Here is a 144,179-nt window from a genome sequence, read left to right as displayed (position 1 = left end):
TGAGAATTAAGGCCAAAAAGTTCTTTTTTGGTCTCATCAGACCAGAGAATCTTATTTCTCATCATCTTGGAGTCCTTCAGGTGTTTTTTTAGCAAACTCCATGCGGGCTTTCATGTGTCTTACACTGAGGAGAGGCTTCCGTCGGGCCACTCTGCCATAAAGCCCCGACTGGTGGAGGGCTGCAGTGATGGTTGACTTTCTACAACTTTCTCCCATCTCCTGACTGCATCTCTGGAGCTCAGCCACAGTGATCTTTGGGTTCTTCTTTACCTCTCTCACCAAGGCTCTTCTCCCCCGATAGCTCAGTTTGGCCGGAGGGCCAGCTCTAGGAAGGGTTCTGGTCGTCCCAAACGTCTTCCATTTGAGGATTATGGAGGCCACTGTGCTCTTAGGAACCTTACGTGCAGCAGAAATATTTTTGTAACCTTGGCCAGATCTGTGCCTTGCCACAATTCTGTCTCTGAGCTCTTCAGGCAGTTCCTTTGACCTCATGATTCTCATTTGCTCTGACATGCATTGTGATCTGGAAGGTCTTATATAGACAGGTGTGTGGCTTTCCTAATCAAGTCCAATCAGTGTAATCAAACACAGCTGGACTCAAATGAAGGTGTAGAATCATCTCAAGGATGATCAGAAGAAATGGAAAACACCTGAGTTAAATATATGAGTGTCACAGCAAAGGGTCTGAATACTTAGGACCATGTGATATTTCAGTTTTTCTTTTTTAATAAATCTGCAACAATGTCAACAATTCTGTGTTTTTCTGTCAGTATGGGGTGCTATGTGTACATTCATGAGGAAGAAGAATGAACTTAAATGATTTTAGCAAATGGCTGCAATATAACAAAGAGTGAAAAATTTAAGGGGGTCTGAATACTTTCCGTACCCACTGTATATATATATATACTTACTCACCAAGTTAATTCTCTTCTGATAAACTGTGTATGCAATATGTTATAAGTGCTGGTAAAAGTCACAGTGCATCATGTAAGCCTTCAAAGTTTAAAGGGACAGTATCCCTTCCCTAAGTTTAAAGCTGAAGTTTAGGTTTTTATTTTTGCTATGCAGCACCAGGAACTTAACTTACCTCTAATAAAGTATGTCCCTTGTATGGCTGACTGCTGCATAATGCCATCCATCTGCCTGTTTTCCATTCACGATTGCTCTATGTATGCAGGAGGCAGGAATGAGGGTGAGCTGAGCAACCATTTCACACTCTCAGCAGCTAATGCTAATCCCACTAGTTCTTGAAGATTAGGAGTGGGAAGAACCTGGTAGCAGTGCGGAGAAGATTTCTACACTATGCAGCAGCCAGTCAGGCATGGGACACAACTCCTTACAGGTAAGTCATGTCCCTTGCATTTGAGAAATTTAAAATTTCTCCAAGGGAGAAATTTGAGGGAGAGAATTCTGTTACTAGGATTTCACCACTGGGGTAAACTAAACATGTGTCTAAACAAGTGAGTCATGGACTGGTGTAAACATCATTTGGCAGTGGTGACCCCCAGCTACAGAGAAAACCAGGCCAGTTCTCAAAGTAGAACTGTTGGCAAAACCTTTTTTTTAAATATTGGATAAGCAAGGGAGGGTTATAAATCGTCAAATTTTTTTTCTCCATCTGCGTCTCATTGTGGATATTTTCCTTCACCTCCTGTCCCATAGCCTGCAAATTAGGGAAATTCCATGGGGACCCCCAGGTCACTAGAACTAGTGCCCCAATTGGAAGGTTTACCCTCTGTTACTTATCTGGGGACAGATACCCCATGTGTGAGACTTTTTGGCAGTCTAGTTGCGTAAAGGACCCCGAAAACCAATCACTGCCTTTAAGCTTTCTAAGGGCAGAAATTGTTGATTTCACTCGTCACTACCTATCCCAGTTTTGGAAACCATAAATCGCCAAGATTGCAGAACCCCCCCCCCCCCAAATGACCCCTTTTCAGAAAGTAGACACCCCAAGGTATTTGCTAAGATCTCCTGAACTGTAATAGGTAGTGTGGAATGAAATCAACAATGTATGCCCTTAGAAAGGCTGAAGGCAGTGATTGGTTTTCGGGGTCCTGTACACGGCTAGACCGCCAAAAAGTCTCACACATGGGGTATCTCCTTACTCAGGAGAAGCAGAAAAATTAATTTTGGGGTGTAATTTCACATATACCCAGGGCATGTGTGAGCAATATATCATTTAAGTTACAACTTTGTGTAAAAAAAAAAACATAAATTTTTTGTAATTTTCACGAAACTTGTGGCAAAATATAAAAAATTCTATGGAATCAACATGCCTCTCAGCAAATAGCTTGGAGTGTCTACTTTCCAAAATAGCGTCATTTGGAGGGTTTTGTGCTATCTTGACATTTCATGGCCTTCGAAACTGTGATAGGTAGTGAGGAAGTGAAATGAGCAATTTACGCCCTTTGAAATTCTGAAGGGGTTGATTGGATTTTGAGGTCCTGTATATGGCTAAGCTCCCAAAAAGTTTCGCACATGGGTTATCTACATACTCAGGAGAAGCAGCAGAATGAATTTTGTGGTGTAATTCCACATATACCCATGGCATGTGTGAGCAATATATCATTTCAGTGATAACTTTGTGTAAAATTATTTATTTATTTTTTTGTCATTTTTCAGTCACTTGTGACAAAAAAATGAAATATTCAATAGGCTCAACATGCCTCTCAAGAAATTCTTTGGGGTGTCTACTTTCTAAAAAGAGGTAATTTAGGAGGGATTTGTACTGCCCTGCCATTTTAGCACTTCAAGAAATGAGATAGGCAGTCAGAAACTAAAACCTGCGTAAATTCAAGTAAATGTACCATAGTTTGTAGACGTTATAACTTTTGAGCAAACCAATAAATATTTGCTTTTTTAATTTTATTTACCCGAGACATGTGGCTGAATACATTTTGGTCTAAATGTATGACATATCATTTTTTTTTTTAAAAATGTGGTCTTTTTTAGTTTATATTTCAGCACCACAAAAACTCTAATTTTTACTTTCTTGCATTTAGACTTTACCTTAGGCTGGCCATACATGTTCAATGTTTTTGTACAATTTTCCTTTAATTTACCAAAAACCATATAATATGAGGTCAAACAAACTAACAACTTTCAGTTGTATCTAATTAGGTAGGTCCTTGCACTACACCACTTCGGACCGCCCGTGTGAAAGAGCCCTATCAGATCCGCCTGTCAGTTTTTTAGGCGGATCTGATCGCATCCTCCATGCAGCTCTATGGGGCAGCGGGTGTCAGCGGAGAAATCTCCGCTGACACCCGCTGCCATCCGCATCCGATCCTGTGCTGAAATCTGGACGGATGGAAACCCTATTTTTCCATCCGTTCAGTAATCGGAGCGGAGCGGATCTGATGAGAGCGGACAAGCGGTCCGCTCTCCTCCGATCCCCCATAGAGGGCAGCGGGTGCTGAGACACCTCCCTCTCCGCTCTGCAAGCGGAGACGGAGCTGTCATCCGCCCGGCTCAGCGGGGATCGCGGATCGATCCCCGCTGAGCAACACGGATCCGCCTGCGGAGGCGGACCGTGTGAAAGAAGCCTTAAGGACAAAGCCTATTTCTGACACTTGTTTGCAAGTTAAAATCTGTATTTTTTGTTAAAAAATTACTTAGAACCCCCAAATATTTATGTTTTTTTTTAGCAAAGACTCTGGAGAATAAAATGGCGGTTGTTGCAATATTTTTGTTGCGCGGTCTTTCAAACGCAATTTTTTGGGAAAAAATAAATTTCACTGAATTTAAAAAAAAATAAACAGTAAGTCTTACAGTACACTTACAGTAAGTAAGCCCAATGTTTTTGTATAGTGGAAAGATGATGTCACGCCGAGTAAATAGATACCCAACATGTTACGGTTTAACCACTTAAGCCCCGGAAGATTTTACCCCCTTCCTGACCAGGGCCTATTTTGCGATTCGGCACTGTGTGACTTTAACGGACAATTGCACGGTCGTGCGATGCTGTACCCAAATTAAATTGACGTCCTTTTTTTCCCACAAACAGAACTTTCTTTTGGTGGTATTTGATCACCTGTGCAATTTTTTGATCATGCACTATAAACAAAAAAAGAGCGACAATTTTGCAAAAATAAAAATTTATTTTTCAGATTTTTTTATATGAAATGCCCCCCAAAAAAATGTAAAAATCCAAATTTTTTAACATTTTAGGCCAATTTGTTTTCTGCTACATATGTTTGGTAAAAAAAAATTGCAAAAAGCGTATTTTGATTGGTTTGCGCAAAAGTTATTGCGTTTACTAACTAAGGGAAAGATTTTTGTCATTTTTATTGTTTTTTTTTAACGAGTAATGGCTGCGATCTGCGATTTTTTTTTTTGCGGGACTGCGACATTGCGGCGGACAGATCGGACCCTTGACTGACATTTTTGACACTTTTGGGGGTACCAGTGACATTACTACAGTAATCAGTGCTATACATATGCACTGTTACTGTAAAAATTACACTGGCAGAGAAGGGGTTAATTTTATTAGAGAAGGAGGGGTTAAGTGTGTCCCTAGGGGCGTGCTTCTAACTGTGATTGAATGTGGCTAGTGATGTAACAGCAGAGATCTACGGTCCTACATAGCAGGACCGTATGATCTCTGCTGTTACACAGGGGAGAATGACAGGCGGCTGTGTTTACATTAGCCGCCTGCCTTTCTCCCGGTTTAACCAACGATCGCGAGTGAGTGGCGGACATCAGGTCCCCCGCTCACACGCGCGGGGGGTCCGTGAGCGAGCGGGAGCGGGAGCGTGCCTCCGGCGGCGCACGCTGGCACCCTAGAGCCTCACAGGCTTGCAACGTAGACCTACGTCACTTTGCCTGTGAGGGGCTGACTGCCGACGTAAATAGTCGTTAGGCAGTCGGCAAGTGGTTAAAATTGTGCAACAAACTACGTTACTTAACAATCTCCATAGGCGCCGTTTAAAAAAATGTTAATAGTTACCAGTTTAGAGTAACAGAGAAGGTCTTTTTCTCGAAATATTGTTCTCGCTCTGATGATTGTGTCAATACCTCACATGTGTGATTTGAACACTGTTTTAATTTGCAGGCGCAGCTTTATTTCGCGCGCTAGCTCAAGGGAACCACTTGCCGACCGCTTCCTATATATATACAGCAGCAGAGTGGCTCCTACAGGCAAAACCACGTATCAGTACATTGGTCGCCTGGTGGTAGCTAGGGGGAGAGCGCGCGCCCCCGATCGTCAGCGGGGAAGCCGATGCGTGTGTCAGGCGGCTCCGATTGCCGCTTGAGACCCGCGATTGCTCCCCGCTGAGAGAGGACGGTCGGCTGTTGTAAACACAGCAGACCGTTCTTCTCCCTAAAATGATCACAGAGCTCATGTGATCCTTCTATATAGGATCACATGTCTCTATGGTTATCTCAGAATCCACGCCCCCCCCACAGTTAGAATCACTCCCCTAGGGTCACATTTAACCCCTTGATCACCTATACTGTTAACCCCTTCCCTGCCAGTGTCATTATTACAGTAACAGTGCATATTTTTAGCACTGATTACTGTAGTAATGTCACTGGTACCCCCAAAAGTGTAAAAAATGTCAGTTAGGGTTTCGATCTGTCCGCCGCAATGTCGCAGTCCCGCAAAAAATCGCAGATCGCCGCCATTACTAGTAAAAAAACACAATAAAAATTACATAAATCTTTCCCGTAGTTATTAGACGCAATAAGTTTTGCGCAAACCAACCAAAATACGCTTATTGGGATTTTTTACTAAAAATATGTAGCAGAAAACAAAATGGCCTAAAATGTTAAAAAAATTTAGATTTTTACTTTTTTTTTTTTGAGAATATCATATAGTAGAATGTGAAAAATATATATATTTTTTTTTTCAAAATTGTCGCTCTTTTTTTGTTTATAGCTCAAAAAATAAAAATCGCACAGGGGATCAAATACCACCAAAAGAAAGCTCTATTTGTGAGAAAAAAAGGACATCAATTTTATTTGGGTACAGTGTTGCACGACCACGCAATTGTCCGTTAAAGTAACGCAGTGCTGAATCGCAAAATAGGGCCTGGTCATTAAGGGGGCAAATCCTTCCGGTCTTAAAGTGGTTAAAAAAAAAATCAAATCGCTTTTAATGCTGTCACAAGCAATGTAAACATCCCTTGTGACAGTAATAGGCAGTGACAGGTACTCCTTATGGAGGGATCTGGGGTCTAAAAAAAGACCACAGACCCCTCCACTGCACTTCAAAGTATTCAAAATGCTGAAATCTGCATTTTTGAATACTGACAGTTTTTTTAAATCGGCGCCATTGGCAGCCGAGTAAACCGGAATTGATGTTGTGACGTCGCTTCCGGGTTACATGATCAGAGACCCAATCAAAGCCGAATCCGGCTTAGTTCCGGACTACAACTAGCCAGGGGCTGTGGAAGGCGGCGGGAGAGGAGGGGGGGATATCCCATTCTGCCAACTGGGATAACAGCCGAGTGGTTGCTGAGCCCCATCGGCTTTTATCTTTTGAAAGCCGACCGTCGGCTCTAAAAAACGGTACCAGGTTGATGCCTGCAGGTGCAGGCGTCATTCCGGTACAACCACTTCTGCAAACCGACGTAAAGGTACCTTGGTTTGCGGGAAGTGGTTAGGGTAAATCTAAAGGAAAATTGTTCAAGAAGATTGAACATGTATGGCCAGCCTTAGGGTAGTAGGCAATGAGTGGAGGCAGCCGGGATATATCTTCATTCATCCTCCTTTCCGGAGAACTATCTTCCTCATATTTCTAATTTCTTCGCATTTTTACATTTGGAAGATGCATCCAGAAGCATATGGCTAGGGTCCTGGATATAATAAGAATGTTATCGTTTCCACAGATTGTGGGTGTGCCTAAATTATTCAGATTTTTTTTGCTGAGAGCTACAACACTGAACTGTCTTAACATTCAGATTTTGGATGCATTTTGTCAATAGGAATAGATTCTAACTGTTTCACAATTTTTGGCATTTAATAGTAAGCACAGGGTGGGGTAGCTCATGGAATAATGTAATGTTAGGCCAAGTGGATGTCTCTTTTAAAGTTCTGGGAATCCTAGTATTTGTGCCTAGTTAAATGTTAGCAATAGTATTCACAAATTTATTAAAGCGGAGTTCCAACCTCGAAAACGACTTTGGCCCATCCGCTTGCTTTCTTTAACCTGAAAAAAAATTGGATAATCACGATTTTTTTTTTTTTAGTTTACTTACCTTGATTTTGAAGAAAATATACTTACGTTACTTCCTCTTCCTCCCTCTGCGGACACAGCTGCCGCCGTCACTTCCTGCTTGCATTGACTCCTGGGAGCTGAACGTCATCGCTCCCAGAAATCAATGCGCCTACATCGGCCCCGCTCGTCAGTTCCGGCGCAGACGCGTCATTCCCTGCTAAACAGCTTCTGGGCATGCCCAGAAGCTGTGCAGGGATGCCGCGCCTGCGCCGGAACTGAAGAGCGGGGCCGATGCAGGGCATTCTGGGACCGAAGAGGACGCGAAGAGGATGTCCTGGCTTCAGCTGCCCACACCTGAGATGGCAGCGCTGGACAAGACACTTTCAAGGTAAGTATTTCTCCTAAAAGGTAAGTGCAACCTGGGACAGTTCAGAGGCTAGCCATTCTGAAATGCACTAGCCCTGACTGTCCCGGGGGTATTTTTATTGAAAAAAAAGTTTCTGAGGGTGGAACTCCACTTTAAAGGCTTAGTAAGTGGGTCCAAAAGATCTCTGCTTTTCATACATATATATACACAATATATATACTGATTGATATCATTTCTGTTGAACTAGGATCAGGGTCTTCCCTGACCCAAACAAATTACACTGTCATAAAGAACCCTAGTCAAGTTCCAAGTTGTAAATGCCGGTTCACATTAATGCGATGTAGGAACCCTGCGAATCCACTGCGGGTTCCCGCATCGCACTCGACTCACAGGCAGTTCACACTGCCATATGCGAATCGCTGGGGGTGTCAATACAAAGTTAACCCCCATGTCAGTTTGCACATTGCAGTACGAACTGTTGATTCGGACATAAATCGGATTGCATAGTTGTGAACACCCAAGTGATCTGATTCTGGTGCGGACCAAAAAAAGGGTCCTGTGCGACTTTGGTCTGAATACAATGCAAATTCAGCCATACAATCTGTATGGCTGAATTCGCAACGCACAGACATCACATGTGATTTGCAGAGCAGTGCGCTGCGAATCGTCTGACATTGCATATGTGTGAACCGGCACTTAATGGGATTTGCACAGTTTTTTTCCTTTATAAATTCTCAATTCACATAACTTCAATACAAAAAAAAGGGATACTTATTTTCAGTCATGTGACTGTAATTTTTAAATCTCATTGGGCTCATTGAAAATATCCATCACTTTTTTAACCACTTGCCGACCAGTAGCCGTACTTATACTGTGGCAGGTGGTTTTCCAGGGCAGCTAGTTGGGGCGCACACGTGGATTGGCCACAGAGGGAGCCAATCAGCGGGTCCGGTGGCCGCGATGTACGCCGGGCACCCGCGCTCACTTCCTGTGGAGAAAGAACAGCGATCTGCCGATGTGAACATGGCAGACCACTGTTCTGTCAGTAATGAACACAGGTATCCTGTGTTCCTGCTATTTAGGAACACAGGTCTCTGTGTTCATCCAGCAAGGCCATTCCCCACACAGTTAGAAAGCACACCCTAGGGACACATTTAACCTTTTGATCGGCCCTGGTGTTAACCCCTTCAATGTCAGTGTCATTAGTACAGTAACAGTGCATATTTTTTAGCATTGATAACTGTAGTAATGTCACTGGTCCCCCCAAAAGTGTCAAAAATGTTAATTAGGTGTCCGATCTGTCTGCTGCAATGTCGCAGTCCCGCGAAAAATCGCTGATCACCCCCATTACTAGTAAAAAATAAATAAATCGTTGCTCGCCCCCGCTCGTTCACGGGCATTCCCGCGCGAGTGACCGGCGGCTCCAATGTCCACTGGTCACTCGTGAGCTCCCGCAGGAGAGGGGGAAAGGCAGGCGGCTAATGTAAACAAAGCCGCCTGTCATTCTCCCTGGTGTAACTGCAGAGATCATACGATCCTGCTATGTAGGATCGTATGTCTCTGTGGTTATATCAAAAGCTATGCCCCTTGACAGTTAGAAGCACGCCCCTAGGGAGACACTTAACCCTTGATCACCAATAGTGTTAACCCCTTCCCCATATGTATAGCACTGATTACTGTAGTAATGTCACTGGTACCCCCAAAAGTGTCAAAAATGTTAGTCAGGTGTCCGATCTGTCCGCCGCAATGTCGCAGTCCCACAAAAAAATCGCAGATCGCCGCCATTACTAGTTAAAAAAAAACAATAAAAATGACATAAATCTTTACCTTAGTTAGTAAACGCAATAACTTTTGCACAAACCAATCAAAATACGCTTATTGCGATTTCTTTTACCTAAAATATGTAGCAGAAAACAAATTGGCCTAAAATGTTAAAAAATTTAGATTTTTACATTTCTTTTTTGGGGAATTTTTTTGTATAAAAAAATGTGAAAAATATTGTTATTTTTTCAAAATTGACGCTCTTTTTTTGTTTACAGAGCAAAAAATAAAAATCGCACAGGTGATCAAATACCACCAAAAGAAAGCCCTGTTTGTGGGAAAAAAAGGACGTCAATTTCATTTGGGTACAGCGTCGCACGACCGCGTAATTGTCTGTTAAAGTCACGCAGTGCCGAATCGCAAAATAGGCCCTGGTCGTTGAGCAGGAAAATCCTCCGGGGCTTAAGTGGTTAAATTTCTCGTGACTGTGATCGAAAATGACTATTGATTTTCTAAACTAATGATTAGAAAAACTAACAACCTTTCTTAGAACATTCTTTTCCAAAGAATTTTCCCTCGAATTTCTACTCATTTATGGCCAACTTAAGTGTACTACTATGTTACTATGTTCCAAACATTCCTATATTTGGGTTTTTCAACCAATTATACTCTAATTATAAGCAGTCTCTGATTAGGTCTCTTATTTAATTTGTCTTTGCTAGCTCGGGTGTTTATGGTTCCAATAGGTCCTGGGCGTCCTGGATGTCCATAGCTGGGTGGGCTATGTTTGACCTCCAAGAAGTCCGTCGGGTCTAGTAGTCTCAAACAACAGACAAAAGGTGCCCCATAGTGTAGTATGTTGTGGTAAGAATAAACTATTGCAGAATAACTCACAGTTTGGATGATCACTGTCAGCAGGGAACGTCGGAACACTTCCGTGTTCCATGGACTGAGCTCCCCTAACCGGAAATGACGTTGACGCTGGGAAAACTCCGCCCTACGCGTTTCATCACATAGATGTCATACTGTACATATCCTTGCAAGCATTGTTGTTGTTACTTTATGCCCGGACTAGTACAAATGGGGATTGTTTTCTCTGTGGATGCCATTGAGGGAGAATGGGCATATTCCTACAAAGAGGTAATCCCGTGAAACTAGTAGGCATGTGTAGAACTAGTCACGGCCCTTTGCTTCTGTCTCTGATCACAAAATGCAAACTGCTATTCAGAAGTTTGAATCCTGGGTATGTAGTTTAGAGCACCTAGTAAGAAATGCTTGTCTCGCTTGAAGTTCAATTAAAATGTTTCTTGGACTAAAACGTCAGATACAGCCAATAAACTAATAAATGGTTAGAATCTCTGTCAGGCGTGTACTGTACCCTAAATTGTGAGGTTTCCCATTTCTTGATGACATCTTTTATCAGATTGTGACAATGAATCACCAAAACAGGGGGTAAATGAAACTTTCATCTTAGAGACATGCAAAAAATTCTGACCGAGGTTCTTACCAAATTAATCCAGGCAAATTATTTTCAGCCATAATGCACTGGCCTTGGTCATCAGGCTTAGGAGAGACAAGAATGGCTAAAATGGCATAGGGGTGGAGCTGCTATAAAAAAAAAAAAAAAATATATATATATATATATATATATATATATATATATATATATATATATATATATATACATTTATTAATATATATATATATATATATATATATATATATATATATATATATATATATATATACTAGACATTAAGCCCGTTAAATTAACGGGCGCTAGAACATATGTGGTCAAACATTTGTAAAAACAGACTTAGCAGTAAGTCCACGCGAGTGCGCACCCGCCGTGCGCCTGCGCACACCAACCGCAGCAACAGTTTTGCCCGACTGCCCGAAGTCTCTGCGCTCCAAGTCCCAACGGCTGTCCGTGGGGCACATGCGCAGTAGCGCAATCCCACCGCACACAGGGACTGGACACAGAGACACTTGTACTTTATATGTATAGATTATTTAGTATACTTAGAACAGAAGGAGCTATATATATATTTTTTTTTTTTTTTAGTATACTTAGAACAGAAGGAGCTATATATATGGGGGGGGGAGGGGATTGTAGTGTGTTGGGGGGAGGGGATTGTAGTGTGTTGGGGAAGAGAGGGGATTGTAGTGTATGGGGAGGGGAGGGGATTGTAGTGTATGGGGGAGGGAGGGGATTGTAGTGTGGGGGGAGGGAGGGGATTGTAGTGTATGGGGGGAGGGGATTGTAGTGTATGGGGGAGGGAGGGGATTGTAGTGTATGGGGGGGCAGAGGGGATTGTAGTGTATGGGGGGGGGGAGATTATAGTGTATGGGGGAGGGGTTCTACAGTGCATGGGGGGATGGGTTCTACAGTGTATGGGGGAGGGAGGGGATTGAAGCGTGGGTGGGGAGAGGGAGGGGATTGTAGTGGGGGGAGGGAGGGGATTGTAGTGTGTTGGGGGAGGGGATTGTAGTGTGTTTGGGAAGGGAGGGGATTGTAGTGTATGGGGAGGGGATTGTAGTGTATGGGGAAGGGAGGGGATTGTAGTGTGGGGAGAGGGAGGGGATTGTAGTGTTGGGGGGAGGGAGGGGATTGTAGTGTGGGGAGAGGGAGGGGATTGTAGTGTATGAGGGGGGGAGAGAGGGAATTGTAGTGTATGGGGGGGAGGGGATTGTAGTGTATGGGGGGGAGGGGATTATAGTGTATGGGGGGAGGGGATTATAGTGTATGGGGAGGGAGGGGATTGTAGTGTATGGGGGAGGGAGGGGATTGTAGTGTGTGGGGGAGGGAGGGGATTGTAGTGTGTGGGGGGAGAGAGGGGACTGTAGTGTGTGGGGGGGATTGTAGTGTATGGGGGAGGGAGGGGATTGTAGTGTATGGGGGGGGGAGATTATAGTGTATGGGGGAGGGGTTCTACAGCGCATGGGGGGATGGGTTCTACAGTGTATGGGGGAGGGAGGGGATTGAAGCATGGGTGGGGGGAGGGAGGGGATTGTAGTGTGTTGGGAGGAGGGGATTGTAGTGTGTTGGGGAAGGGAGGGGATTGTAGTGTATGGGGAGGGGATTGTAGTGTATGGGGAGGGAGGGGATTGTAGTGTATGGGGAAGGGAGGGGATTGTAGTGGGGGGAGGGAGGGGATTGAAGTGTGGGGGGAGGGAGGGGATTGTAGTGTATGGGGCCAAGGGAGGGGATTGTAGTGTATGGGGCCGAGGGAGGGGATTGTAGTGTATGGGGGGGAGGGGACTGTAGTGTATGGGGGAGGGAGGGGATTGTAGTATATGGGGGGGATGGAGGGGATTGTAGTGAATGGGGGGTTATTATAGTGTATGGGGGAGGGGCTCTACAGTGTATGGGGGAGGGGCTCTACAGTGTATGGGGAGGGAGAGGATTGTAGCATGGGGGGAGGGGATTGTAGTGGGGGGAGGGAGGGGATTGTAGTGTGTTGGGGGGGAGGGGATTGTAGTGTGTTTGGGAAGGGAGGGGATTGTAGTGTATGGGGAGGGGATTGTAGTGTTTTGGGGAAGGGAGGGGATTGTAGTGTATCGGTGAGGGAGGGGATTGTAGTGTGGGGGGGATGTAGAGGATTGTAGTGTATGGGGGGAGGGGATTGTAGTGTATGGAGGAGGGAGGGGATTGTAGTGTATGGGGGGACAGAGGGGATTGTAGTGTATGGGGGGGGGGGAGATTATAGTGTATAGGGGAGGGGTTCTGCAGTGTATGGGGTAGGGGTTCTACAGTGTATGGGGGAGAGAGGGGATTGAAGCGTGAGGGGGAGGGAGGGTATTGTAGTGGGGGGAGGGAGGGGATTGTAGTGTGTTGGGGAAGTGAGGGGATTGTAGTGTATGGGGAAGGGAGGGGATTGTAGTGTGGGGGGAGGGAGGGAGAGGATTGTAGTGTGTGGGGAGGGAGGGGATTGTAGTGTGGGGGGAGGGAGGGGATTGTAGTGTATGGGGGAGGGAGGGGATTGTAGTGTATGGGGGAGGGAGGGGATTGTAGTGGGGGGGTAGAGGGGATTGTAGTGTATGGGGGAGGGGATTGTAGTGTATGAAGGAGGGAGGGGATTGTAGTGTATGAGGGAGGGAGGGGATTGTAGTGTATGGGGGAGGGAGGGGATTGTAGTGTATGGGGGAGGGAGGGGATTGTATTGTATGGAGGGGAGGGGATTGTAGTGTATGGGGGAGGGAGGGGGTTGTAGTGTATGGGGGAGGGAGGGGATTGTAGTGTGGGGGGGTAGAGGGGATTGTAGTGTATGGGGGGAGGGGATTGTAGTGTATGGGGGAGGGAGGGGATTGTAGTGTATAGGGGAAGGAGGGGATTGTAGTGTATGGGGGAGGGAGGGGATTGTATTGTATGGATGGGATTGTAGTCTATGGGGGAGGGAGGGGATTGTAGTGTATGGGGGAGGGAGGGGATTGTAGTGTATGGGGGAGGGAGGGGATTGTATTGTATGGAGGGGAGGGGAGGGGATTGTAGTGTATGGGGGGGGGGGATTGAACGATAAATGTCGGGTTGGAGATTGGTGTGGGGGAGGGGAGATGTGAGGGCAGGAAATCAGAGAGGAGGGGAGCTCCTGACACACACAGAACAGTGGATAATTTAATAGGAAAAGACACCCAAATACACCACCACCTCCCTCCCGGGAAAATTGCTATCACGGGCGAACCAAAGGTGCTGGAGACCCCAAAATTATACCGCAGGTGGCCAAGACAGAGTGTGTTGGGGAAGTGAGGGGATTGTAGTGTATCGGGGAGGGAGGGGATTGTAGTGTGGGGGGGAGGGAGAGGATTGTAGTGTATGGGGGGGATGGGATTGTAGTGTATGGGGGGACAGAGGGGATTATAGTGTATGGGGGGGGGGGTTATAGTGTATGGGGGAGGGGTTCTACAGTGTATGGCGGAGAGAGGGGATTGAAGCGTGAGGGGGAGGGAGGGTATTGTAGTGGGGGGGAGGGAGGGGATTGTAGTGTGTTGGGGAAGGGAGGGGATTGTAGTGTGGGGGGAGGGAGGGAGAGGATTGTAGTGTGGGGGGGGGGAGGGATTGTAGTGTGGGGGGAGAGAGGGGATTGTAGTGTATGGGGGAGGGAGGGGATTGTAGTGTGGGGGGGGGTAGAGGGGATTGTAGTGTATGGGGGGAGGGGATTGTAGTGTATGAGGGAGGGGATTGTAGTGTATGGGGGAGGGGATTGTAGTGTATGAGGGAGGGAGGGGATTGTAGTGTATGGGGGAGGGGATTGTAGTGTATGAGGGAGGAGATTGTAGTGTATGGGGGAGGGGATTGTAGTGTATGAGGGAGGGAGGGGATTGTAGTGTATGGGGGAGGGAGGGGATTGTAGTGTATGGGGGAGGGAGGGGATCGTAGGGGTCGTAGTGTATGGGGGAGGGAGGGGATTGTAGTGTATGGGGGAGGGAGGGGATTGTAGTGTATGGGGGAGGGAGGGGATTGTATTGTATGGAGGGGAGGGGATTGTAGTGTATGGGGGGGGGGATTGAACGATAAATGTCGGGTTGGAGATTGGTGTGGGGGAGGGGAGATGTGAGGGCAGGAAATAAGAGAGGAGGGGAGCTCCTGACACACACAGAACAGTGGATAATTTAATAGGAAAAGACACCCAAATACACCACCACCTCCCTCCCGGGAAAATTGCTATCACGGGCGAACCAAAGGTGCTGGAGACCCCAAAATTATACCGCAGGTGGCCAAGACAGAGTGTGTTGGGGAAGTGAGGGGATTGTAGTGTATCGGGGAGGGAGGGGATTGTAGTGTGGGGGGGAGGGAGAGGATTGTAGTGTATGGGGGGGATGGGATTGTAGTGTATGGGGGGACAGAGGGGATTATAGTGTATGGGGGGGGGGGGTTATAGTGTATGGGGGAGGGGTTCTACAGTGTATGGCGGAGAGAGGGGATTGAAGCGTGAGGGGGAGGGAGGGTATTGTAGTGGGGGGGAGGGAGGGGATTGTAGTGTGTTGGGGAAGGGAGGGGATTGTAGTGTGGGGGGAGGGAGGGAGAGGATTGTAGTGTTGGGGGGGAGGGATTGTAGTGTGGGGGGAGGGAGGGGATTGTAGTGTATGGGGGAGGGAGGGGATTGTAGTGTGGGGGGGGGGGGTAGAGGGGATTGTAGTGTATGGGGGGAGGGGATTGTAGTGTATGAGGGAGGGGATTGTAGTGTATGGGGGAGGGGATTGTAGTGTATGAGGGAGGGAGGGGATTGTAGTGTATGGGGGAGGGGATTGTAGTGTATGAGGGAGGAGATTGTAGTGTATGGGGGAGGGGATTGTAGTGTATGAGGGAGGGAGGGGATTGTAGTGTATGGGGGAGGGAGGGGATTGTAGTGTATGGGGGAGGGAGGGGATCGTAGGGGTCGTAGTGTATGGGGGAGGGAGGGGATTGTATTGTATGGAGGGGAGGGAATTGTAGTGTATGGGGGAGGGAGGGGATTGTAGTGTGTGGGGGAGGGAGGGGATTGTAGTGTATGGGGGAGGGAGGGGATTGTATTGTATGGAGGGGAGGGGATTGTAGTGTATGGGGGAGGGAGGGGATTGTAGTGTATGAGGGAGGGGATTGTAGTGTATGGGGGAGGGGATTGTAATGTATGGAGGGGAGGGGATTGTACGATAAATGTCGGGTTGGAGATTGGTGTGGGGGAGGGGAGATGTGAGGGCAGGAAATCAGAGAGGAGGGGAGCTCCTGACACACACAGAACAGTGGATCAGTTAATAGGAAAAGACACCCAAATACACCACCACCTCCCTCCCGGGAAAATTGCTGTCACGGGCGAACCAAAGGTGCTGGAGACCCCAAAATTGTACCGCAGGTGGCCAAGACAGAGTGTGTTAGGGAAGGGAGGGTATTGTAGTGTATCGGGAAGGGAGGGGATTGTAGTGTGGGGGGGAGGGAGAGGATTGTAGTGTATGGGGGGAGGGAGGGGATTGTAGTGTATGGGGGGACAGAGGGGATTGTAGTGTATGGGGGGGGGGGGTTATAGTGTATGGGGGAGGGGTTCTGCAGTGTATGGGGGAAAGAGGGGATTGAAGCGTGAGGGGGAGGGAGGGTATTGTAGTGGGGGGGAGGGAGGGGATTGTAGTGTGTTGGGGAAGGGAGGGAATTGTAGTGTATGGGGAAGAGAGGGGATTGTAGTGTGGGGGGAGGGAGGGAGAGGATTGTAGTGTGGGGGGAGGGAGGGGATTGTAGTGTGGGGGGAGGGAGGGGATTGTAGTGTATGGGGGGAGGGGATTGTATTGTATGAGGGAGGGGATTGTAGTGTATGGGGGAGGGGATTGTAGTGTATGGGGGAGGCAGGGGAATGTATTGTATGGAGGGGAGGGGATTGTAGTGTATGGGGGGATTGAACGATAAATGTCGGGTTGGAGATTGGTGTGGGGGAGGGGAGATGTGAGGGCAGGAAATCAGAGAGGAGGGGAGCTCCTGACACACACAGAACAGTGGATAATTTAGGAAAAGACACCCAAATACACCACCACCTCCCTCCCGGGAAAATTGCTGTCAAAGGTGCTGGAGACCCCAAAATTGTACCGCAGGTGGCCAAGACACTCCCCTACAGCTGAGAAAAATTTCGGGGTTCGGGGATGTAAGGGCGCGGAGCAGTGACCCCGAGAACCAGGCCATGACCTAACCCCGAGGTGACCAGGTTTAACATTGGAGTCTATGGCGGGGGGAGGCCCGGTTCTCGGGGTCACTGTTCCGCGCCCTTTCATCCCCGAACCCCGAAATTTTTCTCAGCTGTAGGGGAGTGTCCAGCACCTTTGGTTCGTCCGTGACAGCAATTTTCCCGCGGCTGTATTCTCTGCGTCCCAACGGCTGTTCGTTCAGCACATGCGCAGTAGTGCAATATCATGGACACACGGAAAGCGGACGCAGGGACACATGGGTTTTATTAATATAGATATATGTATACATATATTATATCTATATATATCTTTGGTCATGCAGAGTCTATTTAAGACATTTAGTGTAGGGGACAGGTCTGTTAGGGAAAGTGTTTAGCGGGAGGAAGAGATTCCAAACAAGTAGGGAAAAGATAGGGACCATCCTTCTTGGAGAACTTCTAATTTGGTTTGGACTGACCAGGCTGCATTCCACCCCTCAAGACAGACACTGTTGTCACATCCAAGACCTGCTACATTACACATCGCTGTCACATCCTGTGAATATTCCCCGTTGGGTGCTTTTCCGACAGGCTTGTTGAGAATTGCCGACCAAAATCTTTGAATACAGGTTCTGTTTTCTGCAAACGGACTCTGAGGGGTAGATTTACTAAAACTGATGTAACACAGAATTTGGTGCAGCTGTGCATAGTAACCAATCCGCTTCTAACTTCAGCTTGTTAAATCAAGATTTGCCACTCAGTCCCTGTTCACATCGGGCAGATTTGACATGAGATTTGACATTTCCAATCGTATGTCAAATCAAAGCCTATTGCCGGCAATGGTACTGTTCGAATGGGTGCAATGCTCAATTCCCAAAAAAATTTGCAGGGGAGTTTGGAGGCAGGAAAATAAAAATCCCTGACTCTCCTAGAAGCAGCTACAAAAATGTCCAGTGTGCATGAGGTCTAAATATCATTATAATAGAAGTATAGGCAAAACAAAGGGTTTTATAAAGGAATTCCTTGGGGACCCCCAGGTCACCGGAACTATTGTCCCTTTTAAAAGTTTTCCCCTCATTGTGGGATCCGCTCATAAGATTTCTTTATTCACGGACGATATCTTGATGTCCCTAAGACCCTAACATCCTCTAGAGTCTCTTTGCCTAACCTGTTTTCTCTTCTAGATACCTTTGCGTTCCTTTCAGGTGTATATGTTAATCCTACCAAGTCCAAAGCAATGTCGGTAAACATCCCACCTTCTAAACTGGCTGCCTTGAAAGAGGCCTTCCTGTTTCAATGGCTTCCTTCTTTGCCCTATTTGGGTATCTGGCTCACCCCCAGGCATGATGGATTATACCAGGCCAACTTCCCACCTCTTTTTAAAAAATTAACCGATATGCTCTCTTCTTGGTCTCACTTCCTGATGTCCTGGTTTGGTAGGATCGCAGCGGTTCGCATATCCTACCTCCCGAAACTGAAATGCTTTTTTCGGGTACTGCCGGTCACGATCCCCCCACAAATTATACATATTCACCAATGCAAACTCTTGAAATTAATTTGGGGTTCCACCCATCTCCGAACCAATAAACAGGTCCTATATGCCCGCAGGATCAATGGTGGTTTCTCAGTCACTAATTTGCAAGTTTACTATATGGCTGCCAATATTGCCCCATTATCTCATCTCCACGAAACGTATCAATTGCCACTGGGGGCTACCAATGATCTTGTGGATTCTCACCTTATTCCAATTTCCTCCTTACCTTGGCTCCCTCCTAGACACCACCCAAAAACACTAGGGCCCTGTAAAATGCACTCTCTTCGTCTTTGGGATTCAGTCAAATTTTTAGCGGGTCTGATCTCCCCCCATCTGCCCTTACTCCGCCTTACTCATTGCCCTCTATTCCCCCCTAGTTGTGGAAACCCTAAACAATTTTCCTGGTGGATTGATGTGATTGATTGTGATTGAATGGATTTGTTGATATTAATTCTCTGTTCACCCCCATGAGAATTATGACATTTAAGGCCCTTAGGTCCTCCTATGATATTCCTCTCTGTGAATATTACAGTTATCTACAACTCAGGCATTTTCTGCAGCAACTTATTAAATCCTGACCGACTCCATACAAGTTAACCCCTTTCAAAAGCCTCTGTAGGGCCCCACCCCATTCTCCGGGTTTGATATCACTGGTTTATCCATCATTCATCATCTCTTGAAGACTCCCAGTGCGACCCTATCACTTGCAATGGGAAACAGACTTACGGAAAAAGTTGGATCCAGAGGACTGGCAGATCATGACAATTACACTCTTAAAAAGCTCTAAGAATGTTCTCATATTGGAGAATGCTTATAAAGTGCTGTATAGATGGTACTATGCGTGGGCTAGGCTGGCACAATTTATTCCATCCTATTCCCCTTTTTGTTTCCGGGGATGTTCCCAGGAAGGCACCATGGCATACATTTGGTGGTCTTGTCCCAAGGTATGCAGACTATGGGTCAGAGTATATACCCTTCTCCATAACATATTCCACACCAACATTAAAAGGGACTCTTACAAGGCCCTTCTCTATAAGCCGATTGTAGAACTGCTCCATCTGAAACACCAATTGGCTTTGCATCTTTTTACTGCAACTAAAATGACTATTGCGAGGGCCTGGAAAACTTCTGTAATTAGCTTTGAAACAGTAAATAATCCTATGAGTAATATCATGGCCAAAAAGTTGACAGCATTAGCTTCAGATACACATGATACATTTCTCAAGGTCTGGCAACCATGGATTGCATATACCAAACCCTCCAGATTTGATAATCAGCTTTTAATTTGATGACTTTCTTGTGCTTACCCCTTAGGACTCCCCTTTCCCCCTTTTTTCCTTCTGGTTTTCTTCTTCTCTCCCTTTTTTTTCTCTCTCTCCCCCTTTCTCCTCTCATTTCTATCCTATTTTCCAGTTCCTTTTCCTTTATTATCTATCTAAAGCCCTCCACGCTGCAGGGCATGGTTTAGATGTGGATGGTTACAGTGACTGCATCCCCCTGATAATGTAGGATGTACTCACCTATACAGATGTCCAATCTTTATGTTTTAATGCTTTGGGGATCCTCAACATGAGGCACGGTTTGTGCTGTTTTGACCCACCATATGGCACGACCCGGAAACTCAAGCCTTCTAAACCAGAGACTCAAGGACCTTAGTTGTGATGCTAAGGTAACCTCAAAGACTCTGGAATTCTCTTGTTTTCTCCCTTTGTTGGGATTTTTCCCCAGATCCGTCATATATGATGTGTAGCCATCTCATTGTTTACCTACTTTGTCTGTTCAAATTACTTTGCAAAAAAAACCTTTTGTAAAAGAAAAGATTTCCCCTCTATTACTTTTCTGGGAACAACCCAAAATGTGGGATTTTCTTTTAATTTATTTTTCAATGACAATGGTAAACAGGACAAATAGAGAGGATAAATCTCCCTAACAGGGTCACAGACAGTAATAAAGACTGAAAAGCATTCTAATCCCTCTCCACTCCATCCAAATCAAACAAAAAAAAAGTTTTGCCTTTAGTTATACTTAAAGCGGAGCTCAACCCAAAAAGGGTACCTCCGCTTGTTTGCTTCCTCCCCTCTCCCCTGCCACATTTGGCACCTTTTGAGGGGGAGGAGGGGGGAGCGGGTACCTGTTTTTGACAGGCACCCATCCCCACTTCCTGGAGACCTTGTTATGGCGAGGTCCCTGTGAATTTCAGCACCCCTTCTCCTTTCACAGCCACCGGGCTTTCCCATAGTCAGGATGGCGGCGGCAGCACCACCTTAGAGCCAATTGAAAAATTGGCTGGGGTGCCGACATTGTGGGATTGATGGACAGATAAGTGTCCTAAAATTAAAAGTCAGCCACTACAGTATTTAAACACCTAAAAAGTGCAGCGCTATGAAAATCTAAATATAAATTTAGAGACACATGATATTAGTAATACCTAGGTGAGAAAAACTGTAAAACAAATGTGACAATCACAGATAGTCCATAGTGAATGAAGAAATGTGAGTCTTTCAAATGCAAATCCAAGTGATAATTGCTAGTAGTATGGGGAAACCGTGAATAATTTGCCCAGAAGGATTATATGTTAAGTGTAGCATTAATGTGTTGGTGGACACTGTCACCTTGCAATGATTTACAGCTGAGTTTCAGGTATTGATTTTTTGCATAGTTGCATTGGCATATCTTGGACCAGTGTAATTTTCCATATTCTCTATCTGTGGGGTCTCTTTGGAAGCTGGAAATCACTGTAGTTGACTCCACTACACTGTTTGCCATTATCTTCCGGGTTCCACGCCAAGCAACTTCTGCATCGTAACACAGAGATTTGCCTGCTTGGTCCAACTTGGACCAATGTAAGTACACATATTCTACATTTGTGGGGCCCCTGTGAAAGCTGAAAAACATTGTAGAAGTCTCCACTACTACAGTTATTGACACTGTCTTCCAGGTCCTGTGCCAATCCAATTTTTTCCAATAAATGCAAGGCATTCTCTGATTGGGCTGCTGTCCAAGGGAAGACAGTGAGAATCACTGTAGTAGTGGAGACTACTACACTGATTTCCAACTTCCACAGGGATCCCATAGGTATGGCATATCTGCCTGCTGGTCCAATAAAACTATTAATAAAATCTATAGAAATTCAGCTTTAAGGTTTCCTCTTTTATTGCAATGTTCATTTCACTAGAATTGCAAAGAATTGAAAAGAATACAAATTACATTTGCCGTGATGCTGGTGACCTTGTTATATTATAAATTATTTTGTTTAGAAATGTGTTTTAAATAAATATGTATGTTCTACTTTTTATATAGCACTTCTTTGAAGCTAATATCAAGTGCAGATATGAGTCCTCAGTTTTCCTTGGTACATCTAATGAACAGGGACCTTGAAGCAAAGTATAAATTCCATGCAACACACAAAACGGACCTTGCCAACATAGACCGGATTGGGATGGTAGGGCTGTCAGGGACGGCATAAATCCCCCACACTTCACGTTGTTGAATGTCATTAATACAATCTTGCGTATAATGAAAGGGTTTACACTGCCGCCCTGTCTAATGGTGCAATCCATCTTGGTCCTGTTTCTGTGGCTGTGCAGCTTTGTGCACTTTATCTGGTGGAATAGCAGACAATTAATTTACTGTTCTTTAAGTTCGGGTCTTGTGCATGTGCATTGCAATTCATAAAGAGTGTCAAATGCCTTCTGAAAGCCATCCAAATGCGGATTGCTCTTCAAGTGGGAAAGAGCCCTAAGAAATGCAGATAAAGACATCTCTGGAATATTCATCTTAATAACATTTTTTTCCTGGGAACATGTGATAAAATTAGCACTTTTTCTAAGAAATTACATTAGGCCCCAAATATGGATACATTTTAAGAAAACAAAGGCCCTAGAGAATAAAATGGTGATAGTTGCAATTTTTTATGTTGCAACTTATTTGCACAACTGTTCGTCAAATGCATGTTTTCAGAAAAAAATACAGTAGTATATCACCTCCTGCATAGACTGTTAGGATGTTTGTTAACTTTTTTTTGTGTGTGTGTGTCTGTAACTTCGATCTAATCATTTGAGCAGTGTTTAATTTATTTAGGCTTCTTAGTGTTTTATAGGGATGATCGAACGGTTCGGGTCAACCATCGGTTCGACCAGAACATTGGGTTTTTGAAATTCGGCCGAATTCCGAACTTTTTGCGGTAAAAGTTCGGAATTTGGCCACCAGAACCGCCCAAAACGCAATGCGACAGGAACTGGGCTTTAAAAGCCCGTGATTGGCCCAGAAACATCAGTAAAAGTCGATTGGAGTGACTAGGGGGTCCAGAGGCCAATCAGGAGTGAATACGCCCCCCATATGCTCCCCAGTATATAACATAGCCCCGCCAAACCTTTAGCACTGTAATAGAGAGGCTGTGGAATAGAGTGGAAGCATTTCTGTTACTCCTGCTGCTCCAGTGTCATTTTGCAATTATTAGTGTGAGGAAAGGGATATGCAGTGTAGTTAGGGTACTATATACCACTATAGTTAGATTCAACAATCTAGTTTTGGTAGGGAAAGTTTTAAGTGTCAGGGTGACCGTAGTGTAGTTCAGGGTGAACTGACTCTGCTATGCCAGGGTGACCGAACTCTTCCATGTCAGGATGACCGTAGTGTAGTATGTAGTGAACTGACTCTGCTAAGCCAGGTTGACCCCACTATGCAGATTCTGGGTTAGGGGTAGAGCTGCACGATTAATCGTATGAAAATCGCTATCTCGATTCACCCCCTCTGACGATCTAAACCTGACATATGCTCGATTCTTTGCATAGCTGCAGAGAGAACAGCTGTGGGAAAAAAAAAAAAGCCTCCCGCAAACAAACGTCTATCAGCCCCGGTTCACACTTATGCGAGTGCGGGAAGGCTGCGAATCCGCAGCCTGTTCCCGCATTGCACACGCACCCCCGGCAGTTGACACTGCCATATGCGATACGCTGGGGGTGTCAATGTAATCTTAACGACACCCCCAGTTTGATCGCATATCGCAGTGCGATCGTGCAGTTCGCACAGGATCGGATCGCACAAGTGTGAACCGCTGTGCGATCCGATCCTGATGTGGCTGCCAAAATGGGTCCCTGTGCGTGTTTGGCTAAACTCGTATGGCTAAACTCGCACCGCACAGCCGATCGCATGTAATGTCGGAGCAGTGCGCTCTGACATTACATGCGAACCCCGCACACGCACAAGTGTGAACCGGGGCTCAGCATTAAGTCTCCCAGTAACTATAAACAAAATGATTACATTGTATCTTTTCCTTCCCTCTGCCAGGGAGAAAGGAAGTTTAACCTCTTAAAGACTAGACCTTTTTCTGACACTTGTTGCTTGCAAGTTAAAATCCGTTTTTTTTTGCTAGAAAAGTACTTAGAACCCCCAAACATTTTATATATTTTTTTAGCAGAGACCCTACAGAATAAAATGGCAATTGTTGTAATATTTTATGTCACACTGTATTTATGCAGCAGTCTTTCAAACGCAATTAATAGACTTTAATGAATAAAAAAAAAAAAAACGTAACAGTAAAGTTATCCCAATTTTTTTTTGTTACACAGAGAATCGTGAGAGAATCGTGATCTTTATTCCAAGCTAAAAAATCGTGATTCTCATTTTGGCCAGAATCGTGCAGCTCTAGTTAGGGGTATACATAAATAATATATATATATATATATATATATATATATATATATATACCCCTATACAGAAGTTCAGATGTCATGCCTGCCAACAGAGACGCCTAAAAAACGCCCAATAAACGCCCAATAAATGCCTGAAACAAAAACGCCCAGGTGTGAAAGGAGGGTAACACCATCCCTGCGCTACTGAAATTCTAAGAAAAATAATCTGTTTTTTTTTCTGGTTCTGGACATGCTACAGAGCTGAAACTTCACAGGTACACTTTTTTGACCCCCCCCCCCGACACTAAATCCAAAGAAATCTCATTTTTTTTTTCAATAATTTTTTCAATAATTGGCTCTCTATCAAAAACGACAATTTTTAAGAATTTAGTTTTACTTGATTCATAGTCCCCGGGGCATGACCCAGAACCCTAGGTGCTTATTAGCGGCATTTATTGGGTTTTAGGGCTTCAAAATGGTGTTTATTGATTCCAGAAGTTCGGGTCCCATTGATTTCAATAGGGTTTCTTGAATCTGAACCGAACTTTCGGGAAATTCGGGTGTTCTGGCGGAACCAAACTTTTCAAAAGTTCGATCATCCCTAGTGTTTTACAGGCTACAGGTTTGACTATTCCCCCTTGCCTTCTGGAGGCTTCTGAAACATAGGGAGGAAAGAGTCAAATATGTAGCTCAATGTTTACTGAGTCCCAGCCAATCCCTGTGAGAGGTGCCCCAGTAGGTGGCTGGAGAGGCTGATTGTAATGTGTAATGTGTAATGTCCAGAGTAGTGGGGTCTTGTTGTAGAGGACATTCCACGGGTTTGGGTAGGTGGGTGGAGAAATGTCCTGCCAAGTCTAGTTGCTGTTCACCCAGGTCCCAGCTGTGGCAGAACTGGGGGATCTACATCTAAGTTATCTTGACACCTTGAGTTTCACCTGAAGGATCCAGTCTGCAGAACCTCACTAGAAGGAACCTGGAGGAAGCTGAATGAGAACAACTGTTCCCTTGCCTCGTGAGTACTGACTGCTCCACAAGATCCTGGTTACTGGGTGCTATTGGGATGTCTGAGGCAAGAAGTTATTCTTCCATAGGGTCCCTACCTCTGGCCTTTCCCTTGGTCACTCCAAAGAGGAATGTCTTCTGAAGTGTAGCAGTGTAGCAGTGCAGTATATCCTTCTGAGGACTTCATAACATTGAAGTCTATGCAGGTCGCTCCGGGTCGCCCCAAAGAAGCTCCGGACCCTTTTTCTAAGTCGGAGCGACTTGTGTCGCTCCTATTAGAACGGGTCCATAGCTTCTGTATGGCAGGCGACCTACGGCAACCAGGTCGCCTGACAGGTCGCCCCAGTGTGAACGGGGGCGTGACCAGCTGCCCATTTGGGGGTACCGCTACACTAAAAATAATTTTAGTGTAAACTAAAACACAATATACGGTATATGATTTTTGGTAAAATATAAAAGATGGGGTAGTGTCAAGTAAATAGATACCAAACATGGCAAGCCTTAAAATTGCATGTGTAAAATTGTGATCACCTCCTACTGTCAATATTACAGTTGTTTACCATGGTCCTCGGCTCCCTGGAAGAGCGAGAGAGCCTGGGCTCCATCAAAGTAAACATGGAGTTAAAAAAAACAAGCCAGCAATTGCATTCACTGTATATCCTTGCTTTAGCTTTTTGACAGCCAAGGACTTGTCATGGTTGTACCTGTCATAGACAGTCATTAACGTGTACAACACATCTTGCCATTCAAATTGTTAAAACAAGTTGCCCTTGTTTGGATTTTCATAGCGATCCTCTCTGCTAATAAACCAGGTGGTGTGAGCAACTAGTAAACCGCACAATCACTAATTTACATCTGTACATAGAAGGACCATCCTTGCTGTTGCTGGTTCATGTCTGCATCCTGGTAAGTCTGGATGTGACGGACGTGGGTATCAGATCCCTGTCCTTTTATACTAACTCGTGAGAAAGACCAGCCAATCTCACACCCTGCTGTCACTTACGTAACAATGCCACTCTCAGCTGCACCCTGCACAAAGATTTTCCAGCTTGCAGGACCACAATTTAGGTACCAGCAGGCTTAGAGCAATTGTCACTGGGCTAATTGAGCAACTAAGCCTTTCAATGCCACCACCTCCGTTTTGTCCAAGCGGGAGGAAGTTTGTAATTCTAGCAATACCAATTAAGCTTTTAGAATAATCTTCTGTAACACGCGCCACAGACAGGTATTGTATGTTCAGAGGATTTATTCTATACAGTAGAACTCTTCAAGAGACAGGTTCTTTGTTAGCTTCCATTAGCAGCTTAGGGTCAAGGTTAACACTTTTCAAAACAAGGTTTTAATAATGAAAAGGTCAAAGTTGGTGAAAATAAACTATTTACAGAAAAAAAGTGTTTCAAAGAAATAGAGACATAATTCAGCAATAGAAAAATAAGGTAGAATTGTAGAGGAATAATACTTGCAGTCAATTTCCTGGGTGTTATCAGAGTTCAGTCGATGAGCCAGATGTGATCGGTTCTCAAACTTAATGTTCCTGCTTTGATGTTACCATGAGAACTCTCTAACTGGTTAGGGATCTCTTTTTCTCTGGGATCAAAGGGGTGTTGACAGATGCCCCTGACCAATAAAATGAAGTGGCCCTGGGCTGTCCTTGGTTTATGACAATATCAGGTCCCTCCTCTATAGACAGTAATATACCACTATTCATATCTTTCAGCATGTACCGTTTACATTCCTGAAACTGATAGATCATGGCCCAGCATTAAATCTTGTATCCAAGGACACCAAACATGGAATATCTCAGATAAACTTGTCACCCAGGGAATATCTGACAGCTGTCTTCCCTTCTATATATGCTAATGTGGTCATGTATGACCTTATGTTAGGATTGAGTTCCCCTGCTGGTGACACGGTGTTGCCCTGGGCTGAATGCTGCACTTCCATTGTCCACCAGCAGGTGTCTCCCAGAAGCCAACAGGCTTCTATGATCACCCAAACTGTGTTCAGCTGCCAGGTGGCTATTTAAGGCTGCTCCTACCTTTCCCAGGCGCGTCACTATTTTGAATGCCTCTTTGCTGCCTGAACCAAGTGTCTGTGATCCTGATCTATCCTGCACCCCTTGCTCCTGCTCTCTGCCTTGTATCCATTCATCCAGTCTAGTTTGCCCTCTTCCTTGCTCCCCTTGTCCTGTATAGTGTATATATTTGTAGATAGTTGGTTCTTTAGTTATTGTGTCTTTGGGGTTGGTTTTTGTTTACTGGTATTTGCTTTGTTCACTGTTGCTGTGTATGTTTGTTTTGTGGTTCACTATAATAAATTTTACTTTAAGGCTATCTATATTGTTTTGGTGTGTAGCTACATGGTTCTGGTCTCCCCTGCTGCTGCTGAACCCTGACATAATAGTGACGCCCAATACGACCAGATCAGCTACACTTTGGAGCTGGAAGCCAGTTGCTTTTGACTTCATTTTCCTGTTGTCAAGATGCTTAGAGTGCAGGTTATTAGTCGTGTGCATGCAGCAGAAGATAAAGATTTTTGTTGTTCATTGTTGCAGGCGCTGAGTCTCACTGAGGAGGAACTGTTGGAAAACATTCAGACAGCACATGCCTTAGCTGTTGAGGGCAGATTCTCCCTTAGACAAGTCCAGCCATTAATTCAGGTCTGTTCTGAACTAGTATTTAAGTCGATCTCTCAGGGCCAGGATGTTTTCACTCCTCCATTTACTATGTTCCAGGCTGGATTTTTGGGATGGTTGCTGAAATATTGTGCAGGTTCTTTCTTCCATCAGTATTCAGCCTATTCACAGCAGGTGTTGTTGGATTGCATTGCTGCTGTGCAGTCTTTAAAGGAGCAAAGGCAACTAGGGAAAGACAAACTGACTTTAGTTTACCCTCTGCTACAAGCTTGGTCAGAGATCCTATCCCCTGTTCTAGATGAGCCACATAAAGTTATATCTACTGAAATAAATCAAGAATCTATTCCTCTGTTACCCTTAGCAACCACAGCTGCTACTGAGTGGTCTTTACCACCTGTAGATCAGTACCCTACCACCAGTAACCAGTCTTCCTCTGTATGTAATCCATTGGAGGCTCCCCCTGCAATACTGTTACCCATAGCAACATCTCAGGCCTCTTCCTGTACTTCTGCTGCTCTTCACTCTATTCTTCCCAGTACTGTTACTACATTTCCATCAGCAGTACACTCTGGTCAGCACAATGCAAATGCTCATAGGACTCCAGTATGTAAGCCTAAAAATTAACAGAACTTTTTTCCTGCTCTTACAACTCTGCGACCCTCCATGCTGCCGCCTGCTGATGAGATCCAGTCCTCCTCCATTCTGCCGCCTGCTGATGAGATCCAGCCATCCTCCATGCTGTTGACTGCTGATGGTGTCCACACCTCCATGCTGCCGCCTGCTGGTGAGATCCATTGCTCCTCCATGCTACCACCTGCTGATAAGATCCAGTGCTCCTCCATGCTGCAGCCTGCCGATGGGATCCAGACCTCCTCCATGCTGCCGCCTGCTGATGGGATCCAGACCTCCATGCTGCCGCCTGCTGATGAGATCCAGTCCTCCTCCATGCTGCCGCCTGCTGATGAGATCCAGTCCTCCTCCATGCTGCCGCCTGCTGATGAGATCCAGTCCTCCTCCATGCTGCCGCCTGCTGATGAGATCCAGTCCTCCTCCATGCTGCCGCCTGCTGATGAGATCCAGTCCTCCTCCATGCTGCCGCCTGCTGATGAGATCCAGCCATCCTCCATGCTGTTGACTGCTGATGGTGTCCACACCTCCATGCTGCCGCCTGCTGGTGAGATCCATTGCTCCTCCATGCTACCACCTGCTGATAAGATCCAGTGCTCCTCCATGCTGCAGCCTGCCGATGGGATCCAGACCTCCTCCATGCTGCCGCCTGCTGATGGGATCCAGTCCTCCTCCATGCTGCCGCCTGCTGATGGGATCCAGTCCTCCTCCATGCTGCCGCCTGCTGATGAGATCCAGTCCTCCTCCATGCTGCCGCCTGCTGATGAGATCCAGTCCTCCTCCATGCTGCCGCCTGCTGATGAGATCCAGTCCTCCTCCATGCTGCCGCCTGCTGATGAGATCCAGTCCTCCTCCATGCTGCCGCCTGCTGATGAGATCCAGCCATCCTTCATGCTGCTGACTGCTGATGGTGTCCACACCTCCATGCTGCCGCCTGCTGGTGAGATCCATTGCTCCTCCATGCTACCACCTGCTGATAAGATCCAGTGCTCCTCCATGCTGCAGCCTGCAGATAGGGACCTGCCGTTTGTTGCCAAACCTGCCACGGGTGACTTGCCGGCCGCTGCCCAGCCGGACTCTGCTGATACCGGGGCCGCTGCCCAGCCGGACTCTGCTGATACCGGGGCCGCTGCCCAGCCGGACTCTGCTGATACCGGGGCCGCTGCCCAGCCGGACTCTGCTGATACCGGGGCCGCTGCCCAGCCGGACTCTGCTGATACCGGGGCCGCTGCCCAGCCGGACTCTGTCAATTCACCCCTTGCTTTTAAACTGGACTCTGTTGACCGGGTTAAGCTCCCACTTGCTAATATGTCTGAGGCTCCTGAACTTCCAGCGTTATGTGGCCCAAATGGGTTGTCTGTGTGGGTTAAGATCCCTACTGTTGCTCGTTCTGTGTTCTTTTCGCAGCCAGCTGATCCTGTTATGCTAAGGCTAGGATGTCCAGATATCCACTCTGAACATGAGAACTGCATCTGCTGTTATGGCCCCAGTAGTAGAGGTCCTATGGGAAAAGGCAGTGTTCCATATGAACTTTGTCCTGACCCAGGGGTCATCTCTGCAATCCCTGGTGCATCTGGGGACCCGAGTGGGGTAACCTATGCCCTGGGTAGACCTGAGTGGCAGGTAAAATACAGAGCAGTCTCTAACAGTGTGAGAAGAGGTCCAGTTGTGATGGGACACCCTTTTGTCAGGGTACCTGCATGGACCAGGGACTTGGGCATTAAGCATTCGGGTGTAACGCTCCTGCGTTTTTATATGGTGTGGATTTTCAGCTGCAGAAATAGTTCCACGTCAGCAGTCATGTAAGAGATATGCTGAGACACCATTCCCAACCTCAATGACTCATCATGTGTGGAAGGTCTTATTTCAGCCAGTAAATACACACAATTAGCAAGCTGGTTCTTAGAGTGACTTTATGCATGTGGTAACACAATGATGAAGGTTGAGTGGAGGTGGTAGGTGATAGACACTTGAAGGTGAGACAGTAGCAGATGGATGCAGGAAGGTTTAGCAATGTTGTATGATAGCAGATGATAGAATAGCAGGTGGACATACAAAAGAGATCAACCCAGTGCAGAAAAGTAGCAGTAGTCTCAAGAGCTAGCAATCTAGTTTATGCAGATGTGATAAACAGTCTCTACTATGCAGAGCTAGATAGTGTAAGCTTAGTATAAGTTTATAGAGAATTCCCCTGCGGGGTACTTAGCACTATTAGCGATACAGCCGAAGGGTGGTTCAGGAGAGGCGGATGATCCAGTAGCGGGATACAGGGATCAGCGCAGCGAGGTTCCGTCAGCGAAGTAAGCTTGCAAGCATGGAAGCTTCAAGCAAGGTTAGCATCCAGATAAGGGTGTTTGAACGAACACATGTGAGTGAGAGCCGACGCCTTAAATAGCCATCTAGTCCGGCGCTGAGTGATGACAGCTCCAGTCTTAAAGGTGTATGCGCACCTTTCCAAAAGTAAATGGTAGGGCGCATACACTTGTGGAAAGTGTAATTTAGGGTACCAAAGGTACCGGAACCTTACATCGGATAGCTTTCAGTGTCTCAACATTGGGACACAGGCTGCTTATAAGAATGGTAAGCCTTCGGTGTTGCGACTTCTTAGGGATCTGACCAGCAGGAAACCCAGCCAGTTTTGGGACCCCGGCGGTGTGGTTCTCAGCCAGCCTTCAGACCTTGGCAGTGGGGTACCCAGTCAGCTTGCAGACCCCAGTGGTGGAGCCTTATGGAGCGTCCGGAGGCCGCTCCTTAAGGGGGGGAATATGTTAGGATTGAGTTCCCCTGCTGGTGACACGGTGTTGCCCTGGGCTGAATGCTGCACTTCCATTGTCCACCAGCAGGTGTCTCCCAGAAGCCAGCAGGCTTCTATGATCACCCAAACTGTGTTCAGCTGCCAGGTGGCTATTTAAGGCTGCTCCTCCCTTTCCCAGGCGCGTCACTATTTTGAATGCCTCTTTGCTGCCTGAACCAAGTGTCTGTGATCCAAGTGTCTGTGATCCTGATCTATCCTGCACCCCTTGCTCCTGCTCTCTGCCTTGTATCCATTCATCCAGTCTAGTTTGCCCTCTTCCTTGCTCCCCTGCTCCCCTTGTCCTGTATAGTGTATATATTTGTAGATAGTTGGTTCTTTAGTTATTGTGTCTTTGGGGTTGGTTTTTGTTTACTGGCATTTGCTTTGTTCACTGTTGCTGTGTATGTTTGTTTTGTGGTTCACTATAATAAATTTTACTTTAAGGCTATCTATATTGTTTTGGTGTGTAGCTACATGTGTCTGGTCTCCCCTGCTGCTGCTGAACCCTGACACCTTAATTCGTTCATTATGACATGTCTCATTCAAATATATACTTATTAATGTGTCATGTTCCTGTCTGAGTTTATGAATCGTGTGTGTATTTTTTACGTTTTGAATTGGGCAGAGCTCTATGATTGCCTTTTACGATCCTCATTAGTTCTGGTTATCCTTAATGGATTTAAAATCAAGGGGGGAACCCTGCGCTAAATATTAACAAGACAGAAATATTGGTCCTAAAATATTAGCAGCTAAACACTGGACCTATAGAAATCCAAGTAAAATGTGTATCAAAATAGTGTAGCGCTAATAACAACTAAAATGATAAATTTAGCACAGTGGTCGTAACAACAAGTGCAGTGATGCAAACAAAACCAAAAACGAAAGTGCATAGGGGTCATAAATCCCAAAAATGGATAGTAGATGGAAGGTTGTAATCCAAAGGTTGAGTCCCAAAAGATGGTGAGCAGGAGGAAAACACCCGTGGTAGGTAAATGAGAAATGGCTGCTTACCAGAGGAAGTGGGCCCCCAACTTAATGGACAGGCCACAAAGGCTATGGTGAAACAACTCAGCATATACTCTTGCCTCCACACACATAGGGATATGGACATGGATCAAATGCGCTTGTAACCAATCTCGACATCCAAAGGTATAAAACAATGCAGCAGTAAAGCTCATATACAGCTCCGGTATTAAGTGTCAACCATATAGGAAGGAAGATAAAAGGAAGACCATAGCGTAATCCAGCATTAACAATCGAAGAGTTTATTTAAAGGTTCCACTTACATTAATGTAGACAAATACAAGCAGACTGCTTTAAAACCGCGGCGTCCCGCGGAAGTGTAGTGAGCTGGCGTTGAGAGGGGCGTGACGAATGTGGTGTCCGGTACTGCCCGACTGGTTTCGTCAGATGTGACGTTGTCTTGGGCGTGGTTACCGGGCACCACCATCACGCCTCCCCCCAGTAGTCTGACACTTCCGCTCTCTCGGCCAATCCTTAATGGATTTGGTCAAAAGTTTTATGATAGGCCTGGATGGAAGAAACAGACATCCTGCCAGGACTCAATTAGTGGTTTACAGCTCTGCATAGGCCTAAATGCTGGGTTTTGATGTCTCTGAGTTGAGATAACGGTTATTTTGAAGTGTAAAACCTATGCATTTCATGAATTAATGGAGGTGAGGAGGGGGATAATATCGCTGCGTGTATAACTGTTATGCAAGACTGTCATGGCTGACCTTTAATGACTGAACAACATGGCTGCTTGCTACAGCTTTTCATGTGTCCAGTACAGGATATCATTACACTGGACTCTTGATGTTGGGACACATGTAGTAAAAAGAGGAGGAGGGTAGTTACATCATTGGGGTCATCCGGTAAACACCGTCCTTCTTTGATGTTTTGTTGATGAGTCCACTATGTCTATAGAATGCACAACAGTGCTATATAGCATCCAAGGTACAGTACACCCCTCTCAGCTCCATACCCCCTCCTGTCTCATCTTGCAGCCAGGTTCTTGTCTAGGATCTTCTGGTATTCTCCTAACAAAAGGCAATTACCATTCTATCTGGTTAACCAACGTACACAATAGATTAATCAAAGATTAATTTCAGCTATAGAGGGACCTTGCAAACCATATAGCAGATAATATCAACAACCTTATTCAGAACAGGTCTTGGTAAAAAATGAAAGTGGTCTTACCCGACTGACATTTACAGGTAAAAAATGCATCATGGGTTTCTCCTACTGGTTTGATGCCAGTGCGGGCCATACATGAATCTAAATCCGACTGGTTCAGCAGGGACTGTCCAAATTTTGATCCATTTATGGGTAGAGAGGTTGTGCAGAAATTGATCGTCTTCTGTACAACCACCCTGTTGGATTTTTGCTGTGCCATTTGCACTGCTGGCTATAGCAGCTAATCAGAGTATTCTAATGGTGGGGACATCTCTAAATTGTCAGAATACAGTACAACAGCTCAGCAGGCAGGATTCCCCTATCAGCATTAAATGTGTGGCTGGGGGAATCAAGCCAGCCTTTTCTGGTTCAGTTAGATAGTCTGTGGATGACTGAAAGTGGAGCCATCCTGCCCAGGTGGAAATTAATTTGGAAGGGGTGTCTTTGGCCATCGCTATCAGTTATTCCATTTCCGCAATTTTGTTCACGCGTCTGTACCAGGTTGATAACGAGCGTGGTTTGGTCTTTCCCCATAGAACCGGTATGCACATTTTCGCTGCATTAATTAAGATCATTGAAAGAGATTTTGCGTATGCGGGAGTAAGGGAGGGTGTGTAATGAAGAAGGTATTGTGCTGGTGTAAAGTCCAGGTTGTATGTGGTTATGTGCGAAATTTTCTCATGTACTTTAGCCCAAAATGATTGAATGTATGGGCATTCCCACAATATGTGGATGAGTGAACCAGTCGATTGTTGGCAATGCCAGCACTGATTGGAGTGTTGAATTTATGCAGAATTTCAGGTGTTCTATGGTTAGAATTTTGTAGCTATTCTCTTGGATAGAAACATTCATTGAACCTTTAAGCCAGCCTTTTCTGTTTAACCCGCTTTTGTACAAGTACATGGTACAGCCAGGGCCGTATCTACCGCGAGCAAACAAGGCGTTTGCCTTAGGCGGCATTCCCCTGGCAGAAGGGTAGCTCTTTAACCACTTCCCATCACGCGACAGAGCATTTTTGGGGTGTTTTTTTTTTTAAACTGACCATACATGCTCCAAAAATGCAAAAAAAAACAAAAAAACAAAAAAAAATGCAGCAAGAAGGATTTTTTCACACCACAATGGAAGCACACTGCCCCAGTGTGAATTTAAAGGGAAGCCTTTTTTCTTGAGCTTGGCAGGCACTTCTTTTTGAATGCAAAAGCCCTTAAAAAACTACTCAGCGTGAAAGCAGGGTAATATAGGCAAAGACCTTCATAAAGCGTGTGCATGCTGAACTCCACATATGTTGTATGTAAGTACTCTGCACTATCTGCCCTTCGATATTCAACTTCAATTTTCTAGGTACAGAAACTCTACTAAGCTGAGATATTATAGATGAACTCCAGCTGTACTATCTGGCTCCTGGCATACATTGCATTATAATTAAACCCTTTTTCTGCCACCAAAAGAGAAAAAGTTAAAGTGCCGCAGTCTCACGCTACTTAGGGAGGATGATCAGGATTTTAACAGTGTGATTGCTTTCACAGCAATGATGGCTGTAAAAGCAATCATTTCTCACTCTCTCTCTCTGCATTCCTGCAGCCATTGAGAAATGCTCATAAGGCTACTGCGAATGGCCCTGTACCATGTGATGTCTCTGTGATCAGTCACAGTAGTAAACAATGATGCCAGGAAATGACATCTTGTTTACTACTGAGCATGTGTCTGCTAATTGGCCAATCAGTGATCACATTGTATCAGGGCACAGCAGGCACAGATTGCACAGGGAGCGCGCACAGGTGGCAGATGCGGAGGGACGTTTGGGTACGTCCACTGGCGCTGCTCCTGCATAGCTCCCAACTGTCCCTGATTTTGGGGGCTGTCTCTGATTTACAACAAAGCCCCTCTGTCCCTCTTTCCTCCTCACCTGTCCCTCACTTACTGTAGGTCTGATCTTTATTATTTTATATAAATTGCGCCCCCCCCCCCCTCCTATGTAAATTTGCCCCACTCCTTCCTTTTTAACGGATGTGACTCCCTCCAAAACATAAGGACTACAAGTCCCAGCATGAACCCCTGAGATCTCACGGGGGGGGGGAGAGAGGGGGTAGGTGAGGGAGGTGTGAGAGAGAAAAAGGGGGGATGAGAGAGAGAGGGGGGAGAGAGAGAGAGATGGGGGGGTGAGAGAGAGAGAGAGGGGGGGGTGAGAGAGAGAGAGAGGGGGGATGAGAGAGAGAGGGAAGATGAGAGATAGAGGGGGGATGGGAAAGAGAGGGGGATGAGAGAGAGGGGGGCATGAGAGAGCGAGGGGGGATGAGAGCGAGAGAGAGAGGAGGTGGGAGAGAGATAGAGTGGGGATGAGAGAGAGAGGGGGGTGAGAGAGAGAGAGGGGTGAGAGAGAGAGGGGGGTGAGAGACAGAGGGGGGGATGAGAGAGAGAGAGAGAGAGAGGGGGATGAGAGAGAGAGAGGGGGGGTGAGACAGAGAGGGGGGATAAGAGAGAGAGAGAAGAGGGGGGTGAGAAAGAGAGGAGGGGGTGTGAGAGGCAGCTCTAGCAACCACTGGCCAAAAAGATTCTCAGGTGGAGGGTGGGGGGGACTTTTTTGCTGCCCCCCTGCAAAGTGCTGCCCTAGGCCTGGGCCTTGTTGGCCTAGGCCAAAATACAGCACTGGCGATGGGCACTGCAGACACAGGAGTGACAGGAGAACTGAGGACAGACAGTGGGTGTTTGGTGGACCGGTCCGGTAGTGAGTTATGGAAGAAGATAACAGTATACATAATATTTTCTAAAGGTTATATTTATACAAAATAATGGATGTGGGGGCCTTTTGTTGGGAATGGCTTTTTTTTTTTTTTTTGAGGGGGGGGGGGCAGTATTTTATTGTTGGACCCAGGCAGCACAATGTCTTGGGCCAGCCTTGGCCAGACAGGAAGCAGTTAAAGAGAACCTGTCACTGTATATATTCTATCACATAAGGGATATTGGTGTAGCACCCTACCAGATATGTGCTAGGTAGGTGAAATATAGTTTACTCCATCTGCTTATCAGAGGAGTCTGATTATTAGTTATGCCCTTTGCATGTGTCCAAGTGTGTTTCATCTGGTCTGAGGGAGTGTCCCCACTCCCCACTGTGTCCAATAGGGAGGCCTGTTGAACAGTGGAGGAAACCCAGCCAGTGACACACAGACTTTTGTAGCTATCCCAGTGGGTTCGAACAGAGAGTGGTGCATCCTGGGATATACTATAAAAGTCAAGGGCACATGTGGCAGGGGATCTTTGGGTGGGAAGCCAAGTCCCAGGAGCAGGGTACGGCTGTATCTCCTTCTGCTGCTATGGATGGTGGTCGCAGGCAGTCAGCCTGGTGAGCCAGGAGTGTGGAGCTGAGCCAGGAGGGCCATGAAAGCTGACTGATGGAGTTGAAGGCAGAAGCAACCTTGGGAAAAACAGTGTCCATGAGTATTGGAAAGCTCGCTGGGGGTCTGCCCAGGAAGGGGGCCACTCCAGTGGAGAGTCAGTGGATGGGTTTCAGCACACACAGCAAGTTAGAAAGGGGGTGCCAAGTTAGAACCCTGATGAGCAATTCAAGCAGGAACACTTTATCTAACTTCACTTCAGTGGCAGGGTGAAGCAGGGGCCTTGCCACATTCTAAAGTCAGTTGTCCTCACCATTGTGAATAGTTGTCAGTTGGAGTATTCCACTTATCCCAGTTCTTAATAAAAACCACAAAACCAGCATCCCTTGGGCTGAGCCAAGAACTTTTAATGCTGTTATCTGCTGTCCGTTGCTAAGGGTAACCCAGGGGAATTTAGAAGGTGTAATTCTCAGCAGTCCTCTAGGGGGCAGTGCTACATTGGTCTCCTAAGTGAAAGCAATAATGGATATATGGTAGAGAGCTGTAGGAGTGCCATCATCCCAATCTAAGCAGAAACAGGAATACCCTCCAATGAAAAGGGACTATTATAGGCAAAGCAGACAACATAAACTCTCAAACACAAATTATATAAAATTGTGCTTTATTACATATTAAAAAAAATAAAATAAAAGTAGAATCATTAAAAGACTGGCGGCTTGTAAGTATTACAAAAGAGACACATAAATAGTAGTTGCCAAAACCTTGACCAGAAAGAACAAATTAATGGATGCCTCATTAATTTGTTCTTTTTGGTCAAGGTTTTGGCAACTACGATTTTTGTGTTGCTTTTGTAATACTTACAAGCCGCCAGTCTTTTAATGATTCTACTTTTATTCTTTTTTGATATGTAATAAAGCACAATTTTATATAATTTGCTTTTGAGAGTTTATATTGTCTGCTGTGCCTTTTCATTGGAGGGTATTCCTTTTTCTTCTTTTTTCTTTTTTCATGTGAAAGCAATAAAGTTAAGTGAAAAAAAGTGTAAAACAATTATAGGTACACCCAGTCACTTAAATTACCCCTCCCCCGCCCAAAAAAAAAAAACATGTTGGGTATCATTTATTCAGCACCTGTTTTTATATTTTACAAAATATGGGGTAATATTTTGCATTTGTGTGCAGTAAGGCTGCATTCACATGTCAGCATATTGATCGTGGGCAGAATCGCCGCGATTCCGCCCGCGATCCGGAAATCATTTGCAATAGCACCCCAAACGCTGTGCGATGTTGCCGCGATTTCCGCCTGCCAAATCGCGGTAACATCGCGCAAAAAAAATCGCGGGACGCATTACGCTCCAAAGAAGCTCTTGTACTTTTTTGGGCGTAATGCGTCCCGCGTTTTTTTTTTGCGCGATGTTACCGCGAGTCGGCAGGCGGAAATCGCGGCAACATCACACAGCGTTTGGGGTGCTATTGCAAATCACGGGCAACGCACAGGCGTCCCACGATTTGCAATGATTTCCGGATCGCGGGCGGAACCGCGGCGATTCTGCCCGCGATTAAAATACGCTGACATGTGAATGCAGCCTTAATTAGCACTAGTGTATTTTGTACTGAAAATTTGCAGTTGATATATCATTGTCCCAATATCATCAAAAAGAGAAAAAAATTACACATAAAAAAATGGAAACAACCACTATTTAATTCTCCCGGGTCTCTGCTGTTAGAAAATAGATAAGAAAAGAAAAAACATAATTTGAGGGGGGGGGGGGGTTGCTAAAAAGCCTTTTCTTGCACTTTTTGTTTACAAGTTTAAATCAGTATTTTTTGCTAGAAAATTACTTATGTATAAATATTTTTTAGCAGAGACCCTGCGGAATAAAATTGCGATCGTTCCAATTATTTTATGTCATGCGGTATTTGTGCAGCGGTTTTTCAAACACAATCTTTTAGGAAAAGCTCGCTCGTGGAATGGCAACAAACGACAGTATTTAAAAATCTCCATAGGCAACATTGTAAACGCCTTTACAGGTTACCTGTTTAGAGTTACAGAGGAGGTCTTGCACTACAATTATTGCTCTCGCTCTAACGTTCATGTCGATACCTCACATATGTGGTGCAAATACCGTTTACATATGTGTGCGCCATATACGTATGCGTTCGCTCCTGTGCACAAGCACGGAGCGATAAGGGCGCTTTTTTTTTTTCCATTGTTTAATTATTTTTTATCACTTTTATACCTATTACAAGGAATGTAAACATCCCTTTAATAGAATTAGGGATGACAGGTTCTCTTTATGAAGAGATCTGGGGTCAAAAAAACACTTATCTGTTCTTTACCTTTAACCACTTGCCTACTGGGCACTTATACCCCATTCCTGCCCAGGCCAATTTTCAGCTTTCAGCGCTGTCACACTTTGAATGACAATTGCGCAGTCATGCAACACTGTACCCATATGAAATTTTGTATTATTTTTTTTCAAATTGTTTTTTTTTTTTTTTCAAAATAGTTTTCTTATGGTGGTATTTATTTACCACTGGCTTTTTAATTTTTTGCCAAATGAAGGACAAAAAGTTTGGTATAAAATTTTGCAAACAAGTAATTTTTCTCCTTCACTAATGTGCGGTGATGAGGCTGCAGTGATAGGCACTGAGGAGGTGGCACTGATGAGCACTGATAGGGGGCACTGATGGGAGCTGATGAGGCGGCACTTGTGAGCACTGATAGGAGGCACTGATGAGGCTGCACTGATGGGCACTGAGGAGGAAGCATTGATGAGGCTGCACTGATAGGCTGCATTGATGGGCACTGAGGAGGCAGCACTGATGAGCACTGATAGGTGGCACTGATGGGAGCCGATGAGGCGGCACTTGTGAGCACTGATGAGACTGCACTGATAGGTGGCACTGATGGGCAGCACTGAAGGACACTGATTGGCAGTGCTGATTGTCAGCACTGGTGGGCATTGATTGGCAACACTGATGAGCACTGATTGACAGAACTAGTGGGCACTGATTGGCAGCACTGGTGGGCACTGAATGGCAGCACTGGTGGGCACTGATTGGCAGTACTGTTGGGACTGCACTGATATGCAGTGCCCTGATTATCAGGGTAGATATCCCTTTAACACACGCCGATATTGGCTCTCTTCTCCTCTCCTCATGCTGACTGAAAGCCAATAACAGGCTTGTGTTTACATTGTGATCAGCTGTCATTGGACACAGCTGATCACTTGGTAAAGGGCCTCTGCGATTGGCCCTTTACCCCGATCTGTGATCATCTGAGTCTGAAGGACTCATCGATCACTGAGCGAGCCACACACTCGCCTCTTGATCACTGAAGGACGTCAATGTGTGTCCTCCCGGCAAAGTAAGCCCACGCTGTAGCTGTTATTTGGCTATGGTGCGGGCAGGAAATGGTTAAAAGCGAAAGATTTAAATATAACTTTTTTTTTATCTTTTGCTTTAATAAAAAAAAAAACTTGTTTACTTCCACCCTATACTGAAAGCGACGTCATGACGTCGCTCCGGTCTTCCAAGGCCGTAGAGGTGATCAAAGCAGATCTACTCTTTGATCGCCTGCGTGACCAGCCAGCGGCACCGTTGGATCGTTTCTCGGGTAAGCTGGCGGCAACGGTAAGCCCAAGAAACACGTGGTCCCGCTGCTTCTGAAAGAGTTCCAGTGGCTCCTGAGCTACTCGGAATGCTTTTAAGGGAAAGTCAACCGCCGGCTGCAAAAAACTATAATGGGGTTACGGCTAATAGCTTGCAAACCGCAATGTTTATCTACATAAGTGGTTAACTTGTTTGCAAAAAAAATGCTCTGGTGGCAAAAGAGTTAAAGCTGAAGTATTTCTATTTTCCCATTAGCACCCTAGAAACAATTAACCTGTAATGGAGGGTTCCCCATCTCTGGCTGCTGCTCGTTTGTTAGATCTTTTGTTCAGCTCATAGTCTCCTGATGGCGCCGAATGCCCAGCGCTGAGACTTCTAGTTCTGGTACGGTACGCTGATCACCCACACGCGTTTCGAGGTCCTGCCTCTTCTTCAGAGCTCTGAAGAAGAGGCAGGACCTCGAAACGCGTCAGCCAGTTTCTGTGGACTTTTTTATCCATGATGTGATACTGTGGGCACTACAGCCACTCCAATGTGATATGTCTGTATCAAGCGCTTGTTTGTGAGTACCTTTTTTTATGCAATACAAAACCTTTGTTACTAAGGATAATGCACTAAGCCGGTGCACCCTCTGTTTATCTCTCAATTTCAGTTACCCAGACATCCCTAGTCTTCTGAGGGCAGCAAGGCGGCATTCATCCGATTTAGCCTGGACGGAGATCCTAGAGCAGAACCTCTTTGGGGCCGACCTTCAAGCGCAGAACTGTGTGGCGTCTTTTTTGAAGTTCTTTTTACAGAATTTGTGTTTGGAGGAGGGGGGATTGGGACGTTCATCTGCGCCTCCTTCAATCACAGATCACACTGCATTCAATAAAAAGAATGCAAGGCTTTTTCTGAATGGAGGTATTACTGATTGAGCAACCTCCTGTGTAATCCAAAAGCCTCAGTGACAGGCCTCCCTCTAACATGTTTCACCCAAAAAGGCCTTGACAGGGATTTCTATGAGTTTTGGAGGGTTTATAACCCCTGTCGGTTTTCTTTTTTGCCATCTGTGTCCCACTAGGGTGATTTCCCTTCACTTCCTGTCCACATAGCCAAAATAGGAAGTGGAAAGAAATCCATCCAAAGCCAGGTGTCACCAGAGCTAGTGTCCCCAATTGAAGATTTTCCCTCTTTTCCTGTTCTGGTGATGTAGCACCCTCCTAGATAGGTGATAGGAAAAAGCATCATTATGCTCCATCTGCTTATCAGGGGAGCCTGATCTGTTAGTCATGCCTGTTGCATGTGTCCAGGGGTGAATCACTTGTTCTGATCCCCACTGTATCCAATAGGGGAGCCTGTTGGACAGTGGAGGAAACCTAGCCAGTGGCAAACCGGCTTTTATAGCAGTCCCAGTGGGAGGGCACTACCGCAGTGCATCCTGGGATTGACCATAAAAGCCAAGGACACATGTGACAGGGCATCTTTGGCAGGAAGCAGAGTCCCAGGAGGAGGGTGATGGCTGTCTCTCCTCCTGCTGCCTGAGGAATGTGGTCGGCCTGGTGAGCCAGGTGTGGAGCTGAGCCTGAAGGATCCTGGAAAGCTGACAGTGGAGCTGCTGGCAGAGTCATCTGGGAAAAACAGTGTCCGTGAGTACCAGTGGGCTTGCCAAGGGGTCCGCCCAGGAAGGGGGACCACTCCAGAGAAGTCAGAGGGTAGAAGGTCAGCTCACACAGTATGCAAGAGTAAAGGGGGTGCCAAGTAGAAACCTGAAGAGTAGGGGTAAAGGGGGTGCCAAGTAGAACCCTGAAGAGTAGGGGTAAAGGGGGTGCCAAGCGGGGCCCTGAAGAGTAGGGGTAAAGGGAGTGCCAAGCGGGGCCCTGAAGAGTAATTCACTATAAAGTTCACTTATCAAATACTTCACTACAGTGGCAAGGTGAAGCAGTGGCCTTGCCACACTCAACCTAGCTAGAAGTCCTAAAATAGTGCATAGTTCATCCAGTTGGAGTATCCCACTTATCCCTTCTCCTATCCAAGTTCTAAAATAAAACCAACAAAAACCACATCCCCTGGACTGTTTTCTGACCGAGCCAAACACTTAAAGTACTTTGAATCGCTAAGTTGTTGCTATGGGTAACCCAGGGGAACCCGCTTCAAGCAGCTCCCCAGTGAGTATTGCTACAGTGAAAATCCAAAATTTGGGATTTTCTCTATGTCGGATCTCGTGTATATACGTGATTTGACTTTTCCGGGCAGCGGGAGCCGATCGCTGGTACTGCAGACTGGATGTCCGCCGGCACCCACCAATCATCCTGCAGAGTGACAGAACTGTGATCTGACTATATAAACCAGGCAGATTGTCCTTCTGACAGGAGGGAAGGGGTGGAGTTTGTCTCCCTGCAAACAGAGACTAAGATCCATATTTTTCCCTAATAATAGCACCCCATACGGTACGCATTAACACTGGCTAGGTGCACAGTTAACCCTTTAATTGCCCCTTATGTTAACCCTTTCCTTGACAGTGTCATTGCATATTTTTAGCACTGATCACTGTATTAGTGTCACTGGTCCCCAAAAAGTGTAAGAATGTCCGCCACAATATCGCAGTCCTGCTATAAGTCGCTGATCGCTAACCATTACCAGTAAAAAGAAATAAAAATGTCCACAAATCTATCCCATAGTTTGTAGATGCTATACCTTTTGCGCAAACCAGTGAATATACGCTTATTGGGATTTTATTTAACAAAATATGTAGTAGAATACATATTGACCTAAATTGAAAGTAAAATTTTTTTTTTTTTTTTTTTAAATTGTCACCTTTTTTTGTTTATAGAGCAAAAAATAAAAACCGCAGAGGTGATCAAATACCACCAAAAGAAAGCTCTATTTGTGGGAAAAGTGACATCAATTTTATTTGGGTACAGCATCGCACGACCGCACAATTGTCAGTTAACCACTTGCCATCTGCGTACGGTAATAGTACTGCGGCAAAGTGGCTCGTTATCATCTGACGACGTAGATCTACGTCATCAGACACTCCCCTTTCTCGGCGGCGCACGCGCGCCGCCGGAGGCTCGCTCCCGCTGTATTCAGTCACAGCGGGAGTCGGGCCAAGGGAGGAGCAGCGGCGATCGCCGCTGCTCTTCCCCGATCGTCGGGGATCTAGTGTGGAGAAAGCTCTGTTTGTGGGGAAAAAAAGGACGTAAATTTCGTTTGGGTATGGCGTCGCACGACCGCGCAATTGTCAGTTAAAGTTGCACAGTGCCGAATCGCAAAAAGTGGCCTGGACGTAAGACAGCAAAATCCTCTAGTGGTAAAGTGGTTAAAGTATCACAGTGCCGTATCGCAAAAAATGGCCTGGTCATTAACCACTTGCTGACCGCCCGTCGCAGATATATTGAGGCAGGCTGGTTCAGCTGTGCGAACTGGCATGCCTGTATGGCAGTGTTAATTTTGGCAGCAAATTTCAATTTAGTTTTAGTCTTAGTCTTAGGACAAAAATGGCATTTTAGTTTTAGTCCCATTTTAGTCTTCTGCAAGTGTTTTAGTTTTAGTCGTATTTAGTCGACTAAAACTCCAGTATATTTTAGTCGACTAAAACGCCCTACATTTTAGTCGACTAAAACTGATTTTAGTCATCTATAATCGAATGGGTGTAGTTCAATTGTAATTTGTAATGCATTATTTAAGCATTTCTCTACAATTTCCAAACTCATTATATACTACTGCTGGTCCTGGAGTGAAAAATCGAATATGTTATTATTTATGCTTTGAGCGTGCACCAGTGTTAATTTTTGGCAGCAAATTTCGATTTAGTTTTAGTTATAGTCTTTTGACTAAAATGCCATTTTAGTTTTAGTCGTATTTTAGTCTTAAGACTAAAATGCCATTTTAGTTTTAGTCGTATTTTAGTCATCTGAATTGTGTTAGTCGACGAAAACGTTTTAGTCGGTTTTAGTCGACGAAATTAACACTGCTGTATGGCAGTTCGCGGGAGCGCTTCTGGGGGTGCGCGCCCACCTGCACCATTAGGCAGCAGAGAATGCCAATCCACGAGGCTGGCGGCCGCAATTGCTGTCCAGGCACCCGCGATCGCTCCCCGTGGAGAGAGAACGACGGTATGCTATTGTAAACACAGCAGACCGTTGTTCTCTCTGGAATGAAAACGGAGCTCCTGTGATCCTCCTACTTAGGATCACAGGTCTCTATGTTGATTCCACAAGTCCCTCCCCCATACAGATAGGAAACACCCCCTAGGCTCAAACTTAACCCTTTGATCACCCCTGGGTTAACCCCTTCCCTGCCAGTGTCATTATTACAGTAACAGTGCACATTTTTAGCACTGATTACTGTAGTAATGTCACTGGTACCCCCAAAAGTGTCAGTTAGGGGTCCGATCTGTCCGCTGCAATGTCACAGTCCTACTAAAAATCGCTGATCGCCGCCATTACTAGTAAAAAACAAAAACATAAAAATTACATAAATCTTTCCCCTAGTTTGTAGATGCGATAACTTTTGCGCAAAACAATCAAAATACGCTTATTTACCAAAAATATGTAGCAGAATACAATGAAAATAATGTGATATTTATTTTTTTTTATTGGGAATGTTATAAAGCGAAAGGGAAAAATATTGTTTTTTTTTTGCAGAATTGTTGCTATTTTTTTGTTTAGGTCCCTTTCACACTTATGCGACGCGATTTTACTGCGACTTTGAAAGCAATGGCTATGGCTGTATACCTCAAAACGCATTAAAATCGTGCCAAAGTAGTGCAGGAATTACTTTGAAGTCGGTGCGACTTCACAACACACTGATATGAATGGGGCTCATTGAAAATAATGGAAAAGGATTTGTCATGTGATTTTGCGGGACAAGTCGCACTAGTGTGAAAGGGGCCTTATAGCGCAATAAATAAAAATCGCACAGGCGATCAAATACCACCAAAATAAAGCTCTATTCATGTAGAAAAAAGGACATCAATTTTATTTGGGGACCGCACAATTGTCAGTTAAAGTATAGCAGTGCCGAATCGCAAAAAAAATGGCCTGGTCATTGAGGGGTAAAACCTTCCGGGGCTGAAGTGGTTAATGTAACGCAGTGCCGTATCGCAACAAAAAACAGTCTGGTCATGAAGGGGGGGGGGGTAAATCCTCCGGAGGGCAAGTGGTTAATAAGGACGAGGAGGTAAGGGTGTAAAGAGCCGTGACGTCACAGTGTAGAGGTGGTGTCAGTCTGCGGACCATGTGCCAATAAGCCGTGTGTGACCCTCTATCACGGTGACGGTCCCTTTAAGGGCAGGCGCACGCTCGCGCACACACATCTAATCAGCTCTCTCCTCTAATCAGCGGCCCGGAGAGCACAGCCAGGTGACACATGTCCGTCCATGTGTATCCAACCCTCGCCGACACGCCCCTCCACACAGCCGATTGGCCATAACTGGGTCAGGCCCCTCCCAGCCGTCACCGGATTGGACAAATCTAGGTCAGGGTCCACCTGCCCTCTCCCTCTGTCAGTGCCACATGACTGTAGCAGTGGAAGTTGGAAAAACACAAACAGAGCGGGGCAGGCACAGGCGGTGACAGGAGAGCGGAGAGAATCACGGAGAAATAAATAAATAAATGGTAGCTGCAGAGCCTGGAGCTGATTGGCTGCCCGAGGAGCCTCGGTTCATGGATGGAGCTGCCGCAGACTCCTCCTCCATTGTCTGTGCCAAAGAGGGAAAGAAGAGCCCAGGAACACTGCTGCCCATTGATCAGGAATGGGGGGAACTCCTGACTGCTGCCCCCATGCAACATACAGCCCTGTGGGCAGTTCATAGCTGGTGCTGAGTGATCAGCCTGCCCTTCCCTGCACTGCTTCCTCCCAGTCATCTCATCCCCCCATCACAGGAATACAGGGGGTCACCCGTCTGCACCTTGGCGTTCTATTACTTGCTATTTCATTGGCATACGGACTGTCCCAGGACATGGCACGGCCAACCACCCAGCTGGCTGGCAACGAGAAGCTCCAGGGGCAGCAGCTGCATCCTGCTCCTCCCATTGGTGTTCCAGGAGGGGGGATGGTGAGCCTGAAGAGCCTGCTACAAGGGCCCATCAAGGGGCAAGAACGCAGGACCAAGGAGCTGGCCAACTGTAAGTATTCCTCTGCAACCACTCTGCTTTTCCCCTACAGTTTTACTGGTGAGTTAGATTGTCAGCTCTTTGGCCAGCACACCCTTCTGCCCCTGCTTGGGCTTGGAACCAGCATGCAAAATGTGATAGCACATTGGTGGTCAGCGGGAAGAATGCCCCCCTTATATTGGTGGTCAGCCGGAAGAATGCTATTGTACATTGGTGGTCAGCGGGAAGGAATGCCCCCCTTAGATTGGTGGTCAGCGGGAAGGAATGCCCCCCTTATATTGGTGGTCAGCGGGAAGAATGCCCCCCTTATGTTGGTGGTCAGCGGGAAGAATGCCCCCCTTATATTGGTGATCAGCAGGAAGAATGCCCCCCTTAGATTGGTGGTCAGCGGGAAGAATGCCCCCCCCCTTTAGATTGGTGGTCAGCGGGAAGAATGCCCCCCCCCCTTTAGATTGGTGGTCAGCGGGAAGAATGCCCCCCCCCCTTTAGATTGGTGGTCAGCGGGAAGAATGCCCCCCCCCCCCTTTGATTGGTGGTCAGTGGGAAGAATGCTATTGTACATTGTTTGTCAGCAGGAAGAATGACCCCCCTCAAATTGGTTGTCAGCGGGAAGAATGACCCTCTTAGATTGGTGGTCAGCGGGAAGAATGTCCCCCTTAGATTGGTGGTCAGCGGGAAGAATGCCCCCCTTAGATTGGTGGTCAGCGGGAAGGAATGCCCCCCTTAGATTGGTGGTCAGCGGGAAGGAATGCCCCCCTTAGATTGGTGGTCAGCGGGAAGAAGGCCCCCCCTTAGATTGGTGGTCAGCGGGAAGAAGGCCCCCCTTAGATTGGTGGTCAGCGGGAAGAATGCCCCCCTTAGATTGGTGGTCGGCAGGAAGAATGCTTCTTGTACATTGGTGGTCAGCGGGAAGAATGCCTCCCCCCCCCCCCTTAGATTGGTGGTCAGCGGGAAGAATGCCCCCCCCCCCTTAGATTGGTGGTCAGCGGGAAGAATGCCCCCCTTAGATTTGTGGTCAGCAGGAACAATACTCCTTGTACATTGATGGTCAGCGGGAAGAATGGCCCCCTTAGATTGGTGTTAAGCAGGAAGAATGCCCCCCTTAGATTGGTGGTCAGTGGGAAGACTGCTATTATACATTGGTGGTCAGCAGGAAGAATGCCCTCCTTAGTTCGGTGGTCAGCAGGAAGAATGTCCCCTTAGATTGGTGGCCAGCAGGAAGAATGCTCCTTGTACATTGGTGGTCAGCGGGAAAAATGCCCCCCCCCCTTAGATTGGTGTTCAGCAGGAAGAATGCCCCCCTTAGATTGGTGGTCAGCGGGAAGAATGCTCCTTGTACATTGGTGGTCAGCGAGAAGAATGCCCCCCCCATTTTTGATTGGTGGTCAGCAGGAAGAATGCCCCCCCTTTTAGATTTGTGGTCAGCGGGAAGAATGCCCCCCCATTTTAGATTGGTGGTCAGCGGGAAGAATGCCCCCCCATTTTAGATTGGTGGTCAGCGGGAAGAATGCCCCCCCCATTTTAGATTGGTGGTCAGCGGGAAGAATGCCCCCCCATTTTAGATTGGTGGTCAGCGGGAAGAATGCCCCCCATTCTAGATTGGTGGTCAGCGGGAAGAATGGCCCCCCCCTTTTAGATTGGTGGTCAGCAGGAAGAATGCCCCCCTTTTAGATTGGTGGTCAGTGGGAAGAATGCCCCCCCCCCCCTTTAGTTTGGTGGTCAGTGGGAAGAATGCCCCCCCTTCTAGATTGGTGGTCAGCGGGAAGTGTGCCCCCCCTTAGATTGGTGGTCAGCTGGAAGAATGCCCCCCCCCTTAGAATGGTGGTCAGCGGGAAGCATGCCCCCCTTAAATTGGTGGTCAGTGGGAAGAATGCCCCCCTCCCCCTTAGATTGGTGGGAAGAATGCCCCCCCCCCTGGATTGGTGGTCAGCGGGAAGAATGCCCCCCCCCCCCCCTCTTAGATTGGTGGTCAGCGAAAGCATGCCCCCCTTAGATTGGTGGTCAGTGGGAAGCGTGCCCCCTTTTAGGTAGCTAGAAAGCTCATTGTGTCATTGGCTTTGCCAGGTGGCATTAGCCCCAGAACTGCCCAGGCACATATGGGAGGTGGATCAGCCACAGCTTCAGGAACCCCTAGCAAGCTCTGGAGGTAAATGTTGTAGTAAATCTCTATGTGTCCATATATGATGCACGTCTGTGCAGATTTTCTGCCTTCCATCTGTCAGTTGCAGAGCAGCTGTGAATTTTTCAGGAGGTAGATCGCCAGATCTTTGGCCAACCCTCCCTGATTGCTCAGGCTTGGGACCGGCATGCAGAACGTGAGAACACACGTGCATAGCTAATATAGACCCAAGCCAATTAATCTACCAACGTGTCTATGGAATGTGGGAGGAGCTCAACCACAGGGAGAACATACAAACTCCATGCAGATGTGTGTGTATATGTATACATACACAGACACAGTATAATGTATTTCAGTATCCAGCTCTATGGAGAGTGTTATATGTGTATAATGTGGTGGTAACTTCCTATGTGCATAATACGGTGGTAACTTCCTATGTGTATAATGTGGTGGTAACTTCCTATGTGTGTAATGCGGTGGTAACTTCCTATGTGTATAATACGGTGGTAACTTCCTATGTGTGTAATGCGGTGGTAACTTCCTATGTGTGTAATGCGGTGGTAACTTCCTATGTGTGTAATGCGGTGGTAACTTCCTATGTGTGTAATGCGGTGGTAACTTCCTATGTGTGTAATGCGGTGGTAACTTCCTATGTGTATAATACGGTGGTAATTTTCTATGTGTATAATGCGGTGGTAACTTCCTATGTGTGTAATGCGGTGGTAACTTCCTATGTGTGTAATGCGGTGGTAACTTCCTATGTGTGTAATGCGGTGGTAACTTCCTATGTGTGTAATGCGGTGGTAACTTCCTATGTGTATAATGCGGTGGTAACTTCCTATGTGTGTAATGCGGTGGTAACTTCCTATGTGTATAATGCGGTGGTAACTTCCTATGTGTGTAATGCGGTGGTAACTTCCTATGTGTATAATACGGTGGTAATTTTCTATGTGTATAATGCGGTGGTAACTTCCTATGTGTATAATGCGGTGGTAACTTCCTATGTGTATAATGCGGTGGTAACTTCCTATGTGTGTAATGCGGTGGTAACTTCCTATGTGTGTAATGCGGTGGTAACTTCCTATGTGTGTAATACGGTGGTAACTTCCTATGTGTGTAATGCGGTGGTAACTTCCTATGTGTATAATGCGGTGGTAACTTCCTATGTGTGTAATGCGGTGGTAACTTCCTATGTGTGTAATGCGGTGGTAACTTCCTATGTGTATAATACGGTGGTAATTTTCTATGTGTATAATGCGGTGGTAACTTCCTATGTGTATAATACGGTGGTAACTTCCTATGTGTATAATACGGTGGTAACTTCCTATGTGTATAATGCGGTGGTAACTTCCTATGTGTGTAATGCGGTGGTAACTTCCTATGTGTGTAATACGGTGGTAACTTCCTATGTGTATAATACGGTGGTAACTTCCTATGTGTGTAATGCGGTGGTAACTTCCTATGTGTGTAATGCGGTGGTAACTTCCTATGTGTGTAATGCGGTGGTAACTTCCTATGTGTGTAATGCGGTGGTAACTTCCTATGTGTGTAATGCGGTGGTAACTTCCTATGTGTGTAATGCGGTGGTAACTTCCTATGTGTATAATACGGTGGTAATTTTCTATGTGTATAATGCGGTGGTAACTTCCTATGTGTGTAATGCGGTGGTAACTTCCTATGTGTGTAATGCGGTGGTAACTTCCTATGTGTGTAATACGGTGGTAACTTCCTATGTGTGTAATGCGGTGGTAACTTCCTATGTGTATAATGCGGTGGTAACTTCCTATGTGTGTAATGCGGTGGTAACTTCCTATGTGTATAATGCGGTGGTAACTTCCTATGTGTGTAATGCGGTGGTAACTTCCTATGTGTATAATACGGTGGTAATTTTCTATGTGTATAATGCGGTGGTAACTTCCTATGTGTATAATGCGGTGGTAACTTCCTATGTGTATAATGCGGTGGTAACTTCCTATGTGTGTAATGCGGTGGTAACTTCCTATGTGTGTAATGCGGTGGTAACTTCCTATGTGTGTAATACGGTGGTAACTTCCTATGTGTGTAATGCGGTGGTAACTTCCTATGTGTATAATGCGGTGGTAACTTCCTATGTGTGTAATGCGGTGGTAACTTCCTATGTGTGTAATGCGGTGGTAACTTCCTATGTGTATAATGCGGTGGTAACTTCCTATGTGTATAATACGGTGGTAACTTCCTATGTGTATAATGCGGTGGTAACTTCCTATGTGTGTAATGCGGTGGTAACTTCCTATGTGTGTAATACGGTGGTAACTTCCTATGTGTATAATACGGTGGTAACTTCCTATGTGTGTAATACGGTGGTAACTTCCTATGTGTGTAATGCGGTGGTAACTTCCTATGTGTGTAATACGGTGGTAACTTCCTATGTGTGTAATACGGTGGTAACTTCCTATGTGTGTAATGCGGTGGTAACTTCCTATGTGTATAATACGGTGGTAACTTCCTATGTGTGTAAGCAATTTATTGGCAGCGCTCCTTACAGTGGCTGGAAAAGGAAATGCTTTGCTATATTAACTCGTGAGATACTTCTTTCCTGCTGCTTGTCAGGAGTTTTCCCAAAATAGATGTCATGTTTCTATCAGTTTTCGGCCAGAACCTACGTTTTCAGGAACCGAAGAGTAAAAGGGGGTACAGGACTGGTGACTGGGAGATTTAGGGTTTTAACTCTGATACCCCAAGACTGCCTTTCACAATCCTTTTACAACACAGGGGCCCTTGAAACAATTTTCAGGTCTAGGGGAACCCCTGCTAGAAACAATTCATTCGTTTTTTTTTTTGGGGGGGAAGAATGCCTCCCCTCCCCCTGGATTGGCGAGAAGAATGCCTCCCCTCCCCCTGGATTGGTGAGAAGAATGCGACCTCCCCCCTGGATTGGTGAGAAGAATGCCCTCCCCCCTGGATTGGTGAGAAGAATGCCCCCCCCCTCCCCCTGGATTGGTGAGAATGCCCCCCCCTCCCCCTTGAATTGGTGAGAATTATTCCCGCCCCCTTGAATTGGTAAGAAGAATTCCCCCCCCCCCCTTTTAATTGGTAAGAAGAATGCCCCCTCCCCTGGATTGGTGACCAATGGGAAAAATGTTCTCCTTACACCAGTAGGAAGAGTGCCCCCCCCCCCCCCCCCCCCGTCCGTACATTGGTTATCAGTGAGAAAAATCTACCCCAGTATATTGGTGAGCAGTGAGAAGAATGCCTTACCTCCCCCAGTACATTGGTGGTCATTGTGGAGACTGACGCCCCCCCCCCCCCCCCCCACCAGTACATTGATGGTCAGCAAAGAATGGCCCTCCTGTACATTGGAAAGTGTCCCCCCTTAGATTGGTGGTCAGAATGCTCGCCCCCCCCCCCGCTACATTGGTGGTTATTAGGAAGAATGCCCCCCCCCCTTACATTGGGGGTTATTAGGAGGAACACCCCCCTTACATTGGTGGTTATTAGGAGGAACACCCCCCTTACATTGGTGGTCAGTGGGAAGAATGCCCCCCTTACATTGGTGGTCAGTGGGAAGAATGCCCCCCTTACATTGGTGGTCAGTGGAAAGAACGCCTCCCCCCAATACATTGGTGATCAGTGCAGGGAGAAATGCCCACCTTACAGGCAGCTTAAAAGATCTTTGATGCCATTGACTCTGCCAAGGGGTTTTGGCCCCAGAGCTGTGCAGGGACCATAAGATGGAAGGTCAGTCAGCCACAGCTGGAGGAACCCCTAGCAACCTCTGGAGGAACCCCTAGCAACCTCTGGAGGAACCCGGGCTGACCATGCCTTGCCCTCAGACATAGCAGAGTGTTAGTGAATCCTGGTAGCTCCAATGTGTTCATATAGGAGATGAATGTCTGTATACAGTCCGCATTCCTGTACTCACAGCTGATAAAGGCTTGGGTTTACCCCAAGCAAAGGTCACGCCATAGACTCACACCTTGCAGAGATTACCGTACATTGCTTATTTCATCCCAGCTTCCCTAGCATCTTTTGCCTTTCATATTTGTATTGAATTCATCGTTCTGTATTGTTCCGTGCTACCTATGTGATAATGTAGTTGTATAGAATGGTTCGAATTTTCCTGAAGGGCCCATTCAGATCACCCATTGCATTGACGCACGCGCTTTTGTTGAGGCACGTCGCATTAAGGCGGCCCATTTATGTTGCATGAAAGACGGTACCTGTTTTCCAGCGTTCGGTATGCCATGATGCAAATGCGTTGCGGTGGGCAGAAATGTGCGTTGCGGTGCCATTCCAAATGAAGGTCAACCTAGTTCTATGCAATCAAGGCTAAGTTCACCTTTTCATGGAAAATAAAAAGGTGAAATAGTTGCCAGCATCCACCCTCATTCCCCGGCGCCTGCTGCTCCTCTCCATGATGAATACATTCCCCCGCTGCCCATGTAACGGATGGGTGCCCAGCCTGCGGCCCTCCAGCTGTTGAGGAACTACAAGTCCCATCATGCCTCTGCCTTTGGAAGTCATGCTTGCAACTGTCAGCCTTGCAATGCACCGTGTGCCATCAGTGCTGCAATGGGATGCTGTCATTGGTCTCTTTTAAGGGAGGCTGTCCCTAAACAAGAGAGGAAGAGCTTTTCATTGGTCAGCACGACCCCCTGACTGTCGCTCCCGGCTGCGTGCATGGTGATAAAATCTGGCCTGTGTAGTGCAATTTTCTAGTGTGCAGAGTGTTGCACTGACGGGGGTGAGCAGCGGGGGAATGTGGTCGCAATAGAAAAATGCAGCTTTTTATTGAAAAAGATGAGCATGGCCTATAATGTAAATGGTGAGCGCGTGCCATAAACGCACAGATCTAAGCACAACTTTAGGCCAGGATCGCATAAGCATTATAGTTGCAAATGCACTTCAGTATGACCAAAATCGTACCTACAGTGCATCTGGAAAGTATTTACAGCACTTCACTTTTTCCACATTTTGTTATGCTACAGACTTATTCCAAAATAGATTAATTTGATTATTTTCCTCACAACTCTACAAACAATACCCCATGATGACCACGTGAAAGGAGTTTTTTTGAAATCTTTGGAAATTTATTACAAATAAAAAAAGAAACCAAAAAATATCGCATGTATAGAAGTATTCACAGCCTTTGCCATGACACTCAAAATTAAGCTCAGGTGCATCCTGTTTCCACTGATCATCCTTGAGATGTTTCTACAACTTGATAGGAGTCCACCTGTAGTAAATTCAGTTGATTGGACATGATTTGGAAAAAGACACACCCGTCTATATAAGGTCCCACAGCTAACGGTGCATGTCCGAGCACAAACCAAGCGGCATTTTTCCCACTGACCACCAATCTAAGGGGGGGGACACAAACCAAGCCATGAAGTCCAAGGAATTGTCTGTAGACCAGATTGTATCGAGGCACAGATCTGGGGAAGAGTACAGAAAAATGTCTGCTGCATTCCAGGTACCAATGAGCACAGTGGCCTCCATCATCTGTAAATGGAAGGCATTTGGAACCACCAGGACTCTTCCTAGAGCGGGCAGCCAGGCCAAACTGAGCGATTGGGGGAGAGGGGCCTTAGTCAGGGAGGTGACCAAGAACCCAATGGTCACTCTGACAGAGCTCCAGCATTCTCTGTGGAGGAAGGAGAACCTTCCAGAAGAACAACTGTCTCTGTAGCAATCAGGCCTGTATGGTAGAGTGGCCAGACAGAAGCCACTCCTTAGTAAAAGGCACATGACAGCCCACCGGGAATTTGTCAAAAGGCACCTGAAGGACTCCCGGGCCATGAGAAACAAAATTCTGTGGTCTGATGAAACAAAGATTTGGCCTGAATGGCAAGTCTCATGTCTGAAGGAAACCAGGCACCGCTCATTACCTGGCCAATACCATCCCTACAGTGAAGCATGGCGGTGGCAGCATCATACTGTGGGGATGTTTTTCAGTTGCAGGAACTGGGAGACTAGTCAGGATGGAGGGAAAGATGAAGGCAGCAATGTACAGAGACATCCTTGATGAAAACCTGCTCCAGAGCACTCTGGCAAAGATTAATCTTCCATCAGGACAGTGACCCTAAGCACACAGCCAAGATAACAATGGAGTGGCTAAGGGACAGCTCTGTGAATGTCCTTGAGTTGCCCAGACTTGAACCCGATTGAACATCTCTGGAGAGATCTGAAAATGGCTGTGCACTGACGATCCCCATCTAGCCTGATGGAGCTTGAGGAGACCTGCAAAGAAGAATGGGAGAAACTGCCCAATAATAGGTGTGCCAACCTTATAGCATCATACTCAAAAAGACTTGGCTGATTTGCAAAGATTTCAAAATAACTTCTTTCACGTTGTCATTCTGGGGTATGGTTTGTAGAAATTTGAGGAAAATAATGAATTGAATCCATTTTTGAATAAGGCTGTATGATAACAAAATGTGTAAAGTGAAGCGCTGTGAATACTTTCCAGGTGCACTGTAACCTTTTTTATTTTTTTGGGGAATGCAACACGAGTGAGTGACCACCTATGTTCAAAGTGCCGCAGGGCATGGGACTGGGATGCTATAAGTAAGCAGTGCCTACCACAGTGATTTCCAGCTTTCAGGGTGTTCGGCCAGGTACGGCACACCTTGGTCCAAGCTGAGAACGATCTAAAAATTGGCGCACCTAGAATTCAGCTTTAGGCCTGTTTTACACGGGCTGCAGCTTGTAGGAGAGCAGCGTACACAGCAAGCTTTGTTGAAGCTTTTAAGTATTCAGCTCCAGTTGTAAATGTTGAATACAGATCTTAAAGCAGATGGAGTAAGAGAGGATTATAACCTCTGTTGGGTTTATTTTTGCCATATGTGTCCCATTTTTCTTTACTTTCTGTCCCAAAGCCAAAACTGGAAATGAGAGGAAAGCTCTACAAATTAGGGAATCTTTTAGGGACCCCCAGGTCACCAGTACTAGTGTCCCCATTGGAAGATTTCCCCTCTATTACTTTTCTGGGGACAATCCAAAAGGTGGGATTTCCTTTTCACTTTTAATTATATTTGTAAACCGGACTAATAAAGGGGTTGAATCTCCCCAATGGGGGCACAGACCACAATAAAAGTTTTGACAGGTGTTCTACTGCCTCTCCACTCTTTCCAAAACTTGTTTTGCCTTTAGTAATTATTATTATTATTATTATTATTATTATAGTGCTCATTGCCACAATAAGCAAGCTGCTAGCAGGCTTCTTAAAGTGTTTTGAAAGCCTGCTAGCAGCTTGTTTAAAGTGGCAATCAACATTCCTGTTACGATCTGTGTTCAGCATTTATAAACTGAAGTAGACAGTCCATTCACCGTTGTGCGATTTGCATTGCATCATTACAGTGCGAGTTTATGCCACCTTAATGCAATTTTGATGCCACTTTGAGTGTGACTTTTGGCTTTGACCAATGTGATTGTTTGTTTGTGCTTTACAAAGTTGCACACATATTAATGTATATCATGCAAGTGCGACTTTCGTGCAACTTTTGACGATTTAAGTCTGGGCACGCTGCTCTTCTACAAAGCTTGCTGGGCACGCTGCTCTTCTACAAAGCTTGCTGGGCACTCTGCTCTTCTGCAAAGCTTGCTGGGCACGCTGCTCTTCTACAAAGCTTGCTGGGCACGCTGCTCTTCTGCAAAGCTTGCTGGGCACGCTGCTCTTCTGCAAAGCTTGCTGGGCACGCTGCTCTTCTACAAAGCTTGCTGGGCACGCTGCTCTTCTGCAAAGCTTGCTGGGCACGCTGCTCTTCCGCAAAGCTTGCTGGGCACGCTGCTCTTCCGCAAAGCTTGCTGGGCACGCTGCTCTTCCGCAAAGCTTGCTGGGCACTCTGCTCTTCCGCAAAGCTTGCTGGGCACTCTGCCCTTCCGCAAAGCTTGCTGGGCACGCTGCTCTTCCGCAAAGCTTGCTGGGCACTCTGCTCTTCCGCAAAGCTTGCTGGGCACTCTGCCCTTCCGCAAAGCTTGCTGGGCACTCTGCCCTTCCGCAAAGCTTGCTGGGCACTCTGCCCTTCCGCAAAGCTTGCTGGGCACTCTGCTCTTCCGCAAAGCTTGCTGGGCACGCTGCTCTTCCACAAAGCTTGCTGGGCACGCTGCTCTTCCACAAAGCTTGCTGGGCACGCTGCTCTTCCACAAAGCTTGCTGGGCACGCTGCTCTTCCACAAGCTGAAGCCTGTGTAAAATTGGCCTTATTAAAAATAAACACCTATTTGTAGTGTTTGTAGCGATTTAAAATGAACACGAATGGCACATAAAACAATTTTTAGTCTTCAGAGAATATCATTCAGGTCTAATTCACACCTAAATAATTCATTGTCTGCTTTCATGTGCGTCACTTTAGGCTTTGTGCTAAGGTTGCCTATTCATTATAAATGGGCGGCCAGTGCACCACAACGGATCAACAAATGCACGTGACCCTTTTTAGCAACACTGTACTACAGTGTGTCCTATACTGCCCTCTAGTGTACAGTGTGTTGGGGTACAGCTCCCAGTGAATGGCACTTTAACATACCACACATAGAGCGGATGTGACGTTGTGTGTTGGAGGAAGGAACGCGTGGTAATGTGCTGGTTTTCCCACGTATTGCTGCAATGCACATTTGTGAATGGGCCCTCAGTATAATTAATGGCTTCTGACCTTTTTATGTCGGAACAGATCATTTAGCACAGGGAGATCACAGACTAAGATAGTGCTGTTTAAACCTCATATTACAAATTTGTTTAACTGTAAAACCTGCTTTTTGTTTTGTGGTTGCTCTGATTGGTGGAATCTTCCCAAGTATTGGTCTGTCTATGGTTGGACTAAGTCACAGGAGCCAATCCCCTTTCTTCATACTGCAGACTGATCAGGAGGGATGTATTGATGGCTGGTTGCTCAGAACTTTAGAAAGAAAAGGCAAATGTAGATTTATACATTCACATTCTCCTTAAAAGGATTAATGAACTAAAACGTCACGGCTCCTCACGTCCCCGACCTCCACTGTACTTCCCTCCATGAGTGGTCAGCTGTCGGTGCTCACACAGCCAATGGAGCGTCCAGGCATTGAAATCTCCACTCTTCTCCCTCTTCTCTGTGCAGTTCTGGGATGGATCCGAGCCATGCTCTGTGCCGGTACTGACCAATCAGAATCCCTCAGCTCCGTCCCTGAAGCACTGCACAGGGTCACTCATTGGCCCTGATTCATCTAGTGGCAATTTAGCAAGTGCTAAACTGTGCTTAAAGGATAAGTTCACCTTTTACAGAAAATCTGTAAGGTGACCTTACACTGGACACCCTCATCTGCCACCCCCAGGTCATGCTGTACCAGATTGCCACGATTCCTCACTTTCAGACACCATAAAGCCGCTTCACCGGTCCTGGGATTTGAAATCCCGCCGGCTTTCTCTCCTCTCCTTACAGTGCTGACAGTACAGGCTAGATGGCTTCTGATTGGACAGTGCCATCCACGTGACTGCTGACGAACTAGATACGAACAGGAGATTAAGCTGTGGGGGTTTAAATCCCCAGACCGATGAAGCTGCTTTTCTGTGTCTGACAAGGGGGAATCTTGGCAATCTGGTACAACGGGACCAGGGGGACGGAGTCCAGTGATTTCCTGTAAAGGTGAACTTACACTTTAAAGCACTGGTCTCCTAACTCCGGCCTGGGGGGCAAGATGTGGCTCTTTGCTTGCCTCTATTTGGCCCTTGGGACACTATTCTTCCCGCTGACACCCAATGTTGGGGCAGTGTTCCCCCTCCCGCTGACACCCAATGTTGGGGCAGTGTTCCCCCTCCTTCTGACACCAATGTTGGGGCAGTGTTCCTCCGGTTGACCCCATCGATGGAGCAGTATTTCTTCCAATGATACCAACCATGGGGCACTAATTCTCCTGCTAAAAACAATGGGGAGGCTATTCCTCCTGTTAAAACCAATGATGGGGCATTTTTTACTCCCACTAATGCTCACACTGACTACAGTTTGGCCCCCCTAAAGCCTGAAGGATAGAAAACTGTAAGCCCTTTGCTAAAAAAGTTTGGAGACCCCTCCTTTAAAGGATACCTGCACTTAAAATCAGAGATGTATAGTAACGAAGTAGAACTACTTAAGTACTGTACTTAAGTACCGAAATGCGGTATCTGTACTTTCCTAGAGTAGAATTTTTTTCTCCTACTTCTGCTTTTACTTCACTACATTTTTTCGATGATTTCAATACTTCTACTCAAGTATTTTTTTTTTGTGCTGCATAGTTACTCGTTACTTTTAAAAAAATTACCACTGCCAGAACAGTAGATGTCAGGTTGCATAAAGCTCAAAAAAATGTGTATAATGTCATTTGTAAATCAGCGCATACAAAAATAAAGGCTGTGTATAATAAAAGCTGCTATACCAAATCTTTCCAATAAAAAGAAAATATGAAACAAACAAATAAATGGTGCTACAGCGCTTAAAGTGCATCAAGAAACTGCTAAAAAACACAGGTTAATCATTTGAATAAATCATTTGAAATAATAAAAAACAATATGATGTTCAAACTTTTGACTTCTTTCTTTAATAACTACATAACACAGTACTTGTACTTCTACTTTCAGTACTTGAGTAGAATTTTTTTTTTCAAAACTACTGGTACTTTTTACTTTTAGTACTTAAGTAGCAAATTTTTTGAAAAAACTACTTGCAATACTTAAGTAAAAAAAATGTTGAATACTTTAGTACTTCTACTTAAGTAACTTTTTCTGCGAGCACTTCCACTTCTACTCAAGTCACTTTTTGATCGAGCACTTGTACTTTTACTCAAGTAGAAATTTCGAGTACTTTATACAAGTCTGCTTAAAATAAGGTACATTTATCATTTTGCCCGGATACCCTGACCTAGGAGTCTAGGGTGCAGGACAGTGAAGACCACAGAACCACTTTTAGTAAGATCAAGGGAACTATGCAATTGTGAAGGAGGAGGGAGGTCAGGTGAAGACACCTAGGATAAGTGTGCTTTGTTATTTTAAAAAGCATATTAAAGTTTTTGTAAAAAAAATAATAAAAATAAGTGCACCTATATTGCAAAAAAAAAAAAAAAAATGTGCATGTGTTTTTTACGTTTGTTTTTTTTTTTCATTTGAGCCTGTAAAGCACTGCAACCACGATTGGTGGATGGCATGTGCAATGCACAGGCTCCTATAGACTCTTCCTTCAGCCTTGGGTCTATTCAGGGGTACAGAGCTGAAGGGGAGGATGGTGTTGCTATCCCCAACCTAGTCCATTCAGAGATCTCCTTGTGCTCATTGAAAAAAAAAAAAAAGCCAAAACCTTCAATAAATGGAGGTGCCCAGCGAGCGTCCATGTTGAGTATGCAAATGACAAGCCTCTCAAGCAACACCCGGAAGAGACCGGCGCTGACTGTATGCAGCACAGGCTACTACAGTGATTTTCACATCCTCGGGTGCCCTCAAGTGTTAGGACTAAGATGGAAACAAGCTGGACCAATGTGAGCTTAACCTCTTCCTGTCTGCGCTATAGCTGAATGATGGCCGGTTCTGAGAGGGAGTCCTCCCGTGATCACGGCGTGCTGTGTGATCGCTATGTCCTTAGGACACAGCTGATCACAGATCGGGGTAAAGGGCCAATGACAGCAGCTCTTTACCATGTGATCAGCTCTGTCCAATTACAGCTGATCACAATGTAAACACAATTATTGGCATTCCTTTCCTCACGCTGACAGCATGCAGAGAGGAGAGCCGATAATCGGCTTGTGTCCAAGGGACATCTACACTAATAATAAGCGCCATGAATATCAGTGTCTGGATTATCAGTGTTGCCAGTCAGTCTCTCCTCATCAGTGCCCATCAGTGCAGCCTCATCAGTGCACATCCGTGAAGAAAAACCTCTACCGGTTTGCCAAATTTTATAAAAAACAATTAACATTTTTTTTTTTTTTTTTTATAGCAAAAATGTAAAAACCCTGTGGTGATTAAATACCACCAAAACAAAGCTCTATTTGTTAGGGGAAAAAAAGATAAAAATTTCATATGGGTACAGTTTAGCATGACTGTGCAATTGCCTTTCAAAGAGTGACACCAGCCAGGGCAGGAAGGGGGGGGGGGGGGGTTAAAGTGCCCAGTAGGCAAGTGGTTAAAAAAAAGCCTATTTTTGGAGTTTAGCTTTAATTTTAATTCCGGTTATTTTTTCTTTCATAATGAGGATGATGGGTTAGTTTTATGTGGCTTTGTTAGAAAATAATGACTTCAATTTAAAATATTATGAAAGACGCACTGAGGGTATGCCACAAGCACCAACCCCCAACAACCAATCGGCTTTCAATTTCTCCTTTTATTGGAATAAAATTATAATTACTATAAAAATACTATTGGTTTCTACAGCCTTTTATTTTGCTTCTAAGTCTGGAAATCTCTTTCCCCTCTGTAGGTAATTGGCGCACTTTAATTGGTAGTAGTTGCTGCCGGCACTTGGGAGACATTAATGGGATTTTACATTTATAATGTCCTTTCAGGCATCTGAATCTGGTTTAGGAAGTTTTCATGAAATATTAATAGGCATGGATCTGCCCATCTCCCAGCTTTTGGTGTTTACGAGCGAGCGGCATTGCACAATAACATGGAGCGCTGCCCATGTGCTGTGGATTTCAGAGCGTAGGTAGGGAGCATTCCAGGTGAGCTGGGAGCCGCATCCAGCCTGCCTGACATCTAACTGGATGAACTGACGCAGCACGTGTAGAGCTAGGTGCTTACAGGGCAGACCATGTGGTGATTGTTATGTGCCTAGCAAACCTAATTAGAGTAATGTTTATAGTAGCATGCTTGTAATCTGTATGCATACTACTTCAATGAGAAAGCCGATAACAGGATGAAAAACAAATGGCAGTCATTACAGGATGAAAAACAAATGGCAGTCATTAAAGGAACATTAAAGTGTCATGTTAACAATTCTACTTTTAGTTTCTAATTTTTTTTTTAGTGTTATTTTTATCTAAAATGGACATAAAACCTAAAATCAAATGCATATTCTGTGCAGGAACTTTAGTCCCCTTAATCATGGCTCCATCCCCTCCACCAGCGCCACCATTTTTGATTGTCCGGGATATGCGCTGGCCTTTAGGGACCTGGCAGGGCTCTTCACACGTGCCATGCAGGAATCGAATTGCATGTCCTCCTCGTGCCTGTTTGCAGGGGAATCCGCATTTGTGCAGAAGATCTCTGCCAGGTCCCAAAGCCCAGCAGAGCACAACTGTAAAACCATGAGCAGCGTGATTCTCACCCTGGCAAGAGAGAAGGAAGCGCTAAATAAAATAAATATACAATAGCAATTTAAAGGCTAAGTTCAGCTTTTCAGAAAAAATAATAAATGCACGTAGTTGTGCAGTAAGGGATAAAACGTGCATTAATTATTTTTTCCTTTAGGAGCCTGGAAAGCATTTCCCCTGTGATCAGGGGTGCAAAGTTGGACAAGTCCTACAGCTTTCTGCCCGTACCTTCATACGGGCTGTCTGTTGAAAGTTGCAGGGCTTGTGAATGAACTACAAGAGTGCTCATCAGCACCCTGCAGTTCATTCAAAACTACAAACTGTCATAGTGGGTGCAGGGAGAATATTCCCTTCCCACTGTCACACTGAGGGAGGCTTCAGGGGGGAACTGGTGGCAGGAGCTGGAACATTGAGGGGAACATGTAACGTATATTCCAAAAGGTGAACTTAACCTTTAAAGTTGAATTCTAGGAATTCAACCACTTTGATTACAAAAGTAAGGCACACTATGAGTTAAGTCCAAGGGGGTGCATGACATCTTCTGAACTTATCTCTATTATTTATATCTGGCTCTGCCAGAACATACACTCACATTTGGGGCTGTGAGAGGCACATAGAGCAGCTATGCTCGCCCTTCCCCTCTGCTGCCCATTCAAAGAAGCTTTTGTAATTTGTGAATGAGTTCACATAATACAAAGCCTGCTGTGAATGGGTTGGAAGAGGGGAGGGGCAGGCTTAGTAGCGGCGCCAACTCTAATGTTGAAGATGCTTAGACCTGAAGCATCAGTTTTTCTCTTCGGAGTGTGCAATAAAACCTGTCTGATGTAAATAGAAATAAGCCCAAGAGATGTCATGCACCTCCTTATATTGAACTCCTAATTTGTCTTCACTTTTTTACGAAAGAGCTGAATTCCTGGAATTCAGCTTTAAAAAAATATCCAAGTGTGCGAGAAGGAGAGGGCTGGATCCAGGTTCACACAAATTCTTTGGGGTGAAGATCCTCTTTGAAGCTCAAGTTTAGTCAAAAAATGTTAAAAAAATAAATAAATAAAACAAGTGACCATACTGCTGGCTGCAGATTTAGTTGAAATCTTCCATCCTCCACCATCCCTACTGCCCTAATCTTATAGTGCTGAAACACCTGTCATATACATTCATCAGAAGAGCCAACTATGCCCACGCTGTCTGCTCACCCCCTCCATTCATAGAGGCAATAGCTTCCATCAATGAAAAGTGATCTATGAATGGAGAATTGACAAATGAATGAAGGATTTGCCACCTTTATCTGTGTATCATTTTTCAGAAATTATATTAAATTTTAATCTATTTTGGTATACAGCGGTCAGAATTAAAAAGCTCTTGGCATGGCAGCTAATTCTGTCCTAGTGTACGACTAGTATTTAATGCAGTGTGTCGAGATTGTAGGCAAACTAAGTGAAACCAGTCAAATCACATGGGCAGTATTCTCTCTTGTATGTTTTTCTTGCTGACCCAGAACAATCATGTATCATAAAGGCAGAACCTGCTGATCTGCGTACATGTTCCAGGTCAGTGATGCAGAAACAAATAAACTCAGAGGATCAGCATGACAGCCAAACTATTTTTTGTCTTTTTTATTTTTTTTAGAAGAGGTCGTTGGTGGTAGCTGACTTCTGTCAAGTGCAGATTTTATTACCCAGGAAAAGTGTTTGGAGCCTTATAATTAAAATTAAATTATTTAAACCTAAGCACAAATATTTGATATATTTCAGCTCACCAGTCCTTAGATATGGTGACTGCATTTGTGTTTTTTTTTTTTTTTTTCTGGCTTTTATTTTCTTAATTTTCACCTGTTAACCCTGCCAATGATGCATGTCCTGGTCTTGAGTGACGTTTCTCACTCGTACTGCATTACAAGAGGAACAGCATTGTCATCCTAGAACAATTTTCTAGGCAAAGGGCCTGTTTAGACTTCAGATTTTAGGAGTGCTGGATTGTGACCACTGGGAGTAAACAATAACTAAAACACTTGATGATTAGAGGGGGTAAAAAAAATTACATAACACCCTCCTGTAGGCAGTGGGAGGAGGTACAGTGCTTCATAGATTGTATTATCGGGAAGAAGAATTTCCATTGTTGGCGTTAGTGGGAGGAATGGTGCCCCATCATTGGTATTAGTCGAGGGAATAGTGTCCCATCTTTTGGTGTCGGTAGGAGGAATACGGCCTTACTGGGGTCAGTGGGAGGACTAGCGTTCTATGATTGGTATTAGTGGAAGTACTAGTGCCCCATCATTGGTATTAGTGGGAGGAGTAGTTGCCCCATCATTGGTGGTGGTGGGAGGAGTAGTGCCTGATTTATTGGTGGGAGGAGTAGTGCCTGATTTATTGGTGGGAGGAGTAGTGCCTGATTTATTGGTGGGAGGAGTAGTGCCTGATTTATTGGTGGGAGGAGTAGTGCCTGATTTATTGGTGGGAGGAGTAGTGCCTGATTTATTGGTGGGAGGAGTAGTGCCTGATTTATTGGTGGGAGGAGTAGTGCCTGATTTATTGGTGGGAGGAGTAGTGCCCCATTTATTGGTGGGAGGAGTAGTGCCCCATTTATTGGTGGGAGGAGTAGTGCCCCATTTATTGGTGGGAGGAGTAGTGCCCCATTTATTGGTGGGAGGCGTAGTGCCCCATTTATTGGTGGGAGGCGTAGTGCCCCATTTATTGATTGGAGGAGTAGTGCCCCATCATTGGTGTCGGTGGGAGGAGTGGTGCCCCCATCATTGGTGTCGTTGGGAGGAGTGGTGCCCCCATCATTGGTGTCGTTGGGAGGAGTGGTGCCCCCATCATTGGTGTCGTTGGGAGGAGTGGTGCCCCCATCATTGGTGTCGGTGGGAGGAGTGGTGCCCCCATCATTGGTGTCGGTGGGAGGAGTGGTGCCCCCATCATTGGTGTCGGTGGGAGGAGTGGTGCCCCCATCATTGGTGTCGGTGGGAGGAGTGGTGCCCCCATCATTGGTGTCGGTGGGAGGAGTGGTGCCCCCATCATTGGTGTCGGTGGGAGGAGTGGTGCCCCCATCATTGGTGTCGGTGGGAGGAGTGGTGCCCCCATCATTGGTGTCGTTGGGAGGAGTGGTGCCCCCATCAATGGTGTCGGTGGGAGGAGTGGTGCCCCCATCAATGGTGTCGGTGGGAGGAGTGGTGCCCCCATCAATGGTGTCGGTGGGAGGAGTGGTGCCCCCATCAATGGTGTCGGTGGGAGGAGTGGTGCCCCCATCAATGGTGTCGGTGGGAGGAGTGGTGCCCCCATCAATGGTGTCGGTGGGAGGAGTGGTGCCCCCATCAATGGTGTCGGTGGGAGGAGTGGTGCCCCCATCATTGGTGTCGGTGGGAGGAGTGGTGCCCCATTGTTGGTGTCGGTGGGAGGTATAGTGCCATAAGTGGGAGGAATAATGCCCTAAGGGCTGGAAAAAGCAAGCAAAAGGCCACTTCTAGCCTGTGGGCCACAGTTTGGAGACCACTGCCCTAGAACAAGAAGTTTAAGATGACAGTACATCTCCCCCCTCTTCTCATCTTTTTAACATTGGGGAAGGGTTTCTGTAGTTCTCAGAAGTGAACTGTGTAGGACTGATAAGGCCGCAGAATGCACAGGGTGAAGGACAACACTGGATTTCTGGCAGGATCAGCAGAACTTTTTATTTTCCTTTAAATAGATTTAGCAAAATGCTTCCAATTGTATATTTAGAAGAACAAAAGGAAGTAAAAAGGAAAAGTTCATTGTTAGGGATTCAATGCACTTTACTGTAGAAGTACAGTATAAAGTACATAGAAAAGGTTATTGACCTAGTCACAGAGAACAAATGCACCGTTCTATCATCAGTTAGCAAACATAAAATGCAGATAAGTGAAGCACCGAACAGCCATGCCAATGGAAATCTTTGTTTGGCTTTTGACCTTCATGGTACCTGCATTGTGGTTAGACTCCTGCTCCTGTAAGCCCAGACTGTATGGTGTTCTAGACAAAGAAATGTGTACAGTGGCATAAACCTTGTTATGTAAAAGGCGGTGGTTCGTCTGCAGTGTCCAAGAATTCTTGAGTAATTGATTACATGCCTAAACAATGACTATTTACTTTTGTTGAATTTGCATAGAAACAATAGACTTGTGCAAGGAGGTAAGACAGGGGAGCTTCTTTGTAAAGACTGGTGAACATAGTGCTTTTTCTTTTACACTGTGCATGCCCAGTTTTGGAGAAAAAAAAAAACTTAATTTTTTTCTCTGGTCCATATATAGATTTGATTAGGGTAGTTATAATGTGAAAAAATTGCAAACAGAAAATTGGCGCAAAGAGAAATAGGTAGTTAAAACAGAGCACCAAAATGGGGTAATCGAAACAAAATACACAATCTTAGGGAAAGATCGTTCTCAGACTTCCAATTAAAATGAAAAATGATGAAAAGTTATGGATGGTTTAAAGACCACATCCAGCCAAAAAATTCTATTTTATGTCAAAGTAGGGAAGGGTTTGAGCGGGTTTTTGTGGTCTAGATTCCAGTTGGGGAAAGATCCTCTCACTTGCTACCGCTAAAAGCAGTGATGGGACATTTTCCTCCAACCGAAACGCATGTTTTTGGTAGAGTAGGAAAAGGATATAACTTCTGACAATTTTATTGCTTCCCTCATTACTTGTCCTGGTGTCAAAGGAAGAGAAAATCTTACCAAATGGGGCTTCAGATCAAAATAAAAGCCCTACAGAAAATTTTACGAAGATTAAAAACAATGGGCCATCTTGATGCTACTGACAAATTATCAGCATTAGAATCGTTAACAGACTAACTGCCAGTCTCTAGAGAACTACTTTGCTAGCCGGGCCAACAAGATGTATCTTCTTCATTGCCCGTTCCCTAGTGAGGGTATTTCTGCCTTGTTTAGGGTTGGCGAGGAATGCTGGTTATCATCCTTTTGAATACAGGACTGCTTCTCATGATGTAACCTTGAGACCCGGTTCACACTGGGGCGACTTGTCAGGCGACCTGGTCGCCTGACAAGTCGCCGTGGGTCGCCTGCCATAGATTAGCACAGGACCCGTTCTAATAGGAGCGACACAAGTCGCTCCGACTTAGAAAAAGGGTCCTGTACTACTTTGGGGCGACCTGGAGCGACCTGCATTGACTTCAATGATATGAAGTCTGTGCATGCCGCTCCGAGGTCGCTGTGCACCGCGACCTCACAGGTCGCCCCGGCAAGTCGGGTCGCTGCTATGTGAACCGGCTCTTACTCTTTCTAAAGCCAGCCATAGGTGGTTTGAATCTCAGCCAGTTCAGTAGGAACTGCCTGAGATTCCAACTGTGTATGGACAGGCTGTGAATGTACCCAAGTCAATTGATCGATAAACTTGGCTACAACCAGCCTATCGGATTTTAAATGCAATTATTGCAAGATGCTGTTATAGCCACTAGCAATAATCCCTGTGTTCTCCCGGTGAGTACAGTTTCCCCCACCTGGAGAAGACCATGGCTCCTCTGGAAGGACCCCCCCCCTATCATCACGGACCCTTTTTTGATGGGGGAATCAAGTGATTTTCTTTCCTGTAACCTCCATCTATGGCTGGCTGAATAAATTCAACAGGGTTGCTCTCCTGTGTGATTCAAGCCCAAAGCTGGCCATAGAGGACGTATTCTGATAATCGGATGCTCCGATTGGCTGCAGCCGCTGATTAAGGAAAATTTTCTAACATATCTGTTTGGAACTGGCTGTACTGCGATCCATTTATGGCATTAAAACCTGAATCCTTTTTTTTTTTTTTTTTTTTTTTTTTTTTTTTAACTTCTATTTGTTGAGACACGCCAGGAAATCTCTCAAAAGTCCCCACTTTCTTTCTCAGTGACAATAATCGGGAGGTTCTAACCCTTCCATACGTTTCCAAAACTTAAAAAAGTTTGGCTCTAGATAGACTTTAGGATTACTGTCAATTTTTTTTTTTTTTTTTAGGAAAAATTATCAGAAAGACTTTATAAATTTGGCAAAATGCATCTACAGCCAAGTGTGCATTTCCTAAGGTAAGAAAAATGGGAGACAACGGAGTTGCTGCCCGTTCATGACCAACTATTTATCATTTACCCTTTGGGAAGAATAAACCAAGAAATGAAATGGTTACCGTAGACACCAATTTGCTTTTGTTTCCAAGTGTGTTTGTCAAGCATTTTATAAATAGCCGCCATAGATGTTGCTGGATTTTCAGCTTTGCCATTTTCCAGAGCTGCTATCCATGGCTATAAGGGTCTCAATTTCTAGTATAGAATGGAAGTTCTAGTTTCTCTTCCTTCAGACTTTATTAAACCTAAAGGCCGTACACACGATAAGAAAATCAGAATTAAAATTTTGTACGATGAACGATCTGCCGTATTTCTGATCATTTTGTGTAGTGCTTTTGACAGCCAATTCCGACTTTTTGAATTACAAAAACTGAAGGTGAAGGCAATAAAATTTTTATCGTACGTGAACAGAACGTCCAATTTTCGTTTTTAATTAGTACAGTTTTCATCCAGAAAAAAATAAGCAAGACTTTGCATGCTCAGAATCGAGAGAATACATACAAAACAATTCAACATATGACCTCACTTCTGAAGTTGTATTCTGTTGCACAAAATTTTTCGTATGTCGCGTAATCTCCTCACTTTCGATATGAGACTAGCATGCAACAAAAAATGGATGAATATTAGTCCGATAATCTGATTGTGTGTACCAGGCTTTTGACCTATTACTGCCAAGAAAAAATAAATAGTTCTTGTTCCACTAATTTAAAACCATGCGTCCATAGGATACTAACTAAAAACATCTTTGTCTTGAAGGTATCATGAAGGATAAGGAGAGAAAACTGGAAGATGAAATGGCCGGATCTCGTCCTCACTGTGCATTCCTAGGATCGCTTCTGTGGGAGCGCACTTTGCCATACAATGAGATAGAATATGTTGACCTTGATGAGTTCTTATTGGAAAATGGCCTCCCACCAAGCCCACCTCACCAGCCTTTTTCACCAGCCAATTTGACACCACCTCCATCGAACCAGTCAGTTGTTGACCTCAGCCGACCACCATCCTGCGCCTCCTCTACCTCTGCTTGCTCTTCTCCTGAGCAAAGCATGATTGGCAGTGAATTTGAACATCCAAGCAGCAAAGCAGGTAATGACATACAAAGTAGGCTCATTTTTTGTAAATCGATTTGAAGTACATGTAAAGTCCAAACTTTTAGTTTTGTAAAAAGGAAGTGTTCTAATCTCTGGTCAGGGACAAAGCCTTTGTATGCCCTGGGATCATTGTTTGATACAAAAAGTGCTGAGAAATCTAAAATGTTGGCTTTGTCACAGGAGCAGAGGGAAACCTTGCAACAGGAACACATGTTGGTGACAACTGTCTGTTTTAATTTGGGTTTTTCCCTCATTAGATGAAATTTCTTCCATATTCCTGTTGTGTCTCCAGGATAGAAAAGTGAAGGAAAAACTCTCTGAAAGGACATAGACAGCAAGAAAAAATAAAATACAGGAAAAAATATAACCGCTTTTGACAATCTTCTAGTGATCGACCGATATTGTATTTTAATTGCCGATGCCGATATTTTGGCCATTGAATATTGGTATTGGCCGATATTTATTTTTGAACTTTTAAATTTTTTTTTATTTTTACACTTGACAGGTACTGTTGTGGGGGGATCTTGTGGTCCAAAAGACCCCAAACCCCTCTTCTGCACTTAAAAGCATTCAAAACAGCCAAGTCATTTTTTTTTAAACTGGCACCGAGTACCCGGAAGTGATTGCATGACATCACTTCTGGGTTTTTACATTGTGGCCCTGATCAGAGCTGAATGCGGCTTTGATCGGGTCTTCAGCAGCGGCCGTGAGGGCTGGTTGCCCGGTGTTGTGCGGAAACCAGGCACTCGGCTCTGATCGCCTCAGTCACTAGCCATCTGCCATCCAACTCCACCTCACCAGCTGAACAGAATTCCACCCCTCCAGCCTTCTGCACTCCAGCTCCTCCCATGCTTCCTCCGCTCCGTGTAATCTACGGTAAGACTACAGTACTTTGAGTGCCTGGGGAAACTGGTCCAGGCCTCCCGGTGGGACAGGAGACCCGGGGCGAGCCGTGCGGGGGGGGGGGGGGGGCCATGAATGACAGCCGAGCGGCTTCTCAGCCGAATCGGTTGTCTTTACAGGACTGTCGGCTATGGACTCCGGTACCGGGGTGATGCCTCTAGCTGCAGGCATCACTCCGGGAACATCCACTTTCCTGAAATATTGGCAGGATCAGTAACCTCAGGGGCCAATTTCGATATATCGGGGAAAGTGTGTATCGGCCCTCGATATTTCAGCTGATCCCTAATCTTAACCATTCCCTACTGTATGCAAAATGAAAAAAGAAAAAGTTTTGCCTTCACATACACTTTAATAGCATTGTATGAAATAATATATGTATAAATAGGTCATGTTGTAGGTAGTTCTGCTTTACAGAGACCCTGGCACAGTTGATAAACTGTAAAGATTTTTTTTTTTTTTTTTTAAACATTTGCTACTATATTAAACATATTTATTTAAAATGTTTCCCTAAGTATGTAGTTAGGCTAGGAAAAATATAATCCATGAATCGGCTGTATACCATGTATTTTTAGAAATGTAGATAATCATTTAAGGCAGGCCATAGACAAGTGATGGCAAACCCTGGCACCCCAGATGTTTTGGAACTACATTTCTCATGATACTGTCGAGTACATGAGCATGGGAAATGTAGTTCCAAAACATCAGGGGTGCCAAGGTTCGCCATCACTGCCATAGACGGTGCAAATTTCCCGTGGTTGCAGGAAAGAAATTTCCATGATTGCCCCATCAACATAGTGCTGACAGGGCAATCCCTCCTACCGAGACATTGTATTCCCCTGGCGGGGGAAGCCACCTCTGCCGGCGGAAGACCATGATGAATATTGCTAGCGGCTATAGTAGCCGCTAGCGATAGTTGCAAGTAAAATCCAGCAGGCTGGTCGTACCCAAGTTTATCGATCAGCTTGGTACAGTTCAGCCTGCCCATGGACGGTTCCTGCTAAACTGGCCAAGATTCAAACCATCTATGGCCAGCCTAACTCTTTGAATTGAACACAAAAGAGCTAGCTGCAAGGTAGTAAAGCTCTTTTGGACTCCAGAGGGATTTCCAGACCCCAGTATGACTGTAATGGATTCTACTCACTTGCTTCTTTTGGCTCAGGCCTTTTGACCTAATTGGTAATAATAATTTATTGCATTGAAATACTAGGACCAAGTATATGGACTCCAGGCTTGACAAAGAGCTGTTAAAGCGGAGTTCCACACATTTTTAATAGGTTGGAATACATAGATCTATGTAATCCCCTTTAAAACGGCTTTTACCAATGGAAACTTTTTTTTTTTTTTTTGCTGGTAAATACCTTAATTTCTGCTTTATTCCTCCTCTCCTCACTTCCGGGTCCGATCGGCGATGACGTCATTCGGCGATTCGCAGTGTCTGCTGGGATGTATTCTATTCCGGAAATCTCGCAGTAGCTGAACTGTACTGAGCCGTGCCTGCCCAGCCTCTGCCCCGCCTCCTCTCATTGAGTTGTATTGTATGAATGTATTAAGGCCGTTCTCTGCCCCTCCGCCCCACCTCATCATACAATACAACTCAATGAGAGGAGGCGGGGCGGAGGCGGGGCAGGCACGGCTCAGTACAGTTCAGCTACTGCGAGATTTCTGGAATAGAATACATCCCAGCCGACACTGCGAATCGCCGAATGACGTCATCGCCGATTGGACCCGGAAGTGAGGAGAGGAGGAATAAAGCAGAAATTAAGGTATTTACTAGCAAAAAAAAAAAAAAAAAAAAGTTTCCATTGGTAAAAGCCATTTTAAAGGGGATTACATAGATCTAAAGTTCCAAAAATGGGTGGAACTCCACTTTAAGGCTTGATACCTTGCCATGCTACTTTTGTAGGACTTGTATTGTTTAATGCTTAAACCACAGCGGTACAAAAGATTACAAGAACTATGTGCTAAATGTAAGTGATGCAAGTCCTTTATACAGATCAGCTTGCTGTAGAAAAAAGATTGTTTGTAGCTTTGCTAGTGTTTAAAAAAAAAATGTGTAAACCCAACATTTCATATTTAATATGTCTACTGTACCATGTGCTTGTATTAAAAAAAAATATCCTGTTTTCTTTGTATTGCTTCCTTTTGTGTGAAATCTCTGACAGTCCCTCTGCTTTCCTATTAAAAACTGACCAGACTAGGCATGAGAGCACGGTGTGGTTAGTTTTCTGGGGGTGCTGGAACTTTTTTCAGTTGATCTATGGACTTCTAAAGATGCTGTTGGGGTTCTGATTTGCTGATCGCTGGTGCAATGCTTTATAGGCTCCCGAAGAAGAAGAAGAAAAAAAAAATAATAAATGCACTTTTTTTTTTTTCTACAAAATAAATGTGCATTTATTTATTTTTAAAGGTGAACTTATCCTTTAAGAGCACAAAAGACAGCAGATGCACAGGTACAACTTATGGGGAGAGGATTTGTTTTAATCTGTGTATCATCTGAGGCCAGTTACGTTACTGGGTATATGTAAGGGTTTACAACCACTTTTATGTTGGCCGTACACTATACGAAAAATAGTTCAAACTCCTTTTTGAAAAATGAACACTTGGCCTTGAGAGCAGATGATTGTGGCATCATGTAATGACCCATAAATCGTTCAATGGACATAAATGAATCTGTTCTTTGTTCTTTTTTCACATATACCTAGTGCAAACAGTTAGGACAAGAAACACATTAAACTTTCAATTTAGCAGAAAATGTTCAAACTTGTCGTTTTTTTTTTTTTTTTGTTTTTGGCTCAACGATTTGTGCCCATTAACCACTTGACGACTACTCACTGTGCCTCTACTGCGGCACAGTGGCTCGTTATCGTCCAGCGACGTAGACCTACGTCGCTGGACTCCTCCCCCTTGTGGGCGGCGCTCGCGCGCCGCCGGGGGCTCGCTCCAGCTGTATTCATTCACAGCGGGAGTCGGGCCAGGGGAGGAGCAGCGGCGATCGCCGCTGCTCTTCCCCGATTGTCGGGGAATCGAGTGTGGAGATCCGCCCGCTTGTGTAAACAGAGCGGGCGGATCTGCTCAGTGACAAACAGTGACAGATTGCAGGGTTCAGCATTGCTGAACATGCGATCTGTCCCTGTGTCACTCAGTCACCTCCCCCCCCCCCCCACACACACGTCAGTAAGCACCAGGCATACATTAACCCCTCCCTCTCCAATAAAATTAACCCCTTCCCTGCCAGTGTCATTTTTAGAGTAACAGTGCATATTTATAGCACTGATTACTATAGAAATGTCACTGGTACCCCCAAAAGTGTCAAAAGGGTCCGATCTGTCCGCCGCAATGTTGCAGTCCCGCAAAAAAAAACGCAGATCGCTGCCATTACGCGTTAAAAAAAAAAACACCAAAGATGACAGAAATCTTTCCCTTAGTTAGTAAACGCAATAACTTTTGCGCAAACCAATCAAAATACGCTTATTGTGATTTTTTTTTTTTTTAACCAAACATAGGTAGCAGAAAACAAATTGGCCAAAAATTTAAAAAAAAATTGAATTTTACATTTTTTTGGGGGGGAATTTCATATAAAAAAAATGTGAAAAATATTGTTATTTTTTCAAAATTTACGCTCTTTTTTTTTTTTTTTTTTTGTATAACGCAAAAAGTAAAAATCGCAGAGGTGATCAAATACCACCAAAAGAAAGCTCTGTTTGTGGGAAAAAAAAGGACGTAAATTTTGTTTGGGTACGGCGTTGCACGACCGCGCAATTGTCAGTTAAAGTCGCACAGCGCCGAATCGCAAAAAGTGGCCTGGACGTAAGACAGCAAAATCCTCTGGTGGTAAAGTGGTTAACTTGCCGAAAAACGAACGAACTGTCCAATTGACCAAATTGTTTACTGATTTTTCGTATAGTGTATGGCCACCATAAGGTAGGCTTGTTAGCACATTCACATTACAGGCACATTGGAAACTCAAAACAATGGATGTGTCCTAGGAACACGTGTTACCCAAGTAGGGGTTGTTCACCTCTATGGGACATGTCCACTTTTCTGTGCATTTTCATGCTCTGTGAGCTCATAGAAGTCTAGGACAAAACCTGAAAATACAGAGAGAATGTGTTTTTTTAAGGCGTTATCGGCTCCAAATTACACAATAATGATGTCACTGCAGGAATTCAGTCTTCATTGGTCAAACCATAACAACATGACCTAAAATGTGTATAAAAAATTAATTGCACCACAAGGCATAAGAAAAACATGTCAACATGCTACATTGGATGGAAGTAGATGTGAACCTGGCCAAAGTGTCTACAATCTGTGTAGAAAAGTGTATGTAATGGAAGTTTTTGTAAAAACGGATCATTTGTCTTGAAGTTTGTTTGTTGGACGGTCACTTGTGGTACAGTAATTAGAGGGTTTTGTTGTGGGTACAAGGTCTGTGGCGTGTGTGCAGCGTATAGAACGGGTAGACTCATCCTTTTGGGTTTTCAGCTATAAAGGCCATTTCCTTGCTTAGTGGGATTTGAAACTTTCACATTGTGTTTACTATGTATCAGTATTGATTTAGTATGTAATCAGAGTTATCTGAGAAAAAAAAAGTGCTCAGTAATATTTCCCAAGAGTTTTGTCAGCAAAATTTGTTGAAAGGTTTGCATCCCTGGTAAGCAGATCTATCCTGACCCCCTGCAATCTGCTTTTGTTACAGATTTGCCATAGATTGTATTGCGCACGATTAGATTGCTGTAAATGATGCAATGCTTAGAACTGAAAGGGATATCCGGGATTACATCCAATTGCATGGTGTAGAAGGAACTTCTTTTGCTCTTGGCAAACACACCAAGGGGGGAGAAACACCAAACTTATTTTTTATTTGACGTTTAGCTGGAGGAAATCCGCCCAGCCTCAAACCCGCAACCAGGTTGTCATTTTGTGCCAGGCTGAAACGTTGCCGTTTTTTTTGCAGGGAGCCCAAATCCTAAATTCTTCAAAAGCTTCTAACTGCCATTTTTGCTGGACAGCTTTCCCTACTACAGGGCATTGGAAAAGAAGACTTACTGGCAAGATAGACTGATGGATATGTGTGCGTTTTTTTTTTTTTTTTTTAATTTTAATTTTCAGATCTGTACTTTAAAGTGGAACGTTGGTCAGAAAATGAAGTCCTGCTAGATACCTTCAGGCTCTGGCCCCTTTTGCAGGAATAGCTATGTAAAACATTAAAAATAAGTGCCTATACTGTTTAACATACAGTGTTACACTGTCTGCACCCATGCCGCCGTCATTGCCGGTAAGGGAACTTGGCAGTGAAGCCTTGCGGGTTTATGGGCAGAACCCTACTGTGCATGCGCGCTGTGCATTTGGATTGACGCGGCGGGGGAAGGAGGAGGGGGCCAAACTTCTAAGGGACAGTGCCGTCTCCCGGAAGTGGGGAAGGGTACCTGTTTTTCCCCCCTCCCCCCTGAAAGGTGCCAAATGTGGCACCGGAGGGGGGGAGGAAACAAATGAGCGGAAGCTCCAGTTTTGGGTGGAACTCCACTTTGAAGCAGAGTTAAACCCTCCTATCATTTACAGCCAAGGAAGCTGCTTCTGTTTAAACTGCAACTGCCATAGTGCTGCACATGTGATCAGTTATGACATCAGCCATTTGATGGTTTGACAGTTTGGTTGAGGACACAAGCAAATGTGACAGTTACCAATGCTGACATTCCAGGAATGGAACTGTTTTTTGAAACCAAACCATTAAATCCATGAGTTTAGTTCCACTTTATGATTTGCTGCGGTTTTGGTGCTCTGGGCTTCAGCAAAATGGCAGCCTTCAGCAAGAAGCAAGTTGTTATGGGTAAAGTTCCACTTAAACAGCCAAAGCTCGTTTGGCTGTACTTTCCCTGTGGATCACAGGAGTGCAGTTTGTTCTGTTGAAGCCGGCTGTCGGCTGCCATCGCAGACCCGGTCCAGGCTGGGGTATGATTCTGACCATATGGTTGGGATCCACCCAGATCCTTGGACCGGCACCTGGCTCAGCCTCTCTGAGCTGCTGAGAGCCTGAGCCAGCTGCTCCCGCTCCCTCTACAGCTCAGTGCTTTAGTGAGCATTGGGGGGGGGGGGGGGGGTTATAGTAGAGAACAGGGACTGACAGTCACCAGCTCTCTTCTCACAGAGCACTGAGAACAGAGTGATCAGCAGTGTTTGATTGCGTGGTTCTCAGCCTTAGAGCCGAGAGGGGACAGATTTGCCCCCCCCCCCCCCTAGGTAAGTAGGATTTAAAAAAAATAAAAATAAATCCTCAACTTCTCTTTTAAAATGGAACTAAGGTCTTGTTTTTATAAATTGCAAGCAGGCAGACCATTTATTGCAGAGAAAACATGCAATGTCTCATCTGCAATAAAATAAAAACCTACCTGCCTGCTGTTTTCTTAGCATGTACACAGAGCTGCGCATGTTCAGCTCCGTATATATTCCAGAAATGTGCCCTTGTGTTGGGATGACTGAACTTCTGCTGCATCCTCCTGCACCAGCCAACCAAGATGGCTGATGACTGGCACCTGGAAGAACTTGGGGGGACCTTTTGGGCATTGGACCAATGGAGCTAAGGTAAGTACAGACTTTATTTCCACTTACCAGGCATCATTTTATTATTTATTTTTAGACTTGGATAGGGAGGAAGGGTTAATCATCTAGAAGTTTTGCAGCCAATATCCTAGTGTGGGTAGTTCACTTCCTATCCCAGTGTTAGTGGTCACCAAGACAGGAAGTGAGGGTACATCTCTTCAATAGGAACACAGACTGCTATAAAATTGACAGAAGTTCTGGCTTTCTATCCAAACCTAAAATAACTGAGCTTTGGCTTGAATTACACTTGATGGGCTTCCAGAATGTTGCTCATTGTTTTGGTGAAAGCTTTGTTAATGCTTGCAGTACACGACACGTCAGACTACCATTTAATTTAAAGTTTGTGTGAACTACACCAAATTCTTATCTGTTATTTATGATGATGAAAATATTGCAAGATTTAGAGTACACAGGCTCATTGTTCTTTTTTCTTTTCTGCTCTTTGCATCTAAAATCATATATGTATGGCATACACAGAAAAGGTAGTTGGGTTCATTAGAGTTAGGACCGTACGTCTTAGACTGGATACACACTATACAATTTTCTTTTAGATTTTTTTCCTTTCGACTTACCAAAATTATATAATAGGAGGTCAGACCTAAACACTTTCAATTTGTAGGCAATCAGGCAGGCCCTTGCACTACATAGTTGAAGGTAAAGCCCCGTACACACGTACCGATTGTCGGCCGAACGATCAGCCGTCTTTTGTCCAGTGCTGTCGTGTTGGTTGAAAAGTGCTCAAGACTGCACACGAATTTTGTCGGCCAACAACAACCAACTTCAGAAGTGATGTCATGTGATGGTTAACTTTCCGTGTGTTTTTTCTTCTCTGAGCATGCCCAGTCTTGCTCATCTGGCTTTTGTCGGCCGAAATCTGTACTGACTGCCGAACAATCGGCCGTTCTGGTGTTGGCCAACAAAAATTTTATAGCATGCAGACCAGATTTTGTTCGGCCGAAAAGTCGCAGTCGGTTGTCGGAAGCATCTTACTAACAAGCCGACAATCGGCCGATCGGACGTTGGCCGAATATTTACGGCCGTCAATCGGTACGTGTGTACGGGCCTTTAATCTAATGGAAATCTACCAACAAAAGTTGTATAGTGTATCCAGCTTTAGACTTTAAGATAAAAACCGATTTATTTTTTGGAAGACTTTCATGCAAAAAAAATAAAATAATTGTGCAGATAAGATTCTGTTTTTTGAGCAGTGTGGGCCTTTAAAAATATTAGGTGTCTGTGCTGGTCTGGTCATTAGCCTTAGAAAATCCCTTCCCTGGCAGTTCCCATAACTCATGCCTAAACGTGAAAGCAGAACGAAGCAGACGCCTGCTGCCAGCAAGAGTGCACAGTACACGTGCCTGCTCAGTGCTTGTTCTATGATGCAGCTCTGCGTTCTAGTCTGCAATTATACTCAGAACGGCAGGGTGGAACAGATGGCAGGAGGCTTACAGTCGCGCGTGTCAGTGTGTATGTATCTGAGACCGTATGTGTGTGTGTGTGTGCACGGCGTGTATGTGTGTCTTTGCTGGAAGTACATATAGAACACAATGAATGTGCCCATGTTTGGCTGAATGCATGCATCTACATGCCACGCAGAGGCTTACTCTGTGCCTCCCGCTTCCTGCCCAATACCCAAAAAAGCACTTGAGAAAAGGTGATGTGGGGTGAGCTGGCAGCAGTCAAGCACAGGAGTGTCTGTAGAGCAGAATATCAGAGGGAGGTTGGTTGTAGGTGAGGCTGGCAGCATTATACATGCACAGACCAAACCTCTCTTATTTGGAAATTAGAGAATGCGTTTAGTTATATCTGGCTAATTTTAAAGGGCAATGTCCTACATTAGAAGCGGCACAAAAGGCTACATGGTTGGCTGTCTTGCAGCTTTGGGTCTTGGGTTTGAACCCCAGCTGGGATGCTGTCAGCATGGAGTTTGTAGGTTCTCCTCCTATCTGTGGGTTTCCTTCTACAATCCAAAAGTATACTGATATGTTGATGCTACTTGTCTGTATATAAGGAGGGGGGGGGGGGGGAGAGACAGAAATAACAATGTGAGCTTCTTGGAAGGACATGAATTGATGTGAATGGATACTAAAGCGCCGTCAATTTTCGCAGTGCTTTACAAATATAATATACATTCACATCAGTCCCTAAGGAGCTTGCAATCTAAGGTCCCTAATTCACATTCATACATACTCACACTAGGGCCAATTTATCAAGGACCAATTGACCGACCAGCAAGACTTTGTAGTGTAGGGTAATGTTTTACTAAATAAACATCCACCTGGGCTATTGTAACCAAAATATTCAGTCCTTTGAGTATTCAGTCCTTTTGAGTATTCTGATTGTGCTGATTTTATTTATAAAAAAGGCTTTATTTTCCACCTTCGTTATATTTTCTGGGGTTGATTAACTAAAACGGAGAGTGAAAAATTTGGCACAACTGGGCTTGGTAGCCAATCGACTTCAAACTTCAGCTTGTTCAGTTAAAGCGGAACTACTTCCGCTTTAAGGTCCCCTTCCTCTTTCAAAAAATGGCACTTTTGGGGGGGGGGGGGTACTTGAGAGAGAACGAGAGAATGTGTGCTCTGAGGAAGAAGGAAAGCCTGCAGGGACCCCGGTGAGGTCCTTCCCTATGCACTGATGACTGTCCAGTCTGGAAGTACCAAGCCACAGGTTGCCCCCAAAGGGCTGGTTGTATCTGGGGAGCTCTATGTACAGCGTGCAGCGTTCAGGAGTGCGCAACGTGGGGAGTGCAGGGGTTCAGGAGCGCGCTATGCACAGTACACAACCTGGAGGCTGGTTTTTATGCAGAGCTCCACCAGATTTTGCACTTTCCGGTTTTAGCAAATCAAACCCTTTGTCTGACTCTTCACTGTAAATACGGGGCTAAAAGGGCACCTTAACCCCTTGCCAACCACAACACATATATGCGGTGGCAAGAAAGGTGACCTTCCAGCACAGTGCTCGAGCTGTCACCAACAGCTATTGTTCAAGGCTTCTATCAGAAGCCAGTGGGACAGGTTCCCAATTATGTAAGCGCCAAGCATAGCAGTCACGTGATACAAAAGCAATGCTGCCCCCGGACTTTAAAGCCCACTTAAAGGACTGCTGGGATGCAGTGTTAGGAGGTTAAATCTTTTCTACTAAGCTATTAAAAAAAAAATGTAAAAAATGTGCCTCCTACAGAAGAAAATGGGTAATACCTCTACTGCAGCTCATTCCTCCAGTTTCTGATGTTATCAAGGGAAACTGTCTCTTGAATCTTCAGCAGCCAACAAACCTGTGTATGTCCAGCCAAAACTTCTTTTTTTTAAGTGACTCTGCCATGATTCTTGCTTAAATAAAATAGAATTGAGGGGGGGGGGGGGAGATTTACTAAATCTGGTGCAGATGTGCATGATTTAACCAATCGGCTTCTATCTTGGGCAGGGGCAGACTGGCAACTTTCAGCCCGGGGGGCAAGTAGAAACCAGAGGCCCATGGTGCAGTGACTTGGCCCCACTCTCCCTCTTCCCGTCCTCTTCCTGACCCCCATTCCAAGCTGAAGCCCTGCTCCAGGAACTCAGCTCACCAGCTGAATCCGGGTTCCCAACCTGCCCAGCACAAAATCTTTGGGGGAGCTTCATTGGGGCTCGCCAGGGGAGGAGAGTCTCAAGTGGGGCATGGAACCGACGTCTGCTCAGACACAGTTTACACCATCCATGCTGGGGAGGGAGGCCTGTGCTCTGTCCTTGTCTTCATCTTACACTAAGTAGGTTAGTGGCAGAGACTTTTTACTTCCTTTAGGCATGTTTGTGCCAGAAGCGGTGCAGCCATTTTACAGGACATCAAAGCGGCCCAGGGGGCAACTGCCCCCCTGGCCCAGTCCTCCCCTGATCTTGAGCTTGTTCAACTAAAGTTTGACAATAAGCCCCATCCAGGTCAAATCACAGCCTATTGCTGGCAATGGCACCGTCCCAATCAGTGAGAGGCCGACTTTGCGGCGCTGCACCGATTTCCAAAAGTACTTCCTGCACTACCTTTGGTGACTTCGGAGATGACTTCAATAGACATCTGTGCATGAACCCGCACCAATGTCTTTAAGTCGCCCCCGAAGTCAGACTGAAATGTGGCTTGGAAATCGTGCGAGTTCAGATGAATTTGCACAATTTCAAAGCCGCGTTCAATGTGAATGAGGGCTAAATGCTAGAAGCTGATTGGTCTCTATACACAGCTGCACCAGATTCTGTGTGCTCCAGTTTTAGTATGGGATGTGAGTATTTACAAGCTGTCACACTAACGCTCCATATAGGCGCACTAACACTGCCAAATGTGATGTAGATTTAATGCTCTTTTTTAATTCAAGGTCTCTGCTGGACTGATAAATTAATAAAATGCAAGGCTAGATCATCATCACTATGTATGATTTGTATAACTAATGAGGTCTTAGGAGGTTAAATTACTCAGTTACTGCTCCGTTTGTACAAGGGATTACGTGAAATTTAAGTCATTCAGCGCTCTCCTCTGGGCTGAAGTTTAGCAATAAACACACAAGAAATTAGCCAGCTTTATCAAACAAGAGAAAGTGGAGAACATGGGTTATACAGGGGACATTGGTGGGGAGAGCATACAGATACATTGATATGGCTCATTAGTTCACTGTCAGATCCAACAAGCTATTATCCAGATACAACACAAGCACTAGTACAAAAAGCAGAAAAAGCATTTATCTTCCCGTAATGCCATTGTCTCTAACTCTTTAAAACTATAGAATAAATGCAAAAAAGAATGGCCACTTATATCAAACCCTCCGCTGGGAGCCTCTTTTTTAAGTGGGGTACACACTAGTAGAAAATCTACAGAAAATTCCCGTCCGAGGTAAAATCGTACGATTTTCGGCTAGTGTGTACACAACTTTCAGCAGCCGATGCCGACGTTTGCAACGAAAAAAAAAACAGAGGGACAAACCCCAAAATTTTTATCGCCTGTCCCCAAACGACCAATTTTCGTTTTAATGTGTATGCTGTACATCCACGAAAAATCGGATACGAAAGACTGCGCATGATCTGAAGTTGCTGACGACCCCAGAAGTCTAGGAACAAAAGTCCCAAAAAAAAAAAATTGGATGAGAAATTTCGTGAACATTTATGCACTGTCAACTAAAAACGGTTATGAATGTTGAGCAAGAGAGAAAAATTGGAGGATAATTTTGTCCGATTTCCGTTACGGGCCTTTAGACCCAAGGTTCAATCTGGCTTATCTCTCTCTCTCTCTCCCAAATGTTTTTCAGTGGTGGATAGATGATGGCTTTATGAAACAGATAACTGTAGAGAGTTGAATGATACATTTTTCCACCACTATAAAAATCTAACAAAATCCCCATCATTGATGAACAAAATTTTGACAACATAAAATCTTTCTATGAGATACATTATCTTAAACTCTAGTTCTGCAATGTCCATTTTTGAATACATCTGCCTCCAACACTCCAAAAGGAAGAGGTCTCATTTCACTTATATATAATGACTTGAATACCTCTCTTCATATTGATACTTTCCTATATGCAAAAATGTGGACAACCTGAGAAGGTGCACTAATGCCTCGTACACACGCAACGATTATCGGCCGACCGATTGTCCGACTTTTGTCCGTGTTGTGTTGGTTGAAATGTGCTCTAGACTGCACACGAATTTTCTCAGCCAACAAAAATCTACTTCAGAAGTGATGTCATGTTCTGGTTTACTTTCCGTGTGTTTTTTCTTCTCTGAGCATGCCCAGTCTTGCTCATCAGATTTTTGTCTGCCGAAATCTGTACTGACTGAAGGAAAATCGGCCGTTGTGCTGACGGCCAACAAAAATTTTATAGCCTGCACACCAGATTTTTTTCTGCCGAAAAGTCGGAGTCGGTTGTCGGGAAGCATCATACTAACAAGCCAAAAATCGGCCGATCGGACGTTGGCCGAAAATTCCCGGCCTATAATCGATGCGTGTGTACGAGGCTTTAATCTTTGACAGTCGGAGAGACAGCTGTGGAACTTTTCACTAGGTAGTATTATACACCAGCTCTTCTTTCGGGATGTCTCTCCGGACTGCTTTAGAGGATGCGCCTCTCCAGGCACTTTCTCCCATATTTTATGGAGTTGTGATGAGCTATCCCCTACATGGTAACTGGAATAATCTGTTGCGCTTGACCTAAATGGAAAACTAAAGCAGCTAGCACAAATTGTTGTCAGACCAAAACAAGTGCCCTTTAATCCCCTACAATACCTACAGAGGAATTTACACTCAACAAATTAGTTGGTAAAGACATTACACTGTCTCATCTCAATTGCCTATTTTTCCAAAATATACCGGAGATCCATTCACCCCTTACGCAACTGATTCATACCATATGAGTTGCCACACACTGGACAATCGCTGTCCACTGGAAGAAAAATGTTGTACCATTCTCACAGATCTTATCAAGAATTGAAGAGATTACGTTTTTGGAGAACATTTATCACACAATAAATAATGCAAAGAAACTGTTTGATTTTAAATGGGATCCATGATTTATTTACAAAAATACACCGAATACATAGATTACATGCCTATACAATACTACATAGTACCCTAGTTTTGTTCCCTTCTCTTACAGAATATTTTTACTTTTCTTCTTTTATGTTTCTCTCTTTTATGCTATTATTATTTCATGATTAAAAATACATGAAAAGATCATTAAACATGGAAGTTTATAAATAAATAGAATAACACGCATGATGACGTCAAAGATTGTTTATTCACTGTTATGGAATGTAAACTTTTATTTTCTTTAGGCTACATTCACACCTGAGCGTAGCGTTTTTCGCGCGTTTGTTACCGCGATTTTACCGCGATTTTTGCGGCGTTTTTTACCGCGATTTTACCGCGATTTTTACCGCGATTTTTGTGCAGGCGTTTTTAGATTGAATAGAGATCAATGGAAAACGCCTGTAATCTGCCCAAAAAGAAGCTCATGTACTTTTTTGAGCGTTGGGCGTTTTGTAAACAGCGTCAAAACGCTCAGATGTGAACAGGGGCCATTGAAATGAATAGGATTTGTCTTGTTGGGCGTTTTGAGAGCTGATCCTAGAGCAGAAAAACGCCCCAAAAACGCCCCAAAACGCCTAGATGTGAACGGAGCCTTAAAGTCATGCTTATATGCGACTACCATGTTATAACTATTATTCCACATAATCCGAGTATATTAATAATTCTTTTTCAATAAAAGTTTGTTACAAAAAAAGAAAAAGCATTTAAATGTGTTAAAATAAACCTATTTGGAGAAGCCCAGTTTATTCTAGCAGAATATATTTGCTATCCTAAGTTTTTTTTTTTTTTTTTTTTTTTTCCTGCTGATTTTTTTTTTTTTTTTTTTTTGTTACTTCTATGTGAAGCTCTGTGTAAATTGACAGCGCTATATATTTTGTACATTGACATTAGTCCCTGCCCTCAACGAGCTTACAATCTAAGATCCATAACTCGTGTTCATACAGTGCTCAGCATAAATAAGTAAACCCCAACAGATTTGTCAGAAAACCTTTACTTTCCTTTCAAAATCAACATTTTCTATGGGACACTGTACTACAAAATACTTCCACAAACGCCGGCCAATAAATGCAACCAAGATTTGTTAATTTACACACACAAATAGTATTTTCCCCAACAAATTCATTCAAGACCATGTTGCAAAAATGAATCCACCCCAATGAAAGTCTTAGGAGCAAAGCTAAATTTTGGCAACAAAATCCTAATGAAAGGGAATTCAACTACAGGTGAGTCTAATTATTAAACAGGTGTCTAATAGACCATTTTTTATAAAGGGGCATTACTTAACAAAGAAAAACCCTTCCCATTTCATGCTGTCAGCAATGGCACCACATGGAAGAAAAATGTCACACAGCCTGGGAAAGAGAAAATCATTTCTTTAGTGAAGGCTATAGGAAGGACGATCAGCAAAGAGTTACTTATCAGTCAAAATACTGTAGCAAATACAAAAATGTAACAGATCAAACTGCAACCATCTTACAGAGAGGTCCACAGGACTGAACACCTCGACAGGAGCATCTTCTGTAGAGAAAGGTTTAAGAAAATCGGCATGCAAGTTCGCTGCAGTTAGCTAAAGAATTAGAAAGCCAAACTGGGGTAATTGTTTCCTGTGATACAATACGGCGTATACTGCAGAGGAATGGCATGTATGCATGTCCTCCACAAAGGAAGCCTCTCCTAAAGCCCATGCACAAAAAAGCCCAGCTAGAATTTGCCAGGGCCCAAAACGGTATGGCATTACAAAGGTGAGGAGTACAAAAAAAAATGTATGTTACCTACAGTGAAATGTGGGGCTGCATGAGTGCTGCTGGTGTCGAGGAGCTGCATTTAATTGAGGGTATCATGAATTTACAGATGTACTGCTCTATATTGAAAGTGAAGAGGCTACTATCACTCCATGCCCTAGGTCGTTGTGCACTTTTCCAACATGACAATGATCCAAAACACACATCTAAGGCCACTGTTGCTTTTCTGAAGAAAAAGAGGGTGAAAGTGATTTAGTGGCCAAGTATGTCTTCTGATCTGAACCCAACTGATCTGAACCCAATTGAACACTTATGGGGAATTCTAAAGAGAAGTTGAGCATCACTCTCAATCCAGCATCCAGGCTCTAATGCCTCGTACACACGCAACGATTATCGGCCGACCGATTGGCCGTCTTTTGTCCAGTGTTATTGTGTTGGTTGAAATGTGCTCTAGACTTGCACTGGACTTTTGTTGTCCAACAAAAACCAACTTCAGAAGTGATGTCATGTGATGGTTTACTTTCCGTGTGTTTTTTCTTCTCTGAGCATGCCCAGTCTTGCTCATCAGATTTTTATCTGCCAAAATCTGTACTGACTGACGAAAAATCGGCCGTTGTGGTGACGGCCAACAAAAATTTTATAGCATGCACACCAGATTTTATTCGGCCGAAAAGTTGCAGTCGGTTGTCGAAAGCATCATACTAACAAGCCAAAAATCGGCCGATCGGACGTTTGCAGAAAATTCACGGCCAACAATCGTTGCGTGTGTACAAGGCATTAAAGAGGTCAGTGTTGAAGAATGAAAAAAGATAGATGAAGCAATATGACGCTAACTTGTTCATTCCATGCCTAGAAGACTTGGTGCTGTCCTTACAAATCATGGAGGTCATACAAAATACTAGATGTAGTAGTTTTTGTTGTGGGGTGTATTCATTTTTGCATCAACTAATTTGAGTAAAACTGAAGATTTTGTATCTTAAGTCAATTTCCTAAGTTTACTTTTATATAATGAGGTAAACAAATTGTTCTATAAAACTCAATTTTGTCAAAATGTTGGAAATTTTCTTGTGTTCACTGCGATATTGATTAAAATCTTACTTTTCAAAAGGGGTGTACTTATTTTATGCTGAGCACTACATACACATACTAGGGCCAATTACCTGCCAGCAATTTGCTGGGAGTAAACCAGAGTCCCCAGAGGAAACCCACGCAGGTAGGTAGTGCCGTGGTTGGGAATTAAACCGAATAATGACTTGGCTGCCCAGCTTGGACGATTGTTGTAACAATATATATACCATACCTGTGGGATCCCTCTAGAAGCTCAAAAATCAGTGTCAGTAGTTAGGGGCCAGCCAAACACCAATCTAAAAGGATATTTTTAAAGAAGAGTAAACGTCCTAGGTGTGGACCTTCTGTGCTGACTTTTTAGTTTAAAGGGCTTAAAATCCCACTTACTCTCCTATCCATCGATCTCACACCATTCTGCTCCACTCTGGAAGATCGGAAAAGTTAGTCATTTGTCCTCGATACCAGTAGGGTAGCTCAGTATTCTACACTAATCCAGACTAACCCCACACAAAAAATGTGCTGGTCATTTTTGATGTCCTAGGCAATGTACTTAAAGGGTTCCATTAACAGGTCTGGCAGATCCCAATAGAAGATGTGGTTCTGTCATTGGACATGTTCTCCGTTTTACAAAGGAATCTCTATTGTAGAATCGTTTTGACCATCTCTTTTGGTTTGTGTCATGAGATTGTTGTTACACGTTTTCCCTTACTAGTATGATTTTATATGCGTCTACAAGAAAAGTCATGTGACAACTTCAGATCCAACCTATGTGTATTAAAAGCAAATTGCATACTTCTTTATAGTTGGCAAACTGTACCCAAGCCTGATTTTTTTTTTTTTTTTTTTTTTTTTAACTTGGCCTGGTTGTTGACAAATTTAGTCACCCGTTGACTTTATTGTAAGTCTCATGGAGGGATGAGCTCAGCATGTTAAGGCTTCTATAAAATGGAAAGTGGGGAATGCAGATGAACGCTGGTGGTCAAGTGAAAGTTATTGCAACAAATGTAAACTCAAGGGTCACTCCACCTGTGCCTTTCCAGTGATAGTCCTTATCATAGTGATAATGTGAATTCCTAGTCTAGGTAATTACAGAAGGTGCGGCTGTTCAGTTAATGCATGGCTCAGTGATCCAACAAATACTCGCTGTGCAATGTATGATGATAAAAGGATGTGACCGTGCTCATGGCAGCGGATGAGACGTAGAGTGTTTTGGGCAGTAAATGAGGTGCCACTTGCTGCATTTTTGAGGTATAGCTGCTTACAACTGCTTTTGGTTACTCCATCTAGCATAGTGGAAGTGGTTTTCCGGCATTTAGATAGTAGTTCATCCCGTGTGTTTTTATATATTTTTTTTTTTTTTTAATTTTTCTCTTGATCGCAGTTAGTTATCACATCAGATGTGCTACGGTCTTACTAAGGGTTGTGTCACCATTGCTTGTGCGCTGACCTTCACATAGTTCTAATTTGACAGTGTGAACTGACAGACGTTGCAGCTCTTCAGTTAATACATGGCTCAGCAATCCGACAACCATTCACTGCACAATGTAAGATGGGAAACGATCGTCGAACACTAAGGTTGGCGGTATTCATTGTTGGGTACCCTGCTGCTCCTTGGAATCCATTTATTCTAGTCCCTACATGTCATAATCGCTCCACCTGCACCCCCAACCATCTGACGCTATAGCCTTGGCACTATAGGATCCCACCACTCCTCGGGACATGAGATTTGAAAACTTTTAAGGACAGCATCTGATCGGAATGAATCTATGTACTCTGCAAAGCTCTGTATAATACAAAGGATTTTTGAGAACCCCTGAAGGGACCTTGCTGAGAGTTCAGCCAGACAGGCTGTTTCTCCGCTTCCTTGTCTCCAGAAAATATTAAATCTTCTGTCTTCTATCCCAAAGTTACTTTGTAATATCCGCCTCTATTCAGTTGCAGATATGTTAGGTAATGAAAATCTATACTGCAGATGTAACAAAGCAATTGTTTATATACAAATTATTCTAAAACCTTTCGAAAAACACCATATAGTCCTTTTTCTTAAAAGAAAAAAAAAAAAAAGTGTTTTATTCTAGGTATGTAGAGAAGGGCACTACTGATGTACATTTCTTTACCATTAGTAAGGTTTTAGCTTAAATGGTATGGCCCCTTTCAGATGAAGCAAATCCAGCTGAGCAGGCGGATGACGGGTCCATGTCCGCTCTACTATACAGAGCAGACACTGACAAAACCCGCTCTCCTCTATAGGGCAGTCAGATGGAAACGGTTTGCATGTTGGTTTCCATCCGATTGTCATCCGTTCCGATCTGTCGGATGGATGGCAGCATCACCATACGACTGTTTTTAGCCAATTTTATCAGGTCAGATGCCCAGTGGGTGTCAGCAGACACATGTCCGCTGCCCTATAGAGAACAATGGGTGGTCTGATCAGGTTCCCCTGGAAAAAAAGGGGCCTAAGTCTTGGAGCAAGGTACACAGGACCACTGGTGAAGCCCATGCAACTACTTTGGGGCCTGAGGTAGGGTGAGGCCAGGTCAAGGCCCCGGAGATGAGTTGTGGAAGGATGATCCTATAACCTTGCCTGCCTGTTCTGCCTATAAGCAGTTGAATTGGGCTGTCTGGCCACATACAGACCTTCATCATTGCAGGACCCACTGCGACAGTTTATCCACTTGTCACTGTCCCTCAAACATTAAACGTAAACAGAAGTTGGCAAATGTCCTAAGCCAGTCCTAGATGGTTTGAATCTGTCAGTTTACCTGGGACCTGCCAAGATTTGAACCATCTGTGGGCAGACTGATTTAATCCATTGATCGACTTGGGTACGACCAGCATGTCTGATTTTTTTTTTTTTTTTTTTTTTTTTTTTTTTTTTTTTATGCTATTATTGCAAGCAGGTATAGCCTCTAGCAATGATGAATGTGTTCTCCCGACAGGGACAGCTCCCCTGCCCAGAGAACACCGTAGCACCAGGGGAGGGATTCCCGCATCAACACTGACTGTGTTGATGGGGGAAACTAGTGATTTTTGTATCATCTATGGCCAGCCTTCCACTACTTGCTTCCTATGCAGCTCTGACTGATGAGATCATCTAATGCAGATCATCCGGGTAGCGGCAGACTTCCTTTGCCCGACTTCGGTGTTTGTAGAGGAGTTGTCACAGTGTGTCCTCTGCTGATGGAGATTTGTATGATGGCAAGCCTAAGCCCCAACATTGCTTAGCCAATTTTGTCATGTTTTGTAACTACTGCTGTACATTTTCCTATTGTGCAGCGCCTTGTTGCTCGTGACATGCTCTACGTTTCCTGTTCTGCAACACCTCGTTCTGCATGCTAGACTGTACATTCCCTATTCTGCACCTCCGCATTCTGTAAGCCATGTTGTACTTTCCCTAATTGCATTGTTTCATTCCATATACAATGCTGTGCGGTCCCTAATTTGAACTGCCTTAATCCATATACCATGCTGTACATTCACTTTTCCACACTGCTTCATTCTATTTGCCATGCTGTACACTCCCTATTCTGTACCACCTTATTTCATTTACCATAATGTATGTTTTCTATTTTGCACCAAATCCTTCCATATTCCATGCTGTACATTCCCTCATTCCGTATGCCATTCTCTGCATTCCCTACTCCACAAAGCCTCATTCCGTACACAATGCTCTACATTCCCTACTACATAAAGCCTCATTCTATTTTCCATGCTGTACATTCCCTACTCCATAAAGCCTTATGCAGTATGCCATGCTCTACATTCCCTACTCCATAAAGCCTCCTTTTGTATGCCATGCTCTACATTCCCTACTCCATTAAGCCTCATTCCGTATGCCATGCTCTACATTCCCTACTCCATTAAGCCTCATTTCGTATGCCATGTTCTACATTGCCTACTCCATTAAGCCTCATTCCGTATGCCATGTTCTACATTCCCTACTCCAAAAAAGCCTCATTCCGTAGGCCACGCTCTACATTCCCTACTCCATTAAGCCTCATTCTGTATTCCACGCTCTACATTCCCTACTCCATTAAGCCTCATTCCATATGCCATGCTCTACATTCTCTACTCCATAAAGCCTCATTCCGTATGCCATGCTCTACATCCTCTACTCCATAAAGCCTCATTCCGTATGCCATGCTCTACATCCTCTACTCCATAAAGCCTCATTCCGTATGCCATGCTCTACATTCTCTACTCCATAAAGCCTCATTCTGTATGCCATGCTCTACATTCCCTACTTCATAAAGCCTCATTCTGTATGCCATGCTCTACATTCCCTACTTCATAAAGCCTCATTCTGTATGCCATGCTCTACAATCTCTACTCCATAAAGCCTTATTTAGTATGCCATGTTCTATATTCCCTACTCCAAAAAAGCCTCATTCTATTTGCCATGCTCTACATTCCCTATTCTGCACCACCACATTCCATATGCCAGTATGTCATGCTATACTTTCCTTAGTTTGCACTGCCCCATTCAGTATGACATTCTCCTATTCTGCATCTGCTCGATCTATAAGCCCTGTTGTGCACGGCTTCATTCTGTACGCTGTGCTCTTCATTTTATATTCCACATGGATAGCATCCCGTGTGCTCTGCTGTACACCTTATATTCCACACACTGTTCTGTACCCACCCCTCCACAGACTGGTACTTACCTCAATATCACCGCTGCATTCTTGTCAGTCCTTGATAATAATGCCATGGTGATTAAAGTGTATTACTGCAATTTTTTTTATGTTGGTGGGGAGGGAGGCTGTGAAGATTTTTGCCAAGGGGTCCTGTAATTTTTTAGGTTCCACCCCTGCACAGGACTAGGAATACAACGGGCGAGGTTGCAGCATATATGGATTATTGGATGTATTGGCATCAGACACGTGTTGTAGTGTCGAGCTTCCCTTGTTGTTATGGGAGTACAGTCATGTGAATTATGATACAGCTGCCCTTTGTATTGTCATTGAACTTATCTAGCTTTGTGATAGTTCTGGTTTTGAAAGGGTGCACTTTCAGCAGGATCAAGGGCAGAACTTTAGTCATAGCAGTGTATGCAGCTGTTTCGGCCCCGTACATGTAAAAGAAAATGATTCTAAGTCGCCTACTGTGGCTGCATGATTCATGTATCCCTGAAAAAAATAAAGATTTGGTACTATACAGGATAATGTGTACAGTATATAGAGTACTGTAAAGATTGATTATACTAGCAGCTGGGGGGGGGGGGCGGTAAAACCCAGTGGTCAAACATGGGATGGCATCACGTATGTGCAGGAGTGCAGTCTTTCTGACACACAGGCGCTGTGCCGGAATGTAAGCTGCGCTGCACCTGCACAGCTCAGTGTACATTTATTCCAAAGCAGACTGTGAGCAGGCAGGTAGGTTTCTTTTTATTGCAGGACAGATGTTGCATGCCTGCTCGCAGTTTTTGGAATGTAGGACTTTAGTTTGGTTTTAATTCTTCTGCCTAAATCTGGAATTGAAATGACATCACAACCAATTGCATTATTAAAGAGAAGCTCCAGGCTCCTTGCCAATAAAAAAAATACTGTAGCTGCTGACTTTTAATAATGGGACACTTACCCATCCACGAATCCAGCGGTGTCTTCACCCGCCACCATCTTGGGTAAGGGAACTGGCAGTGAAGCCTTGCGCATGCGCGAAGCATGCTGCCCTTTGTGAATGGCCCGGAGGACGGGGGGCTGAACTTCCTGGATGACTTTGCCTACAGCCGGAAGTGGGAGCAGGTACCTGTTCAAACCAGGTGCCCATTCCCCTCGCCCGGTGTCAAATGTGGCAGCAGAGGGGTGGAGGAGGCAAATATGCTGAGATTCCCATTTTGAGTGGAGCTCCATTGGGTGTCCCCACACATTGCAGGAAATGGGGAGGACTCCAACTTTTAACCCCTGCACTTGTGTATAATATAAAGAGGCTTCAAACTCTCCGTTTAATTTCTGTGACCTCTGTCTCCTCCACTTAGTCTTTTTTTTTTTCTAATATGTTTTGGTACACCCTGGTAACTAAAAGCAAGCATCTGATTGGATCCTTCATGCAGAGATCATTTTGCACCACGATCAAAAAGAACCAAACTAACGCATTAAATATTCATTTACGGAGTCCTAGAAACTGCTGTCACTGTATGCATCCAATGTCATCAAAGACATTAAAGAACTGCAGTCTAAACAAAAATGTCCTGTAGTTTCCAAAGGCAAAGCTCTTTAGATCCCCAAATATAACCTACTGACAATTTACTCTTAGTTTCTTAAGCCGGGAGGCTGTTAATATGCATATTAGCTGATCTCCTAAACCCAACACACAGAATAATTTGTTAGGATACATGTGCCGCCAGCGCACCATCTTAAATTAATCAGCTTTTATTTGCACGCATAAAGGTCATAAGCACACAGCAGCAACGGTTCTGATTTCCTGCCACGCAGGACTCTTTTAATGATCGTGTATTAAGGATCATATAGGACTTGCTGAGGGAGTCATGTGTGGCTCCAAAATGTTGCTTTTTCTTTATGGACTGTACGTACATGAATAAAGCAGATTCATTTAAAGAGACAAGGGTAGCCCAGCCAACCCTCCCAGAAAGGTATGCTTACTGTTGCTCTAATGGAGCAGGGTATGGAGGGAGCATGTGTCTACCTTCATGTGACCATGCTCTTTCCTTGATTACGTCTTGATCTAGAGTAGTGATCTCCAAACTTTGGCCCTTTGCTTGCCTTTATCTGGTCCTACGGGCACTTTTCCCTCCCACCGACACCAATGGTGTGTAATCCCTGTTACTGACATCAACAATCAGGCATTATTTCTCACATAACACCAATGATGGGGCACTATTCCTCCCACTGACACCAACTTTGGGTATAATTCCTGTTACTGACATGAATAACAAGGCACTATTCCTCCCACTAATTCCAACAATTGGGCACTATTGCTCCCACTAACACCAAGGACTGGGCAAATTCCTCCCATTGACCCCAACGATGAGGCACTATTCCTCCCATTGACCCCAACGATGAGGCACTATTCCTCCCATTGACACAAACGATGGGGCACTATTCCTCCCATTGACACCAACGATGGGGCACTATTCCTCCCACTAATTCCAACAATTGGGCACTATTGCTCCCATTGGCACCAAGGATGGGGCACTATTGCTCCCATTGGCACCAAGGACGGGGCACTATTGCTCCCATTGGCACCAAGGACGGGGCACTATTGCTCCCATTGGCACCAAGGACGGGGCACGATTTCTACCACTGACACCAACGATGTACTGTTTTATTCAAACTATCGCCAAAACAATTTCTACCCCCAATGGCCGCAGTCTGGCCTCTCTTAAGTCTAAAGTACAATAAACTGGCCTTTCATTTAGAAACTTTGGAGACCCCCTGGTCTAGAGCCATATGGAGTGCAACTAAAACATATTGCTACCATGTTGTAGTCCACCCTGCTTTAAATTGGACATTTCCATTCTCCTGGCATATAAACATAGAGCTACCTTTTTTATAACCTGCTGCTTTAGCTGTTTAAAGCACACTTCCCTGAAACATGTAATTTTTGTCAATTGTTGGCAACTAAAAACTCCCCTCCATTGCTAACTATTTCTTCTGGTCACTGATGTATACCTAATGCCCTGCATAGAGCAATGGCACATAAATGTCATAGGAAGAGCAGTTCTTGATGTGCATGCTGTGGTTGGCATTCTGGATTCACCTTCTCTGTGTTGTGCAGGAGAAAAGTTGGCAGCACCCAACGAGATCCCCGTGGACAGGGTGGAGTAGGATTTTATTAAATGATTATGCATTGGTGAATTTTTTTATAAGCTGAATAGTTCACATGGGGCAATGAATTTTGTAAACCTTGGCAAAGTAAAGGGTTCTTAAAGTGGTTGTAAACCTCAGATATGAAATATGAACAAAGCCTGTCCCTTTTTTATAGTGTGTACCAGAGGCGTAACTAGAACCTTCAGGGCCCTGGTGCAAGAAACCATGAAGGGCCGCCCGGACCCCTGGCCGGGGCCCTTCCCTTCAAGCCTGGGGCTCTTCCCACTGATCCTGGGGCCCTTTACTCTCATTTCGGGGCCCTTTCACAAGTTCTGCACTGGGCCCCCTTCCTTCCATCTTGGGGCCTCCCAATGGTGGTGGAATGCCAGGGCCCCGGTCGCAGATTTGACCTTTGCGATCCTGGAAGTTCACCCACTGGTGTCAGTAGTTTTTATTTTTTGGTATTTTAATTGTATTATTTTTTTATCATTTTATTTTATTTTTTTACAATGTCACTGACTATGACTCTGTCCATTCAGAAAAGGAAGGAGCTGGTAGATGACATATTTACCGACCCCTTCCTGGTTATCTATTGTGAACCATCCCCTTCAGCAGCCAGCAGGAGAGGGGAGGGAGCACAGTGGGGGGGGGGGGGGCAGCACAGTAGGGGCGGGGGACCAGGGAAGCACACAGGGGCCCAAAGACAGCAGAAAACAAGTGAAGTGGATAGGAGGAGTGGTGGGGGCAGCATACAGAGTAACCAATCTCCTCCATTTTCCTCCTGCAGCTACAGGAGGAAAAAGGAGGACAGTGATTCCTCTACATGCTGCCCCTGCCGCCCCTCCTATTCAGGTGTACAGGGGAGCTGCATGGGCCCCCTGGAGCTTGGGGCCCGGTTGCGATTGCAACCCCTGTAGTTATGCCCCTGGTGTGTACTTGTCCCAATTAGGAACAAAAAAGTGTCATTTCTGTCTGCTGCTTCATTCCTCTATCGGCATGAATCCCTTTTGACAAGCTTTCCTGACAACAAGAGAAAAAAGGTTGACAGGTGACACCTCTGCTCTTCAGAATTTCTCTACTACTTCCTGGTTTAGCATTCCGATTTCCTGGATCCACTTTAATGCATTCTGGGTAGGTCCAGCACTCACTGAGAGGCTGTAGGTGGAGACATGACACAGGAAGTTAAATTGCAGAACCCAGAAGGTGTTCTTCCTAAAGCACATTTCTGGGCAAATTTATTTTTCCCATGCAGTGGGGTTGTGCCTACACTGCCCAAGTCAATTGATCGTTTTTACTAGAAATAAGCACAAAGTTTAAACTCCCCCCCCCCCCCCCCGATCCTCTGGAATACAGCGCTCCCCCACGGTCCATTAGTGGAATGTTCTTGTTTATGGAGCATGCTGATGTCCATTTTTCCAGATCGCTTGAGTGCGAGGGTGCTAGACCAGTCTTCTGTGGGGAGGATTGAGGGATCAGGTAAGTATAGCTCCACTGCACAGGAAAGAAAAAACGTTTGCCTGGAGTTCTGCTTTAACCCCTTAATGCAAGCGCCTCTTGGCCCTTTAAGAGGTTTCTGATCATGTGACTTCCATGATTGGCTGTCAGTGGTCACATGATCGGGAAACTTCCGATCACAAGTAGAGATCGGGAGCTTTCTGTTAGCCACCGGTAACTGTGCCAGGAGCGTGCTCTTGGCACAGCTCTGCTTACATTATGATGCACATATGTGGCCTCTTGGCATTAAGGCCCACCCGCCAAGAGGCCGCATGATGAGGTTAAAGAACAACAAAGACTCTTGTATGACAGTCTAAACAAGCACCAAATCCAATGATGACTTATGCAGGAGCCTTCCTTCACCCTTCCTGACTTCAAATCTGTTATTGTGTCTCACACACTCAACCTCCCAGACACTGCAGCTCACAGTGTGAGGGTTTTAGCAACCAAGGCAGTGCTGCCAATCTAGAATCTAGAATGCAGTTGGCAGGACTAGGTGTGGTCAGGTGCTGATTCACAGCTAAGTAGTGACAAAGCTGATGGCCTTGCCCCCTGCAAAAGGTCTTAGCCCAGGCAGAGACTACTAGAGATTGGCAACTCTGCTCTGAGTTCAGGAGAAGTGCAGCATTGTCGCCACTCCAACACAGGAAGCTGTATTAGGTGGGCTTCACTGGCAGGATCAACATGTATTTGTGGGATTTGCAAGTGAGACTTAAGAGAAAGCTCATAGTTCTACTGATTAGCTATATAGTATCTCCAGTCATTTGGCTGGTAAAAAACGTAAACCTATACATCGGCTTAATGGCAAGTACTAGATGTTCCTCACACATACACATTACTAAATTACAAAGCTGATCAAGAGTGTGCTGGAGATTAGGGATGGGCTCAGGCGTGTTCGGATCCTAGTCCTAACCCACCTGAGCAATCGCGCCAGACCCCCAATCATTAGCAGCCTAGTCTGTGTTTATGTGCAGCTGCGGGCCGGGAAATGCCTCCGTACCGATCTATGATTGGCGGTGTGCAGTGACTGCTTCCTGGCGTCGGCGGGATTGCTCAGGTGGGTTGGCACTAGGATCCAAACACTCCTGAGCCCATCCCTGCTGGAAAGCTATACATGCTGTATGCTGATAAAGACTTTCAGCAAGGACTGTGTCGTACATAAGGCCTCAGGCGGTAGTCATAGAGGCATGGTGGGGGAGGCATTGAGGCTGGAGCGCCCATACCTGGTAAAATCAAAGGCTCTGCATTGCTGTGTTTCCTGCCTGGCCTCTGTAACTCACACAGGCAAGCGCAAGCGGTCATGAATCTTTTGTGATGCAGAGCATATTAAAAATGCAGGTTCTCGGCCGCTAAGCACAGCTCTGCTGACCACGGCACCTACCTGTGTGACTGATGAAGCGGTCAGGCAGGAAACTCTGTTTAGTGATGCTGAAGCTGCATATTTACCGGGTTAGGTGTCACTGAGCAGACTACGCGTGTGCATGTGGGCCCCATCATTGCTGCATGGCATGCACTTTCTCATATGCCCCCCCGAGGTGAGTCTTTATTGCTCACTGGCCCCTTACAAGGTCTGCAGAAAAAGGGCGATTTGGCCCACCATAGTGATGTCACCCTGGTATCTCATAATTTCCACACAGCTTTCAATTAGACTTCATTATAATCCTTTTAAAAATACCTTTCTAGGCTGCTAAAAAATGTATTTGAATTTCAGTTCTTTTTTTATACATAAAATTAGAAATGAATATGAATAATATCAGATTTTATATCGCATATACATTCAGATTCTAAACCGGCTAATAAAGTTTGAGAAATCAAGTGTTCCTATTCTCCAAAACCTGTTTAGACCCGACCCTTGTGTAAGAGAATAAAGTGTTTTCCTTTTCAGCAGCATCTTATATTAGATGCAAATAGCATTCCTATGTGGGCATACATCTACCCACATAAGCTCTGCAGAAGGTTGGCAACAGATCTGCTCCTGCATCCATCCTCCCTGGCTCCCCCTCCCATTTCCCCCCCAGGAATTTAGGATTTCACATCAATTAGTCTCGCTCGGCCGGCTTCCTTTGTACAAGTCCTCTCACTTCTCGTCCCCTCCCTTCTTCTTTTTTTTTATTTCATTTCTAGCACCCTCCTTTTCATTCCCTTCCCTGGGGCCACCTCACACTCCAGCTCCATGTGCAATGCTCACCGCAAACACATCCCTCCCTCCCATAGAGCATAGCCAGCCAGGGAAATCCACTCACGGGGAGCTGCTGCAGGAGCTGCCATGTGCCAGGCCAAGGATGGGAGGCGGGAGGGCCGGGCTTGGTGCTGCAGACGCCTCTCTGTGCAGCGACACGAGACCGGATTAGTGTGCTGAGTCCCGTGCACAGACACGCCGGGCACCTGAGTACAGACTAGGCCTCACACTGAGGGTGGACCTTGACCCTGTACTGGAGGCACACAATCCTCCTATTCACAGATTAGTCTGTGTGCTAAATTTACACATACACACACACACACACACACATATATATATATATATATATATATATACACACAGTATCAGTCATAAAAAATAAAATACCTTAATAACAAAAAATGTAAAAAAATCTAATTTCTTCATTAATTTAGGCCAATATGGATTCTGCTACACATTTTTGGTAAAAAAAAATCCCAATAAGTGTATATTGATTGGTTTGCACATAAGTTATAGCGTCTACAAACTAGTTTCCATTTCTAGTAATGGCTGCGATCAGCAACTTATAGCAGGACTGCAATATTGTGGTGGACAAATTAGACACCTAAAATTTTTGACACTTTTTTTGGGAACTAGTGACACATATACAGTAATCAGTGCTAAAGATATGCACTGTCACTGTACTAATGACACTGGCTGGGAAGAGGTTAACATCAGGGGCGAGCAAAGGGGTTACCTATGTGCTTAGCTGGTGTTTTAGTGTAGTGGGGGAGGTGCTTCTACTAGTGGAAGACATAGATTAGTGTTCCTGCTTTGCAGGAACACAGGATCCATGCCTTCTGTACTGACAGAACTGCAATCTGCCTTGTTTACATAGGAAGACTGCCGTTCTGCCTGTGTACAGAGCGATCTGTGGGTGTCAGCGGACATTGGGTCTGCAGGAGCCCTTGGATCAGCTGTGTAGAATCCCAGCGGTAGCAAGCCGCCAGCAGCGGGCACTCCCCCGATACCCGAAGTGCAGGATCACATATTTGCATTTTATGTGTGTGTGTGTGTGTGTGTGTATGTACCCCATATTGCCAACATGAAAGAAGTTTGTTTGAAATCTTTGCAAATTTATTAAAAATAAAAAACAAAACAAATTCCATGTACAGAAGTATTCACAGCCTTGGCTCAATATTTTGTTGGAGCACCTTTGGCACCAATATAGCCTCAAGTCTTTTTGAGTATGATGCTACAAGCTTGGCACACCTAGTTTTGGGCAGTTTCTCCAATTCTTCTTTTCAGGACCTCTCAAGCTCCATCAGGTTGGATGGGGAGCGTCGGTGCACAGCCATTTTCAGATTTCTCCAGAGATGTGTAGTCGGGGTTCAAGGCTGGGCCACTCAAGGACATTCACAGAGTTGTCCCGTAGCCACTCCTTTGTTATTTTGGCTTTGTGGTTAGGGTCGTTGACCTATTGGAAGATGAACCTCCACCCCAGTCTGAGGTCCAGAGTGCTCTGGAGCAGGTTTTCATCAAGGATGTCTCTGTATATTGCTGCATTTGTTTTTTTCCTCGATCCTGACTAGTCTCCCAGTTCCTGCCGCTAAAAAACATTCCCACAGCATGATGCTGCCACTAGCATGCTTCACTATAAGAATGGTATTGGCCAGGTAACGAGCGGTGCCTGGTTTCCTTCAGACATGAGACTTGCCATTTAGGCCAAAGAGTTCAATATTTGTTTCATCAGAGCAGAGAATTTTGTTTCTCATGGTCTGAGAGTCATTCAGGTACCTTTTGGCAAACTACAGGCGGGCTGTCATGTGTTTTTTACTGAGGAGTGGCTTCTGTCTGGCCACTCTACCATACAGGCCTGATTTTTGGAGAGCTGCAGATATGTATGTTCTTCTGGAAGGTTCTCCTCTCCCCACTGAGAAATGCCAGAGCTCTGTCAGAGTGCCCATTGGGTTCTTGGTCACCTCCCTGACTAAGGCCTTTCTCTTCCGATTTGCTTGTTTGGCTGGGTGGCCCGCTCTAGGAAGAGTTCTAGTGGTTCCAAACTCCTTCATTTTATGGACAATGGAGGCCACTGTGCTCATTGGGATCCTCAATGCTGCAGACATTTTTCTGTACCCTTCCCCAGATCTGTGCCTCCATACAATCCTGTCTCGGAGGCCTACAGACAATTCCTTGGACTTGTTTTGTGCTCTGACATGTACTGTTAACTGTGGGACCTTATATAGATGGGTATGTGCCTTTCCAAATCATGTCCAATCAACTGAACACAGGTGAACTCAAATCAAGTTGTAGAAACTTCTCAAGGATGATCGGTGGAAACAGGATGCACCTGATTTCGATTTTGAGCGTCATGGCAAAGGCTTATGCCCATGTGATTTTTGTTTTTTTATTTTTAATAAATTTGCAAAGATTTCAAACAAACTTCTTTCATGTTGTCATTATAGGGCAGGGGTCTTCAAACTATGGCCCTCCAGTTGTTCAGGAACTACAATTCCCATCATGCCTAGTCATGTCTGTGAATGTCAGAGTTTTACAATGCCTCATGGGATGTGTAGTTCTGCAACAGCTAGAGGGCCGTAGTTTGAGGATGCCTGTTATAGGGGATTGTTTGTAGAATTTTGAGGAAAATAATGAATTTAATCAATTTTGGAATATGGTTGCAACATAACAAAATGTGGAAAAAGTGAAGCGCTGTGAATACTTTCCGGATTCACTGTAGATCTAGAATCTTACCACAGAACCTGCTGTATAATCTGAAAAGCGCAGCAGGAAACGCAGGGCTCTTATGCAGCATAGAAAATGCTAGGTCAGGTAAAACATTTGTTTTCAGTGGTGTCGCTATCACTGTTTGTGATAAAATGCAGTCCCTCTTATATTTTAAACACATACCGTGTGCTGTAACCTATTGCCACCCAGGCTGTAAGGGCCCGTTCATTCCTGCAGCATCGGGCTTTCATTGCTCACTGCAAGAACAAGGAATTTTACCTCATGGCCTATCATTTTAATGCTCAAAAAATGGACATGGAAAAAAAATAATACAGGCACTGTAATGTCTGTTGACAACGCAGCACAGCGTGCATCCGTTATACACATGTGCTGTGCTGTGAATGGGCCATGAGAAAAGCTCTCCAGTCTGGCACTTGGCAAGACAAAAGGCGCACTGAAGTGCTGCCCAACACGTTGTAAAAAACGCATGTCTGTGCTTTAGTGCTGTGCATGTGTTTTCTCGTGTCAGTGAGACCTAACAGGGAATGTCATTGAAATGTCCACTCTACTTTTGTAAAAAATGTTAAATTAAGATTATTATAAGCTAAATTTCCACTGTAAAGGAAACACCATGATTTCTGGGAGGACTATGTACTAGGGATCGACTGCTTATCGGTGAGGCTGATATTTACTTTTTTTGAAGTATCTGCCCCAAACTTGCTGGTATGGCCGATATTGCTTGTGGTTGTACAGCCAGATTAAAAAAAAGATGACCGTATTCAAAACAGCCAAACTTGTCATTTTGAATGCTTTTCGGGGCAGAGTAGGGTTTTTGCGGTCTTACAGACCCCAGATCCCTCCATAAAGGGTACCTGTCACTGCTTATAAGGCTCCGTTCACATGTCAGCGTAGAGATCACCGCGATTCTGCCCGCGATCCAGAAATCATTGCAAATCGTGTGACGCTTGTGCGTTGCCCGCGATTTGCAATGGCACCCCAAACGCTATGCGATGTCACCGCGATTTCCACCTGCGGAATCGCAGTACCATCGCGCAAAAAAAAATTGCGGGATGCCTGACGCCCAAAGAAGCTCTTGTACCTTTTTTGGGCGTCATGAGTCCCGTGATTTTTTTTGCGCGATGGTACCGCGATTCGGCAGGCGGAAATCGCAGCAACACCGCATAGCTTTTGGGGTGCCATTGCAAATCACGGGCAACGCACAAGCGTCCCGCGATTTGCAATGATTTCTGGATCGCGGGCAGAATCGCGGTGATTCTGCCCGCGATCTCTACGCTGACATGTGAACGGAGCCTTACTGTCACAAGGGATGTTTACATTCCTTGTGACCACAAGAAAAGTGATAAAAATGAAAAGGACAGTGTAAAAATAAAAACTTTAAGGCCTCATGCCCACAGGGCGCTTCCACACCTGCTATTAGGAGCGCCAGGCTTCTGTGTTTTTTTTTTTTTTTTTTTTTTTTTATGCACCTTAAACGCCCCTCCATGTTATTCTATGGCCTCATGCACACACAGGCTTTTAGGATCTGTAAGTGGCATAGGCATTTTTAAGCTGTAGAAAAAAAAACCTAGGGCCAGTGCGTTCTGACGAAGCAGCGTTAAGCTTTAAAAACTCCTGACGCTGCTGAATGCTGTATACAGTGTTAGGCCTCGTCAGATGTTTTTTAGGCTGTAGTAGTTGGATCAGAGGTTGAAAAAAAAAAAAAAAAAGAGGGCAGAGAAAGGCTGAACGCTAACGCCACTAAACGTGGCTAAAACATGCATTAACCTCAATACAAAATGCTTCTAAAAGCACGTTTTTACAGCTGTTTTTCCTGGTGTAAAAACTGGCTTTGCAGCTCGTTTTTTTCAAACTCCCTGTGTGTATGAGGCCTAAACATGCCGAATATCGGCACCTAATATCAGCTATCGGTCTAAAGGGTGGCTGGAAAATCACTATCGGCCCTGAAAAAACAAGATCGGTCGATCCCTGCTATGTACTCAATGCATCCGTATGACAACCCCGCGAGCACTGAAATCCCTCCACTATATGAATGCATTCACACCTCTTCATTGGGATATGTTTTCTAATACACATTTGTACCTGTGTATTAAATTCAGCATTGTGCATTTTTATATGGATTGCGATTTATGATTTACTCTCATTTTTATATGTAGTATTCTCGTTCATTTCTACATAACACACATTTAACCACTTGCCGACCGCCGCACGCCGATCTACGTCGGCGGTCAGCCCCTCACAGGCAAAGTGACGTAGGGCTACGTCACTAGCTTGTGAGGGTCTAGGGAGCGAGCGCGCGCCGCCAGAGGCGCGCTCCCGCGTGGTCACGGACCCCCCCGCGCGTGTGACCGGCGGACCCGATGTCCGCCGGCCACTCTGCGATCGGCGGGGGAGAGGGAGAAAGTCAGGCAGCTTGTGTAAACAAGCTGCCTGTCATTCTCCCCTCTGTATGAGAGCTGATCATATGGATCTACTATGTAGATCCGTTGATCACTCTGCATACAGCTGAAGCCACAGCCAATCACAGTAAGAATCACGCCCCTAGGGACACACACAGCCCCTCCCTCTCAAATAAAGTTAACCCCTTCACTACCAGTATATTTTTACAGTAACCGTGCATATATATAGCACTGATTACTGTAGAAATGTCACTGGTAACCCCAAAAGTGTCAAAAATGTCAGTCAAGGGTCCGATCTGTCCGCCCCAATGTCGCAGTACCGCAAAAAAAATCGCAGATCGCCGCCATTACGCGTTAAAAAAAAAACAACAAAAATGACAATCTTTCCCTTAGTCAGTAAACGCAATAACTTTTGCGCAAACCAATCAAAATACGCTTTTTGCGATTTTTTTTTTTTTTTTTTTTTACCAAACATAGGTAGCATAAAACAAATTGGCCGAAAATGTTAAAAAATTTTGATTTTTACATTTTTTTGGGGGGGAATTTCATATAAAAAAAAGGGTAAAATATTGCTATTTTTGCAAAATTGACGCTATTTTTTTTGTTTATAGCGCGTGATCAAAAAATCGCACAGGTGATCAAATACCGCCAAAAGAAAGCTCTGTTTGTGGGAAAAAAAGGACGCCAAATTCGTTTAGGTACAGCGTCGCACGACCGCGCAATTGTCCGTTAAAGTCACGCAGTGCCGAATCGCAAAATAGCCCCTGGTCGTTTAGCAGCCAAATCCTCCGGGCTTAAGTGGTTAAAAGCTGCTAGCAACATTTCAGCAAACCACAGCAAAATGTAGAGGATATTCGTACTCCGAAGACTGGTAACTAGCTCACCAACATTTTAAGCGTGTGATAATAGAACATGTAAGAACAGAGGTGTGAATGCATCATAACACATAAATGAGCCACAGTCCGTGGACCCCGGATGTTTGACTGTACATTGTATGGATGCCACCTCCTGTTTAAAATTGCAATGTTTGCTAGAAAAGGAAATAATACGGTTTTCTTTATGAAAATTTTAAAATGGAGAAAATGCATTTCTACTGTGAAAATACACTGAGCCTTTTCTCTTCAGCTTCTCCTGGCATCACTCTCCATCTCAGTTCACACTAGTGCAGTGCAGGATTCGCAGCGATTCCTGTGCGTTTCCCTCACCGCATCATAATCGCACTCCATTTGTGCATACAGCTGCAGGTGTCAATGTTAGCGACAGCCCAAAAACCGGTCTCAAAACACAGTGCGATTTGGCTGAATCAGTTCACATGGGTGTGAACAGCCATGCAATTTGAATCCAGTGCGGCAAAAGAAAGGTGCATGCACCTTGTTTGTGCGGTTCAATTTGAGCCATACAAAATTAATGGGCTCAGATCGCCCTGCAAAGAATTGCGTGTTTTGAACAGTTTTGCGGTGCCATTCCTGTCCAAATCACATACGGTTTCCCACAACGCATCAGCGTGAACTATCACTCCAGGCCGCTAGAAGGTCCCAGGTGAAGTGCACTCCACCTGGGAAAGGAGCTACAGAGCAAACATTGGCTTATACGGCTACCGCTCCCTCCGTGGCCACCTCCATGCACTCTGATGCTTTGGGATGGCAGAAATCCATTGATCGCAATCTGTGCTTGCCGACCCGCCAACCGAGAGCATGCGTATGCCCTTCTCTGGTTTGAAGTTGAAGGCCACATCAGAGGGCTACGCAGGCCACAGGTTGACCACCGCTGTACTGAGCAATGTTGTCTCTCGCAGTGATGGCGAACCGTGGCACCCCAGATGTTTTGGAACTACATTTCCCATGATGCTCTTGCACTCTGCAGTGTAGCTGAGTATCATGGGAAATGTAGTTCCAAAACATCTGGGGTGCCAAGGTTCCCCATCACTCCTCTAGGGAGTGTAGTAGGACTACATAACACTTCATCTCCATAACAGAGGGAGGTGTTCTGAAGTCCATAGTAGGGAGCAATGCTAACTGATAACAGTCCAGAGGCAAAGTATGCAGGAGTTATGAGATTACAAGACTTCTTGCTGGATAGACAGCTTTTTTTTTTAGCATATGGTAGATATGCAGTAGCATTAGAACAGTAGGGATGATAATGTGTATGTGCACCTGGTTAAGGCTTTAGGCTACTGCCTCTATGGGCAATGATGAAGAGGCATTGCTCATCAGAAGATCAAGTCCTGGATATGTGGTTAGAAGTGCTCAGTAAATGGTTATCTTGCTTGGTTTGTTTAGATGTTTGAGCTGAAATGTCAGATACAGCCAACACATTTTTGGTAAATTGGCCTACTTCTCTTCAGGGCTTGAGCTACACTAAGTAATGGAACCGAGAAGAATTGCATTTTATTGCTTGAAATAGGACTGCGCAAGCTGACTGCAATGGGGGCAGCGGATTGGATCCAGTGATAACCTCGTTGGCTGTGTCTGATATTTCTGTTCAAATAGATTATCAAAATGAACTTTTCAAGAAGACCATAGGGTTGATTTACTAAAACTGGAAAATGGAAAATCTGGTGCAGCTCTTCATAGAAACCAAATGGCTTCCGGGATATTTTTGTCAAAGCTTAATTAAACAAGCTCACGTTAGAAGCTGATTGGCTACCGTGCATGCCCCCCCCCCCAATCCATGCGTCCAGTCCCCTTCACTACATGCAGGGTGTTGGATGTATGGATTCCAATTAGGGTTTTTTTTTTTTTTTTTTTTTTTTTTTGAAGCACGTGATTAGAGCCAGAGCCTCTAATAGGCTTCAAAAAAGGGTGGGCAGAGCACTGCACCCTGAGCCCACCCAGTTTTGTGACAATAGCAAATATAAATTTGCTATTGTCACTCTGATTCTCCTTCCGACCAATCAGGAAGCGGGTTCTGAGACCCATTTTTCAATTGGCTAAAAGGAGAAGCCATCCTATTGGCGAAGGAGGAGGGAGGAGACGGTCACCACGATGCAGAGGAAATGCAGGAGAAGTCCGACCGACGGAGGGGGGGGAAGCCGCTGCCGCCTCCACATCTCATTCCAGGGGCAGCACAGTGTGAGAGAGCCAGCGCCCAGGAGGGTGGTATGGGTATGGTGCGCGCTGGCGACGGGGGGATGGGTCAGTGGTCAGGTCCGTCTGCAGCACCCCCCTTACTGACGGAGCGCCACTGCAACCATGCACCGCTGCACCAGATTTTGCACTCTCCAGTTTTAGGAAATCACCCCCATGTTTTACCAGCCACTCTTAACCGCATGTTCAGAATTATTGAAGAATATGCAATTGGAGTTGATTTACCAAAACTGGAGTGCAAAATCTGGCTCAGCTCTGCATAGAAACAAATCAGCTTCCAGGTTTTATTAAGCCTAAATAAACAAGCTGATGTATGAAGCTGTTTGGCTACCTTGAACAGCTACACCAGATTGTGGACTCTCCAGTTTTAGTAAATCAACCCCAATGTATATGTTCATATTTGCACTGTTCAGAAGTCACTCTATGCAATATTTTCAGTGTTTCTATAATGCTCCGTTCACACTAGTGCTATTTCTCCTGCGTTCGCCATCTCGCTGCAGTGCGCGTTGATGAAGATCACATTATTCTTTATAGTGCCTGCTCATGTTGATGCAGCATGGTGCTGTGCAATAAGGTCCGGGTGCGAACGCCTTTTTTGCCCCATAGACTTCAGTGGGAGTGCATTCAATTTTTGGCAGGGGTTTGTACTCAACAACGAATCTCCTCCTCCTACAAAAACACATGAAGACTGAAAAACATCTGAAATACGCTACGAAAACGCACTGAAAAACGCATGATTATGCAGCAGTGCTTGGTTATTTTTTTTTTTTCTGTACTACCAGCACCTGGTATCCTTTTATGAATCGTACTAATAACCTGACTTACATTGAGGATATGCTATGAAGTTCTTGCCTGTTGCGTGTCATAATCTGTGCTAGGCGTGTTTGATAAGACAGACTGCAAGGATCAGGGTGTCCATCCAAGAAAGAGACGTCCTGTGTGTATGGGTGTGTATGGATTTACAGAGACAGATCCTGTGCAGCTCATCCTGGCTATGTGTGTCTTAGCCCGTGCAGTGTGTGATTCTATCCTCCTACACACGTGCATTCCCATGTCTCCCAGTAACATGACAGCAGCCCAGCTGTTCATCCGCATGGTCTCGGCTTGCTAATCACCAGGGAAGCCAGAATCTAATTGTACAGGATATAAGCTGGTATTCCATGAGTCAAGCTGCACAGAGAAAGCCTAGCGCTTTAACCTTTACAAAGTCCTACATAGAAAAGCAGTTTAAGGGTCGGTCCACGTAGAAATGATATCTCCGTTTAATGAAATTCTAAAAGAAAATGTAGAAACATAGGTTTGTGTCTAATGGGTTGTTAGGATGTTGTGCAGAAAATAACAAATTAGACACTTTTTTCTTTATCTTCAATTTAGTGAAATAGCGAGCAGGATCTTCTGACCGGTTGTTCCCAATCCCTCGAGTACCTCCAACAGGTCATGTTTCAGCATTTCCTTAACCTTGCATAAGTGCATAAAAAAAATGTCAACAGCTTGGCATTTATGAGCAGTTTTACCAAATGCTACATTTAGACGTGTGGGTAATTTGCTGCGCCTCTGAAAAGTGATTCGGATGGCTTTTCAGAGGCATTTGACAGGGGGTGAGGAGGCTTTATGACGTCTCATCACTGCCTGTTTATAACCCTGTAAATGCCACACCAATGCACCATAATCGGGGCATCCCCATTCACTAGTTCTTGTTTGGTCATGGTACTACCCGCTGAAGGCAATAGGGGAGATAATTTTTGCCACAGGCACAAAGCATTGTGGCCGCAACATGAAACACCCCCATCTACTGCCTTTGCAGCTTAATGCGGAGCTCCACCGAAAAGGTGTTGGGTGCATTTGATTGCAGCTGCCCCCTCCACTGCCACATTTTGCACTTTTTAGGGGGGATCAGGTACCTGGGCGATCTCAGAGTATTTCCAGCCCCTGCTCCCCCCCCCCCCCCCGCTGCTTTCTAGGACACATACAGGTCCCAGAAGACAGCAGGACCATTCAGAAAGTGCAGCATAAATCGCCCATGCTCAGTAGGAAACCAGATGTGAAGCCTGAAGGCTTCACTGCCGGTTTCCCTTAGTGAAGATGCTAGAAAAAGAGAACCCTGCTATGTGGGACTTTAAACGGCAGTAAGGCGTAAGTAAATAAATCATGTCATGTAACAGTATCTAAAATTTACCTAAAAACTTTATTCACATCATAAACTGTATTAGTATAGAGCTTAGTGAAGATGCTGGTGCTTGCACCCAAAGCCGATTGATGAATCGGCTTGGATTGCCGACATCGCTGGATCCCTGGACAGTGAATGTCCTTTTATATTTAAAGTATTTGTAGCTGCTCTTGCACTACATAGTTGAAGGTTCATCTAAAGGAAATTGAATAAGAAAATTGTATAATGTGTGGCCAGCTTAAGGTTGGAAAATACTGCTCTGGAGAATGTCTGGTAACAGACCTACATTTTGTATCGCAGCACGCTATAATTACAAAATCAGTGTGATTTGATGCCTCATCACATGTTGTACTGTTTTGATGGAACAATCATGACTTCTTCTAATTAACAGAAAAAGGGTAGATGTTTAGGAATAAACAAATATGGAAAAATGGGAAAAGGAATGGGCTAGGAAATCTACTTCTAGGAAGATCTACCATCGTATGTGGAAGACGTACATTGCGTGGTGTGAGTCTCTCTTGAGGTTCATCCTCGCTCCTTCTCAGTGGCTCAGATCTTGACCTTCCTTCAACGGGGGGTTAAACAGAAATTGGCCTTAAGTACCATCAAGGGCCAGGTGCCGGCTTTGGCGGTCTTCTTCCAACCACCCTTGGCCACACATTCTTTGGTGCATACCTTTCTTCAGGGTGTCCGACATTTGGTTGCTCCAGTGTGGTCTCTGTTGCCACCTTGGGACCTCAATTTGCTCCTCCAGAAGCCTCCCTTTGAGAATCTTCGGGAGATTGCCTTGCTTACGCTGTCTCAGAAGGTAGATTTTTTGTTGGCAATTACCTCTGCACGCTGGTTGTCGGAACTGGCGGCGTTATGCTGTCGTTCACCTTGCCTGGTGGTTCTTTGCCCCTGTCCGTCGTTTCTCCCAAAGGTTATCTCTGATTTTCATTTGAACAAAGAAATTGTGTTGCCTTCCCTGTTTCCTAGGCCTAAACATCCGAAGGAAATTGCCTTGCATGCCTTGGATGTGGTCCAAGCAATTAGAGTGTACCTGGCAGCTACGGAGTCTTTAAGGAAGTCAGACTCACTATTTGTGCTCACAGATGGACCTCGGAAAGGGTTGTCTGCTTCCTCTGCGACCATTTGCAGATGGATCAGACAGTTGTTTAGACCTATTCTAAAAGGGGTCAGGTTCCTCCTTTCCCTGTCAAGGTCCACTCTACTCGGACGCTTAGTGCCTTCCATCATCAGGCGTCAGTGACGCAGGCTTGCAAGGCGGCCACCTGGTTGTCGATGCAAACTTTCACAAAGTTTTATAAAGTGGATGTGTTGACATCTGCGGATGCTTCCTTTTGGCTGCAAGGTTTTGCAGGCTGCTGTTTAGAGGACCTGCTCCTCTTTGAGGGTGTATTGTTTTTTTGTTTTTTCAGGTAGGCTCCAGCTGTTTTGGTTGGGCTCCTGTTGGCTGGTTGGCTACTGTTTTTTTAGAATTTTTTTTTTTTGCTGTTCCCACCCCTCATGTTTAACACTGCTTTGGGATGTCCCAATGGATATGAAGATCAGAATCTGTGTCCGTCAATGAACGAAAGAGAAAATAGGATTTCTGACTTACCATAAAATCCATTTCTCTGATGTTCATTGACGGACAAAGCATCCACAGTGTGGAGTTGTGATTCTTCTGACACTGCTTGTAACAAAACTGAGTACCTATAGCAGAGAGAGGGAGTATACCCCCTGGGACTGGCGATAGGCATAGCCAGATTCTTTTTCTGCCTAGTGTCCTACTCCTGTAGGGAACAGTATAACCCAATGGGTATGAAGATCAGTAGCTGGGTCCGTCGGTGAACATCAGAGAAATTTTTACGGTAAGTCAAAAATCCTATTTTTCTTAGGCCTCTTGCACACTAAGCTTACCATACAAGCCGTTTACCGATTAAGGGAGATCTGGATTTTTTTGCCTGAGCAAGAATTGGGGAAAAAAGATGGCTCTTCTGAGTGCCGGTCAAGCATACCTAGAATCGCCTCTATGGTGGGGAGGTGGCAGTTGCTGAGGGAGCATTTGGTGCAGATTTTGAAGAATTATTAAAATGATGGATATAGGCTGAAAAGGTCCTGTGTAATCCTGTCTATAGCTTTATTCTTCTGGGACAACCATTACTTCTGGATATATGATGTGAATGCTTGTTTGGTTTTTAACTGAAATTATCACTATGGACTTGGGTCATCTCAGCGCTGCTGCCTAGTGGATCTTGGGCTGTAATTTTTGCCTTGCAGGAGTCCATGGGTAATTTCCACCATTGACATGTTCACTGTGACGTTTTCATATTTTCCATGCATTGTTTAGGTTTCTTCAATGTCCTCTGGAAAACCAGCATTGCAATCCAAATGGCATTCTTACAGTCTAACTGGGATCCAAATCAAACAGGCTGTTAGAAACACTGGGCTACATTCACAAAGTGGTATCTTGCCGCATCTGGGTATGTGGTAAAATAGCGCATGGCATTTAAAAAAATTTTTTTTTTGTTTTTTGAAATTCACTAAACACTAATAAAATGCGCCATTATATGAAGTCATGTATTTTTAAGTCTGTATTTAAGTCAGTATTTTAATAGGGAAAGCCTCCTGCACTTTAGCTGGTGTCCGAACAGTGTAAATAGCTGGTTGTTAAGGAGTAGGCTGCTGCTATCATCCTTAACAACCAGTAAACATGATTGTTAAGGAGCGGGTGGCCGCCACATTCTTAACAACCAATGACTCATCAGCTGTCAAAATGGGGGCAATGCTCCCCTGCCTCAAAACATCCCCCCCATGTTGAAGGCAATTGGCCTGGTATGGCTTAAGAGAGAGGAAGGGGATCACTCCCCCCCCCCCTTTCTTGACCTGCCAGGCTCCATGCTCGGATAGGGGTCTGGTATGAATTTTGGGGAGGATCCAGCACCGCTTTTTTTTTTTTCATTTATGATAATTTTGGGGCCTGGTAAGTTATTTTGTAATTTTTAAATGCCCACAATCCTTTTCTTTAGATTCCTTGCTGACAGCTCATCGGTTGTTAAGGACGCAGCGGCCGTTCGCTCCTTAACAACTATATTTGTTTACTGGTTAAGGATGTCGGGGCTGCCGGTTCCTGAGCTATCGCATGCCGGGACCACTACTTATTTACCATGCATTTACTTATTAATTTCCTTTTGTGAATTGACTTTAGCTCCTGTTTTTTATGCGGTATTTACCAAGCATTTTTGCTTTATGTGGTAAATACAACATAAAGCAATAGTGAATTTTCATTTTAAGGATCGCATGCAGTAGTTAGGAAACGCATGCGATCTGCTTTTGTGAATGAAGCCCATTATACTTTAACGTCCTCTAGGACATGGCCTGATATGAATGCTTGTATGTATTCTTATACAGCACAATCTGTGGGTGCTAAATAAATACAGAGAATAAAATATGTGTTTGATACTTGTATTAAAACAGGTAATGTATGCCTGCCTAAATACTATTCCCTTTGTGAATTTGATGACCAACATACTTATTTTGACCCGAATCTTTATATAAAGCTTCCCCCCATTGAAGAGTTGTATAAAAACCTACTATCCTTGCTAATATCAGCAGTCATGGAGTTAAGAGGCTTTGCTGTGGAAGTATACAAGTACTGCACATTCAGAGGCAGTACTAAAGCTCATCAGCTCCTCCGTTTTGTTCGCGTGGGAGTATCTGCTGCAAGCAGAAGAGGATGGAAATAAAAATAGACATGTCTTCCATTTTCAGGGCTTCATCTGAATTTTGTACAGTTGAGTTGCCAGCATAGTTGCTGCAGAACTCAAGCATATAACATTTACAGCTTATCTAGACTGCATTGCACAGATGTATGCCTGCTACCCATAGGATTTGTTCTACCTACTAGATACTCTCTCTTTACAGTTCACTTGTGATGTTTTTGCTAATATGCATGAGCACAGTTTTTTAACCCCTGCTTGGTAGAAGCTGGAGAAAGCCGCAGTTTCTGCAAGATTATTTAAAAAAAGTAAAGGCTGACCATACACTTCTTTTTTTTTTTTTTTTTTCCAGGATCACTTGCAATGATGTGGCAATGTGGAAAACCCTGGTAATTCTAGATTGTAAGCTCTAATGAGCAGGGCCTTCTAATTCCTCCTGTATTGAATTGTATTGTAACTTTATTTTCTTCCCTCATATTGTAAAGCAGTGTTTCTCAACTCCGGTCCTCAGGGCACACTAACAGGCCAGATTTTAAGTATAACCTTGGGGAAATGCAGATTAGAATACTGCAATCACTGAGCAGCAAATGTTATCACCTGTGATGTATTTCAGTTTTCTTGCAAACCTGGCCTGTTAGTGTGCCCTGTGTATCGGAGTTGGGAAAAACTGCTGTTAAGCGATGCGCAAACTGTTGGGGCTATTTAAATCCTCTCTACAAATAATAATTCTAAATAATATGTAGAAATGTGGGAGCTGAAAATGCTTGCTATGGCTTACAAAGATTATCAGACATTTTATAAAGTATGTGTTCAACAAAGAATGTTGGACAAAATGTATTAAGATATGAGATCTAGCAGCCTCTCAATACCCCCTCCTCATTTTGTTTTTTTTTTTCCTTCCCTACATGGTACTTGTAGGTGGGGTGCAGCGGCAATAACACACACACTCCCCAGTGCGATGAAATAACCTGTATTGAAATAATGCAGACCGTTCACGAACACCTGGTGGGAAGGCAGCCCAGCCGGGAACACTTAGGGTCCTTTCACACGGCCGCTCCGTGTGAAAGGTCCGCTGCGGGACTTTTTTTTTTTTTTTTTCCACGGAGCGGATGACATTTCTGTCATCCGCTCCGTGTGCCCGCATATCATCCTATCCGTTTGCGGATGATATGCGGACATAATGTAAGTATATGGCACTGCGGATGTCAGCGGATGACACCGCTGACATCCGATTTTCCTTCCTTTCCGTTTTTTACACGGAAGGAAAAATAGGGTTCTGTTCCGTTCCAAAAAACAGAACAGAACTGAAAGGAGGAAAATCGGATGTCAGCGGATGGTATTCAGTGCCATTCACTTACATTATGTCCGCAAATCATCCGCAAACGGATGGGATGATTTGCGGACACACGGAGCGGCCGTGTGAAAGGACCCTTACAGAACCGGCAGCGTGTAGGAAGCAGGTTTCAGCTGAACGGACAGTGTCTGTAGAGGGGGGCAGAATGTGGCCTGGCCGTCTTGAGCCCAAGCAGGCAGGGCTCCAGAGAGCTTGTGAACCCTGCATTTTCTCTCCTCGTCGGGAACCTTTCCCTACCGCTAGTACTGTCCCTTACAAACTGGGTACCTTTCTCTATGCTACCCACTTGCATAAAGCATGCCAAATGCAGGTGCCAGGGTCTTGTATAGACTCAGCCACACCTAAGATGGCTGCCAGAGTCACATGGGCGGCCAGCATCCAATCGGATCGCTGCCCCACTGGCTCAGGAAGCAATAGAGAAACCAGGTTCCTCATGACTTCTCCATTTGCATTGCTGCTGTGGTTGGGTACTACTTACACCAGTGTACATACCTATAAGCCTATGCGGGAAGATTGTCCTTGGGCAGAAGAAAAAAGGCCCCACAGCCTGCTCTCCAAGGGCGTCCAGGGCTGCCTTGGGCACCATCGGCTGGATCACAGTCCAGCTATCTTCACAACCACCATCATTTGTGTAATAGTCTTAGTATGTGTCCATGTTGCAATTTTGGGATTGTTGGAGGCCACCATTTTTTAAACTCCAAGAATTTCGAATTATGAGTAAAATCACTTGTTATATTATCACAGATCCATAACATATAGCATAGGGTCACCACTCTTAGAACAGGGCTATAATTAATAGCATAGCTCCAGAATGCATAGTGCAGGGCCATAACTCTTAGCACCGGGCCATAACACATAGTAACAAATGATCTTTTATCTTTAAAACTCTATTTAAGGTGAAATCCTGATGGGCGCTATCATTTGTTGCAGTTTTCTGATCATTGCTGTACCTTGATTTGTTGTGTTTTAACCAAACCCAATTGTATCTCGCATACAAAAACAGGAGAAAGGAACATAAAGGTGTTTGTCTATAGCAACCAGAATGCAGCTTTAATTGTTTTTCTAGTGAAGGTTACAAAAAATGGAAAGATGTGATTACATGTCAGGGACAACACCTTCACATTTTTTTACTTCATTCACTTTTTTAAATTTTTATTTTTAACAAACAGGATTGCTTTATTAAAGGAGAATATAGCACATATACAAGGAAAGGGAGAACGGTTGACATGATATAATATAGAAGCATAGAGTACAGATATACAAAATCCAAAAAACATCCAGCATGAGCATACATATATATGCAAAGATTACTAAAACAGCCAGAGGACTAATCATTCTACTGGGAGGTCCATGGGTGCCAGACTTTGTGGAATTTCCAAGGACATCTATGATTGATATGTTAATTTGTAAAGGGGCAGCGCCAGTCACATTTTACACATAAGATCTCTTTTTAGTGGTTCGTTTAAGGCCCCTTTTCCCACTCCCCCCTTCAAATACACTAGGATATGTTTAATGCATTTTTTTATTTGGTTTCATGTATCAAATGTTTTTAGCAATTTAGAGAATGAACCAAACTGGTTTGTTTACCTGTGAATTGTTGGCTTCCTGGCTTAATAACCTTTTTTTTATTTTTATTTTGCACACTAGGCCAGATGACTCCTTCATCCAGAGAAAGCCCAAGTCCTGTGGACCCAGAGGCCGTGGAAGTAATGATGAACTTTGACCCAGATCCTGCTGACCTTGCCTTGTCCAGTGTACCAGGACATGAAACCTTCGACCCTAGGAAACATCGATTTTCTGAAGAGGAACTAAAACCTCAGCCTATTATGAAAAAAGCTAGAAAAATTCAGGTTCCAGAAGAGCAGAAGGTACAAACTAAGAAAACACCAAACATTTTGTTGTGGATGTCTTAGCATAACCTTGAAAGCCCATTAAATGAGTAGCACCGTTATTTTATGTGGGCCAGAGCTTCCATGGTTAAGCAATGGCTCTTACCCTTTTCCTTTCCTTTAAGTCACCAAATGTGATGGGTAGTGAATTGAAGCAAGGGTCTATTCTTAACTATTGAAGCTGGGATTGATATTTGTCTATGTGATCTCTTGTAGTAATGTTTTCAACTGTCATGCATAGAGTGGTTTGATTTAGGTTTCCCATATACAAGCAATACCACCTACAGAATGTACCAAACTTGAGTTTTGCCTGTTTGTTTTATTTTTTTAAAGCAAAGCCAGTAGTACCCCTTATTGAAAAAGCACACAATAATCCTCATTAAAATATGTAAAATACAACATACATATTTCTATGCCTTGAATACTAAAATCCAGGCACAGGAGGCATGTGTATTCTTGTTTGAAGCTTGGGGGTCCTTTTGTGTATTTTCTTCCATATCTGTGCAGTAATCCAATAAAACAACTTCCAAGTCCAGTAAGTGTTGGAGGAATCCCTCTGGTGTTAGGAACCGTCCCCATCGGGAGAACGCGGCTATTATGGCCATTAGCAGTAATCACTGATAGCAAAAATCGAATTCTAAAATCTGACAGGCTGGACGTTCAGCCTGCCTATACATGGTTCGAACCATCTATGGCTGGCTTTAGCCTCTATGCAGGAAATTCCTTTAATGAAGACCGGTCATAGCTGGGTCCCACCTCTATACAGGCTATGGTGATGTTACTGCTGTTTTCACAAGGTAATATCATCTGGGTATGCAAACGTACCTGGTACACTCAAAATGGATCTATATCTTTTGTAGCTATTTAGGAACCTATTCAAATTCATGCATTTTCCCTATTTCAACATTAAGTATGATTTGTCAACCAGATTATTGCAGAGTTTAATTGTACTGTGTATCTTTTTCATAATCTCCAGGATGAAAAATACTGGAATCGGCGGTACAAAAACAATGAAGCTGCCAAACGTTCTCGAGATGCTCGTAGGCTGAAGGAAAACCAGATCACGGTGCGAGCAGCCTTTCTGGAGAAAGAGAATGCAGTGTTGCGTCAGGAGGTTGCCAAAATCCGTCAAGAACTCTCTCGCTACCGGAACATCTTGTCAAAATATGAGTCCCAGCACGGAGCCTTGTAAAGAACAGAGAAATTGTGTAGCTTACCCACGTGGTTGCACGAGCTAACACAACTTCACAAGAATCTTCCCCACCAACCTTTTTTTGTGGTTTCCCCCAAAAAACGGCCCTTATTCACTGCTAAGTCTCACAAAATGTAGAGATCATGAGGGACCTCTGGAAAGCAGGCCATTGTACATCTCCTTTCTTGCTTGCTTTCTTCCTCCATAACTCAGCATTCCACAAGGGATTCCTTTTCTGATTGACAAGGGTGCTACTTTGACTAATATAAAACATGAGGCATCATCAGTGACTGCAACAAACAGAAGAGAGGAAAAGGAAGCCAAAGCTATTTCTATCATATGAACACGGGCACTATCCAATACACCAGCTAACACATAGAAGCTAATTACCTGGTATATGATATTCCTCTTTGCACACTCTTCAGTAGCATTGCATTTCTTTTGATTACTTTTCTGTCCATCAGAAAGTGGGTTGATGGATACAATATGGTGTATAAAGGTGTAAAAAAAAAAGTGTATATATTCCAAAGGCATAAGCTGATATGTAAAAATGACTGCAATTAAACAAGCAGGTAAGGGGTTGAACAAACATTTTGAACGCATTGTGTTAGGACTGCAGATTTTTGTTACTATAGTATTTAATTTAAGATAAGGATGGGCAGCGTCTTAGTAGCCTGGTCAGAGTTTGATGGAATCTGAAAAACAGCCATGGCATGTAAAACCTCATAAATCCATATTTGTAAAATATATACCGTATATAACTATACAGTATTTTATGTTTATGGATTGACAATTCTTCAGAATGAATTCTGGATATTGTGAGGTTTTTCTGTCAGCCAAAAAAGGCCAGAATGAGTCTGAGCAATGCATATTAGCTCATGTACCAGCCTAAACAACCCTCTCTGGATCACGCAAGAATTACCAATAATCTAGGCCTGACTGTTATTTTTCACTGCATGTCCTGTTCTACATCTCTAGACAAAGACTTCTATTGTGCCAGCACTTTTATCAACTGCTATTTCACCACACTCCCCTTTTCTAAGCAGTGTTCGAAAGTTATGATATTCTTCTAATACCTTTCCTGCGGAAGGGTGGTGACTGTCCGAGACACTGCTACTAGCAGGGCTGGGCAAAGCCCAGGTGCTAGGTAGCCAATGTGCCTGAAAAAATCTCTGCCAGTGCCTAAAATTGTCAATGAAATCCTGTTTCCTGGCAGCTAGATTTGTTTGACTGGCTCCTGGACTCTACTTTAATTTGTACCCCTGCTATTTTGGTCACCGGCAGTCACAGAGGTTGTCATAGAATTGTTGCAGGGAGGACACTGTGAACATGTAGTTATTTGAGCATTTGCTTAGAACATCGGAGATCAAAGCAGTTTAGGGACCTGCAAGAGAGTCTGGAACCCAAGTGTGCTGCTGCCAAAATGGCTACCACCTAGGACAAAGTAATCCTACTAGCAATTAGCATCATCGTGAGATGTAGAATTTGACCGCATCTAGACTACTAATAGCTGCTCATCCTTTCTTAATGTCATTGTTCAAGTGTAAAAAAAACCTTCCTCCTGGGAAGGGCCAACTTCATTGCTTAAATGTATTCTTCTAGAACACTTGTATTCAGTAGCTTTGGTTATACATCCAGATCTATGTATTCCATGAGCAAGCCACTATGGCTCCATACAGAATGAAAAGTTTTTTACCACTAGTTCATACCACATGAATTTCTTCATTCTAGAAAATTCATAATTTAACATTACTGTAATTAATGTGTGTGTGGGTTTTAGGGCATTGCACATTAGCAGCCTTCTCGAAATCCACTCCACTAGCAGATTGCCCAAAAGTTTCTAAATGTGTGTTTGATTTTTTTTTTATAAAAGTGTGTACACCCTTCCCAAACAGCATGACTCATCAGGAACATGGGCTGGTATCCGTGTCCCATAAACACCGGTGAGCATGCAGCCTTCTGCTTTGTTGACACAAATCATGTGTGCTTTTACCATTGAGCCAAGTTTTGAAGAAAATAGGGCCCCAAAAGATAGGATGGTCCCCCTCTTAAAATTTTGGCTTTGTGCTGAGGGGAACATGATCCTTATACATTTGTGGTGTTATATATAACTTGCCTAACCCATTAAGGGACAGGTAGGTTAGGTATGTTTTGGAAATTTTATAGATAGGCAGCTCCTATCCTCCTATTCATTAGTGGTTCCAAATTAAGAACTACTGCAGGTACAACCGGTACTGGTGTAGACCACTTTTCTCAATAAAAAAAATTAAATGTAAAAGAAGGGTAAGAGGAAAATTTTCAAAAGCACAAAAGAACCCTCCCACCTTTTCCATTGTTGGGAAAAATTGTAAAAAATCAAGTATTAGGATTTTCTTTCCTTCCTCTTCCCCAGGGTTACATTTTGGGGGGAGGCAAAATTACCTTCTCTCCTGTGCCTTCCAGCCATTTGTCATTTCCACTGGCCATTTATCTAGGCACATTTTAATGTTTGCTTGCATGGATGTGGGGTATGGTGACTGTACTAGTGCTAATTTGTATGTATGAACAGACTTATTTTAGACCCTTAAATGTGTTCATGACTCATTAACCACAATGAAAAGGTAAGCAGCCATAATAGGAGCCGTACAGCATCCAGAGACTGCATAAACACTTTGCTGGGACCCGTTGCTGCTGCGTACAGCTGCCCATAGATATCAAATGGAAGATGCAACTCTGTACAGCAAGGATTATGTAAAGCATCTGCACATGCACAGTGGTATGCTCGAAACACAGATATTATGTGTTCATAGTGTACATCTGTCCAGGAGCTTTACCCAACCCCTAGCACATACCCGTATACACCTGCATCTTCTAATTGGTGTTTCTAGACGCTGTATGGCCCCTTACAGATGTGTGCTGAGCCCCTATACGAATATGATACATTTATTTTCGTATTTTCCAAAATGTCTTCTGTTGAGTAAATCAGAGGTGCGTGACCCTTGAATCCTAACAATATAAGGGGTCCAGCAAACAGTTTGTTAGGGGAAATTATCACAGAAAACAGTCATTCTAATTTGTGTTTAAAACTTTTGTAGAACAATGGAAGGCAGACCATTAAATCACTGTAGCATAAAAATGGTTTGGGATTTTTAGGAGAGACAACTGGGCACTTTTTTATTAGGACTGCACAGAGTACAAGGACAGAGCAAAGTGCAGGAAGCAATCAGAATTAATTTTTAGCTGATGTGTAACAATGTAAACTACAGTCATTTAAACACATTAGCAACAGGTTATTGTACTTTTCTAAAGATGCTGTCATTCTTGTAGAGTGAAATATGTGTATTCTACTATATTTAACATCAACCTAATATCCCTAAATGATCGCTTTATCAGCCAGATGAATCGGAGCTACTCAGTGAGGTACCCACTATGACCAATCAGAAGTCATCCTGCGCTGGTCTCTTTGGTTGTTGTGAGTTGCTTCACTTTGGTGTTTGCACTCTATTGAATACAGCCAGTATTGTCCATGAGATTTGGTGGAATTTTACTGGTTTTAAAGATTTTTTTAATTGATTTTACGAAACTGTAAATTGTGATTGATGCTCCTTAGGCTAGTAATAGACACCAGAAGGTAGTTGGACATGCAGGCTAAAGCACCGTACACACGATCAGATTATCGAAAGATCCGTCGTCCGTTTTTTGTGGCATGCTAGTCTGATGTGAAGAGGTTTTTTTCATACGAATTTTCCCTTACTTCAGAAGTGATGTCATGTGTTGGATTGCTTTGTATGTGTTCTTTCGTCTCTGAGCATGCCTAGTCTTGCTCTTAAGATTTTTTTCCATCGAAATCTGTACTAATGAGATGAAAATCAGACGTTGTATTACGGACAACAAAAATTTTATAGCCTGCACATCAGCATTTTGTCAGCCGAAAAGTCGGAGTCGGCTGTCGAAAGCACCATACTAACAATCCGAAAATCGACAGATCCGTCGTCGGACGAAATTTCCCTTCAGATTTTCTTATCGTGTGTACGGGCCTTTAGTCTTACTGGCCTCTCTATTTACATTGCTCAACTGTTGTCTGTAGTCAATGGAGCAGGATGGGGGAAATATACTTGCCAAGTACAAACTATAGTAATCAAATTTTGTAAATGGAGAGGCCTTGGCCTCAAGATCGCCAGTTCATGTCTATGGGCACCTTAAGGGCTTATGTCGATGGGCTTTTTTTTTTTTTTTTTCATTCAAATGCTGCGTTTGCTATTTGAACGAAAATCAATACTGTTTGACGCGAAAAGGATGTATTCGTCCTGCTTTACACTATAGTGAAATTGGAAATCAATAGTATCCATAGACCAACGTAATGCAAAGCAGGTCAAATGCAGCCTCCTGATTTGCCATGTGTACTGCTCAGTTGAAGTCTATGGGATTGCATTCCAACTATATATCACGCACAAGAAAACAACGCCCATATACTTAAGCCCTTGATCTACTTCTTGTCCTGCTTGAAATAGTATTCTGAAAGCCAGGTATACAATGCAAAGTAAAGTCATTTATACATTGTAAATAAGTTATAGATTATCAAAGATAATATGTAGATTTGGTGGATGACTCATCCATGTATGAGAGCCACTTTGGGTGGGCTTTCTTTAAACATAAATCCATTTATGAACATTCTGCTGCTACAGTGAAAGCTATTCATAGTGGCTAGCAGATCCCAGGTGTACCAGGTTGGTAGGAAATGGAGGAGCACATATTTAACTCTTGCAGTTAGTCAAATATACAGTTCTTAGACCAATCTGCACTCACCCCGCTCTACTCACACCTCAATGCATGTCACTACTGCATTAATCACACTACAGTGTTGGCGTTGTGCTGTTGCTTTGCATTGAAAAACACTCTATGAATACTACCATACTACTACTTGAATCTTCTATATTAATGGACAAGCACATGATTTGTACTTGTTTTTGTAGCATGGGCCTAAATCTAGCTTTCATATATAAATGTTGGTGCATTTTTGAAAGTGACAACTTGTTCTCAGTAACTAAGAAATATTGGATAGACCAGGACACTGAATGGAGTTAGTTTTTTTTGACTGGCTAGCTTCTATTATTTTTTTGGTAGTTGGGACAGAACAGGGGATTTTACTATATACAAGCATGCAGGCCCATGTGAAACCACTTGTAACCCAAAAAAGCTATGCATTCATAATCTGCCATTGATTTACAACGGGTCAGGGCAATCCCCAGGTGTCAGATAGCTGATGCTAAGAAATGAATGTTGATTCCTAGGTTTTGTTAATGTTTATTGCTGATGTCAATAGAAGCACACGTATCCTATGTAATGTATGCTGGCTTGTAGAGTGGCCACTGAAATCCGTTACTCTGCACATGTGACAACCATATGAGTTGTGGATGGGTCACTCACTTTGGAGCTAAAATGAGGTCTCACTTTCTGATAGTCGATGGTCAATATTTAACCCTTTTGCTGCCACAACTCTAAGCAGCCAGAAGTTTGATTACCTTTTTACTCCCTGTTGCTGGCTACATAGACCATGTCTTCTGGCTTACCTGTCCTCCTGTTTGCCTGTATGTCAATGAGTCAGGAGGAAGTGCCAACTCCAAGTAATAGCAATAAAGTGAAGTTTCAATTTTTTTTTTTAAATAAAGTTTAATAAAACAAACCCTGCACCCATGTACATGAACATGTGAACATGAACGCATGTGAGTGCGCGCACGTATGAAAATGCAAGTTACATATAATGGGCATTACTGTGTATGCTGGAGTGATTGCAATCATTCCAAGGCCATCATTTACTGTTCACTCTAAATTGATGAGCTGTAAATGCTTTTAAAAGATGCTTATGGACAATTTTGGGTACCGCAGTTTTTCGCTTCATGGTGGGTGCACACTATTTTGAGGCTTGACATTTCATTATCATTTTTGCTCAACACAGCCGCTTTTTTTTTTTTTTTTTTGTTTTATCAAAAAAAAAATAGGATTGTGTGTGCATTAAATTCATTTGACTATAATCTACTGAAAATTTTTAGACTTGATAAACAATAGCAAATATTATTTGACATTATTAATCTCTGGCAGTGAAAGGGTTAAAGTGACATAATTTAGTCTAGATAGTCATTTTGTTTATATAATAGTCAAATTACAGACCTTATATAATTGTGTTTGTATACATGAGCCAGCAACATTATTTAAAATAAATGGACAGTGGAAGGATATAAGTCATGCCAAGCACTTGTAATGGAATGTAGCTACTGGATAGTCCCATTATGCCCTCAGGAGTGTTATGCTATAATAGATCTCTCTAGATTTGTAAATCTTGTCACCCGTTTGTATAATAGGGTTTTCTGTCTTTCTGTCCCTTGATTCTCCCCCCCCCCCCCACTTCCTTTTTTTTCCTTCCATCCTTTTCTCTTGTATGTTGATTCTTCCATTTATTATCCCCTCCCATGGGTCTTCTCTAAGCTTATTTTTCTTCGTTTTTATGGCTTTCTCTTCTGGCTCTTTACCTACCAGGTCTATTTATCTCTACTCTTCTCCCATGTCTTCTTTAGTACACTGGGAGAGTACCATCGTTGTAGAATGTGGCATTGCCAACCAGAGGGTGACAAATCACTTCAGAGTGTTCTACATAGCAAGCTGTCAAAAAACCCGAAAAGTGTTTGGAGCTCCATGGAAAGGGAGCTGGTAGATGTTTTCTGGTTGGGAAAAAGGAACCATATTGATCCAGATAATAGCCAATATTTTCAGGTTGCAGACCTCTACACACCACTAACAAAAACAGTGTAGTACGTTGAGATGCCCCAATTTGCAGAAGACGTTTTTTAATCTTCTACCTGTCAGCAAATGCAATAAAACCAGAATTCAACAATATAGGAGCCCGTTAGCAGTTTAATGTCTTAACTGTCAACTTTGTTAATCTGTAGAACCTAAAGCAATCGCTTAATCTGCATCTGTTTAATCCAAAAAATGCTTGGGTGCTCAAAGGGTTTCATTTCATTTTTTATAACCTGCATTGAGATAGTTGGCTTTATTGGTCTTGGCATCTGGGGAAAGGTCGTCCCAATCAGTCTTTGTTGACCAATGCTCCTGGTGCACCATAATCTTTTGGTTGTCCGCTGCGCATTACTGATTGCCCTTTCGTCAGACAATTTAATAGATGGGGTCCATTAGGGATGACTTATGAAAACAGAAGTAGGCTCTGGCCCACAGCATCTTACCTATTCCCTTGCTTCTTATAAAGATAAAACATAATTGGTTACTATTGGCATCAACTCAATTTTTTGCTTCATTTCTCTATGCTCCAGCTTTCATAACAGCCCAGCTGGTTCTGGGAAACTTAAATGCAGGTTATGACATGCTTGTAGAAGCACAAAAAGCCAACATTTGGCACACTTTTACAAAGCTTGTTACAAACTATTGTGGTTCAATATTATATAAACTGCCAGATGAAAAGCCATAATAGCCGTTCTCTATAGACTACATAACCTGGTGGGGATTGCATTCTGCAAAAATAATGTGAGGAGCTCCATATATCCACTCTGATTGGTTCATTTATCTCCCATGTAGGATGACGTGGTTGTTTTTATTCTAATGTTTTTTCATTTTGGATTTTCTTTGATCTTCTATAGTCTCATCCTTTCCAAAATGTGGAAGGCAAATATGATTACATTAGCATGGAGGTCTGGCTTTTGTATGCTTGTTGACAGCGTGCTTTATATATTTTTGATTTGCTGTGGATAATGATGGAGTCTGAATAATGTATCAACCCTCTAGATCCTCCATAACAGAACAGAATATATTTTGTCTTATATAGGAAATTTTTATATTTATAGAAGTCTTTTATTGTCTTGTCTGGAACAAGCAAGCCAAAAACCACAGAAAAGACTGACCCAACACTTTTATTCCTGCACCTTACACATTATACATACAGTATTTCCGCAGACTCTAATTGCATCACAAACGTTAACACCCATACCAAGAGTTGTGCTATTTTAACTGCAGAATTACTTAAAATACAGAACTGTTTACTGAGCATTGGGCTAAATTCACTAAGCTACTCCTTTGATTCACAAAACGGTTGTTCTTTTTGCGCGTGTGACTGTTTTTATCTCTCTCAATTTTACTTCCCAGTTAATGTAGATGCTTCCTTATGTGGCAGTCTCCGAATACTGGTGGTGGTTAAGAGTTTTATATTAGAGATACATGGATAACCTGGATGCAAGTGAGCTGCCATTTTGAAAACCTAAACAATTTTTTAGTCAATTCCGAGGTAGACAGGATCACTATTTACATATGTCTTGAGCAACCGGTCAAGACAGAAATCAGGGAGAACGCAACTTTTTTTTGAAGGTGCATACTCTGGGGTTTTTCCTACTTTACTAAATAGCTTATTACTGACTTGAACCAAGCTCGCAGCCAATGTAATTGGGACAATCGGAGCTTTGTAGTTCGCACTTCAAAAACAAGTCAACGGGGATGGCTCTTGTGGGTTTGTCTTAACCAATCCTGATAACCTAATGCTAGCTTGGTTTCAACTAACCTTGCCAATTCTTTAATCATATAATTTCTTGAATATTATGGCAAAAATATTTGTATTATAAACTGGATGACCGTCAAAAGTTTTCTCATCTAAAAATAAAACCCATTCCCATTTTTTAGTATCCACCTGATATCATCCTCACTCTAAACCAGAAAACCCAAATCAAAGGTAACCCTCCTTAAGGCTTTTCTTAGCCATTTGCAATAGAGGGTGTAATGTGAAAGTCTTTTTAAAGCTGCCAAATTAAAGATGTATTTAGCAAAAGAAAATATATTAAGAGAAGAGAACAATATATATAAAGATATAGATATATTTATTTTATCCTATAAAAATATATTTGTAAGCAATAAAGGTCATAAATTACATGTGTTTTTTTTTTTTTTTAAGCTAAAAAACGGTTTTGGTGCTTGTCTTTTTTTTTTGTTTTTTCTTTTTAATGTTTCTTTAGAGGTATTTTGTGGATAAAGCATTTTGTACCAATTATTGCAACCCTGGAATAATTAGTAAAGCTTTGTGTTGTATGTTCTTATGAGTTATGCTATCATTCCTAAAGTTTCCTAAACAAACGATACATGTGTTGTACATGTGAGTGCACTTTTTTTTACTTTTTAATAATGGGTGTGACTGGGAGAGTGGTTTATAATTGCACAGGATGTTATTCACAGCTCTTTATTATGCTTTATACCACCTTTGTGGTGCTATATTAGGAAAGGATTCATATTTGATATCAGTCACTAAACCTACCTGTGTAACTTGTGTTTCCAGCTGGTACAAGCCCTCAATTTAAATATAAAAATCTATGAATAAATAAATGAACTCCAGCAATAGATAAGGGGTATGAATGATTTTTGTTCAGTTGTGCACACTTGTTTTCTATTGCTAAGGTGACAAACCTTAACCAATCTCTTGCTACTGAATTGCACTTTTGGGTCTGAACGGGTTATAAAACACTTTTTTTTTTTTTTTCTAAATGTAACCATTTTCATTTTTTGTCATATTGCAATGAACAATACTGAATAAAAAGGTCAGTTTAAAAGATTTATTGGAATTTTTTACTTGGCATGATTACCTGGACACTAGATAAAGTGGTCAATGCCTAATCGGCTTTAAAATTATCATAAGGATCAAAGCCTTTTTGAAATCCAAGAAGCATGGGGTGCTTTTCTATTAGTATACAACTTATACATACACACAATTGCACCTAAGGCCCCTTTCACATGGGGCGGACACCGCCAGCTCAGCAGAGAATCTGTCTGCTGATCCCCACTGAGCAGGAGGATGGCTTGTCAGACACAGCCTGCTCTCCTCTATGGGCAGTCGGATGTAAACAGACCGCCTGTCTGTTTACACCCGACATCCATCCGCACCACTAGACGGATGGGGAATGGATCCCCATCCATCTTTTTTTAGCAAACAGGATCAAATCAAATTTTGGCAGGTGTCAATGGACTCATGTCCATTCCCACCTCTCCATAGAGAGCAATGGATGGTCTGATCGGGTCAGCCTAAAAAACTGACAGGCGAACCCCATCACACAGTTAAACAATAAATAAATCCTAAGAATAGCTCTTTAATTGAGTCTCCATTTTATTTGGGGTGTGTTGTGTGGCAAGCGATTGATCCACAGCAAATTTAAACCTACTACATCTCCGAAGACCTGCTTAAAATGCATGTTTATTTAGTTATGGATAGTCTGGAGAAACTATCTCATCAGGACAGTAAGTAGCTCTGTAATGGAGTCCTGGATAGCATTAAAAGCTTGAAAGGAGTTCTAATCTTTCTCCAAATTTTTGGCTGGACACTTTTAAGCTATAAGGGTTTTTGAGTATGATTGGGACAACACTGCCATGGCACTAAATGTACACTGATTGTCTTACAAGGATGAGGTCACATTAAGCCATCGTTTACATGGGTGTACCCATCCGTAAACCTGTGCAAAGGGCCGCACCATCACAGCTGTCAAACAGGGACCAGCGGCTGTGTTTGTGTAGCGGCTGTGTTTGTGTATGACCACTGCGTCCCAATAAACATGAATTGGACTGCCTGCACATGAATGCATTGAACATCTGCATCCCGTGCAGACAAAGACAGTCCTTTGCACGGGTGTATGGCTGGACAGTCCCATGTGAATGAGACCTTAAATGAGAGAAATACTAAGTTGAAATTGTTACCACATTTTTGATGCAGCTGAAGTTCCTCCTAAAATGTGGTAGGAGGACATCTAATCCAATGAAAATATTTATGCTCAAAAAAAGAGAAATCCACTCACTGAAAGTTGTTGCCTAAAGTTCTAAACCATTCAATATTGGGACCACAATTATTCTTAGGACTAAGTGGAAAATTGGAGATGGGGAGTTGTCTTGACTAAAGATGACCATTGACAGTAGAGGGCATGTAGACCTCCAGGTATAATATCATTACTCTGTAGTTGTGCTGGGCCCCTGAACATGAACTGAAGCTTTTGTCTTCTTTATGTAGTGTCCAGATAATAGTGACTCTTTAATTGTTACACCCCCCCCCCCCCCCAATGTGGTTGAGTAAAGTACTGTGCAACAACACGAATGGCGCTGCCTTTTTAAAGGAAAAATAGTAGCCAGATAGGGTTTTCTATCCCCTAATAAACCTTGACTAGCAGTATCTGCATATTATGTGATGGACATTAGACAGTCACCCTGTCTGGTTTAGCAGACTGTCATCCAATGTCTATGACCACTTTTATTCAGTAATTATTGGTTTCATTGGTGCCTTGACATATTTTATTACAAAAATTCAACTTAATTTACAAATCTTCTGCATCCTAGAAAAATATTAACTCTTTTAGCGTACAGAGGCGCTTTTGAGTCCATATACAGACCAAGTTGGGTAAAGGTTTGAGCCAAATCTTGAATTCAACATTTTTTTAAAAAGTTGGTTGTTCTGGGAGGAGCTTTCAAAACTATCTCTTCATTATTCTGAATATTTATGGCAGTTCTTTCCCAAAAGCTGGTCATACATAAGTAGATTCAGAAATGTTTTCATTTTTCGAGCATTGGTTTGATTTTCTAAAGGTTCATGGGGTCAAATCGAGTGTATGTGGTTTTTGTATGGGAAAGTTCATTCTTTTCAAAATCAAATGTTAAAACAAAATTTTGAAGTATTTTCAAGGAACATTTGCCAAGATGTTGAATGTACTGAGAATGTTCATATGAAGATCTACTAGCGTATGGCCAACTTAACCATTCAGACTTTACACGGCTCTAAGCTGTGTGTGCCATAGTTAACAATGTGGTATTCGGTACTTGTGAATGAGGTTTTTTGCTTTTCCTAAAAGTTCTGAATTCTTACTTTTACACCAACAATCCAGCATGCTACATGTTGTTGTAATTCAGCTGCACGCTTACTACATAAATTATAGAGAAGTATCTTCCAAATTAAAAGGAAGCAGTTCCCTTGATAGACATAGTTTTAGATATTTTAGTTAAAAATGTTGGAGTGGTGACTGATTTATTTGAATCATTACAGTTATGTTTAGTAAAGGTCACAGGAGAGCATTTACAAAAAGAAGCCGTACTTCCCTTTTTTCCCCAAAAGTCCATTCTTGATTTTTAAAATGCTTGTTAAAGCAGTATTAAACCCAAAAGCAAACATTTATTATATTGCTGCTTACCAATTCTTGGATATGATGGCTTCATTTGTTTTCTTTTTCAGGCTTTCTGTCTTCTATTTTCAACTGGTGATCCAGCCAGTAGGTTTGTTGTTTTTTCAAAAGAACAAGCCCTCATCCAGGTGTATTCGTAACAAGAATGAGACAGACCACTTACACTGACAGGGGTGCTTTCAATAAACATCTTTTAGTTATTGTCCAAAAAAAAACTGTTGCGCTGTAACTGCTTATAAAGTATAAGCTGAAGTTTGGCTTCAATTTGTTAAATCTGCTAGTAAATCTAACACTACCCCCACCTTCCTTCTTAGACTGACAATGCTGCTGTCCACTGTGCCCCATGTGATTATTCATCCAGAGTGAGGGCACTCTAATATATGAGGCGTATAACTGGCCAGGTTATCAGGAAAAAAGAATGCAGCCACCACATCTATGGATTGGTAAACTGCAATATATTACATTTTTGGTTTTGGGTTTAATACAGCTTTAATTATAAGTTTGCATAATTTAACACTACTCTAAAGCCACTCATAGTAAAAGAATGGGTAACTGCTACATATTAAAATGTTTGTACACTCAATACACACATACCGTACACCAATTTAGCAAAATATTTGTTGACTCCAGCTGTAGTTGCGTTTTTTGAAGCACTAAGAATGGGAAAATGACAATTATTTTTTTTTTTAATACTGAGCCTGAAATATACCCTAATATGTCAGCTTTAGTTGGTATATTTTTTTAGCAATCTCATGGATTTTAGTTACAAATGAAGTGCATTTTTGATCTGCTGGGTTTGATGTGCTCTTAACGTACCCTGTAATTCCCTTGGCATTTAAAATGGAATTGTTGACTATAGTGAAAGTTTCCAATTTTAGTTTGCAGTAGACCTTGTTGGGTGTGAAGTGATGTTCACACTTTACTGCTTTTACTGGATACTTCATTTAAAAAATTGATATGTAGATTGTCTAGGAAATGAGCAGTTGTTTGCTCTGGAAGCTTTATAGACAACTGTGTATTAGAATCAGGACCTCGAATGGTCAGAAAAGTTGTCTTCATTTTGCAACATTCCATATTTGATATCTTTCTTATTTGACATATCTAAAATGTGACCAAGTCACCTAAGTGACTTACAGTACCTACAGGGTATTATCTACCATTCTACGTACATGTTCTCTTAGTGTCATGTGTGCAGCAGGTCTGTTCTTTATTTACATCAGCAAAGGTATGTGAAAAAATAACTTCATGAGGTCCATTGGTTCTAAAACCCAGCCCCATTATCCAGGCTCACAGTAGTCGCAGCTGTACTAATCCTGATGGTAACTGGGCATTGGCTGTAACCTATTGCAATAACCATTTGTTTTTATTCCACTGCCACCATCCCCAAACTAGAGATCTGAGCAAACTTTACATACTGGAGTCTGATCATTCTAAGCCAAACTCTTGGGTGACCCAATGTTTACCTGACATGCACACCCACTAGTCTGTGAATATGTCAGTCTTCTATTGCTGCTTGTAGTCATACTGCACAGCCCTTGCATTAGAACGAGAAGAGAAACAAGCCCGCCATAGATGGAGTGATTTCTTTCCTCCAACCACGGAATCCCCCATCAACACAGTGTTGACAGGGGAGTCCCTCCTGCCGAGCCATCGTCTTCTCCCGGTGGGGATAGCCAATAGTGATTATTGATAGCAGCTACTAGAAATAATCGCATGTAAAATCCAGCAGGTTCGTTGTACCCAAGTTGATCAACTTGGGTACATTCAGCCTGCCCTTACATGATTCGCATCTCCGCCGGTTCTTGCTGAACTGGCCAAGATTCTAACAGCCTATGGCCGGCTTTAGTTAAATAGATTTAGATTGTTCATTCTCTTGTGATGTAGGTGTTCGCTTCCTGAGATCATTTGTAGCCCATACACGTTAAGACTTTTTTGATGCCAAAATCAGTTGTATCATACAACAGTCTCCTTCTTGCACCTTTTTGTTGAGAAACTAGTGCCTTTTGTTCTTCCACTGCTGTAAGTATTTCCATCCATAGAGATACCCATAGCAACATGTCTCTAAAGTCATCTACAGGAGTTTCTGTTGTCGGTGGTGCTCACAGTAGTGGAGGATCTGTTGTGCAGGTTTCTTCTAAGTCTCTGTTGGGGGGGGGGGGAGAACAGTTTTTATTGCTGGAGAAAGGAGGCTTATTGAAAGGAAGAATAGCCCTGCTTAGCTCCTGAATTTCAACCTACCACTCCATAGCTTTTTCTGCTGCAATAACCCAAACTAAAGGTCCAACAATGAGGGGATTTGGTGGCTTCCATGTCCATAATTTCTACTGCAAACACCAGTGGTGCTAGGAAGCCTCTGAGTGTCCACGGTATCTATGCATAGGTTCCATTTTTAAAACAAGACCAGGTGTTGACATCATCATGTAAATCATAAAGGTTAAAGAGTCCTCAAACTATGGATCACCATTTTCATGGTCTAGGAACACTTTTGCACAGTAGCGGTGCATGGCCCTCATCCTCTGGGTCAGTGATGGCGAACCTTGGCACCCCGGATGTTTTGGAACTACATTTCACATGATGCTCTACTACACTGCAGAGTGCATGAGCATCATGGGAAATGTAGTTTCAAAACATCCGGGGTGCCAAGGTTCACCATGACTGCTCTGGGTGATAACACCTTTGAGGAAGGATATCAGAAGATAATACCTATTCCGTCAATTCACCCTCTCTAATGTTTAGCTGTTTGCAGGATAAGGCTGTGTGTGTGTGTATTTTGCTATGGATGGTGGGAATTATGTATTTTAACTTATTTATTTATTTTTTTTCCTTCTAAATGACAATCTCATTTCCTAATAAAGATGTAAACTCAAAGAATGGTTAGAGCTGTAATAATAAAAAAAAATAATATATTTTATAAAAAATAAATAAATTCTTTATATGGTAATTTGGAAATAAAGAAAATTATACCTGCACTTTGCTTTTATGCAGAAATATACTTTATTGTAAAGATAATCTATTTTTCTATGGGTAGGTAGCCTGCCAGAATTCACACTATATTAGATAATGCTTTTCTATGTGAACCAAAAATATGTAATGGAAACAACTGACTTAATAAGCACACAATCATTAATTACTGGGGAGATAGATTATCGTTTAATTATGTTTCATTTACACTCTGTTGTTGATCTCCTGTAACCTGAAGTACTGCTAAGAAACAGCGGGACTGTTTCTTGATGGAGTTACCCATAACAACCAGTTGGATGCTTGTTAGTTTTATTTTTACCGGTAGTGCAAAACTGGCTGCTGTTTGCTACTGGCAACATAATCCTTTTATTTAAAAAATTTTCTTTGTAACCAGAAATGGCTGTCAGATGCTTTTTAATACCTCTGATGACTCAACAGCTTGCAAAAAAAATGTTAATTGAGTAGAAAGTAGTTTGAAGAAATGGTGTATATGGATGGCCATAGATGAGCAAATGTCTCACCAAACGTATAATATATCTCAACACCCTCCGTAACCTCACCAGAGACAGGACCCATTGCAATTTTCTTCCTGGCTTGGCTGATGAACATTCGTGATGCATAGATCAGTGAAAACCTCAGTGTGTTTTCTTCACATAATAGGAACTGATTGGCTCCGGGCTGTACAGATATATTATAAAATCTCTAGAATGCATTTACAAGGTGTATATGGATGGCCATAGATGAGCAAATGTCTCACCAGACGTATAATATATCTCAACACCCTCCGTAACCTCACCAGAGACAGGACCCATTGCAATTTTCTTCCTGGCTTGGCTGATGAACATTCGTGATGCATAGATCAGTGAAAACCTCAGTCTGTTTTCTTCACATAATAGGAACTTATTGGCTCCGGGCTGTACAGATATATTATAAAATCTCTAGAATGCACTTAAAAGCACTCACTATTGCACCATTGTTAATATCCAATTTCTGCAAGCTACATCCCACCGAGTCTCAATGATATGACTGACCTAGCCTTTTCTGCTCTTGTTTTTGGAAGTCTATGCCAGTACTTAAGAATCGGAGATCAACAACATGGGTTAGATGTATGTTACATACAAGCTATATTAATAGTCTATAATATAAAAAAATATACTACCAATTGTTAAGAAGCCATAATTTACCATAAGCTAGCTTGTGCAGATTTTGAGCCTACAGTCACCTAAAATTTGAATGAAGATGTGATTAAAGTCAACAATAAATATTAGCAGTGTGCTAAGCACCTCTCGTAACCAAATGATTTGCTACTTAGAGCTGACTTTATGAATTAGCCATACCCCGTGAGCACTTGATGGAGTAAGTGACTTGTAGACAAACACTTCTGTAGGTGATTTGCAAAGAGCCAGATTCGGGGCAATGGGTGCTTGACATAAGTGTGTGGTTTACTGCAATGAAACACTGTGTAATCATTAGTGTAGGACACCTCGCCAGCACGAGTGAGGACACACAGATAATGCTCTAGGTACACACAACCTACACGTTACTCCTGTGGTCTGCAGAAGTGTTCCTGAATGCTTGCTTTCACAGTAGATGTGTTAAAGGAGAACTCCATTCAAGGCAAAAACCATTAGATAAGAACGTATTTTTCCTTTAAAATTTGGACAATAGGGGGAATGTGAAATGGAGTTTAAAATCAGATTAAGGCAGCTGTGTGTAACTTTGCTCTTAGCACAGACTGATTATGGGTGTGTCATCTCTTGGATCACATTACGTTTTGCACAACGGCTAGTTATGTACTTAATCTATGTGAAGTACGTTGTTGCCACTGAAAGACCTTTTAAGCGGTTATAAGACAATCATGTGATGGAAGAGTACTTTTTTTTTCTATCAAGACGAATTCATAGCAACAACAGGTAGATGGCTATTTACAAAGCATGTTTTTGACTAAAATGTCCATTTTGTCTGGAGATTTTTTAAATGATCCTTTTTTTATTTGGTTGTGATTAGTCAACATTGTTACACCTCAATGCAGTGGTCCACAAGTGCATGTAAAGTACAGTATGTATGATTTTGTGTCAAAAATGATCACTAGACTATCCAACCCTCAAAAAAAAAAAAAAATTGCCATTAGGTACGTCTGTGAAACTCTATCTGTGTAATTTTTCACTTTAATGTAGTAACCTGATCAATATTGAAATTTTATATAAAACATTTTTGCTCCTTGAAGACTATCTTATAAAGATATAATTTTACAGTCCTTATAAAGACTATATTTTTGGTACAACCCATACAAACCCGATGAAATGTATGGACTGTTATATACGCCGGGTTTTGTGAGTGTTTATCCACTGATACAAATACACGGGTTTTGCACAATGTAGGTGTATGAAGGTGGACAGTTGGTTTCTTTTGTATCCCTAAAGTTCTTCTTGCTACTTTTTGTGTTATGGAACGTTTTTCCTTTGTGTCCAGCACGGTTGCCTGGCTGTTGTAGTTCTTTAAGCACAGACCCCAATAGTATTCTGAAAGAAACTGTATTTTTGAAACAAATTCAATATTCTAAATGCTTGAGAATAAAATAGAAAATTGATTAAAAACAGTATGTATGTATTTTTTCATTACCATTTATTTTGTTTCTCTTGGTCAGAATCTGTTTTAATGGAGATTTTTAAAAGTTGTTTACAGTTGTAAAGAAAATTAAACATAATAAAATGAAATATAAATTTGACACTAGTCATTTTTGATTGTTGGCAGCAAATGACAAGGTAAGACCTTTCTCACGCACATTCTAGTATTGGTCCATATGTTGTATAATCTTCTTTTAGGTTTACTAAACCTCTGTAATATGGGACAATACTAAACAATCAATTTAATTTTTATTCACTCATGTGGGTGTTTTGCTTGGTGTCTTTTACGGTTACTTTGCGGTATAAGCCAAGAAAGTGGCTAAAACCTCGATAGGGTATTAATATTTGTTTTACTAAACCGAAAAGACTACACATACAACTGCAGGACAAATATTTCTTAGCATGCAAATTATAACAATATGCATACAATATACACATGCCCAAACTATCTATCTTTCCCAACAAATGGGCCTGGACCATGTATGTAATAGAACAGAGAGAAAACAGGCGCCTTTGAGTAAGGACTATTAACATTTATTGGCAAAGTGAATTAAAAACTTACATATAAGTAAGTAAATGCAGATGTGTGGATTGTCCGAGGTCAGCATGGGGCCACTGCTTTAGGTCGGCTGCACTCGCTTGTCTCCAGATCCTGTCCAGTAGGAAATGTTCTGACGTGGGAGGATGATTCCGAGGCCTGGATTGCTCCCCTCTAGGCTGGTCCTGAGCACAAAGACTGTTTCTTATACACCATAAGGATAATAGGGGCAGTCTATATAGCTAACATATGGACTATCTATTTGTTTCCTATGCCTTTTACCTGTGCCACCATGTGTATATATTTTTTAATTCATGTATGTGATAGGCTTGGTGATTGAGTCTTCTCATGGCTCCTTACTCTGAGTCCAGCACAAAACATCTGTTTCCTCCAATGTCTCAAAAACCACTCTGTCTCAAGAACAGGTGTCCTTTGTCCGAACACATGGCATGTTCAAAGTCCTATATCCCTGCCCCCTATTTCCTGCTACATCATATCCTATTGCCTCACTTCCGGTGCTGACCTCATAAACCAGTCTAACGGGTTCATTTGCTAATCAATAATACTTCTAACTAAAATCTAACTATTCACAAATCTAAGCTATAAACAATTACCAACATAGCTATAACAACACAGTTGGTCCCCAAATTATAGAGTTCTTGGTACAATCAAATGTTTGGTCAGCTACATGAGGCCTGTGCACACTTTAGTGCTGTACAGGGGTCCCAAAAGAAGGGAAGTCCAATGAGGAGCGTACAACTCAAAATCTGGGGCTGGCTCTTGTAATCAGAAGTGGAAAGCAGGGTCTGGCTGCTGGTAAGTGCTCATCTTCAGCTACCTTAGATGGTCAATTCCAGATTGAGATTTTGTTTCACAGACCTGAGCTATTTAAACTAAGCATGGAATAAATAATATAAAAAAAAAGCATTGTCATCTTCCGTAAAAGCTTCAAGGTGGTTCAGAGATACCAGCAGGTAATGCTATATGCGAGGCTTGACTTTTCCTGTAAGTCAAGGTCAGCCCTACCCTTCACAACTCCTGAGCTCCCCTAAGGCTGGGTTCACATATATGCGCATTGGATGCGCTCTAAAACCACATCCAATTCGCATGACATGTTCAGCCGCAGTGCTGTTTCAAAAAGGGTCTTGTGTGTTTTTGGGTCCAGTTCAGGTGCGAATTCAGGCAAACATTTTCACCTGAATCGCACCTTACCTTGGACTGCAAACCGCAGCCGCACATATGTGAATCCAGCCTAATGGTCCGTTCTACAACCCATCCTATTGTAGGGCACTAGGAAATCAGGAGGGCAGAGCAAAACACATTTTTAAAGGTTTATTCAATGTGTTCGCTTACAACCCTCCTGTAATGCTTGCCACTAATGCCATGTCCATTTTGTATTTCTTTAACACATGCTCGTGGAGTGCTGGAGGTATTGCTGTAAATATGGGCAGATGTGCCAGGCTGTGTAGAGGTCCCTCCTTCTGGATGGCAGCCAGGAAAGTACCTTGGTTAAAATTAGAACCAGCAAGAGGTTAGAAATAGTATGGTTGATTTTCTAAAGACAATAGCCTGCTAGCTTTGGAAGGAAAATTTTCTTTAGCTTAGGGAATGTTTGAAAATTCACTCTGTAAATGGCTAATCACATACAATGAATATTTAAAGCGGAGTTCCGGCCTATTTTGCAACTTTAGTGATTCCTGGAGTGCTCGCTATGCTGATCAACAATTGGGCATTTTTTTCGGGGGTCCCTTACCTTATTTTCAGGGCATTTTTGATTGTACTTCCTCCTTCTCCCCCCTCTGTGGCCACGGCCACCGACATCACTTCCGCATTTGCATTGCATCCTGGGAGCTGTTTGTCATCACTCCCAGGAGGCTGGAATCAGGAAGAACTCCCAGAACACTCCCTGGAATCAGGAAGAAGGACACAGCAGATTATACTGCGGCTTGATGGAAATTAAAATTATCACCTACAGAGGGCTGAATTCAAAGACACCCCGAAAATAAAAGTGAAATAATAATGCAGCGGGCTAGTCCATTTTGCTGAAATTTCATTGGACAACGTCTGGGCATGCCCCTAATGAGACGACAGATGGTGTCCTTGAGTATTTCCTCCCAGATCTGAACCAGGGCATCACTGAGCTTATGAACAGACTGAGGTGACCTGGTGGCAGCGGATATACCAACGCATAATGTTCCAGAGGTGTTCTTTTGGATTTAGGTCAGGCGAGCGTGGGGACCATTCAGTGGTATCAATTCCTTCATCCTCTAGGTACTGGCTGCATACTCTCGCCACATGATGCCAGGCATTGTCGTGCACTTAGAGGAACCCAGGACCCACTGTAACAGCGTAGGGTCTGACAATCTGTCCAAGGATTTCATCCCAATACCTAATGGAGGTCAGGGTGTCATTGTCTAGCCTGTAGAGGTCTATGCATCGCTCTAATCGCTAGGCCTCCCCAGACCATCACTGACCCACCACCAAACTGGTCATGCTGAATGATGTTACAGGCAGCATTACGTTCTCCACAGCTCTCAAGACCCTTTCATGTCTGTCATGTTTGCTCAGGATGAACCTGCAGTCATCTGTGAAAAGCACAGCGCGCCAGTGGCAGACCTACCAAATCTGATGTTCAATGGCAAATGCCAATCGAGCTCCACAGTGCCAGGCAGTGAGCACAGGGTCCACTGGAGGATGTTAGCCCTCAGGCCACCCTCATGAAGTCTGTTTCTGATTGTTTGGTCAGAGACATTCACACCAGTGGCCTGCTGGAAGTAATTTTTATAGGGCTCTGGTAGTGCTCATCCTGTTCCTTCTTGCACAAAGGAGCAGATGCCGGTCCTGCTGATGGGTTAAGGACCTTCTTACAGCCCTGTCCAGCTCTCCTAGAGTAACTGTCTGTCTCCTGGAATCTCCTCTATGCTCTTGAGACTGTACTGGGAGACACAGCAAACCCTCTGGCAATTGCACGTAATGATGTGCCATCCTGGAGGAGTTGGACTGCTGTGCAACCTCAACAGGGTCCAAGTATCGCCTCATGCTACCAGTAGTGACACTGACCCTAGCCAAATGCAAAACTAGTGAAAAACAGTCAGCAATGATGAGTAGGAAAAAAAAATGTTTTTTTGAGCAGTGTATATATGGAACTTTTGGTAAATAACTTCCATACATCTGGCATAGTGATTACATTTCTCAGCTATATATATATATATATATATATATATATATATATATATATTTATATATATATGGGGGTCCAATGGAAGTGGGAGTTCTTGAACTGTTAATAATCCAGTTTATTATTAAAATATGATGGTCTATGGAATCAATGGGAAATGTCCCCATTAAAGACTGATAATTAAAGGTATAAAATTTGGAGAATTTAGCTGGGTGTCCAGTGACCAGTCAGATTTCTGGTTTCAGTTTCCTAGGGAATAAAAGATAAATGGGCACTTTTGTGGAGATCTTTAGTTTCTCCTAAAATGTTTAAAATGTTCCACTGAGGTCACTTTAAACATTACATTTGATTATCTGCATACCAGGCTTTTGTAACCACTCACAAATTGAAGCTGGCCATACACATATAGCAGAACAAAAGAAACCTGATTCCTCCATCCACACTAACAGGATGAACGTGTCTTCCATTGTAGGCTATTGTTCTTTGACACCTGGCACTGCTGGCTGTCAGAATACCTAAACAGTCGATTGAAAAATCATCTTTGGTCAGTCCAAGTGTTGCCCACGGCCATCCACGGAACAGAGTTTAATGCATGTATGGCCAGCATTACTCAGCATTACTCAAGTCAGCATGCCTTCTATCTTAGGTCTCTTTTCACTCTGGCGGTAAAAATTACCGCACTCCTGACACAGTTATTTTTTCACGCTTTTTTTAAATTGCTGAATGGCAATATATGGTGTGAAACTGGGAGTTTTGAAAAGGACTGCACTGTGGTTTGAGGGTCTCAGGTTGTTGGCGAGTGAACCTCCCTGCCAGATTGCTTCTATGCTGCTAAGAAGACTTTTACTAGTGAAGAAGAATCTCTTCTGCTATTGTGTGCTCCTAGACAAATATAATGGTTGCCACCAGAGCCCGTAGAAATATACAGGTGTATCTCAAAAAAATTAGAAATTATTCAAAAAGTGAATTTATTTCAGTAATTCAATTCAAAAAGTGAAACTAGTATATTATATAGATTCATTACACACAGAGTGATATATTTCAAGCATTTCTTTCTTTTAATTTTGATGATTAAGGCTTACAGCTTGTGAAAACCCAAAATTCAGTATCTCAGAAAATTAGAAAATTACATAAGACAAATAATAAAAAAGGATTTTTAATACAGAAATGTTGGCTTACTGAAAAGTATGTCAATGTACAGTATAGTATGCACTCAATACTTGGTCGGGGCTCCTTTTGCATAAATTACTGCATCAATGCGGCGTGGCATGGAAGTGATCAGACTGTGGCACTGCTTTGGTGTTATGGAAGCCCAGGTTGCTTTGATAGCGGCCTTCAACTTGTCTGCATTGTTTGGTCTGGTGTCTCTCATCTTCCTCTTGACAATACCCCACAGATTTTAGGTTAGGCGAGTTTGCTGGCCAATCAAGCACAGTGATACTATGATCAATAAACGAGGTATTGGTACTTTTGGCAGTGTGGGCAGGTGTAAAGTCCTGCTGGAAAATGAAATCAGCATCTCTGTAAAGCTGGTCAGCAGCGGGAAGCATGAAGTGCTCTAGAATTTTCATGGTAGAGGGCTGCACTGACTTTGGACTTGATAAAACACAGTTGATCAACACCATCAGATGACATGGCTCGCTAAATCCTCACTGACTGTAGAAACTTCAAACTGGACCTCATGCAACTTGGATTATGTGCCTCTCCACTCTTCCTCCAGACTCTGGGGCCTTGATTTCAACACCGGCAGATGATATGGCTCCCCAAATCATCACTGACTGTGGAAACTTCAAACTGGACCTCATGCAACTTGGATTCTGTGCCTCTCCGCTCTCAGCAGCCTTCCCCATGATTTTGTAACCTACTGAACCAGACTGAGAGATCATTTAAAGGCTCTGGAAACGTTTACAGATGTTTTGGGCTAGTTAGATGATTAGAGTGTAAAACCCACGAGTCTACAATATTAAACTTTTTTACAAATTCGAATTTTTTGAGATACTGAATATTGGGTTTATACTAGCTGTAAGCCATAGTCATCAAAATTGAAAGAAAGAAATGCTTGAAATATAGCACACTGTGTGTAATTAATCTATATAATTTATGAGTTTTACTTTTTGAACTGATTTACTGAAATAAATTAACTTTTTGATGATATTCTAATTTTTTCAAAATGCACCTGTATATGGCACTATCCCATCAGCATTGATAGATTCAAATTGCTGGCAGAATAATTTGAGAAAGCACAGAGCTGCACACAGCTTACAGTATTAGTGCGGTTTTTGTAAATTTTAGATTGAGGGCTTTTAGAATATTAAAGGCTAACTTCAGCCTCCTTAATGATGGCTCTGCCCCCTCCACCAGCACCATTTTTGAATATCCAGCACACGCACAGATGTGCCAAAGAGATGTGCCCAGTCTTTGGGACTAAATGTGTAAATTATGAGTGCGCTAACCTGTAGATTGGGGAGGCAGCACTTAAACTCTAAGAACTGGAGAGTATAAATGGAAAAGGAAAATAAGCGCGCTCTCCCAAAAATTGTATCATGTGCAAATAATAGATGAAGGAAAGTGTTATGTGCAGAAATGCCAATAATACAAGAATTCTAATAATCCACTAAGTGGAATCAAGAATCCCAAGTGTTACTGTTACTGAGTGAAATAATGTGACAACGCCACATATGGTGTACATAAACCACAAAATGAAGGAACAAATGGCAAACCTTTCACAATATTCTAAATCAAAATAAGGAAAGAAGGTCCTTTCGGACGCAAGTCTATTTTTTTCTTCACAATTAATTATTTTGCGTGAAAAGTGAAAAAGACCTCCAAAATACTTCAATCATCACCCAAGGACAGGGTGGGATATGCACTGTAGGTGGCTCCTTACCAGATTGATAGCAATAAGTGGCAGTCAAGATGATCCAATGGCCTGTTTCCTTACAGTGTATTGTCCCCTCCTCTCCATATACACCTTGTGCTTGTGAAAGAAATTAGGTGATTGGCTCCTTACCAGATTAAACATAAATTAGGCTCAAAACGTGTGTTCATGTAATTCCTGCGATATGGTTTCCATATTGTCTCCAGAAGGACAGTAAAGATGATCAATCCCCTCCTATGTTCCAGAACCGATACCACTGTATGGGAGTTAATCCTCACAGAGGAGGAGTTCACAGGAAGAGGAAGCAGACTAATAGTGCATTATCTTTAGTGAAACATGTTTTATGCCCGGATTCTACCTGAAAAGTCCTCGTAAGGTAAAGCACAGCCTCCCGCAGCGCTCTCTTCAACACCGTGTCCGCTCCATCCAAGATTAGAATTCTTGTATTATTGGCATTTCTGCACATAGCATTTTCCTTCATCTGTTATTTGCACATGATACAATTTTTGGGAGAGTGCGCTTATTTTCCTTTTCCAGTCTTTGGGACCGGCAGAGCCCTATAATGAATATATACCAGCACACCAAGGATCTTCAATTACGTCCAAATTTTTTTTTTATTGAAGAAAGATCACATCCCAAAACAGTGTAGTGCAACGTTCGGAAGCCACGCAGGACCCCTTCGTCATCACATGCATGACAAAGGGGTTCTGCGTGGCTCTGAAATCTTGCACTACACTGTGATGTGATCTTTCTTCAATAATAAAAAAAACGTTTGGATGGTATTAAAGATCCTTGGTGTGCTGGTAAATATCTAAATTATCATGTATGTTCCAGTATTCAGCTGGGGTCGCTACAGCACCCGGTACCTTAAGAGCTTATTCCAGAAATGTGTACCATGTGAATATGGACTGTGGCAGAGCCCTATGGAACATCTGCACACTGGCCAACTTTTGTGTGCATGCATAGACAAGACACAGGTCTTGGACCTCCCTAACTTTACCGTCCTGGCGCGCATGTGCAGACCCCTCAGAACATCTGTGCTGAGATAAAATACCTCATCTAATGTCATAGATACAACAACACAGCAGTATACAGTCACCACACATAACAAAAGTTATTCTGTACTTACCTCCTCCTGTGTAAAGTCAATTTTAGAGCACCCCAGGTTTTGATGGTAATACGGTAGTACAGGCACCCGGCAGTGCACATGTGTGAGCACCCCAGGGGTCACAAAACTCAGGTACTCTGCAAATAACCATGTCTGCTAGGAAGACAGTTCTTGGTTCTGTAATCATGAGCAGGGCCAAGTGTTGACTCGCTTGTATCTGCATGTAAGAGCACCCCAGGTTATACAGTTTTCTAGGCATGCTGGAAGGTAACTGAGGATATGTTCAGGCCCATTTCAGTTCAGGCCCAAAGAGAGGGGATAAGCATAGAGACATTAAACACAATTTGAAATTCATTTATAGTTATGTAGCACTTTACTCCTGGAGACTCAAACCACATTATCTGCTGAATGGGGAGATGGTGAGGAAGTCATCTTGGGTTTGCTTAGTAGAGTACCATCCTAGGGCCCACTAACCTACCAGCATGTCTTTGGAACGTAGGAGGAAACCCACACAAGCACAGAGATAACATGCATGACCAGGATTCCAACCAAAAGCCCCTATGCTGCAAGGCAGGAGTGCTAACCACTAAGCCATTGTGCTGCTTGTATTGGAGGCCTTCTATAAATGTGTGCCCTGTTGCACATCTAACGGGTCAATGGCCCATTAACAAATAAAACAATTATTGTCATACACTTTTGGTGATAACAGTAAACAGGACGAATAGAGTGGATGAATTTTCCTGATGGGGGACAATGACAATAATGAAAACCTGACAGGGATTATAATTTCTTCCCACTTTATCCAAAAAAAAAAAAAAAAAAACAGTTTTGCTTTTCCTTATACTTTAATCTAAAGCCAAACTTATTTTTGATTTTGGATAGAGTAGTGTATTGATATCTGCCCCAATATCATGGCCGAATCTAGGGGGGGTGCTGGGTTGGGCAGTGCCCCCACAGATTTCAGTTGTGCCCCCCCCCCAAGCCCAACTGCCCTCCCCTCCCCCCTCTACCTCAGATACTATGCCCACAGGGAGGATTATCGGGCGGCTGGGGGCAATTAGAGAACTGATCCCCTGTATGGCTCTTTCTTTCTTAGGCAGCTGAAAGCCAGCAGGAGAGGAGGAGAAGCCCCCTTTCAGCTGCTGCAGAGAGAGAAATGGCCATACAGGGGATCACTTCTGCAATTTCCCCCCACTGCCCAGATCATCCTCCCTGTACACCATCCTCTTCCCCCTGCCTCCCCCCTCCCCAGCACTGCTGGCTTCCCTCTTCTCCCACCTGCTACTGTGGGCAGGGCCGCTGTTAAGGGGGTACAGGCGACCCTCCTGTCCTGAGTCCCATAGAGTCAGCAAAGGGGCTCGGCAGGGAGCACGTATGTGAGGGTTGTCACTATCCCCCTTTAATAGGAGATTTTCCTGTATCTTACAATGTGTCCTCCTGGCCCGCCCATATAGTTAACTAACAGGTCGGGACTCAGGACATCCTGGGTGATGTCATGAGGGAGGGACTAATGAGAGAACCTCAAATACCCATTGGCTGAGGAGGCAGCAGGAGGTGATGCAGCCTAAATCTTGCAGGCTGCACCGCCTCCTGCTGCCTCCTCAGCCAATGGGTGAAAGGGAATGATAAGCTAGCGCTCTGGTCTGATGTGGTGGAGTTGATGTGAAGAGTATAACAAAATAAAGAAACTGAAAACGGACAAGATAAAAACAAATTACCTAAATTACATAGCAAATGGGCATATATAAGTCCATCAGGTGAGGGAACACTGAAGATGATTGGGCTGGAAGATGCGTCTCGATCTGCAAACAAAGGGCCAGCTCCACCGCACAGGAAGAACAATTCTGTGGACAGTGCAAAGAAAAAACAGGCGAATCGCCTCTAAATGCAGTACGTTTATTTAAAATGAAGGCACACAAGTTGTGGCGACTCACATGATAGTAAATCATGAGAAAAAGTAACAGAAGAATAAGAAGGTCAGGGGATAGAAACGGTAAGCAGCGGATATACACATTCATGAGGTGGAGACACACAATAATGCTGGAAAGTACAAAAATATATAAATATATAAAAAAAATATACCAAAATCTAAAATATTTAAAACACCATAAAATGTATAAAACACTAAAAACAATTATTGTAAAAACAATTATTTTTAGATATAGTAAGAAATATATGTATATATAGAGAAATAGATGAGCATGATAAAAAGATATTATATAAAAGATATTTATAAGATGGTACTAATTTCGATTTCCTCGTTTAGGCCATGTGGCTTTAGCGTATTCAGGGTATAGATCCTCATAATATATTTTTTATGGAGAGATTTGTACTGTAGCATATATATATATATATATATATATATATATAGTAATATTTTTCCCTTCATATAGTATTGCAGTTCATAAAAGTTTGCCCTTTTTTAACATGGCCACCATCTATTTCCATTGGTGGTTTGTCTTTCCCATACACTCCCACCTATGGATCACGCTCATATAAATTCTTGGCTCCAAGCAGTCTCTGTATTAGCACTTGAAAAAAGAGCGCGCATGCTCCCCACGAGCATGGCACATGCTCTGAAACGCGTTGTGTACCCTTCTGACCTTGATGACGTCACGCGGTAGTCACTGCGCTCCAGCCCGATACGTGGTGATTAGCCGGTTCCGGAAGACAGCAGCCGGCTTATCCTGTCCTCCACTTCCATCTACCGGCATCTCCCGGACTCAGGACTTGGACTAAACGTTCACCGATTGACTCCAGATTGAGCCTACTTTGATTTACTATCATGTGAGTTGCCACAACTTGTGTGCCTTCATTTTAAATAAACATACTGCACTTAGAGGCGCTTCGCCTGTTTTTTCTCAGCCAATGGGTGCACAGGGAGCGCTGCCCATCACATGCGTTAAATCTTCATCCCATGGTCTTCCTGTCTTGGTGCAGGTGTGGGATGGAGCGGCTCTGAACTGAGTTCTTGGGCAGCCTGCAATAACTGAGGTGAGGGAGGGTTTTGCCCAAGTAGTTATAAAAGAAAAACGGGGAGCTGAT

General features: G+C 43.8%; 1 protein-coding gene across 1 annotated transcript; it reads left to right on the top strand.

Moving 5' to 3' along the window:
* Nucleotides 1–46,123: 46,123 nt before the first annotated feature.
* DBP (D-box binding PAR bZIP transcription factor) lies at nucleotides 46,124–116,363 on the top strand. Its single transcript, XM_082274162.1, has 4 exons — nucleotides 46,124–46,371; nucleotides 68,521–68,850; nucleotides 114,235–114,455; nucleotides 115,453–116,363. The coding sequence occupies exons 1-4, from the start codon at nucleotides 46,206–46,208 to the stop codon at nucleotides 115,666–115,668; spliced, it is 933 nt and encodes a 310-aa protein (XP_082130288.1). The 5' UTR covers nucleotides 46,124–46,205; the 3' UTR covers nucleotides 115,669–116,363.
* Nucleotides 116,364–144,179: the final 27,816 nt, after the last annotated feature.

The sequence above is a fragment of the Pelophylax lessonae genome (assembly GCF_965119305.1).
Source record: "Pelophylax lessonae genome assembly, chromosome: 12".
NCBI lineage: Eukaryota > Metazoa > Chordata > Amphibia > Anura > Ranidae > Pelophylax > Pelophylax lessonae.
The sequence above is the reverse complement of the archived record's forward strand: the minus strand, read 5'-3'. Positions and strand labels throughout refer to the sequence as shown.

Excerpts from the sequence above, each read along its gene's own strand:
- DBP (XM_082274162.1), top strand. The coding sequence starts at position 46,206 with ATGGCACGGCCAACCACCCAGCTGGCTGGCAACGAGAAGCTCCAGGGG. Across the intron at positions 68,851-114,234 it reads ACATCCAAGCAGCAAAGCAG|GCCAGATGACTCCTTCATCC; the intron begins GTAATGACATAC and ends TTTGCACACTAG. Across the intron at positions 114,456-115,452 it reads AGGTTCCAGAAGAGCAGAAG|GATGAAAAATACTGGAATCG; the intron begins GTACAAACTAAG and ends CATAATCTCCAG.